The following is a 114164-nucleotide window of genomic DNA, read 5'->3' as shown; positions in this document are numbered from 1 at the left end:
TAAAAAGCATGATTTAAAATTGATTAAAACAAGCAAACAAACAAACTAACTAAATAACAAACAAACAAACATAACAGTATGTAAAAAAAAAAAAAAATCAAAACAGATAAAATCAGAACAATAGATAAAATCAGTAGTTAAAATGTAAGTTTTGAAGTTTAAGCTTAAAAGTGTGGATTTGGTGCTTTATTCAAATGCAGCTGAGAACAGGTGAGTCTTCAACCTGGATTTAAATAAACTGAGTGTTTCAGCTGATCTGAGGCTTTCTGGGAGTTTGTTCCAGATATAAGGAGCATAAAAGCTGAATGCAGCTTCTCCGTGTCTGGTTCTGACTCTGGGAACTGATAAAAGACCGGATCCAGATGACCTGAGGGATCTGGATGGTTCATACTGGGTCAGGAGGTCATTGATGTATTTTGGTCCTAAACCATTCAGAGCTTTATAGACCAGCATCAGAACTTTAAAGTCTATCCTCTGACGGACAGGCAGCCAGTGTAAAGACCTCAGAGCTGGACTGATGTGGGCCACTTTTTTGATCTTAGTGAGGACTCGAGCAGCAGAGTTCTGAATGAGCTGTAGTTGTCTGACTGATTTTTTTTTTAGGTAGACCTGTAAAGATGCTGTTACAGTAATCAAGCCTGAATGCATGGACTAGTTTTTCCAGGTCCTGTTGAGACATCAGATCTTTTATCCTCGAAATATTTTTGAGGTGATAGTAAGCTGATTTTGTTATTGTCTTAATGTGTTTTTCTAAGTTTAGGTCTGCATCCATCAGTACACCCAAATTTCTCGCCTGGTTTGTGGTTTTTAGATGTATAGATTGAAGTTCTCTGGTGACCTGTAATCGTTTTTCTTTGGCGCCAAAGACTATTACCTCAGTTTTGTTTTTGTTTAGCTGGAGAAAATTGTGGCACAACCAGTCATTGATTTCCTCAATGCATTTACCAAGAGCCTGTACAGGGCTTCGGTCTCCTGGTGACATTGTGATATATATTTGTGTGTCATCTGCATAGCTATGATAGTTTATTTTGTTGTTCTTTATAATCTGTGCCAGTGGGAGCATGTAGATGTTAAACAGAGGGGGTCCCAAGATGGAACCTTGGGGAACTCCACATGTGATACTTGTCTGCTCAGATGTGAAGTTACCTATTGATACAAAGTATTTCCTGTTTTCTACGTATGTTTTGAACCAGTTTAGTACAGTTCCTGAAAGACCTGCCCAGTTCTCCAGTCGTTTGAGTAATATGTTGTGGTCAACTGTATCAAATGCTGCACTGAGATCCAGTAAAACTAAGACTGACATTTTTCCACTGTCTGTATTCAGACATATGTCATTGAACACTTTGGTCAGAGCAGTTTCAGTGCTGTGGTTCTGTCTACAACCTGACTGGAAGGCATCATAGCAGTTATTCTGTTTTAAGAAGTAATTGAGCTGTTGAGAAACTGCTTTTTCAATGATCTTACTTAAAAATGGGAGATTTGAGATCGGCCTGTAGTTGTTCATTTGTGTCTTGTCAAGATTGTCCTTGTTCAGTATATGTTTTATTACAGCAGTTTTTAGTGATTCTGGAAACACACTTGACATTAAAGAAAAGTTGACGATCTGTAACAGGTCTGACTCCAAAGTCTTTGAGACCTTTTTGAAAAAACTTGTTGGCAGGACATCTAAACAGCAGGAGGAGGAGTTCAGTTGACCTAAGATGTCATCCAGGTCTTTGCTGTTAATAGGTTGAAACTGTTTCATGGTGTTTAAACAGTTTTTTGGTGGACACAGTACATATCCTGGATCTGCTGTTGATGTACCAATTGCTTGTCTAATCTTTTGGATTTTTTCTGTGAAGAATTTGGCAAAGTCATTGCAGGCCATGGTTGAATGAAGTTCAGCTGCCACTGACACAGGAGGGTTTGTTAGCCTGTCAACTGTAGAAAATAAGACCCGAGCATTATGGCTGTTTTTAGTGATGATGTCAGAGAAGTAGGACCTCCTTGCACTCCTCAGTTGTAAATTATAATTGTGAAGTTTCTCTTTATAGATTTCATAGTGAACCTGGAGGTTTGTTTTTCTCCATCTGCGCTCAGCTTTCCTACACTCTCTTTTTTCATTTTAAACTAGTGTGGAGTTTCTCCATGGAGACTTTTTCCTTCCAGAGATAACCTTCACCTTAATGGGAGCAATAGTGTCCATTACATTTAACATTTTTAAATTGAAACTATTGACGAGCTCATTGACTGAACCTCTGGACAGGTCAGGTGTTAATGGGAAGACCTGGTTAAAGATCTCACTACTGTCTTCAGTTATACACCGTTTTGTGATCACTGCTGTTGATATATTTGTGTGGGCTGAGATTTTACTTTCAAAGAAAACACAGTAATGATCAGACAGGCCCACATCAGACACAGTAAGGTTTGAAATGCTCAGGCTCTTGGAGATTAGTAGGTCAAGAGTGTGTCCTCTATTATGTGTGGCCTCTGTTACATGCTGAGTCAGCCCAAAGTTGCCCAGAGTGTTACTCAGGTCTTTAGTCCCTTTGTCCTGAGGGTTGTCCACATGGATGTTAAAATCCCCAACAATAATTACACAGTCGAAATCAACACAGATCACAGACAGCAGTTCACTGAGGTCATTAAAAAAGTCTGTGCAGTATTTGGGAGGCCTGTAAACATTAAGAAACAACTTTGGATGGGGCCTTCAGCTGTAAAGCCACATATTCAAAAGACTGAAAACTTCCATGGGATAGCTGCTTACATTGAAATGATTCATTAAATAGGACAGCAACCCCTCCTCCTCTCCTGCTCACCCTGGCCTCACTGATAAAACTGTAGTTAGGAGGGGTCGTCTCGATGAGAACAGCTCCACTGTTATTTTGGTCCAACCAAGTTTCAGTTAAAAACATAAAATCAAGGCTGTGCTCAGTGATTAAATCATTAATTAAAAATGTTTTCCCAGCTAAAGATCTAACGTTTAATAAAGCCAACTTAAGTGTTTTAGAGGCATTACTTGTCCCCTCGTGTTTGGGAGCAGTCTGTGGCACACAAGGTATGTTTACTATATTTAAAGATCTTTTAGAGTGCAGCTCTCTGTGTTTTGACCAGGCCACATGTCTCCTTCTGTCACCTAAAAGTACAGAAATTTTAAAACCTTCTAGTAAACAGGGTCCCAGCTTCTCCTGGGAAAAGTCACCACTGCCATAATCCTCGCAGCCCGGACCCTCCACACATCACACATCAGACTTCGGAGACAGAGCATGAAGGTGGTAAGGAGGAACTAAGGGGGGCGAGGCTGGGCAATGTGACTTCGATTGCTCTGTTGAGGGTGGGGCTTGTGTTGTCTTCGTATAGCTTTGAATAATTACACAGTATCCACTTGTGTTTTGCGAGCGTCTGCTCCAAACATTTTTATTATCTCATTCACAAATCAGTCTTCTTTTATAGAGGCATTCATGAGCCCTCTCAAATACAGCGCCCCCTACTGGCAAAACCCCATTAGCACATGAACACCCACACATCACCACATCCCCTTTTCTCTGACAACATAGGTCCCACGAATCAACATATACACATAATTGTTTTACATCAATATATTTTTTTTTTCAACACCATCAGAATATAAGATAAAAACAAATCCAGTCGTAGCTTTACAGATTAAGCCTAACTGGTCTTTTGACCTTACGCTCTGACCTCCTCAATACAGGTTCTGAAACAACTGCACTTTTCTCCACATGCTCATGTCCATCCAGTGGTTTTAAACCAGACACTATCTCTGCATGTGACACATCAACATTTTCATCTTCCTCACCATATTGTTCCTCCTGAAATGTCTCTTTAGTCTTCAGCAAGTTACGACGGTTCCTTCTGAACACATGACCTTCTTCAGTTCTTACGTCATATGATCTCGGACCTGCTTCCTGAAGAACAATGGCTTTCCTGCTCCATGCATTCTGATCTTGGATTCTGACTACATCATCCTTTGCAAGCAATCCAAGTGCTCTTGTTCCCTTGTCATATTGCAGTTTTTGCTTCCATTTCAGATGCTCCTGCTTTTTTATAATTTCTTCACTCTGCTTGCTTTCTGCATAGCAGGGCAAAGTTGTGTGTAGCTTACGATTCATCAGCAATTCTGCAGGGGATAAACCACAGTCAAGAGGAGCAGTCCTGTAGCTCAGCATAGCTAAATAAGGATCTGATCGACTGTCTGTAGCCTTCTTCAGAAGCTGCTTGATGATATGCACTCCTTTTTCAGCCTTGCCATTTGCCTGTGGATGTTGAGGACTTGATGTGACATGTTTAAAGCCGTATTCTCTTGCGAAATTCTGCCATTCTTTGCAATTATAGCAAGGACCATTGTCACTAATGACAGTTTCAGGTATTCCATCCCTGGAAAAGATAGACTTCACATGTGTGATCACATTATTAGCAGTTGTACTTGTAAGCAGAGCAATCTCAGGAAAGTTAGAGTAATAATCTATCACCAACAGATAGTCTTTCCCATTAAAATGAAATAAATCTGTTCCGACTTTCCTCCAAGGCGCTGTAGGAAGTTCAGGAATCATCATGGGTTCTCTTGCCTGTCCGCTCTGAAACTTGTTACATGTTTCACACTTTCCGACCATGGTCTCAATGTCTTTATTAATGCCAGGCCAGTACACAGTGTCTCTAGCTCTCCTTTTACACTTTTCTATTCCCAGATGTCCCTCATGTATTCTTTGAAGTATCAGCTGTCTCAGACTATGTGGTATCACAATCCTATTGCCTCTCAACAGCAGTCCATCTACCACATTGAGCTCCGATCTAACATGATAATACTTTGAACAAGACCCTTTGGGCCAGTCTCCTTGGATATTTTCCATCACCGTTTGCAGCTCCCTGTCTGCAGCTGTCTCCTCGCATATTTGTTTTATCTTTGCGTCAGACACTGGCAGAGACTCCACTATCATATTAACATGATCGTCTACTTCTTTCTCAGTGGAGCTTGCGTGACACACCTCTGATGCTCGCGACAGTGCATCCGCTAAAGCTAAATGCTTTCCTGGTGTGTATATCAAGTCAAAGCTGTACCTTTGCAGTTTCATCATGAGACGTTGAATCCTCGGCGACATCTCGTTCAGATGTTTCTTAATGATTGACACCAAAGGACGATGATCTGTCTCAACTGTAAAGGTAGGAAGACCATAAACATAACAGTGAAAAATATCAAGTCCATATGCCAGTCCGAGACATTCTTTCTCAATCTGAGCATATCTGGTTTCAGACTTAGTCATGGATCTAGAAGCATAAGCAACTGGTTTCCAACTCCCCTCTTCAGCTTGAAGTAAAACAGCTCCAAGCCCATCCTTTGAGGCATCTGTTGAGATTTTCAGACTCTTAGTTGGATCATAATATGCAAGCACTGGGCGCGTTGTCAGTGTGGTTTTTAAATCATTCCATTCTTGTTCATGCCTCGCTGACCATTTAAATTCTATGGAATCACGAAGTAACTCCCTTAGTGCTGATGTTCTCACTGACAAGTTGGGTATGAATTTTCCTACAAAGTTTATCATTCCCATCACTCTGAGCACACCTCTCTTATCTGTCGGGCGTGGCATTGTTGCGATGGCTTTCACTTTTCTTTCATCTGGCTCAATACCTCCAGCAGAGAATTTGTCTCCCAGAAATGTTATTTCCTTCACACCAAAATTACACTTGTCACGATTTAACTTTAATCCATTCTCCCTCATCCGCTGCAGCACCTTCATCAGTCTTTCATTATGTTCCTGTAGGGTGGAGCCCCATATAACCACATCATCAACATAACAGCGAACACCTTGTAAACCCTCTAACATGTTGTCCATGGCACGATGAAAAATCTCAGATGCTGAGATTATGCCAAATGGCATTCTGAGGAATCTATACCTGCCAAAAGGTGTATTGAAAGTACAGTATTTTGAACTTTTCTCATCCAGCTTTATTTGCCAAAAACCCTGTGCTGCATCTAGCTTTGAAAAGTATTTGGCGCCTGCCATTTCACTTGCAACCTCTTCACGCTTTGGTATCTGGTAGTGCTCACGTTTTATGGCTTGATTTAAATCGCCAGGGTCCATGCATATTCTCAAATCATTGTTTTTATTCCTTTTATCCACACACACCATTGAGTTTACCCATGCAGTCGGTTCTTCCACTTTTGTAATGACCTGCAACTGTAACATCCTGTTAAGTTCTTTCTTTAAACGGTCCTTCAGTGGAGCTGGGACTCTACGTGGTGCATGGATCACTGGCTTTGCATCCTCTTTCAGCTGGATACTGTAATTGCATGGTAGACATCCCAAACCTTTGAAGATATCCTCATAATGCTGTACAATGGAGTCAACTGCTCCTCGCTGTCCACTTTCTGTTTCTGGACAGCTGATGTGATACACTCTTTCTACTAGGTTCAATCTTTTGGATGTCACGCCACCCAGCAGTGATTCACGACCTTCTGGAACAACATTAAACAATACATCATAATCTTTATGTTTTATTGTCACTTTAAGCCTGCATTGACCACTGCTCTCAATATACTTTCCATTGTAGTCTTTTAGAGGTACTCTTTTCTTTATTATTTTGGGCTTTGGTTTCATGGCATGGATCTCTGTCATGCTGATTAGGTTCGCCTGCGCACCTGTATCAATCCTTAGTGCCACCAAAGCTCCTTGTATTGGGAGTGAAACAATCCATGTGTCTTCATAATCTGAGCATCGCTCACTGTCCTCTGCTTCGTTATGCTCACTTTTTACATCCTCAAGTGACACTATGCCCACAAAGAAAGTCTCGCTTAAGTCAGTCTCTTCAACTACATGCACTGATTTGGGTTTGGCTTTCGACAGACAATGTTTGGCAAAATGATTTTTTCCATCGCATTTCAAACATCTTTTGCCATAAGCTGGACACTGTCTAGGTTCATGTCTGCTACCACATCGCTTACAGGAGTACACTGTATCCTCTTTGCTGGGCTTCTGTGACATATTCGTCCTCATTTTCTTCTTAACCACAGCTATTCTTGCACTATCATGTACTGCAGCGACACTCGTCTCATTAAATGTCTTTGCATGCTGCAGGGCTAACTCACTTGCATGACACAGTCTTTCTGCTTCATCCAGAGTTAACTTGGAATCTCTGAGCAGCCGTTCTCTAGTCAGTTTATCATGGATCCCATACACAATTTGATCACGAACCATAGAATCTTTCAGCTCTCCAAAATCACATGACTGTGCCTTCAGCTTCAAATCAGTCACAAAGCAATCAAAAGTCTCTTCTGGTTGCTGCATCCGAGATCGGAAAACATACCTTTCATATACTGTGTTCTTCTGTGGTGAACAGTGTGCATCAAACTTTTCAATCACTCTGTCATACTTATTCCTGTCACCAACTTCCTCAAACTCAAACGTGTTGAAGACTTCAATGGCTTGAGGACCAGCTACCGTGAGCAGCAATGCAATTTTCCTGGCATCGGGTTAGAGTCCAGTCCCATGGCAGCCATGTACAGCTCAAACTGCTGCTTAAAACACCGCCAGTTGCTGTCCACATTCCCCACCAGTTTCAGTCCTTCCGGAGGCTTCAAACTTTCCATCTCAAACAGAACTTTGAGCTACTATCGCTTCCGCTCTCCCACTTTTACTCCTGGTACCATGTGTTGTCTTCGTATAGCTTTGAATAATTACACAGTATCCACTTGTGTTTTGCGAGCGTCTGCTCCAAACATTTTTATTATCTCATTCACAAATCAGTCTTCTTTTATAGAGGCATTCATGAGCCCTCTCAAATACAGCGCCCCCTACTGGCAAAACCCCATTAGCACATGAACACCCACACATCACCACAGGGCTCGATGGCGAACCTTTGGCCGCTCTGGTGGGGGGTTTATGGGGGACAAAAAGGGATTGGGCCGGGGGGTAGATCTGAGCCCAGCATTGAGTCTGGATAGCAGCTGTGAGACGAGCTGATACCCAGTTCTCTTCCATCTCCAGATATCTGTTGGTGCTCCAGACATTTTCATTCCGGTAAGTTCTAAATATGTTCATATCACTCTTTATAGCCTATTAGTTTTATTTTCTATGCGCTCTGAGGTCATAGCAAATTAGAACAAACATCCTACTGAGTAATTTTGCAGAACTACCTTCTATTTATAGAGTTGCTAATTATTTGGCATTATTGCAGTAAACCAGCCTATGAAATGGATGAAACATCGTGACTGAGTTCCAGCGCTACACAAGGGACCTGCTTCAAACATACCACCATGCCAATCAGATTACTTCTTCCATGTGAGGGTGAAGAGGTGACCCTCCTGGATAAGATGGTGAAGGTTTGCTGCGTTTGGTGAACAGTGTGATAATAAAACCAGGGAAAAATGAAACCTGCTCCTGTTAAATATTCTTAAGTCTTGTGCTGTTAAAATTGCTGTATTTTTTCAAAAGATACAGTAAATAAAGTAATGTTAGTAGTGGGTGATATCATGTAAACACTGTCATGATTTTATGTAAACATTTTGTCATTTGTAAACTATAAATGATATGGATTCTACACTGTAACTGATGTGATGTTCTATAAGGTGGTTTTAATAAAAAATAAATTTAAAAAAAGAGGCAAAAATTAGTTTGTTTCTTTATTCAACTTTTGAACAGTGGGACTCAGTCAGTACATATTCAGTAAATGCAAATTATTTACACAGCAGTGCACTACAGGCATAAATCTAGACCCCTAGATAAAACATTATGGGTCATTCCCACGACCCACAGCTTTACTGTGTTTCAGCAAAGTATCCAATAGCAGTGACAACTCCTCCACAGTAGCAGGTGGGAGTTTTCTGTTTTGAGGACGGCTCCTTTTCCCTGTCACTACAGATGGTCTGTTTATGTTTTGATTGAGAGCCTTTTTTTGGGCAGCTGAAGAGGAGAAGTCTATCTTATGGCCAACCTCTGGCTGTATCTTGGTCAACACCGTTTGTTTGCTTTTATCCAGTTTATTTTCTCATCCTTTGTCTTCTGAATGAACTCGGGACACTTACTAATGTGGTGTTCAGGTGAGTGGCAATATGCACATGTTGCCTTAGTTATGATCGGTTGTGCTGCCTGCACAGGATCATCAGATGTATTTGCCCCATGTAATATTGTTGTAAGTGGAGAGGTGTACTTACGGGCAGGTCGTGGCTGGTTGAAGGATGAAACAGGACTGGCCTTCCTTGGTTGACACTTGGATTCCATTTGCAACCAGGATGAGAACAAAGGTAAGGTATACGTCATTTCTCCCTGTTCCCTGTAAACATGCCGTTTGAAGCGACTGAAATGCTCTGCAGGCAACTTCGCTAACAAGCGATCGACATGGGAGCCACAATCTAGTTCTGCACGTCCTTGTTCTCCCATAGTGCTAAGCAACCCAACTAAAGCCTGTACACGAAGAGCAAAATTATCAAGACTCTGACCATCACCTGCTCTGATAGGAGGCAGTTCCAGTATATTCTTTAGCTTTTTCAATGCCAGCTGTCTTGGTTGCCCATAACGCTCATCAAGGGCTTTGATGGCTTGAGTGTATGGGTCAGGAGTGTAGGAAAAGGCAAGAGCTAATCGTTTAGCTTGGTCTACTTTGAGGTGATCAAGAAGGACATGATATTTGAAGTGCTCTGTCTCATGAGGATCAAGAAGGTTTGTAAGGGCCATCCGTAACATCCTGTATTGCATTTCGTCTTCTCTACTAAGGTCTGGAAACGAAGGACCTTCAAGCTTATATACATGTGTTCTCGTGCTAGAGGAGTGACCCGAGCTAGCAGTACCGGGTATCAAAGGTTTCTGTTCATATGAGGCATTGGATGTAGCTGGTTGCTGCTCTAGAGGAGGGCAATGCTTGTGGTCAGATATGCGGATGAGAGGTTGAACAGGGTCTTCAGCTAAAGGAACAGCAGGTTGAACACATGAGATCTGGTGGGGATCCTGCCGTGATAAGGCCAGGAAATCAAAGGGAGTCTCATCTTCTGTAGCAAGGACTGGTCTAGGCAAACCAGTAGAAGGGATAGCAGCATCTAGTATTGTTGAATTAGGTAAAGGAGGGCTGGCAGCTGTAACTATGCCAGACTGACGGCTAATCTGCGGGGGCTGGAAGGGTGATTGACAGGTTACTGTATCAATCACTGGGAGCTGCTCATGTTGTTGATGTGTTTGAGGACTGGCTCGTAAACTGCATACAGAAGATTTGATTCCATCAGATGAGACTGTGCGAATTGAAGATCTGGAGCTACGAGAATGGGGAGATGATTGAACCATAAATTGCCTAATCTCCCTCATTGTCGTCAGGAGTTCCTTCATGACCTCATCTTGGTTGGTGGGTAAAGGAACAGGGGATGTCTCTGGTTGTCTTTCTGACTCTCCGACAGGATCCTGCGGCCCATGTGTGTCTTTGTCACTATGCTGGCATTCGGTTTGGCTCTCTGTCTCACATGTAGCTCTTCTATCTCCAGGATACTGAACGTCATACTGCTGCAGGCAGGAGGTCGACTATCACGACTGGATCTTCTCAAACCTTCAGTCAATGGCTGCTTTGAATCCATGACGCTAACACTGCTCCAGCTCGGAGGACCATGTTTTGAAGGAAGGAAGATTCAGGGCTTAAGCAATCAGCATCATGGGCTCATCCGGTTAGAATAAGAATAAGCAGCCATCTAATTCGGAATTATTCTCAGGGTTCTCCTTTTATTCTCAAATAAATAAGGCAAAGAAGGAAGGAAGGAAGGAAACAAAGACACACATGGACTGCCACAGCTCAGCTGCCGCCCCGTGTGGAAGTGAAGAAAGAGTGAGCCAAAAGTGAATGCAGTCCTTATATAATGTGTGACATATAATGTGTGACAGGTGAGTGCAATCGAGGACAAGCACCACACCCAATCAAAGGTGAGAGAACTAAACAAGGTGCATCTGGTGAAGTGAGTGGGTGTGCTGGGATGTGCCAAAGGGTGGGTCTCTACAACAACTAAATAATTATTAACAATTGTTAGGCTGCTGGTGTAAATTGATTCATTAGTGTTTGTTTGACAAAGAATCTGAATTGACACGTCTCACTTTTTATATGGCACGAATCAATGTGTTATTTTATCATGTGGCAATATGTCCTAGTGCAGTCAGAGGGGAAGAGCCAGGGCCAAAGGTGAGGCACATCAAGCACATAGTAATAATTTTAATCTGAGGATAAAACGCATGTACTGATGCTGGAAGAAGCTTCAGTGCTCTCAGAAGACTAAAAACATGGGTAAGGTCAACAGTGACTCAAATGAGACTAAACAATGCTGCTGTATGTCCACCAGGAGACACTGGACAGTATAGATGTAAAACCAATATGCCAGCAGTTTATCTCAGTTAGTGAGAGGAGCAGGCATGTGTTTGGCTCCTTCACATAGCGGACATTGAGTTGACACCAATAGTCCGTGTCTGTTGCTGTAACAGTAGTTCATGTTTAGAATAAAAAATCCCAGCTCACTGAGTTGATAGGAGCAATAGTGCCTAAAATGTTGCATAATTTTGCTGAGAGATCTTTTACTTTGTGGTAATCTTAGATGAGTAGTTTTATGGACAAAAACCACCAGGTCATTCAGTGTTCCCTTAGTGCTAATGTATAAGAGATGTTGGTGTACTGTAACTGAACTAATGTTGTTAATTTCTTAAGTCATATTCTTTTATTGTCATGACTCTATTTTTATTTTTGTATGATACCTGATTTATATGGAATATGGCTGAAGTAAACTAAAGTCTAAAATACTTAAGCAATTTAACATTATACAATTCACATATAAAACTATGAATTGTAATTTTAAATGGTTTAAAAGCATGTAGAATAGCATATGTAGGCAAGTATATTTCTCCTTTTTTTTATTATCAAGAAGCAAAGACAAAAAAAGGGGGGGGGGGGGGGAGAAACAGGGCAGGGTTCGGTGGTTGAATCATCCGTCCCCACCAATGCCAAAACCAAATCTACGCCCTTGCCCGCAAGTAATTTTATAAATAGAATAGAATATGGCCGCGCTTCAACTTTTGCTGGAGTGTATTGCACTTCTTAGTTTTAACACCAGGGGGAGCTTCTGTTGATCAAGGCAGGTGCTCCACCAAAAAGGACAATCACAGAAGAAATTTACCCCCAAGTTACTAAACATAGCAGAACCAAAGAAGCGAAAGGTAGAAAGTGAATGCAGAAAATTTCAGACACGGTGGGAGAGTGAATATTTCTTCAAAGAATTCAAGGGGACGTGTGTCTGTTTGATCTGAAACTGTGGCAGTTATGAAAGAGTATAATGTACGAGCTCATTATGAAACCAAACATCAGGCCTATGCATCCGACACTGGAGAGAGCAGAAATTAAAGCAAAGGGTAGCTCTCCTGCAGGGTCAGCAACAGTATCTTTTTCGTGCTCAAATTGTCCAGGAAAAGGCTACAATAGCCAGCTATGAGGTCGCCCAACTCATGGCAAGACATGGCAAGCCTTTTTCAGATGGAGACCTCATAAAACACGGCCTCGTTAAAGTCACCGAAATAATGTGCGCGGAAAAAGTGCAGGACTTGAACAACGTCAGCGTGTCCAGAAATCCAGTTGTGCGACGCAACGAAGACTCGTCAGCCAACATTAAACTGCAACTGTCTGATAAAGCTGTGCTTTTGATTTTTACTCCATCGCATGCAATGAGAGCACCAATGCCACAGACACCGCACAGCTGCTAACTTTTTTTGCGGGGAGTGGACGAGAGCACGAGCGCTTTAGGTGAGTAAAAAAATATATTCAACAGTACCCATGTGTTAATAAGCATGCACGTGCAGGTACACATGCTTCAAATATCAATAATGCACACCACTTTCTTATATGCGTTTTTCTTGTTAACACACCGCTGTGCACAGCACACGCAGAGTCAGCTGATCTCATCTGATGCAGATCTGCTCCTTGATCAAGTGACATTTGTCCGGATTTTTGGCACAAGTGTCGTACGATCAGCACCGCAGCTGGATGGCCTGATTTACATACCCAGCGCAGCTGATACTCACCAGAATAATTTACTAAAATTATATGGACTCCTGTTATTAGGTCCAATTCAGTCTGTTAATGTTGATAATCGTTTCAAACGAACGTTAATAGGTGTGTTGCTAAGTCTAATAACTAAAATAACAAGCTTGAAATGTACCCGTCCCATTTTTGTCATGGTTCTCAAGATCTGGAGAGGTCGTGGTGTGTGTGTATTTTTTATCTTAACCTCTCCCACCAGGGCGGAACTGGACCTTGATTCCCCGCCTCTGAACCCACCCTGAACACACACCTGTGGCTCATTCACACTGATCCTGGCAGACTACTTAAGATGGCAAGAAAGGCTGCTTCCTCGCTGGATCGTCACGCTACCAAGCGTCAGTGTAGCTTAGCCTATGAAAGTGTTCCTCTGATCTCCTAGAGTTTCCTCCTGACATTGTTTTTTTTTTTTCTCTGTGTACAGGCCTTCTAGACTCCCTGCCCGTCTTCCCTGCCGTCTGGATTTCTGTGGATGTGTGTGAGTGAGCTTTTTGGTGTGGACATTTTGAGTGAGTTACGGATCAAGTGGAAGAAGAGCGTGTGTGTACCCCCGTCTTGGACCTTCCCTTCGGACCCCGCCCTACTCCCTGGAGCCCCGTGTTATCTGTTCCACTGAATATATGTATATATTCTCACTTGGTGTCACATTGCAAATAAACCCTCACCTTCTCTCTAAACTTCAGAGTCCTGCGAGTGAGTCCTCTGCCTACTAATCTGTGACAGAACGATCCAGCCACTATGGACTCAGCGGATTCTGACCCTGTTCAACGGGCTCTCCTCACTCAGGAAGCGGCACGAGAAGATGCTCCACCATATCAATAAAGAGCTCTCCGCCCTTACACAGGCTCTCGCCCAGCGCACACCCCTGGTAAGCTCGCCCTCTCCGAGCGTAAACCCATCTCCGCGTGTAAGTCCATCTCCGAGTCCCCAGGCCGCTGCTGCACCCCCCGACCCTCCCGCTGCCTGGCTAGAGGTCCCGGGGAGGACGATGCCAAGCCCCGAGCCGTTTACAGGTGAGCTGGAGAAATGTTCGGGTTTTCTTGCCCAAGTCTCCCTGTTTTTCCGCCAGCAGAACAGGACGTATGCCAGCGACGGTGCCTGGATTGCTTTCTTTGTTCAGCTGTTACGAGACCGCGCGCTCCAGTGGGCTCAGGCACTATTGAAAACCCTGCCGAATATCTCCTACCTCGACTTCCTGACTGAATTCAAAAGCGTGTTTGAAAGGGATGGCGGGCCCTCTGCTGCTGCACAGCGTCTACTAAATCTGAAACGAGGTAAACGCACTATGGCTGACTTCTCAGTTGACTTCCGCATTCTCGCTGTAGAAACCGGGTGGAGAGAAGAGGCAGTAAAGGAGGTTCTGCTCAACAATATTGCGGAGGATTTGAAGGATGAGCTCATGACGAGGGAATTACCATCATCTCTCAGCTCATTAATGTCCCTGTGCATTCATGTTGACGAGCGCCTGCGAATGCGCCGTGGGACGTGACACTCAGTTTCCCAGAGTGCTCCCAGTGTTGGGATTTTTGCCGGTAGTGCTGCTTCACCACAACAGCCGGCCTCGATGGATGTGAGCCCCGGCGAGGCGGAGCCGATGCACATTGGACGTGCCCGGCTTACACCAACGGAAACGCAGCGCCGTTTCATGGCTGGTGAGTGTTTATACTGCGGCCGTCACGGACATTTCATCGCCGTTTGCCCCGCACGAGCAAAAGGGCGTGCCCGCCAGTAGAAACGGGGGTACTGGTGGGCGAAATAAACATCTCTCATTCCCCTCCTCATCTTTTGTTACCAGCTAAGCTCACTGCTCACACCACTACTCACTCACTCAAGGCTTTGATAGACTCAGGGGCCGAACAGAGTTTTATTGATGCATCACTCGCTAAGAAACTGGGCCTAACTATTGAACCTCTGCCCCATGCTCTTTGAGCCTCATCTCTGAACGGACAGCGTTTGCCTGATGTCACCCATGTTTCTGAACCAGTCACCCTGTGTTTGTCTGGAAATCACACTGAATTAATCAGTCTGTTTGTTTTCAAAGCTCCGCTGACGCCTCTGGTTCTGGGCTATCCATGGCTGTTGCAGCATAACCCACTGATTGATTGGCAGGCGGGCTGTGTGTCTAACGGAGGTGTTTAGTAAGGATCGCGCCCGTTCTCTTCCCCCACACCGGCCTTATGATTGTGCCATTGACTTGTTACCAGGAGCTCCGTTGCCTACTAGCCGACTCTATAGCCTGTCACAGCCAGAAAGAGAAGCCATGGAGGAGTACATTACTGACGCACTGGCTGCAGGAATCATTCGGCCATCGACCTCTCCCTTGGCATCGGGATTTTTCTTCGTGGACAAGAAGGACAAGTCCCTCCGGCCATGCGTTGACTATCAGGGCTTGAATGCAATCACTGTCAAGAATAAATACCCGCTGCCCCTGCTGACCTCGGCGTTTGAGCTTCTCCACGGGATGAAAATGTTCAGTAAACTTGACCTCCGGAGTGCTTACCATTTGGTTCGCATTAGGGCACGGGATGAGTGGAAGACTGCCTTCAACACCCATCTGGGACATTTTGAATATCTTGTCATGCCTTTTAGATTAACAAATGCACCGGCAGTCTTCCAAGCCCTCGTGAATGACGTCCTCAGAGACTTCCTCAACCACTTTATTTTCGTCTACCTAGACGATATACTCATCCCAAGTGCAATCCCTCCTAAAAAGCCGCAACACTGCCTTCAAGTCAGGGGACAGGGCTGCGTATAGGGCGGCCAGGGCAGACCTGAGTAGAGGCATCAGGAAAGCTAAGGCTGCCTATAGGAGGAGGATTGAAGATCACTTTGCTGACAACGACCCCAGAAAAATGTGGCAGGGGATCAATCACATTACCAACTACAGAAGCAATAACCAGGCAACATCTAGGACTGATGCCTCACTGGCTGAGGATCTAAACAGTTTCTTCGCCCGCTTTGAGACGACCAGGCCCTCAGCTGCCACACCACTTCCACCCGCCCCCAGCACTGGCACACTAACACTCAGGGAGCATCAAGTGAGGTGTGTTCTAAGGTCAGTGAATCCCAGGAAGGCGGCAGGTCCTGATGGAATACATGGAAAGGTTCTCAGAGCATGTGCTGACGAACTGACCGGAGTCTTCACTAAAATCTTCAACCTTTCCTTGTCATCAAACACCGTCCCGCCCTGCCTCAAAACCTCCACCATCATCCCCATCGCCAAGAAGACAGCTGTGGCCAGCCCAAATGACTACAGGCCTGTTGCACTTACGCCTGTAGTGATGAAGTGTTTTGAGAGACTGGTCTGTCAGCACATCAGGGCCGGTCTGCCTCCCACGCTGGACCCCCACCAATTTGCCTACAGGACAAATCGATCCACCGAGGACGCTATCACCATAGCGCTCCACACTGCGTTGAGTCACCTGGAGCACCGAGGAAGCTATGTGAGAATGCTCTTTCTGGACTTCAGCTCAGCATTCAATCATATCATCCCGGAGATCCTGGTCTAGAAACTGTCTCACCTGGGACTCTCCACCCCCATCTGCCTCTGGATCAAGGTCTTCCTGACAAATAGACCACAGTCTGTCAGACTCGGCCCCCACCTGTCCAGCACCATCACACTCAGCACCGGGTCTCCACAAGGATGTGTTTTGAGTCCCCTCCTGTTTACGCTCTACACATCCGACTGCTCCCCTACCCATCTCTCAAACACCATCATAAAGTTCGCGGATGACACCACAGTGGTTGGACTCATCTCAAGGGGGGATGAGTCGGACTACAGAGATGAGGTCAACAGACTGACTGAGTGGTGTTCAGTTAACAACCTCCAACTGAACACCACAAAAACTAAAGAACTTATCTTGGACTTCAGGAAGGGCAGAGCAGACCCGGCCCCACTTTACATTCACGGGAGCTGTGTGGAGAGGGTACACTCCATGAGGTTTCTGGGCGTGCAGATATCTGATGACCTCTCCTGGACTGCAAATACTACGGCGGTGGTTAAAAAGGCCCAGCAGCGTCTCCACTTTCTGAGAGTGCTCAGGAGGAACAACCTGGAGGAGAGGCTGCTGGTGACATTTTACAGAGCCACCATAGAGAGCATCCTAACGTACGGCATAACAACATGGTATGCAGGGTGCTCAGCTGCGGACAGGAAAGTACTGCAGAGGGTCATCAACACAGCCCAGAAGATCCCTGGCTGCTCTCTGCCCAGCCTGGAGGTCACTGCAAACTCTCGGTACCTCAGCAGAGCTGGCAATATCATCAAGGACCACTCTCACCCCAGCAACCAACTGTTTGAACTATTACCGTCAGGCCGACGGTACAGGTCACATAAAACCAGGACAAACAGATTCAGGGATAGCTTCTTTCCCAGAGCTATCACCGTAGTAAATAAGCACAAAAACAATTGAACCTATTCCATACCGTCACTGTCATTATATTAATGCTGCTATCCTGTATATATTGTACATACTATTGTTTGAGTACTTACGATTGTTTTTTTTTGTACTTTGTATATTTTATATTTATTATTGAAACTTGCACCAAGGGAGTGGCACTCCAATTTAGTTGTACTCTGTACAATGACAATAAAGGCTATTCTATTCTATTCTATTCATCTTCTCCAGGTCAGTGTCAGAGCACGAAAGACATGTCAAACTGGTGTTACAAAGATTGTTGCAAAACCGCCTTTTTGTCAAAGCAGAGAAGTGTGAGTTTCATGTAACCACTGTTTCTTTCCTTGGATTCATAATTGAGCAGGGGAACTTGAGACCGGATCCTGGAAAGGTCAAAGCGGTTTTGGAGTGGCCCACACCCCTAAACTGCAAACAGCTTCAACGTTTTTTGGGGTTTGCAAATCTGTGACAATTTTCCCCTTGTTTTTTCTCTGTTCTGTAAATCTTCTGTCTAAGAAGAAATCTGAGGCTGCTGTTCTGAGAATGAGCTACCAAAGCTTTTTATGAATAAATCAATAAAGATCCATTTATGGAAAGCTGTGGTGAAGGCAGTTTTGTCTTTAATTATATTCAACAATATAACATTTGACCACTTTTAAGTGATTATTCTAACTTTCTAACACTAAAGTTAAGGTTATATACCTAATTTCTATTAAGTGGCCCAGCCCCTCCTATATTTTTATGTATGTGGCCCTCAGTGAAAAAAAGTTTGGACACCCCTGATATAGCCATAAGAAAGTCAGACATTGGTGTGTGAGTGAGAAGTTACTCTCTATTTACATTGTAAGTAATTATAAATATTATTTTTAATTTCTTGTTCTGATGCAAAGGCTGAATAACTAACAACAAATAATAAATTAAAAAAGCAGGACCAAAGTATCAGCATCTGCTTTGGCAGAAAATGGATGGTGGCCTATCTCAGACTTTCTCCAGCCACCCTCTGAGAGATGTAATCTCTACAGTATGTCTTTGGTCTTACCTGTGGTCTACTCCCAGTTGGACATGCTAAAATAAAAATCACATAAGAGGTATCTTGGTCTCTTTACCACAACAGACTGGTACAGTAACCAGTCTGTCAATATCTCACTGCGCTCTCCTCTCACTCATGAACAGACCTGAGATACTTCTCACTCACAACTTGAAGAGACACTGCACTCTTTTCCAGTTGAAAACAATGAATTCAGAGTTGGAGGTGCTGATTCGTAACTCAACAACTTTACAGTCAGCTGCTACCATCCCAGTACATCGACCCAGTGGAAGTCGTTGTTTGTTGAAGACAGCAGACCTACATCCTCCACAAAACGCAAAGATAAGAATCTGAAAATGTGACACCCTCCATACCTTGACTGTTCACTGTCTACCAGGAACAAATAGGCCTTATAGCAAGCGATGGAGATGAAGCTTTCATTGCAGTTGTACAGAGACCAAAGCTTACAACAGCAAGCCAATGGTCCTGCAGGAACCCCTGAATCTGAGGTTCAACTAACCGATGACTTGCCATCAATTTCAGCCAAATTGTTTATTCAAATCTAGGTATTGGTCCACAGCTGATGCATCTGTGAAAGTAGGGTCTATATGCAAAACATTTCTACATTACATCACTGTAATGATGTTTATATACCAAAAGATGAGGTTCTGATTTTGAATGAATATTTTAATCTGCAAAGTAGCTATTTAACAGATGTAAAGGAGAAAAAAAAGGTAAATAAAGAATCTAAGTAGATTGGATTAAATCGTGTCATTCATTATATAACAATCAAATGCTGAGTCAAAGCTTCTAATAGGTGTTAGACTATGATGTATTATTCTAGGTTGAGTAATTTCTAGGACACAGTGCCAGGACACACTCTGACCTGGAGAAATATCCCGATAAGAGCATTTGTAAAGTTGTAAACTGATTTAAATTACATCTGTTACTTTACATTACACGCAGGTGGAGGTGATAAACAGGATGTGTTGGACTTTTTATAGTGTACAAAGTCAAAATGTGTTTCAGCTGGATTATGATGATTAGTGCTGCAATGATTTAATTAGCACCCAATGCTGTAATCAACTGTAAACAATTATTGTTTCTAAACCAAAAAGATCCAAATGTTTGCTGTTAGTCAAAGTCATGCCTCTTAGTAAACTGTAAAAGTGAAATATATATTTCTAGCTATAAAGCTAGACATAACTATTGAACAACACAGCAATTTACAGTTCATATTTAGATAATGAGAATTCTTATCACTGGCTTACAGATTATCAATCAGACCTGAGCTTAAAGATTCATCCAGCTACAATGCAAAAGAAAAATTGGCAATAAGACAGTTTAGAGATGCAGTGATAGTATAAAACATTCAAATAAGTTTGGATTTTTAAATTAAAAAAAATATGTTGTTTCAATTGAATTTTGTGTAAAAACAAAAAAGTGACAGAGCCTATAGATCAAATTAAATAAAAATGTAAAATATAGTTAAAAATTATGTTTTAGTTCTTTTGATTTGTCTGATTTGATGAATGTAATGTAGCTGTGGACAACATAAGCCCAGTTATTAACATCTAAATGGTGCTTGAAGTAAGCCAACAGGCAGACTTTTATTATGAAAAGCCGAGTAAAGTCCATTCCAGCTTACTTACATAATCAGCTGCACTTATGTTTCCTGAAGCCTGCAAGTATCACGTAGTCAGCTGCTGTCTGTGTTTTCAATCAGAGGTGGGACTCAATCGGAGCAGTGCACTCTGGGAGGCTTGTAGCTCAGGAAGAAAAGCATGCAGTCAATTATTTCAAGAAATGGATGTGAAACTCCAGAGCCAGTGAAAACTGAAGTGAAAGGTGAGTTTGAACCATTAAAGAGTTTGTAAAATGTTGAGTCTGTTGGTTTAAAGAGTCATTAATAAATTCAGCTTGCTCTTTTGGAAGGTTTCCACCTGAACAAACAAAAAGAAAACACACAGCTCAAAAGGTTAGAATAGGCTTAAATAGACTGTCTGCTGACATTACCAACATATTCTATTGCAGCAAGTAGAATGTGACACCGATAAATGCATAGCAAACAGGGAGCAGTGCCAAACTCTGAAGACTTGAACCTCCACTTGTTGCAAGTGTAGGTTTAAGTCTCTGTAGAATAAAGTATTTTCTAGCATCTGCCTCCAGAGTTATAATGTTCATTTGTTGTTATGTTTTGTTTATGTTAAATTAGAAACTTTGCAGCTTTTATTGGTCATATAGAGGAAATCCTGAGTAGATGTTTGTTGTATGTGCTTTGCATGTGTCAGACTGAATGGATGACTCAAGTCATAAGCTCTGTATTTATTATTATTATTATTATTATTATTATTATTATTATTATTATTATTATTATTATTATTATTATTATTATTTACCTGTTGTGTGGCACTGGAGTTGCTGACCATTTAATGATTATAATCATGGAGTAGTTTATTAGTAGTTACATTTCATTATCCTCCAAAATTACCTCACAGTGAAAATTCTTCAATACAAATGTTCCTTTATATCAATACCTTAACCAGAACCATTTTCCCATTTTATATATAAGAATCATGACTGTGGTATCTTTAAAACATGGATTTATGGAGATATTTAAAGGACACATGGGGCTTTAATTTTGCATAAATTAATTTCTGGTGGATCTGACTTTGCTTCAGTTATCACTGAAATTAGGATTGTGGCCCTCTATCACTTATTTTTACTGAGCTCTTCAGGTTAACAGTTCTTTCTTAGCCTAACGTCCATTAAAATTTCAAGTTAGGAGTTTACAACCTTTTGATCACTTCACAGTAATCCAAACCCCAAATGTGTAGTAAGATAAAAAAGTTCCACAACTCCACAATGGACCTTTTGGTTAGATTGCTGTCACAAAGCTTCTGTGTTAAGAATGGATTTAAAGCCCATTAACAGTGGTGTTTGTAACCTTTGACCTGCAGGATCTGTCCCTTCCTGGCTGCAGGGCACCCTGCTGAGGAACGGGCCTGGGCTTTTCTCTGTAGGTAACTCTGAGTACAACCACTGGTTTGACGGCTTGTCGCTCATCCACAGCTTCACCTTCAGCAATGGTCAGACTTTGATAAACCTTCAGCATCATTTAACTGTTGACTGTCAGTTGTCCATGTAACTGCTGAATATGTTCAATGTTCTGATATTGCTATTTCAGGTGAGGTGACTTACAGAAGTAAGTTTCTGAAGAGCGACACCTATAAGAGGAACATCAAGGCAAACAAGATTGTTGTCTCTGAGTTTGGCACCATGATCTACCCTGATCCTTGCAAAAACATCTTCTCCAGGTAAAGCCCATCCAGATCATGATCTTACAGAATATATAATACTCAGATTTCAGATCTTTCTAGTTTCAGTCCAGAACAGACTTAAAAAGCTCAAGTTCAGCCCATTCAGCTTTTGTCCACTCTAGCTTTCTATGTTTAGTAGACATAAGAGATTTTAAATCTGGAACCGAATAGTGTAGTACATCTAAAGTCTCTGCTTCAATTTATCATGGATGGATATCACAGTTCTGTGTTAGTTTACCTAGCATACAACAAGAGCTAAATGGATGGATGGACTGATGGACAGATGGATGAAAATAGAAATCTGAATCAAACCTTACAAGTCTTGTGTTATTGGTCCATTTGGGGTTTGATGATTTCAGATATGTACAGACCACTTTAAGTAAACTGGGACAGACTAACCAAGACACTTGAGGTTTTTCTGATGTTTATTTTTTTTAATCAGAATATCTGCTTCAATTCATCAGTTCATGAAAGTGCAAAATGCAATTCTCTGGGTTAGTAAGAGGTTTACTTGCATAACCATTACCTAAAGACGTTTGGTTGATTGGATATTTGTTTTCTTAGGAATGTATACCAATACTGAATTATTTCAGCTGTGTGCCCCAAAAAACCCTTCCACGCTCTCTCACCAGGGCATTCACACACCTCCAGAATGTCATTTCTGACTTTACTGACAACAACTTGATCAACATAATTCGTTATGGTCAGGACTACTACGCTTCCTCCGAGGTCAACTACATAAATCAGATTGACCCTAACACCCTGGAAACTATCGGCAGGGTAAGTTAGTCTGCACATTCTGCCTGGGAACATTTTAAAAAGGTTCAGGTTTTCGTTAAATGGTCCACTGTTGAATACCCAAAGGTAAAGAGTAACTATATGAGTTTCGTTTAGCACCACAGTTGGATATAATGGCAACAAGCATCTCTGTGAAAGATTTGTCCTTCCTCAAATGTACTGCCCTGTATTAATTTCAGAAAAACTACAGGAACCACATTGCCTTGAACCTAGCAACGGCTCATCCACACTACGATGAGGAGGGCAATACGTACAATATGGGGACTGCTATTATTGGTTTTGGCCAGCCAAAATATATGATCTTCAAAGTCCCAGCTGATGCCTCAGGTGTCTGCAGTAATTCATTCTGTCCTGTTTATTTCTGTTCCTAAACTTTAAATCCTCAAGATAAATTATTTAGCAGTAATTAGATATCATTCTGAGAATATAGTAAACCTACGCACAGCAGTAAAGTTACTTATTTGCCATTGTGTGCTCCATGAGCCACGTATTCATTTGATTACAACTTAGGTTTAATTGATTTATGACACCACAATCAGACCTCTCAAAGAAGACAGTTGATATGAACTCTTACACTATCATTTACAAAGTGTGTGTCACAGTAGCTCACTTTATTTTCATTTGCTTCATTTACTTTCATTTACTTCATTAATGATTTTTAAATGATTGGTTCTCCCTTTTTAAAATCAAGAAATGAAGACAAGTGAACAGAGTAACAAGCAATTAAAGTGAAGCTTACAACACTGTGTTGACTGTTTCAGATAAAAATCACAAAAAGTCAGCGCTGAGGAAAGTGCAGCAGATCTGTTCAGTCCCTTTTCGCTCCTCACTTTTTCCAAGCTACTTCCACAGCTTTGGCATGACTGAGAACTACATTGTGTTTGTGGAGCAACCTTTCAAACTGGATATTGTCAAACTTGCCACTGCCTACTTCAGGGGGGTCAACTGGGGAGGCTGCCTCAAATTTGATCAAGATGATATGGTAAGTCTTCCACATTTTTATCAACTCCTAATAGTGAAATTATATATAAGTTGTCATTTAAGCTATTAAGAAAAAATCTACTCAGAGAAAAACAATGTTCCCTCTAATTTTTCATGTGTCTAAACGAACACACTAACTCCCTGAGCGGTCCCTTGGACCACTGTGAGCAACAGCAGACGTGTGCACTGTGGTCACACATGGTTTATTAAAATAATTACGGTACGATCTTGTCACTGAAGTGGACGCGCAACGGGACATCATAGCGTGGCTCAAGCATGTTCATCATAGTTTAAACCCCTTGTTTTGCACAAGGGAATATGACCTCCCGTCTGCAGCTAAACACCCCAGTAGCTTTTGTAATAGCTTTAGCCTGGTCGGATTGGGCAGCAAAGGGCTGCTTAAATGCCGCAAACTCCTCTGCTCCTCCACCTGGACCGCTAGCACTGATCATAACTATGGCTTGACAGACTGACCACCCACACCATACACATACTTTTTTTTCCTTCTTTTTCGAATCTTCATATCACGTGCGTGTCGAACCGTGGAGTGGGATCGGTTCGGATTATGGATCAACCGTGATCCGTTACACCACTAGTTAAAAATAACTTGAACTCCAATTTTGAAAATACAACTTTCTTTTCTTTATAAAGCTCTGACTTGTGTATTATAAGTATGAGTCTGTGGTCTGGGAGAGAGTCCTGTAACTCTGTCTGCAAAATACAGTGTATAATGACCAATGTTGGGCAATTAATTATATAGTTGTTTTCAAAAAAGTAACTGAGTTTTGCAAACAACAAAGGTTTTTGCAGCTGTTTACCTAAAAAAGCAGCCAAGGCGGTTTTTTAAATAAACATTTCAAACTATTTACAGAACAATCAGCTGTTCTGCATCAAATTTGATGCCACACAAATTATTTGTGCCACTCCAAAAATAATTTCTGTCCACTATGAGCTAAAGGAGAAAAACAGCCTGATACCTGCAGGCCTGACAACAGGAGATGTATCACTCCTGTAACACCTGTAACATTCAGCAGTCGCCTCATTGTTCTGACACACACAACAAAAACTACACTACACACTAACTACACAAGATTTGCGCTAAACGTCACAAATATCTCACATATCAAAACACCGCCGTCACTCCTAAAACTTCCCCCTTCCTAAACAATAAATGCCATGTTGCCATATTATTTTTTTGATTGGTGACATGGTACATTTTTCCACCAACAGGAAAGGGTGGGTTTTTTTGGTTTTGTTTTTGCTCACAGGCGGAGAGTGCTTTCGAGCGTTTTACTTATAAAACGCTGTTTTTACTGTTTCTTCCCACAGTAAATATAAACAACGACAGTATTCAGGAAGAAAACCAAACATTGCATATACTTTTATCATAACTCTGATTTTACGTGGCCTATCAACACGATTTAAAAACTGGTGTAAAGTCCACACTTTCTCCGTCAATTGTTCCGTCTGTCCTGCTCACATCTCCAATTGTTGTACATGTTGTCATTAACGTGGCTTCACTCCACATCAGTCACGCCACTTTGCTAGCTAAAACACCGGTGTCGCACATAAGGACGCTGTCATAGCCTGTCAACGACGTTGATTAGCTGCATATGAATGTAAATCGCATTATTGGCTGGACTATGGGATAAGGTGGCATTGTTGTAATCCCATACGGGAGCAGCCAGTCACTCACTGACTAACACTGCAAAACAGAATTGTTAAAGTCTTAATTTTAATTTCAATTCAGGTAGATATTTTTTTTTTTGGTGCGCAATGCAGATTTTCTGTGCGCAGAGACCGTGTCAGCAGTGCGCAATTGCGAATGCGCGCAGCTTAGAGGAACATTGGAGAAAAACTACACCGACAGTATATACTGATTATTTGTGGGATTCCACCTGGCTCTCTCCTTGGCCCTTCACATTTGTAGTTTAAGGTGCAATGTTGGTTCTCTGTGCCACTGTGGGCACCAGAACAAATTGAAAAACATGAAATGTTACATACCATCACTCTGTTAAAGCATGCTGCCTCCTTAAAACCAAGCAGAAACGTCTGGGCTGAAAAATGAAGCCAGTGGTGAAGTACCAAAAATTGCAGATCTTCTTTTTGCAGATCTATTCTAGCCTGAACAAATGCCAGGAAACCAACCAAATAATTGCATGCACTGCCATCAAAAATAGAACAGGCAACAGTGTACTACAAAAGTACGCTGCACAAAAGCACCACTAACATAGTATAAAATTATTTATACAAATTTAAATCATCTTAAGATATGAAATAACACAGAATAGAAGCGATACTGCAAATACCGAGTTTGTCATTTTCTATTTTGCTGGATTTACTTATTATGTAAAACTAGACTCTGATTTAAATTTTCCACAACAAGAAATTGCTCATTGCTGATTTGAAGTCTCCCAAGAAACCAAAAAACAATGGATTAGTACATTTCTGGTTATAACAGGTATTTGAGGTTTTCCGTAATACTGTTACCTGTTTTCTTTTCCAGACTTTTTTTCATATCATCAATAGAAAAACAGGAAAGGAAATCTCCACATGTTTTCATGCCGATGCCCTGGTGGTTTTTCACCACATCAACGCCTATGAGGATGACGGCCATGTGGTGTTTGACCTGATCAGCTACAAGGACAGCAACCTGTACAACATGTTCTACCTGGAGAACATCAAAAAAGAGACTAGCGACTTCATCCAGAACCATAAGAGCTTCTCCCCACCATCCTGCCAAAGATTTGTTATTCCGCTCAACATCAACAAGGTATAGTTAGTATTTAGTGAAGATTCACTCACACTTACATTCTATTTCATCAATAAATAACAATGTACCTGTTCTTCAGGAGTCTCCCAGGGGATCTAATCTGGTGACTCTGACTGACACAACGGCTCAGGCAATTTTGCAGGAGGACGGATCAATCTATTGTCAGCCAGACACCCTTTTTATAGGTTAGTCATCCACAAAGTGACTGTCATTAAACGCTGTCTGATCCACCTAACGAGTCTGATTCCTCTTGAAGGTTTGGAGCTGCCTGGGATCAACTACAAATTCAACGCTAAAAAGTACAGATATTTCTATGGGTCCAGGCTAGAGTGGTCTCCTCATCCCAACAAGGTGAAGCAACATTATTGATTATCGATTTATTAAATCAATTACATTGCTTTTGGGGTGAACAATTATACATACATGAACCACATTTCCATGTAGTTAACATTGGACACCAAATGTGATTTTTTTCCTAAACATTTATCCTTCTATCTTCTGCTTCTTATTGGGGCCTGGGTCATAAGGGTAGGAGTCTAAGCAGTTGAGCTCTCGCTCTACTGGCCACTACCTTCATCCTTCCTAGGGGGAATATCAAGCTTTTTCCACACCAGCTGAGAGAAATATTCTCTCCAGCACGACCTGGTTCTGCCTGCTGGTCTATTCCAAGTTGGGCATGCACCTAGAAGCTTTTTTGCCCAGGATGCATGACTAAACCACCTCAATTAGTTCCTTTTAATGTGGGCATCCAAGCTCCCCACTCTTTCTGGAGGTGAGCTCAGTTGTCACTTGGAGGAAGCTCATTTCAAATAATCAAGCTTTTAAATTGTCAAAATGCATCCATAAAGCATCTGAAAATGAAATTTCATGGTAATAATGAAGCAGCTAGTCTAAGACATGAACCCCAAAGTCCTGAGTTTGACCAGTTTTACGCCTGAAAAAATAATGGTCTGGATTTTGTTTTTAAGTAGGATTCCCTTAAGATCAACTTGCGTAAAATGCAAAGCCAGAGACAAAGCATTAACCAGCTCCTTCTTCCAGCCTTAAATGACCTATATGCAAGCAGGACAAGACAAGCAAAACATTTTAATAAGCATTCAAATGAATTAAAGCAAGGTCCCTCCAATTTAAATGTACCCAATTTCATGGATTAATTATGGTCCAGGCCTCCATTTCAACATCGGAAACAGGGGGATGGGGGTGGGGGCAGCTTTGGGTAAAGTTTTGTAAGTTTTGTAGGAAAATTGAATTGAATATCAGTCAGTAACGCAAATTCTGTTTCTTTACATGAAAACGACAATAGGTATCTTCAAGTGCTAGAAACAACTACGACGCTGGCTGTATTTTATGCACTATAACTTCCACAGATGCACATATGAGGATGAACAATCTTAATCTTAATCTTAGACTAATCAAACTAAATCATTCAGTCAGCATTTTCAAACAAATAAAGTGAAAACGTCAGTTACTGTTGGCCTAGTATGGTGCTGAATACTCAAATCTGTGAGGACAGTGAATGCCTGAACCAAAATTAGGATGATCTATTCTAAGGTTGTTGAGGTCTGCTACTTTAACACTATGACCCAACAGATCGCCAAGTTTGACATTGTTGAAAGGAAACACGTTGAATGGGTGCAGAAAGACTGCTATCCTTCAGAGCCAGTGTTCGTCGCATCTCCCGGAGCTGTGGAGGAAGATGATGGTGAGAGCTACGCTGTCAAGCACACAAACTTATATATTTAGAAACCACAATAATGGTTGATGTGCATAGAGCAAAATGTGTATTTCCATTGTATCTTTTCCTTATCCAGGAGTCATCCTGTCATCCATTGTTTCTGCGGATCCCAGCATTTCTCCGTTCATGCTCGTGCTCGATGCCAAAACGTTTAAGGAGATCGCCCGAGCCTCCATCCCCACCACTGTCCACATGGACCTCCACGGACTTTTCATTCCCGCTGCTGATTCATCATAGAATTGAATCTTTTAAGTAAAGTAGACAATGAAGTCAAACTTATTTTTAAAAAACCTTTTAAGCAATGTCCAGTGTTAACAGTGGACACAAAAAATCTACTGTTACTCGCTTTACCTTTGCTAATCTTAAAGCTCTTTAAAAGACAGGTTTAGGGGAATGTATAGCATTAAAAATGCAAATGAAGTGAGATCAGCAATGTTTGAAAATCTCATTATAGCTGCACAAAGTTTCCACCTCAGTCACGTGTAGAAACTTTTATGGTAAGTTAACATTTTTTTTTATTTCCAGAGATTTTATTTTGTAACATAAAAATGTTGAGAAATTAAGCATAAAACACAATTACTTTAATACATAAAAGCTCTAACTACTCAACTTTTAGACTGAGATATGTCTTCTCATGCAAACAACAAACTTACTGTTTGCTGCCCTAATTTAAAACCTAATGACCCGAGGGGTCTCAAGAGAAAATGGCTACTGTGTGTTATGTTGTTATGATGTCCCAAATGAACCAACACGAGATACTCGTCAGACCCCAAATATTGCCCTGTGGTTGGGTGCCCCCACCAATCAGTCAAGTTTTCCTCCATGCTTCCTTTTGAGGTGTTATTTCCTATTCTTTGTCGAAATCAAGAGTCTAAGGATGGAGGCTTTTGTTGGCTGTACAGATTTGTATTTTGTGATACAGAGCTATATAAATAAACTAATCTGACTTAAATGTAAGTTATTTTGTCTTTTTTTCCTTCTGCTGTGTTTCCATATTATTTATGCATGACCATATTTTGATATTTGCCAATACAGTTGATCATGATTGAACAGTAAGTTATAGTCACAACAGCACCTGATGCTTCATTTATTGATAATGTGGTGAACTGTTCATCCATGATGCAAATCTCCCGTTCCAACACATCCCAAAGATGCTCTGATGGTTGTAGAGGCCATTTAAGTAGAATGAAGTCCTTGTCGTGTTCAAGAAACCAGTTTGAGATGATTTGAGCTTTGTGCTATCATGCTGGAAGAAGCCATACAGGGATGGTCAGCAAAAAATATTCACGTAGGCTGTGGTGTTTAGAAAAAGTGCCAAGGAAATAACCCCATGCCATTATACCACCACCAGTCTGAACCTTTGATATAAGGAAGGACGGATCCATGCTTCCATATTGCTCAAATTCTAACCCTGCCATCTGAATCTCACAGCAGCGTGTCTCATCAGAGCAGGCAACAGTTTTTCCAGTTTTCCCGGTCTGGATGGGCCTGGGCCCCCTTTCCCTGGCGGGTCGTGGAGTATGGGGGTGCCTACTGGGGTCAGGGAAGGAAGGGAGGGGAGCTGGCCCCAGGGAGGGGTCACTTGCCCCTCCCTTCCTTCCCTCCCCATCTCCAGCTGCCTCCCTCTTCCCGCTCCACCACAACCACCCACACATGCAGGACCTTGGAGTAGGGGTATGTCACCAGGGTGCAGAGGAGGCTACCCCCCCCTCTGTCCCCTTCTGGCTGCCTCTGCCTCAATTTTATCCCACAACTTAGACATTCACATTACTCACACTCTCATTACACATACATATAGGATCTTGGGGGTGGGCACAATCACGGAGTCCAAATTACCATCAGGGTGTACACCCCACCCCTGGCATCGTTGCCCACCTCTCAGTTTTAAATACATGTAGACATTGAGGGCCAGCAGGAGGGACCATGCGCTTACCTGCTGCTCTCTGGCAGGTAGCTCCATGCCCTCCTGGGTTTTAAATGCACCTTAGAACACACATGCATCAACATTACAATGAGCGGGTGGAGGGAGGTTTGGAGTCTTCTCTCACCCCCATTCTCTGCGACCTGCTGGAGCGGGGGGGCTAGGAGGAGGAGTTGGCCGTCCGACTGCGGTCTGGAGTGTGGGGCCTCCCTGCTGCTGCGGAGCATGAGGGTGGGAATGGATGTTTGTGTCTGTGTGTGCCTATTATAAATAGATTGTAAACATTAATTTTGATTCTTTCATTAGCACACTTACTTGTTTAAGAGTACAACATTAGAAGTGTTTTAATTGAACAGGACGAGCCCTGATTTAGACATGGTGGCCTGCCCTGTTACAAGCATTCATGCTTCCATTGGTTCATTATCTGTTCATTCTTTTGGTCATCTCTGGGTGTTTTATATGCGGTGGCAGCTGAAACAAATAAAATGCAGGGACTTTTTTCCCCTCCTGGGTGCTTTGTCTTTGTTATGGTCAGTTTTTCCTTCAGAGGTAGATATTTTTATTTTCATTCCCTCACCTTCATTTCAAGTTTCAGCAATTGCTCTCCAGGAATTTGACAGTTTTGAATCCTTATTTTGATGCTATAATTGTTACTCTATATGCTGGAGAATGATTGATCCTCTCACTGATCAATTCAAAAACTGCAGTAAAAAAAAAAAAAGGAAATGCAAAGAAGACAGACGGCACTGAACAGGTGTATAGTTACATTTTCAGGAAGGTGCACATCAGGTTATACCATGAGGTTTCAGAGGGGTTCCCAGTTATGACATCGCTACAATGTACATTTCCTGCTGAAGCATAAACCCTCAGTAACTCACTGGAAATGTGACTGCTTGGCTAGCAGCACAAGATTGTAAATGTTTTCAACCATTCAATCCTCTGACCACTTGTGAGGCTAATAAGTCACCATCTACAGTGAAAACAATCACACATAAAACACAAAACAGTGCAACAATAATTTCAATACCTGATAAAGATCAGCTGCTTTTAGTTAGCTAGCACTGAGTTAGTTCCGACACCACTGGTACTAATTAAGCGTCCACTCCAAGATAAAGACCACTGAAGTAGGATGTACACCAGCCTTCATGCAACTTTTTAACCATTAGTTAGAATATACGATCAGAAAAGTCCCACGTATCAAACTTGTACACTTATATTAAGAATGTTCTGCAAACAATACAGCATCATTTTGAAAGGAAAACAACAGTATTTTTAATTCTAATAATTATTTTTAATTACTTTATTTTGGCATCAGCAGACTTCCATATAGACAGATTTGTATCTTTAGTGTTTGTGGCACACATGAACCGAAAACTCTGCATGTTTCGTCAGAATCATGGGAATTTATTACATCAGCAGTTGCAGCAAAAACAGTTTAAAATCTGTCATTCACCCCATCATCCCACGCCACCCTGGCCTCCCAACATGGCCGCCGAGCAGGACAGCAAAGAGAAAGTCAACTCTTCAATGTCTGTAAAGTCGGCGCCGTCCTCACTGATGCTGAAAGAAGAAACAGAAAAACTGTTTCCCTTTTGAGGCCTGGCGCTGCACAGCACAATCCCACAATGCACCTGTTCAGGTGGCACATCAGCCTCATTAAGCTCGTGAGCCTCAGTCTGGGTAAGAAGGGGCGGAGCCTGGGATACGAAGCAGCAGCCACATATCAGAGCAGACAACAAGAAGGAAAAAAAACCAAAAACGTTGATGCTGAAGAACAGGCACGTTGGAATACTGTGTGTGTGTGTGCGTGTGTGTGTGTATTATGTCTAAACTATCACTGTTTACAACAGTGGAAAAAACTGTTCGTTTCTCACAGAAAAACACTGTCACGTCTTTTATCTGCTTTTTTTTCTCTTTTCAATTTTTTCTCTTTGTTCCTCCGTTGGTCGCTGCCGCTGCCTTGTCGTCTAATGGAGGAAGAGCGAGTGTGTGTCTTTGTAGTTCAGGTCCCTCAGATGATCTCAAAGGTCTTCTTCAGCTCCATGATCAACTGCCAATCAGATTTCTGCATCTCGTCTCTGAACCAGTTCTTCAGAGCGTCGATGGACGCCCGTGTGATCTGAAACAAAAACAAAGAGGTTGTTAAAATAACCAGAAACAGCCTTTCATTCTTTGCTCTAAACGCTCTGAGCCCACATTTAAGTTTGCCTGCTGCTACAACCATTTTTTGACAGTAAAACCAAACAGAAATTAAAGTGAACACAACGTAAAACTAGTTTAAACACAGTTGAAAAACAGCACCAGGTTTTATTTCACTGTCTGGACGTCTCTGCTTTTGTTGTACAGAAAACAGAAAGACTACATGAAATTCTTGGCCTGACTAACTCGAAAGACACGAAGATATTCTTACCCTTCCTCTCCTTCTTTCCCCTTATTTAGCCTCTATTTAGGCTCGTTATTTCTTCCTTGCTTTTCTGTCTCCTCTTCCTAACACTGCTACCTGGACACTGACTGAAATCGACCTTTTAGCGGCGGAGTGAACAGCAGTGTTCACGGTAATTGTGATTTTTATGAAGCCTCTCGTCTAACGTTCTTCTGTTCCTCCTTTAAGGGCGTGTCCTCACCTTGCTGACGATGATGTCTGTGGCTTCAAAATGGCGCCCGTACATCTTTGGCGACTCTCCTGGGATTGGCTCAATCTTGATGCAGATCTCCTGGCCCTTCTTGGCACTGTCAACGGGCTTGTGATTTATCTCGATGCTGGTGACCACACCGATGTCCACAAACTGACATGTGAACACAAAGGGTTAGTTTACAGTTCATTTTATAATTCACACAAACATCCACAGAGACTGTAAGCGGGTCTTACCGCTTTGCTGGGGACGCAGAGGGGCGTTCCCTGTTTCAGGACTCCAGCCTCCACTGTGACCCCCATCACGATGGGATCTCGGGAGTTAAAGATGAACTGAGGAAGAACTCGCAGCTTCACTGGGAACACGGCAACATGCCTGATGACACAGATAAAAAACACATTAACCTTCGAACAACCCATAAGTTAAATTAATCGATCACAGTCACATTGTTACTGAAGCCTAATTATCACACTGATCTGCTCCATTTTCAGCGGCACGCTGGAAGAATGTGAAAATAAATCAAGAGCATCATCTGCATATAAACTGACTTTTACAACCAATAATAACAAATAGAATCATCTACAAATGTATTATAGATCATTAAAAAACGCATAACAAAACACAGGGTTAGTTAAACAGAAGTTATTCTGTGAAAGGACACCATCATATATTTGCATATATACAAAAAAGGCTTATTAGCTGCAATGGACAAATAAAAGCCTTTTGGACTCCATCAACTATTTAATTAGAGTTTTTCACTATGTTATAGTATGTTGCTTGTTATTCCAGTCAATAAAAAGTCAAAAACACCCAAAGAAATCTGAACAATTAACACAAACGTGAGCTTTTCTTACCTAAACTCGTCCTGTTTGGCCTTCTTGTAGTCTTCTCTGTACTTGGTGAAAGCATCAAATAGGTGGTAGATGATTTCAGCAGAGAAGATGCGAACTCCCAGACTGTCAGCCATCTCCTGACTCTCCCGCTCCACCTTCACATCGAAGGCCAGGATCACAGCGTACCTGCCAACACCAACCCCCCAAAACTCTGTCACATCTACAGGTTCTACACCAGTGCTCCACCAGTACTAATTTCAACAGAGATACAAGGACGTCTGTGAAATGTATTCAGATTTTTTTTTTTTGGATCATAAAATATTTTAATAGTTGTCCCAAATATTTTTAAATTAAAATTAGCCAGATATTTGTGGGTGCAGATTCTACAGTGTTTCTGCACTAACTAACTTGTGTTCATTTTGGCTGAGTGTGTGTTTATACTGTGACGTACTGCGGGTCGTGCTCCAACATGGTTGACGCCTTCATCACATCCTTCTTATGAACTGGGCCAATGTTAATGCCAGCGTACTGCAGGGACACACACACAGAGTTCAAAGGTCAAGGACTGTTAGTTTCTACTTCCTGTAGATTTTCAAAATAAGAGCTCTCAGCTGTACTGTCAGGTACTTACAGGGACTTTGGATGTCCGCAGGAACTCGAGCAGAGCCTCCAGCGATCCCAGCGTCGATGCCTGGACGTAAACACCTTTCTCCTCCAGTTTGATGGAGCTCAGAGTCTGCTTAAGCTCTCGCACCAGTTCATCCTGAAAACCAGCACGTGTAAGCAAACCGGGAGTCTTACAGGACCAGTTCAGTCCTAGTCTTGGAGTTTAACTTGGACTAAAGGGAAAAGCACTGTTACCCTTAGGACGGGGATCTCGTCATCCTTGTGAGCCACCAGCAGGGGGAGCCCGGCCAACGTCTTCTCCAAGTCTTTCCCCAGAATCTTCACTCCCTGAGCCGTCGACACTTCCTTGTGCTTCTCGTACTGGTTCTGCACACGACAACCAATCAACACGTCAACCACATTTATGAAGTCCAAAAAGCAGAGACTATGGCCATGAAAATGCATCTTTTCTTCTCAGTTTTGTCCTCCCGTCCACACGGCGTTTTCAAATATTTTGAAAATGCTCTCCAAAGCGGAACATTTGAAAACGCCGTTTTGGCGTCGCAGTGTGGACAGCGAACCCGGAGCCTTTTCGAAAATGATGACACATTTTAGTCATGTGACCAATTACGCTAAGATAGCGGAGGGCATTATACAGCAGTTGTTTTGTTTGCTCTGAATCTTGACAGCCCTATTAAAGATTAATATCAGTCTGTACATGCTCCAGATGGCTTTTCTTCAAATTCTTTAACTCTCACTCGCTTTTGCAACTTTGTACTTTTGTGTTACTCGCAGCAACAACTCCACCTCATTGTTAGTCCATTTAAAAAACTCAACATTCTGCTGCAACGTTTCAAAGAACCGGAAAGTAAAGAAACGGCAGACAGAAATGAGGCAGGTCGAATCTTCTTGCGCTTCACGCATGCGCAGTACAGGAACGTAAGCGTGTTCGGGCGTTTCAATGTGGACGCACAACTCTGTGAAAACAACTGAAAACGCTTTTTCAGATAAAAACGCCGTTTTCAAATCTATCCGGGCTGGTGTGGACGTAGCCTATGAGTAGAAGTGAATTCATGTCTAATGATAAAGTGCACTTCTCCATCATTCACCACCACTAAAGCTTGATCTTGTTTCTTCACACATAGTCCCTCATGCTGAGTTTGGTAAACCTGAGTGCTTAAAAACATTAATAAGAACAATGAAGTGTAAAAACAATTAAAACCAGGATGGTTTTTTGGATTGCAGAACATACTTGACTTGTCTTTTTTTTTTTTTTTTAGACAAATGTCAAAAACACATGTTTATGCTGAAAAACAATGCATATGTACAAGAAGTTAGAGCTCCATAATGAAATCCTCGAGCTTCGGCCGCTCTTGTTTTTCTTTCTTCTCTTTCATTTTTTGTTTAAATAAATAATTAAAAGTGATTAAAACTCTCAATGTGAGAGAATAAACAAAGCTCTGCTGGAAATTTACAGCACAGTCTTATTTCTGACAGGAAAAGGCCGCAGGCTGACTTAGATGAACAAGCCTTCAATGAGAGGGATTTGATGCACTTGGAAAAACAACAACAGTGTGTATAGTTGGTCTTCTGCAGTAAAGGCAAAGACTGTGTGACCTAATCTGACATATGACGTGTGTGTATGCAGTCATTAAAAACCATTTCATAACGAAAGTGTGCATTTTGCATGAGTTAATGTGACCCCATTAGTAAAACTCACCATATAACTCACTTTAAAAGCATCATTTTAGAAAATTCAAAGCAAAGTCTTCTCATTCCTCAATCTTTTAGATTTAGAGGAAAATATAACAACTATTATTGTGGGCAATTTTATTTAGGATTAGTCTGTACAGGATAACGTTTTTAAATCAGCGTTAAGTTTTTGTTTTTAGTTTTAAAGAAAAATCTTTTACAAACGCCAAACAATTTTTTGTGCGTTTAGTTTTATATCAAATATGAAAAATAATCACACAAAGACTGAACAAATGCGGAGAAACAAATGTATAATGTGCCAGCAGGGGGAGCCCCATCATCATATATCAAAGGAATCCACATCCTATTCATGGTTTGTACTGGTCAATGAAAACAAAGAAATAAAAATAAAAAGTCCTAAATCTGAGCAATAAATCAAATAAGGACAAAGCAGGCCCTTCATAAACATGACCCAGTCGAACCACACATCTTTTCTAAAGCCGACATTTTTCCCCAGTTTTTATTTATTTATTTATTTTTTAAACGTTGACTGTGTTACTTAAATTCCTTTTTTAATGCTTTTAATATAAAGCGCTTTGTCTGGGAAAGTGTCACACAAATCGTTATCTGCTAAATAATTAACTACAGTCACCTCCCTCATATACACGTGAGGGAAGCTGCATGAAACAGATACAAGCAGCTCTTTTTGTTGAACTGACTGCTTTAAACACCATGAGTAATTTAACTCAAAGCCATTATAGTAAAAAATCTTCCCGCTACATCTGAGCCAGATACATGTTTAAAAGCTGCTCTAACAAAATTTTAGACATGTTTACCTTCACTCGGAGTTCCTTCAGTGGAGGTGGCAGCAACAACCCCCTGATCTGCGTGACGATGGGCCCTTCCACCCCTGGTACGATGATGGTCTCTCCTTCCCGCAGACGACCGTTAATCAGGATGACATCTATCGTTGTTCCCATACCGGGCAGCGCTTTTACCTAAACACACAAAGATCACATGAAGTTAGTGTCTGGACGGTGGAGGAATGGAAAAAGTAGAGACAACAGATAAAATTGAACTCACCTCCATGACCTGAGCTCGCAGCTCGTCACAGTGCGCTAACCGCCGGGCCAACATTGTTTGGGTGAGCTCGACCAATAGGGCGATGAGGTTCCCCATACCATCACCACTGTGGGCTGACGTAGGAACCAACGATACAAATGTACGGGGGTCCTTATTCTCATAAAACAAGGCGGCGTTAAGACCCTGAGGACAAACAGCACACAGAAAACAAAGTTCAGGGAAACTGAGCTTGATGTCGTCTTTGGTGTTCCTCAAGCCTCAATGCTGGATGCTCTAAACTACAAAATGTTATTTCAGACTGTGAAAAAGATTACTATATAATGCAGCTTCTAAACTTTTTAGGGAGACTTTATAATATAATAAAACTTGCTGAGAAGCTTATTTTGTTGAATAAAAACAGTAAAAATCTTTTGTTTTACCCATTTGAATAACATTTTGATTATATTTAATTATAAGTAGGATAATATTCTAAGTAGTGAGTATATATTACATACAGTATATACATAAATACAAAATAGATACTAAGTACATTATGTATTTTCTTGTCTAACTCACGCTCTTTAATGAAACATTAGAAAAACTTGCTATTGGACTGTTATCATCTGAAATTGAATGGAAGTAAATGGCACAATGACCATAATGAATAAGTATTTCTCATTGTTGTGCTGTGATTGGCTGATAAATGATGATGTAATGCTCAACACCTGTTGTGCGAACTCCACAATGATGGCCTTGGCTCTTTCGTCAAACTCGTCTTTTGTGTTCTTCTTCTGCTTCTTTAGTGTAGCCACGACATCGGTTTCTGGACTCTTCTTCCAGTCGTAGAGGCGGTCGATCTGGTAACGGCAATAAAAAAAAAATTTAAAAAATCAATCTCAGAAAATTTGCAAGAGAAGAAGAAAAAGGTGAGGCTGATGTCGAGGAGCTGGCAGACCTTGTTGAGGGCAACGATGAAGGGGCACTTCTTCTCCTTCAGCAGGTTGATGGACTCCAGCGTCTGAGGCTCCAAGCCGTGCATGATGTCCACCACCAGGATGGCGATGTCGCACAGTGAACTGCCTCTGTTCCTCAGGTTACTGCAGAGAGAGAGGTCAGTTAGTGACAGACAGAATCAGGTGAGTGAGACAGGCAAGTCAGGAGAGACGGGCGTTACCTAAAGGACTCGTGTCCAGGTGTGTCGATGATCAGCATGCCAGGGATTTTGATGCTTTCTTTGTTGAACTGCACAAACATCACAGGGGTTAATACACAGTAACCATAAACACAGTTTATTCATCGTTCAGAGTGAGATGGCATACGTTTTTAGCCATCTTTGTCTGCTCCTCGATGGTCTCCTTCGGGACGTTTGTGGCGCCGATCTGCTGAGTGATTCCTCCGGCCTCGCCATCCTGAACGTGGGTGTGTCGGAGCTGCACGCAAACAACAAAACAAACAACAATAAGTAAACGTTGTAACGTCAGTAACAGTTGGTAAAAATTCTGTAAGCAGAGAGTAAACGTCACCTTGTCCAGGATCTTGGTCTTGCCGGTGTCGACGTGTCCGAGCACACACACCACTGGTGCCCTCAGCGTTTCCAAGTCGATGTTCTTCATGTTCTCCGCTCGGCGTTTCTAAGGAGACAAACAGAACCTGTCAGTCAGAGATGGGTATAGAGAGAGATCCTGTCACTCCCCCTGATTTTGCAGTGTCTCTCACCTCTATCCTCCTCTTGGCGCGGTCGTACAGTCGCTCCTCTTTCGTCCTGCCATCATCGTCCTCGCTCTCGCTGCTTTCATCCTCGCTCGGCGCCCTCCTCTTACCCTGGCTTGCGACCGTTGGCTTCTCCACTTCAGCTTCTTCCTCACTGTCCTCATCGTCTTCATCTTCCTCCTCGTCATCATCATCCTCATCCTCTTCTTCCTCCTCCTCTTCATCCTCACTAGCAGCAGGCTGAGGAGCAGCAATGTCCTCCTTCACCTCAATGTGGACTTTTTTCAGCTCTGAAAGGTGACAGATAGAAGTTTTAATTCTACTGCTATAACATTTAATGCTTCAGTTCGGTTTTGTCTTAAATTTAACATGTTTGTCTAAAATGAATGTTGTCATAGTGAAACAGACCGAGCTCTACCATCACGTGACTAGTCAATGCCAGCAAACGCCCCCCCCCCCCAAAAAAAAACAACAACACAGGCCTTGCCCATACAGTGGGGCAAAAAAGTATTTAGTCAGCCACTGATTGTGCAAGTTCCCCCACTTAAAATGATGACAGAGGTCAGTAATTTGCACCAGAGGTACACTTCAACTGTGAGAGACAGAATGTGAAAAAAAAATCCATGAATCCACATGGTAGGATTTGTAAAGAATTTATTCGTAAATCAGGGTGGAAAATAAGTATTTGGTCAATAACAAAAATACAACTCAATACTTTGTAACATAACCTTTGTTGGCAATAACAGAGGTCAAACGTTTACTATAGGTCTTTACCAGGTTTGCACACACAGTAGCTGGTATTTTGGCCCATTCCTCCATGCAGATCTTCTCGAGAGCAGTGATGTTTTGGGGATGTCGCCGAGCAACACGGACTTTCAACTCCCGCCACAGATTTTCTATGGGGTTGAGGTCTGGAGACTGGCTAGGCCACTCCAGGACTTTCAAATGCTTCTTACGGAGCCACTCCTTTGTTGCCCGGGCGGTGTGTTTTGGATCATTGTCATGTTGGAAGACCCAGCCTCGTTTCATCTTCAAAGTTCTCACTGATGGAAGGAGGTTTTGGCTCAAAATCTCACGATACATGGCCCCATTCATTCTGTCCTTAACACAGATCAGTCGTCCTGTCCCCTTGGCAGAAAAACAGCCCCATAGCATGATGTTTCCACCCCCATGCTTCACAGTAGGTATGGTGTTCTTGGGATGCAACTCAGTATTCTTCTTCCTCCAAACACGACGAGTTGAGTTTATACCAAGAAGTTCTACTTTGGTTTCATCTGACCACATGACATTCTCCCAATCCTCTGCTGTATCATCCATGTGCTCTCTGGCAAACTTCAGACGGGCCTGGACATGCACTGGCTTCAGCAGCGGAACACGTCTGGCACTGCGGGATTTGATTCCCTGCCGTTGTAGTGTGTTACTGATGGTGACCTTTGTTACTTTGGTCCCAGCTCTCTGCAGGTCATTCACCAGGTCCCCCCGTGTGGTTCTGGGATCTTTGCTCACCGTTCTCATGATCATTTTGACCCCACGGGATGAGATCTTGCGTGGAGCCCCAGATCGAGGGAGATTATCAGTGGTCTTGTATGTCTTCCATTTTCTGATGATTGCTCCCACAGTTGATTTTTTCACACCAAGCTGCTTGCCTATTGTAGATTCACTCTTCCCAGTCTGGTGCAGGTCTACAATACTTTTCCTGGTGTCCTTCGAAAGCTCTTTGGTCTTGGCCATGGCGGAGTTTGGAGTCTGACTGTTTGAGGCTGTGGACAGGTGTCTTTTATACAGATGATGAGTTCAAACAGGTGCCATTCATACAGGTAACGAGTGGGGGACAGAAAAGCTTCTTACAGAAGACGTTACAGGTCTGTGAGAGCCAGAGATTTTCCTTGTTTGAGGTGACCAAATACTTATTTTCCACCCTAATTTACGAATAAATTCTTTACAAATCCTACCATGTGAATTCATGGATTTTTTTTTCACATTCTGTCTCTCACAGTTGAAGTGTACCTCTGGTGCAAATTACTGACCTCTGTCATCATTTTAAGTGGGGGAACTTGCACAATCGGTGGCTGACTAAATACTTTTTTGCCCCACTGTATGTTTTTAATATTGAAAGTCTTAAGTCCAACAAGCCTAGTGCATAAAAATAAAAGAACTCTCAGTCTAGTCAGTACCTAAAAACAAACAAAAAAATAAAGAAGGCTAGTCTGTGCCAATGAAAGTACATCCTTAGTTTAATCAGTACCAAACAACAGTACTTGCCTCGGTTAGTTGGTAATGAGCAGAAAGAACTTGTCTAAGTCTGGTCAGTACCAAACAGAAACACCTCAATCAGTAAGTGCTGATAAAAGTATACACGATTCTCTCCAAGTCTATTCAATACCAAAACACCTCAGGCTTAGTCTAGCCATAAGTAGGAAAAAACACACAATTAGTCTAGCCTTTCCAAAAAAACAACACACACACACAAAAAGGGGGGATACTAAGTCTCTACCAAAAGAGCCTGTTTTAGTACGACCATTTTTGCTACTGAAAAACATCACACATGCCTAACCCATACTATAAAACAGCTTGCACATGCTTTGTGATACCAAAAGGGCACACCTAACACACACCAAGCTTAGACCTACTTTGATGTTTAAGAAACACATATGTGACATGCCTAGTTGGTACTAAAACAAGCACAAATCTAAGCCATGCCTTTCGGGTACTAAAACAAGCATTTGCCTGCACAGCACAGTTTCAGTACCTGCTTCTCGTCGTGTCCTGCTGAGCCCCATTTTCCTTTCTTTTTATTCATGAAATAAAAGCAACATATAAAGAATTTAGTTCCCTCAAAGCCAACAGTCACACATGCTACAGCTGCTTTTTGGACTTCAGTATATCCTGCCACGGACATTTTAACTCAAAAGGCTGGGAATCGAACCACCGACCCTCTGACTGGAGGTGAAACTGTCTTTTTTTCCCTGCAGTGTTTTTCTCCCCTTCTTTATTAGATGTGAAAACAGAGGAAAGAATCTAATCATTTCAGGTGACCAAGGCTCTCACCTTTCTCCTCGTCACTGGCAATGGCCTCCCAGTTATCCACAGCAGCTTCTGGCTTCACCTCTAAACACAGAGACAGAACAGAAACAAGTTAACTTCTGTTCAGCGCAATAAAACACCACCCTGATACCTCCACTTCACACCTGCAGCTCTTACCTGGTTCTGCAGGCGGTGCCTCAGCCTCTGTTTCCATTGCAACTGGCTCTGGAGTCTCTGAAGTCGGCGAGGTCACTTCTGATGTTTCTGGGAAGGGGAATGACAAAATTATTTTTATTATATGACCAGCAGGAGGACTGTAGCGTCTCTCGGCTGGTGCGAGCAGCAGCGCTGTACCTTCAGGAGTCTGGGTGGCGGGCTTCTTCCTCCTCTTGTCTCCATAAACAGGTTTCTTCTTTTGCACCTCTTTGTCTCTGGATGGCACATCAACACCTGCACACACAGAATCATATTAGCTGTACAGAGCTGACTGTACTGGAATGACTGCATTATACTTCTGCTCATAGCACCCACCCTGAGCCTGCAGCAACATGAGCGTGGCCTCAGCACGAGCTCGAGCTTCCTTCTGGGCCTTCGTCAGCAGCTTCCCCTCCTTCTTCAGGCGCTCCTTCCTCTCCTTCTCCTTCTGCTTCTTCTTCTCCTTGCGCTCCTGCTCCAGGCGCTCCTACAAGGGCAGCAAAACCGATGCCACAGCGATTCGCGATGAGACGACAGGAAAGACAAAAGTGAAGAAGAACAAGAAGGAGGTGGTGGAGCTTTGTGTTTTACCTTTTCCTGCCTCTCCTTCTCCAGCTCCTCCAGCCTCCTCTGCCGCTCCTCCTCCTCTTTCTTGGCTCGCTCCTCCTCCTGCAAAAACAGTTTAATCATTTTCAGATATCAAGCACCCATCCCATCATGATCTCCATGACTACGTCTCCCACAATGCCCCACCTCCTTCATCTTGGCCAGGGCCTCCTGCATGGCCTTCACTGTGGCCTTGCTAGGTCCCTTCTTCTTCTTGTCTTCATCCTTGTCTTTCTCTCCTTTCTTCTTCTTCTTGTCTTTCTTCTTTTTGTCGCCCTCCGGCTCCTCTGCAGAAGGAGAAGAAACCCGTCACACTGAATGGCATCACACGATTTCTTGTTTTTCCTGATAATAACTTACCCTCTGCTGCTGGCTCTGCCCCTTCCTGTTCTTCCAACACTGCTGCAGGAGGCGCATTTTGTGGAGGCACGGACTCAGTCTTCTTCTCTGGCTCTTTCTTTGGCTCCACGCTGCCCTCCTTCTCCTTCTGCTTCTTCTGCTTCATCCTCTCCTCCTCTTTCTTTTTCCTCTCCCTCTCCTTCTTCTCTGCTTTCTTCTGTGCAGCCGTCTTGATTTTGAAGGTGCCATCGTCCTCCTGCTGCTCCTCCTCGTCTTCGCTCTCGGCCTTCAAAGGCTTCCCTTTCTTCTTCTTCTTGTCTCTCCTGGAGGTGAACTCCTCATCGTCTTCGGAGTCATCCTTTCCAACGCTGCCTCCTTCTTCTCCTTTCCTCATATCTTTGTCCTGGTCCTCCTCCTCGTCGGACACTGAAGGTTTTTTGCCTCCTTTCTTTCCTCCTTTGGTCTTCAGGCGAGACTGTGAGCTGCTGTCATCGTCAGATTCTGAAGCAGGAGTAGGAGGTGGGGCCTGGAGGAGCAAAGAATAGAAATTTAGACACTTTCTAAAGAGTCTGTGCTCTTATTTCTATGATATGACGTTTATGTTCATTATTTCACCTTCTTCTTCTCCTTTTGTTCTCCATTCCTTTCTCCATCAACATGACCTTCAGCATCATCACCCTCCTCATCCTCGGGGCTGGCTCCGCCCTTCTTTCCTTTTCTGGTCTTCTTCTTCTCCGGTTTAGGGGGCTCGAAACTCTCTACTTCTTCTGTGATGTCTGTTTTCTGCACAGAGAGAGATTCTTTGTATCAGAACAAATCTTCAATCTCTCTGACTGAAAAAGCATTTTTTAGCTGAAGTGCCCCTCGGATGCGTTTACCTTCCCCTTTCCTCCTGTGCTCTCGAGCGATAACTCCTCGAGCTCCTTCATGATGTCATCCTCACTGGAAGAGGAGGAAAGAACTGTTTTAGGAAATTTCAAAGCAGTAAGCTTGATTAAAATAAAAACGATCAGGAAGAATGTCTCACTCAAAGTCATCTTTCTTCCCTGCTTTCTTCTTCTTCTTTCCCTTTGGCTCTTTGGAAGCTCCGGCTCCTTCGATCTCCGCCGCCAGAGCGTCGATGTCATCTTTGGCACTGAGCACAGATTTGAAAAACGGTCAGAGCACGAGAGTGACACCCGACTAAAACCTGGTCAGACACTGAGAACACGGGCTGCGAGAGGAGACCGAGTTAGACTGTGTTTCTCTTTGTGTCAGAAGAATGTGAATGTGAAGAGCTGCTGACTCCTCATTTCCTTTCATTTCCCATCAGCCCTCTGAGGCACAGCGAGCACAGAGCGACAGCAGTGCTATAACCACGGATTGCGTTCCCTCAAGTCACTGTAGATCAAATATCATCTGGCTTCAGACTCACAAAGGAAGACATCTAATCTGCTCTGTGAAACTGAAGATGAAGTATGGCAACAGCAAACTGCTGATTTATCAATTACATCTGAGATTTTCTGGCATTTTAGATCAAACTTTCAAAGTTTAAATTCATCTACAAAGTGAGCTGGAGGCACATTTGGATTACTGAGTAGGCCTCAAAAAGCTGCACACAGACTGTTAATATGTTGTGAGGGAAAACCTTAGAAGAGAGTTCATAAAGAGACAAAGTGTGCAGAAAAAGATGCACAGATGCACAAAAAGGTAAAACAAAAATTACAAAGGAACCAAACGTTAAATGCAAAGTTTAAAATAAAGAAAAAAAAAACCTCCTCAAGAATGAAGAAAAATGGAAAAAGTTATGACGAGAAACTTTAAGGAAAAACTAGAAAAAATGAAGTATAAAAAAATAATGGTAACGTGCACAAATAGCGAGTAAAGAGTCATAAACAAAGACGAAACACAAACAAATAAAACGAAACAAACAAACATAAGCATCCTACGGGACTGCACACACCCAGGACACCGGGTGTTTAAGCTGCTGCCGTCTGGCAGGAGGTTCAGGCTGCTGAGGTCCCGAACAAATAGACTCAAGGACAGCTTTTACAACAGGGCAATAGCCCTGATCAATGCAAATAGCTGACCTGACTGGATACCTCCCTGGACTTTTTAGGGGGAGGTAACAATGTTTAAAACAATAACAATAATATTTATATTTATAACAAGGTGCAATAATAATTAATGTGCAATAATAACAGTGTGCAATACACATACACTTATTCTTCTTTTTTATACTAAGTTAATATACTGTGTTGTGTTGTTTGTTACGTTGTGATGTGTCATATCGTGTCGTGTTGTGTTATATGTAGTGCCGACGTAGGACAGTTTTTCCAATTTCATTGTACTACTGTACTATGTATGACTGTGCAATGACAATAAAGAGTTATCTTATCTTATCTTATAAAACCTGCAAAGGTGTAAGGAGAAGTTCAAAAACACAGACAGACAGTAAAAATCAGCAGACAAGAAACTACAAATGAATTTAATATAAGTTTTTGCTAGAAGCGGCATTACTACCTCAATACGCTTTAACACAGAAAACAATAATATTAAAACCCAACATCTGGCAGGAGTTTCATGCTCCATCTGTGACGTCAGTGTTTGCATCATCACTCCCGTTATATCTATATTTGAGTTAAATGTTTATTTCAGCTAATTAGTGTGAGTTTCCCTCCCTGAGCCGTTTAATCTGATCAGAGCGTTTCTCGTGCAACGGTGTCCATGGAGGGTTAAAACTAGTTTGAAGCCTCTCGACTATTATTAGTGCATTATTAGTATTGATTATAAATGAAAGATTAGGTGATCGGGTTCATCAGCGTACCAAAACCCGATCAAACTTTCCTTTCACAAGCAGGTGATCGCTCCCAGACTGTGGCGTGTCTGTACCTGCCTGCTCTGTTTATATTTACTATAATCACGTTTTAGAGTTTACTCGTCAATAAAGGAGCAACAGCAGCACATCTGTGCTGTACCTGGGGATAGCCGTGACCGCAGCGGCTCAGGTGATTCAGCCAGGCTTGCGTCATCGAGCAGGTCTTTGCTCACAGGTGATGTGTCTCCGTTACAGCAACTGCAGGCCGCCTCTTAGAGCAGCCGGCTCTGAGGCGGCTAACGCGGACACATGTGGCTCCCGTGAGCCCCGCAGCTGGCGGCGGGAGGCCCACCCAGGCCTAGGGTAACCCGGATTCGCCCGTGTCAGCCCGCCTGCTGTTCTGTAATTCTCCTTAAGCCACATTCAGGCTGTTTAAAGCTTCGCTGCCTCACTCCCTCACAGACTCGTGGTTAGCATCCGCTAGCATGGCTAGCCATTAAGCTAACAGTGTAAGCAGCGGGAAAACGGGCCAGTCTGGGGGTGTTCACGGGCCGGGAGAGCCCCGATGGGGCTCGGTGTCAGTGCGGACCAGTGATGTTTATCGGTAGCCGGTGCGCTCCCTACCTGTCCTCTCCGGATTTCTTCTGTTTCTTCCCCATCTTGAAGCTTCAGGTCTCCGCTTACTTTGCTCTGTGTTGGCCGACGCACACGACGACTCACAGCGGGCAAAGATCTCCTATTGTCCGCGAGGAGGGGCCACTCCGCTCCTCCACCTCTAATGCCATACATCCTAGGGTGACCAACCGTCCTCTTTTTGCACTTGTTGACTTGTAAAAGCTTATATGACATTTTTTATTTCACCTTTTATTAACCGCACAGAGAAGGCATCGTTTAAATATGTTAAAGTTTTCTTTAAGCAAACAGTAAGTTCTCCATGTCTGGGCCAAGTGTCCTCTTTTTTGGAAATCAAAATATGGTCACCCTAGTGACACATTTCCACAAGAGTTTGGGTTTATTTTCCACAGTTGATGATTTAATTAACTTTTACTATCAAAGTTGGAAAATGTCAAAACGTCTAAATACTTAAAGTGGCGAATAAAAGTGATGTATAAATGCCATTCCTCTCCATACAACAAAGATTTAATTACGCTATTATCAGTTTCTATTGCTTATCTTATTATTTTATTTAATACCTGCTTCTCTCCTAAATAATGATATCACGTGACCGTCTGTTCACGGAGAAATTGTCAGAGTGACACCTCCTGTTATATTCCCCTCCAGTGATTGGTCAGCACGCGTGGCTGAATCGGTACTTTTGCGCATGCGTTGTACGCCTTCGGTCTGACGACTTACAATAAAACTGTATTATTGATGATGCATTCGTTTCCTTCAGCCACATGCTTTTCATCATTATTAACTTTGTCCCACAGACATTTATTTTGAAAGTCTGATCATATTTTTGTGCTTGAATTGATATTGGTTCAAATACATGTAATGATATGGTGTTTTAGGCTGATTTTTACCCGACAGTATACACATCAACTTGCATTTAAATATTTATTTAAGAAAATGAATATATACGATAACAGTGCTGGCACATTTATCGGGAGAGTTAGGTGTTATTTTACAGTACATGCTTAATAAAATAATAATAATAAAATAATTAAAGTTAACGGAGAAGGTTACAGTAAATTCATTTTTACCTGTATGTTTTGATTTGTGTGCTTAAAAACTGTTTGATTTATTGTTTTTGTGAATTTCCTAAAACAATTGTGTTTTCGTCTAAATATTTAGATGTTAAATACTAAAGTTATGTTAAAGTTAAATGTTTAGGCCTCTTTTAGATCTTGTTTTGCTGTATGAAAACCTTTTCAAATGTAGTTTTATGCATTTATAAAGAAAAAAGCATTAGCTGATGAGAAAAATGAAGGCGATAATAACATATGAGTTTTTGTATTTTTGTTGTAGTTGTTTTTGTATTTTACCAAATAAAATATAGAAAATAATAACCTGTGTGAATTTTCATGAACAGTTTTCACAGCTGTGACTAAATTACAGCAGCTCCTTTCAAGCATTTCAAATGAAGTGAAAAAGCAGCTCTGTTCACTCAAAATGAAAAGGGTAAAAAATGAAAACTCAGATGTCCGTAAATGTCTGTTCCAGGAAAACCTCTCAGCTGTGACGATCATTTCCTTTATTAATTGATTAGTTTTTTGGCTCAGATGATCTGCCCATCAGACATACAGACATCTCCTCCATTTCTAAGGTTTTAACCGGCTGTAATGTGGCCTGCAGCCTCTCACTTGTGTTTCATATTTGCCTCGTCTCAGCCCATCACAGTGAGCATGGCATCACACAGGCGGTGCAGTCGTGTGTGCGTTGCCCCGCTCTCTGAGCGTAGCAGTGCGCTGAAGGCAGCGGCGGCTCGATGTGGACAGAACCTCTCTCCAATCAGCACACTGCTTAGCTCGCTGCTTAGCCGCACGGGGACCCACTCCACAGGGACGTCCAAGTGGCAGCTCTCGATTTGCCCGTTCTTCACCTCCATTTGCAAGCGAGCAGAGCAGCGAGCGGGCGGCTGCTCATTCGTCAGCTCCAGCTGCGTCTCCATGGTGAACTTAGGCGTCTTCCCAAATGTCCAGTCCCAGCTCCGCAGCTCCATCTCCATCTCACCGACACCAGGAAACATGGACTCGTTAGTTGGGTCTATGACGGTCAACGCAGAGTGCAGGCCAAACTCTGAAACAAGACAAAAATAAATAAAGCAGAAACGTTTGAATACAGACAGAGCATATCCTTTGGGGTGCAGGAAGACCGTACCTGTGTTATACTGCTGCACCAGAGCACCCAGGAGCTCCTCCCATTGCAGGGAGGGGGCATGGTCTAGGAGGTTGGCAACAGGCGAGGGGACGCTGGGAGTGGCATTGCTTTGGATGCCGGGGCAGGAAGGGCGGAGCACAGAGGAGAGGGCGGAGCGATCGGCAGAGTGAAGCAGTGTGCAGTGATGGTACGACGACTTCCTGCTCAGTCTGGATGCGGTGCCTGAAAGTAAACAAAATAACAAATAAAAAAAAAATAAAAATCAGAAACATGAATGTAAACATCAAAGCTACACAAAAATAAACAGAGAATAGGCAACAAACATGAACAGTAACAAACACAGTAACAATTCTGGATTCTGAATTTGCTATGAAAGAGGAAGAGCTAGCAGCATGTGACCAATCAGAAACATGGAAACATCTACTTTTAGTTTTTATTAATCCAGCTGCAGAGTCGGTGTGTTTAATAGTCTGAGAGCAGATAAAGAAAAATATATTAAAACAACATTTAAAAACAGATATAAAAAAATATGAAGGAATACAGTTGCGTCAATAATCTTTATTTATTGCTCATCAGGCAAACATGAAGACTTTAGACCCTCCAGCTCTCTACACTGTAATAACCACCACCATTGGGTGCTGCCAATGAAGTGTTGATTACAGTAGACCAGGGGTTTCAAAATCATTTATCATTAATTAGTCTGTATGTCTTTTATTTCTACTGTAATTAATTAATCTTCTTCCCTTTTTTGCTTTCTTGTGCTTTGATTCACTCCCTCTAGCCTCGTACCTGAGATCTTGTATCGTCCGTTTAGTAAGATGTCAAACCTGTCGGTGGCCTGGACGTCCAGTCCGGGCCGGAGGCGCCTCAGTGTGTCTGTGACCACCTTCAGGTTCCTCTGCCGATCGTACGCCTTCTTGGAAGTGAAAAAGGTCAGGTTGAGGTTGCCCAGGTCATGGAAGACCGTCCCACCGCCGCTCCGCCTGCGAGCCAGAGGGATGCCCGCTCTCCTCATGACCGGCAGGTTGCACTCGGTCCAAGGGTTCTGGTGGCGCCCGATGACAACGGCGGGCCGATTCCTCCATAGCAGCAAGATGCCACGCCCCTGCAGTTCTACGTTGGCGTCAATCCAGTCCTCCAGAGCCAGATTCTGGTACACATCGGTGGAGTGAGACTGGAGGACCAATCCTGCACTGTCAGAGTCTGTGAAGAAGCTGGAGCTGGATCTGGAGCAGGCTCGCTGGTTTAAAAGAGAAAACGTCCTTTTGATCTGTGACATCATTGTGCTTTCTGACATCACTTCATGTCAGGAGGTCAGGAACATCTAAAATGTCAAAATAAAAGCAACAGGAAATGAATTTGTGTCTTTTTGTGTGTGCACTTTTTCCATCATAGATATTATTGTCAACGTTTCAGGTGGAAGGACAAAAAATAAAAAAACTGATGGAAAACTCACTTAGCTTAAAATAGCTATCATCTGTAACATTTCACTAATATCTCAATATTTTTTATATTTTACTCAGAAAAGGAATATGAAATATATTTCTGGTAATTGATTAACTGTTTGAACCTTGTCATTTGGCAGAAATGGAGCTCTTAAACCTTTTTCTTTAATAACTTTGAGACATTTCCTTTTAAATTTGGAAACAAAGTTATTTTAATGACAAAAACCATAAAGGACCAGAAGCAGCAACATAAACAGACACTTTGTATCATTGTTTTTTAAACTGCACCACGTTCACGACGTACAACGTAACGTCTGACGACACAGACCCCTGCTTCTCCGAACGTCCTGTAGCTGTTAGCTTACCACTAACTCCTCGCGCTGTTTTTAAAACGCGAGCTGCAGCTGTAAGTCATTTCACGTGCACAAACAGCCACTCACAGACCGTGCTTACCGGGATTGAAAGCGGATGCTGGTCTCCGCAGACCCGGACCGGAGATGAGCTCCTGGTACGGACACGAACTGCAACCAACTTCCGCTTCGAACTTTCAAAGTAAAACTACGCAAAGCCTTACACAGATTTTTATACACCTTATTTTATTGTCACAGTATATATTTGGTTTTATCCTTAAACAACAAGAACAACGAAATAAACAACAAACAATATGAATAATCATAACAAAAACTAATTAAAAATACATAATTGATATATAATAATAGTAAATAAATAACTGAATAAATAAATATATAACTTAAAACAATAATTACAAATTTAAATATCCGTGACAACAAGGAAAAAAACACAATCACAAAATAATTCATTTAACTGGTTATGAATTTGCATGTCCTCCATAATTTAATATTAGGGAAGTTCCTGGCAACTAATTTCTTAGTCGACTAAATGAGAACAAAACGCAGAGTAAAACTAAGGAACACTCAGATATTAAGCAAAATTAGGTCTAACAGGTTTAGACATGAATTGAACACAAATTCCACTTATGTCTGTTTAACATTTTATTAAGAGAAAATACTAACTTGAATGTAACTAATGCATTTATGAAATGAAAGTTTTGATCTGACTGACTTTTATCACGTAACAAAAAACTAAGACAAAGGACTTCGCATCCTACTGCGAAAAAAAAAAAGCCTTGCCACAAACTGTCAAAAGGGTAGCAAGGAAACTAATATAATTACGAAATCTAAATCTAATTTCTTTAAAAAAAAAAAAACTTTTATAAATGTGTTTATACGTGATGTTCTATCACTTAAAAATTGCTGACAGAAAGAAGCTGAATAACTGCTTTTATTTTGGAAATACAAAGCGTTCAGATTTATGTATTTCCGCCTTTCCTGAGACTTGACTTGAACTCAGTCCTTCACTGAGAAAGCGGCCGTGCTGCACTGCAACATAGCTGACAACAGTTCCACCGAAAGTTTAGTATTCTGTTTATTTATTATCTTCATTTTCCCGAATTAAAATGTACTTTATGTGCTTTAACTCTAATTAACACAGACGTAGATAGTAGAATACAGACAACTGAGGTCTTGTTTTATAACACAGAACTATATATACGTGTATATATATTTTTTTAAATGCCATTATTAACAAAAATTGCATATGCAAAAATATAAATATAAATGTTCTGAGTGCTTGATTATTCTCAAAGTAAACTTCAGATTAGAATAATCTGTGCAGTTTTACTGTCTTTCTTTAATCTGGACTCAGACGTTTCAGGAAGCACCAACATGGTCAACAAAGCCGCCAAAAAACAAAGTGTTTCGAACATCTGCAGCAACATCTGCTGAGATTATAAAATTATTTTACCCACTTTGTTGTAATAGAATAAAGTTGTTAACCACATCGATTCAGTCAGCATTAAGATTGAAAAATCTTCATTTATTCACATATTTTGCGCTCTTTAAGATTCTCATTTGATAGTTTTTGTGTCTTACATTTCCTTCTTTGAACGCGTTGGTCTCCTCGGGCCTCTAAACTCGTAATCATGAGGAAGAAGCGCAGAGTATGAAGAATCGACCAAAGAGAGGAAGAGAGTGTGACCACATCCTGACACACACATACACACACACACGGTCAGAGTCAGTCAGTCTGAGTGGATGATGTTTCAGGTGAGCGCTCATTTTTGCATTTCAAACAAAATGTTTGCTGTCATTCTTCTTGATTTTTACTTTCCGTTTGTTCGTTTGTAATATTTACTGTTGTGCATCTGTCACATTAACCTTTTCAGCATAGACGTTTTCGCTCTAAATGATGCATAGGTTTACAGTTAAGGTGGAAACTCTCTGTCTCTATATAAAAATGTACATGTTTTAAAAGGATTCATTATCTTTTCTGAAAAAAAAAAACATTAAAAAAAAAACTAAAATCCAGATGTGAAAACAGAAGAAAAAGAATGAAATACAATGTTGGTGTTGACCTTCATGTAAAACTTGGAGGTGTCACTTTAAGAAAGGATGAATTTTAATTATCTCTGGGTGTGAATTCTTAGAAGTGTTATCACACATTCACACTTAGTCATATAGGCACCGTGTGGTCTACTTAGTAATGACAGGTCTACTTTGAGTTTAGTTGAATCTTCCATTGCACAGTATAGGTCAGCAGAGCCTTTCTACGCACACTAACAGTGCTTAAACACAGTTATTTCTGACTGCTAACTTTCTTTTCGTACAGGGTTTCAGCCACTGAAGAGGCAGCATTTCTTAACAAGAGCTATATTTGTTAAAATTAGGAAGCTATAGTGTGACCTGATGACGGCAACAGCTAAAATGCTCAACACGTGCCCTATACCATAACAACAAAGAAGTTAGAAATAAGGATTTTCACTTGAAACATGCAATTCTAATTGGACCATAATTTCCAAAGTAAGCTTAAAGTTTGATTATACTGAAAAGAAGACTTGATGGAGTGGACTTGAAAGTAAGACTGACATATAAACTCATTGGAAAAGTGTTCACTAAGCTCAGAGACCAAGTGAGCTGTAGACTAATTTTTCATACACGTCTATAAAATCAGGCTTGTGCTGGAAAACAAAGTTGTCACATTTTTTTCTGAGGTCCTCAGAATATCACCCAGAAAAAATTATTAGATCCAGTCTGGGAGAGATGAATGAGTTCATGGAGTATCTAAATGGGTGTACATACCCACCAAGCACTGGACCTCTACTGATGATGTTTTCAGGGCCAAATTTAGGTAGCATTTGTGCAGCCCAAAAGTAATTGGAAATTGGGCTGTGTTTAGTACATCTGATTTGAACCAAATTTCAATCAAGGTGGTCATATTATGTGGGCATTTTCAGGTTGTTGTAAAGACTCTTAGAAAATGATGTCTTGCAGCTACAAGGGCTTTGAATCTGTTGATGAACTGGGGACTTTCTTGTTGGAATTTGTGGAGGTGTTGCAATGTTAAAAGATTTGTCTGCTTGCGTGGGTTAGTGGTGTAAAGTAACACAAATAAGCCACAGTCTACAAGTTGCAAAGGTGAAGGCACAACAAATCTCAACCCCTACATGGATACTTGTGGTGGGCACTTAGCCAATGATTCAACTAGCCATGTTTTCTGCTCTGCTAAAGTAAAAAACTATCCTGATGGGTCCTATAGAGTTCAACCACTTTAATCTTGCAAGGTCTTAGCATTGCTTATCCAAACTAATAGAGAAACAAACAAACAAACAAATAGAGAACTAATGTTGTGTTCTAACATCAAAGGTACAAAACAAGTTTAAGTCATCATCCAAAGACAACAACGTCTTGTGTGAAACTCCTCACAATCTTGGCGCTCAAGAAAAACAATTAAAATGAGTTTAGGCTTCAGCAAATGCAAGCTAAGTTGACCACTGGCAAGTTCAAAAGCTCTAACCTTACCAACTGGTTTGAATATCCCGGATGAGACCCCATATACCAGAAACTGGCTCTAGGTATATGGCAAAGAGTGCTTTACTTAAAATAGAATTTATCAGAAATAAACTTCCTTCCTTCCATGTCAGCCAGTTATCAGGAACTGTAAGCCAGGACCACCTGCAATACAGTAGGACTGCATTGGACTGTGTGGAAAGGCTTTATTACTAAGAAGAAGATGGATGGAAGGGCAGACCTTTCTCTTTTCTTGATATCTTTTTAGTGTAAAGAGGAAATGCCTTCTCACGTTTAAAAGTTGTTGAGTTGTTGCTCCTGATGTTTTTGCTTTGTGGGATGGAATCATACATTCAAGGCTATATTAGGGCTCCAAAAACACATCAATCTTTGTCTAAATTTGAACTAAACTAAACACTGCCCAGTTTTCAGTGACTGTTTTACAGTTAAATAAAGGCTAACCAGATGTTGCCCCACATCTGGTTTTTAGTATGTCTGTGTGCCTACACAAACTCTCATTAATCATTCATTATCACTTCAACTTAATGTTATTTGACTTCAAAATTTATTTCAATGACAGAAACATTTCATTCTGACCAAAAACTTTTGAACATTAGTATAGCTGCATTTCAAACTCAGCAGACAACCCCTATCAAGACAGATTCAGATCTACTGTAACAGTAAAGGTTTTCAATTGATATTGTGACTAATAAACAACAATCTAGATGTAAAAAAAGCAAAAGAAATGAATTAAATCTTTTTTTTAACCTCTATTATATATTCTCAAAATAAGACCACACACACTCACAGAAAAATAGACATCAAAAGAGTTTGCTAATAGAGTTTTTTGAGATTTTCCACAAAACAGTAAGCAAATTTTCCTCTTCCTTATCTTTTCTAAGAACACATCTGCATTCATTCTCTGCACAGAACCCAGAGTGTCACTAACCAGGCTTCAATTGCATCACTGCAGATTCTCATGAAGATGCCATCCAGATAAAGCACCATCTACTGACCACAATCATGCACAGAAACACACACACATTCAGGTCAAACAAGTGTGCATGCGCATGACATCATGTCTGACTGTTGGACATATTCTTCATCATCTACCCCTCCTATCACCTACCACCCCTCCCAGACCCCACCTTCCCTCTCCTCCCCCCACTCATTCAGGAACCATGGAAATCCTCCACACGCCAAGGTCATCATTTTTATTTTTTCTTTCTTTATTTAGATAATAATTATTACTGTTAAAAAAATCATCTTACTAACTTCTACTCATCAATTTACTCATTTATTGATTTCCTCATCTTCAGGTTACGTCCCCTCACCTCTTCCCCCAGCAGCAGGGATCCTCTTCCCCTTTCTTCCATCAGCCTCAGATAAACTCCCCTCAGACTCCATCCCCTCACCTCCCTCCTCCCCAGCTGACCTGCCCTCAGTTTGCTTATCCTCCTGTCACCTCTCCCCACCTTATACCCCATGCTCAGGTGACATCCCCTCATCCTGAACAACAGCCACTGATAACCTCCCCTCACCTCCTCTCCCCAACTCAGCACGCCCTTTATCCTGAACTGCAGCCACAGATATCCTCCCCTCACCTCTTCTCCTCATCTCAGCACAACTTCTTCTGCCAGAATCCCGATCCAGACTTGGATCATTCAAACTGGGCCAAATGCGAATCCAACTCTGAACTTTCCTGCCTTCTTAATGGCAACAGTTTCTCCTACCAGGTAAGAAAACAAAAACGGAACTATTTTCTCTCATCCTGAACACAGATTGATCAATAACCTCTCTCTATTTCTGATCTAAAACAGAACCAAACCTCAGCTCATCTGGATTTTCAGAACCAGAACCAGTTCAGTTCTGGTTTACCTCAACATGAAGATTCCTTGGAGAACACACATAGATCTTACGATGCTCAAACGCTTCTTTTCAGTGGTGTGTGCACACATAGTGACACGTCTAATCCAGGTGAGGACAGCTGGAGGCACCTGGAGCCAACCGTTTCCCAACTTCAGTGTGCCGCATTGGACTCCATATCTGCAGGAGCCCATCAAGCTGATCCATCTCCCCACAGGCTCTCTGTGGGAGGGTGGAGTGCCACAGAGCTCAACCCGGCTGAAGACTTCTCCAGCACCCAGTTTTTCCAGGATGGCTACCTGAATGCTCCGCAGCCTTTCTGTAGCCCCACAACTCCTGGTCCAAGTCCTCATTACCCCCAAACCCCAGCAGTCTCCAGCCCCAGTCCTCAAATGCACCCCAGGACGGAGAGAACAGGTTTTCACACCCAGATAAACAGTGATCAGACCTCTGATCCAAGTCAGTACCACCAGCGCCTCCTCTCAAGCCAAACAGAGCAGATGCAGAACCTGACAGGCCTACTTCACACTGCTGGCACGTCTGAGACCAGCTTGTCCACACCAAGACGGGGCCAGCATGTCAGGAATGCTGCCCAGTCTATGAGCCTCTCTACTGGGCTGAACTGGACAGAGGAGTGTGGAGGAGGGAAAGGAGGGAAAGGAGGAGATGATAGTCATGCAGACTGGAACTGGGTATGTTGTTATGCTAATTTAATTTATATTAAAGATTATAGTAAATATGGAAGTATGTACAGTAAATATCAATTTGCTGAAGACAGTAGGTAAATAAATCTCTGTAACTAATATGGGTAAAACAGTCAAGTAACAGACACCAACTATATAAAAAAATATAAAGTTAATTTTAAAAAAGTAGGTGTTTAAAAGTAGAAACAATCAAGAAATAAATAATAATGTCACCATACCTTTATTCTGTTGTTTTATTTTTCTTCTGTTAATTTTTAGATGCAAAAAGAGCATACCGCTGAGAGTCTTGACACCAGGTAACCCCAATCCCTATCAATAATAAGCATGTTTATAGTTTTAAATCTTTATTTATACATTTTAATGTCAATGATTCCAATATGTGTGTCACAGGCTGCTGTGTATGGTGTGTAAGCGTGACTTCAGGAGCCTGCCAGCATTAAATGGTCACATGCGTTCACACAGTGGATTCAGATCATCTACATGCTTGAAAAAGGTCCTCAGTAACATCTAAAAAAATAAATGAAACAAATCAAATCTATAAATCATATATAGAAAAGATACCAACAAGTTAACCAAGTCATAATTCTGAAATCTAATTATTTATTTTATCGGGACAAGAGAGTCAGGTCCCCACACTGCCATCTATACATTGTCATCTAGGCTGCCCCTAGTGGGCTCTTCATGCAAAACAATACAAAGTAAGTCTTTAATATTTATGGATGGATGGATTATTTATTAATTTCTTTGTTACATTTGTTTAGGACTCTGCCCCATCGGTTCAGCGCCCATTCACCATGGTGCTGCCTGTATCTGTCCCAGTGAAATCACGAAGTGTGTCAAAGGCAAGTAGGGGTGGTCAGACAAGAAGCAGCCGCCTCCCTCCAGCTACTGGAAGCACTGCACTCTTCCGCAGCCTGATGCGCCCGCAAGATGAGGAAGATGCTGCCAAAGGCATTAAAGATGGTGAAAAAAGAGTTGCTTCTGCACCTAACAAAGGCACCCGTCACTACACCCCTCCACCCATGCTGTGTCCTCAGAGGGCGGGGCCAGGGTTGTACTGCTCCCTTACCACCAGGAGGCAGCAGAGAGTGCAGACTGTTCAGCTCCACAGTAAGTCATAAAATCGCATTGACGAGCACCTGAAATCTATAACCATCTAATTTTAGCCCATTTCAGCCTCCAAACACTCAACAGTTACGATAAAAACAAAAGCATCGCGCTCATCCTGAGTCGATGAAAAAACAAACAATGAGCAGTATGATTGGATGATTGTCATGACACAATGCTAAAGTTAGCATCTGACTGGCAGATGGAGCCAGGGACCTTGGTGCCAAAGAGACTGCCTTTCTTCCTCCTGGAACACTAACATCAGGAATCGTTAAGCCGTACGTAATGTTTGCTTCTTACCAAAAGATCTTTGTTATTGTTCTATCTACTGATCGTCTGGTAACCTGGTACTGTCTATCACAGGCAGATCAATTTAGGGCGGGGCTTCCAAGCTGAGATCCCACCGCTTCAAGACCAAAAATATGCCCACTCTGACTCCCACAATGCACTGCTACAGTGGACTCCATGGGATGATCTAGAGCGTCCCGTCAATCAGCACAGAGGTACACAAACACATAGAATGCACAGAAATCTTGCTGTTGTTTTTAGATGATCTTGGAACTAATCTTAGAAATGGAACCACTTTTCAAACAGTGGAAACTCTGCTTATGATGGCTCGATCCAGCGTGGTCCCAGGGGGTGGAGCCAGCGCAGAGTACACTCTCCAAGTCTTATCAGAGTGCAAAGGAGACTTTCTGGTAAAATCTCTTTGACTATTTGGTTCTTCAGTGTGGGCTACATAAAAATGTGTTATTATTGTTTAGAATATTAACATGAAAAATACAACATTCTGAATAGATTACAGAATGGGCCTTTTTTTCTACAGCACCAGGTGAACCAAAATGCTCAGATACACAACAAAAGCCTAAAAGCTTCAAAAAACATCACAATGAAGGTGAAAATAAAACATGCTCAGGAAGAACAAGAAACAACGTAATTGGAAACCCTGCAAAGAAACAAGAAGACCACAAAGAAACAAAAAATACACAAAAATGTCAGCAAAGTCATAGAAATAATCACAAAATACAACAAGACACCAGAGTCTAGATTCTACCACAAAGACACAAACATGATCGCATATACATAATTAAAACCACACCACGAGACAGAAAACAACCACAAGATACATAAAGCTCCTACAAAATGACAAAAAAAATCCCCACAAAGAGACAAAAACATCAGAGAGCCACAAAAAGCAGTTACTAAGACAAAAAAGTGACAACAAAGACATATAATCCAACTGCAAAGAGGCAAGAAACAAGAGACAAAAAAACAGACAAAATCCACCACAAGGACACCAAAAAGAGGCAAAAACAACCTTAAAGACACAAACAGCTACTGTAAAACAAAACAAAACAAAACAAACACACAAAAAAAGACCCAAATAGACTCAAATAACACCAAAAAGACAAAATCCACAAACCAAAAAACTATTTAAAAAAAGTATATCTGAAAAAGCAAAAATATTAATGGGACTATAAAAATCTACTTAATCTTACCATGTCAGGCATGACTAAAATGACATCACTTTATTATGTCTTTCAGCTGACGGTAGAGAAGCTGCTATTGACTCCTGAACCCAACAACCACCGTCACCACACAGGTCAGCTGTTGTTCCATCTAACCACAGACTCAGAAATTCACAGATATAAAAAACACAGCACATTTTAATTAATATCCCTATTTATACTGTAGGTGTGAGCTGGAGTGCAGCAGAGAAAAGGTCACTGGTGAAATCTCTGCAGCTCCATCAGAAAGACTTCAGTAGCATCCAGAAAACTGTGAGTTCCTGCCAACTAGTGTTAATGTCTTTCTGCAGTGCCACCAGTGGGTGAACCAAAAGTGACAAATTTTGTAAATTACAATTGCTGTTTGTCTGTAACAAGTAATGATGTATCTCCATGATGTTTGTATCCTCAGGTTCAAACAAAGTCCCTCTCTGAGTGTGTTGAGTTTTATTATCTCTGGAAGAAGAAGCTGAGTCTGAGCACCAAGACATCAACTAGCCTGACAGTCTCTTTGCCCAACACAAATGTAAGGAACAAAAAGTCTTTTTTTTTTTTAATGATTTAAATCAGAAGGGTTATCATAGCTGTAGTGGCCCTTTTAGTATATCTGAGTTACTGAAATGGACTGCTGTGACCCAGAAGTCTTTTCATTCCCCTAAACTTTATGGACAAACCAATGACTGTCTGCCACTGGTTTGTAAAGTCCAATTTTTAAATTCCAACTTTAACATATTGTGAACCCTTTGATCCCATTAAGGAAAGTGAAGTCATACGTTATTAGCTTATGCTAGCAAGACACATACGCAGATATCCGCTAAGTGTTAAAATCTATTTGAATGTTACTTTACTCATCACAACTGGGACACTTCTGGATGGTCTCTTAGTAAAATAAACTGCAAAGCAAGACATATTATTGGTTAGATAAGTACATTAACAAGTCTGATCATCTTAAGCTATTGCTATATGCTGATAATGTGATTCTTTATATTCCAGAATTACACAAATCAGTTCAAACAGAAGAACCAGTTCAGTTGTTGGCATAATAAGATATGAGGGTGGATGAATGGGTTGATTAAAACATTGGGCTTTAACATTGATGACTGCAGTTTGTTTGACCCGTTTTTCAGAATTAACAATTCAGCTTTTAAACCTTACTTCTCTAAATCAAACAGTAATGTAGCAGGACGTCTACCCTCATTCAAGTACTTATTTTATACCAATTTATCTTTTGTGTCTTTGGGAATTGACTCAGGACTTACTGGTATTTAGCCTGATTAGGGATTTGTGATGTTTTCATGGGACTAGAATTAGGACTAATTTAGACTTTTAAGCTGGACTTTATTGGAGTTAGCTATGCTGTCTTTTAATTGCTCTAAAGTTCTCTCTGTTTGTGTGTGGGGGTTTTTTATAATCAAGTATGGAAAAGAGTCCTTTTGTAAAGATTTGGGCTTTCAAAGTTTACTTAAATCTTTAACCAGGCCCTTTCTGTAATCTTAGTGATCAGTCAGTAAAATGTCAGGTGCAGTTCCTGTAGAGTCAGTCGCCTCAGAGTTTCAGGTCAGTGAACAGATATGAAACTAAAGGCTGTGCGAATAAAAACCACAGAAACCAAATTCCTGTTATCACTCCACACACACACTGCAGCACAAAACACACACAAAAACACACACCGGACAGCCACTTCCTGTCAAGAGCCGTCACGTTTGTGAACACACTGTGACATGACATTTCAAATAGCCACCGTGTGAGTGTGGTCAGAGCTCAGCAAGTTTCCATTGGTGTCATTTAGAGTTTTATCATCGGCTTCGTGTTTTAGATTTCCATCAGTTTGATTCATTTCAGCTTCCTGTAGGTACACTGTGGTTTTAGTCTGTTTCATGAATCTGTAAATGTGTCTTTACTTTGTTCCATGTTACTCAGGAGGCTGATCTTTTGAACACACACAGTGACATCTTGTTCAGAATCCAAGTCTACAGGCAGCACCTGAGCTGTGTGAAGTTTCTACAGGATGTTTTTGGAGATGAAAGACTGCACACTTTACAGCTACAGATATTTGAAGTTGGCAGGCCACTAGTCAGAGTCATGATAGATAATTAATATGCCCCATACAGCCTTCTACTAGGTCTGCCTCATTGTAGCTTGATTATTTACCATGATGATTTATAAATATCAGCTGGTTATTGAATATAAAAATATATGTTTGTAAAGGGGATTTCCTACAACTACAAATATAATTCTAATTTAAAAAGTGGTGAGACTGGCGTGGGGCAATTGGTCATGTGATATGGAGTTACGATCTGACTGGGGGTCTTTTTCTTATCATAATGCCAATCTAATGAGTGCTCTAGTGGAATCTATGCAGTCCTATGAAAAACTATCTACACCTGAAGATTCAGTACCTCTAAGAGCCATCTTTAGCTGCAGCAATTCGCAGTAATCATTTTCTGTATAACTTTAACAATTTCTTACATCATTATCAAGAAACACAATCATGACTGCAGCTTTTTACAATGGTGCTTCATGCAGTTATCGAAGCTTGTGGGCATTTGTTTACGCACGGCTCTCTTAAGGTCCCACCACAACATTTAAATCAGATTCAGATCTAGACTTCGACTCAGACCATTGCGACATCTTGAATCTTTTCTTTTTCAGCCATTCTGTTGTAGATTTGAAGCTGTGCTTGGGATCACTGCCCTGCTGCATGACCCAATTTCAGCCAAGCATCAGCTGTGAATGACCTGGTTCTGTGGATGCAAAACAAGTCCAGTTCATCATGTCAAATCACTATTGTCAAATGTCTCCACTTTGCTCTTGCATGTCCAAAAGACATTTCTCCAGGAGTCTTGTGGTTTATTTAGTTGCAACTTTGATAACCTAAGCTCTGCTACCATGTTCTTTTTAGAGAAAAGACACCTTCTCCTGGCAACCCTTCCAAACAAGCCAAACTTGTTCAGCCTTTTTCTAATTAAACTATCATGAACTTAAACATTTAACATGCTAACCGAGGCCTGTAGAATCTGAAATGTAGCTCTTGGGTGTTTTGCACTTTGTCTGAGCATTACATGGTCTCACCTTGCAGTGAATTTGCTGGGACATCAACTCCTTGGAAGACTGTTGCATTGTGTTAACACACTCATTTTGGTGATAACAAGTATCACCTTCTTTTCTAACTTCCTCTTTTTATTTATGCAGGGTCAAAGGTCGTCAAGATCTCAGGCTGCTTCATGAACTGTTGGACCATCGCCCTCTGGAGCTACACACTACTTACCAACACAAGGCTTGAACCAAAACAGCTAAACTGTGTCTGGCTTACTTGTTCACAAAACAAGGCATGCTCCTAATTTGATAAAAACCATCTCTAAATCACTAAATGAGCTGAAAAGGAAAACTCCACCAGGACAACCTTTCACCTTGGGTGTTCTGGTGGACACAACAACAGTCGCCTTGAGGTGTATAAATTAAATTGAATTGAATTGAAATCGAATTGAAAGCTTTACAATCCGTTCTGCAAACTGTAGCTTTTCTTTTTTCTGTTATGTCCTTTGACTGTACAATATGGTATTTTAAATGTAAATGTGTTTGTGTGTGTGTTTTAAATTACTGTCAGTTAATAAACCCACAAACTAAGAAAAGCCAAGAGTCTTACTTGAGAGCACCTCCAGACTTAAGCTCAGGCATGTTGGGATATTGTTTTTCTTCCTTAATCCTGTCAGTCTTCTGCCTCTGGGCCTCTGATGCTCAGTAGAGCTCCACTTATTACCACACCAGGGAACAACAAAGAGACAAAGCAGAAAAGTAAACACATGGGGCCGCAGGCTTTCTGTGTGAGTACAGCTCTTCACATCAATGTCCTCTTTTTCAACATCAGAGGAACATGCTAAAAATAAGTGGATGATAATAAGCCTGAGTAACAAGGTGTCAGACACATTGGTGAGGTTTTACCCTCACTATTGTGTCAGAGGTTATCCCAAAAGCTGTTTTCACACATTCACTGCAGACCTGAGATTTTTCTACACAAGACTAGACAAAGGTGCATGTATGAATGCAAACGTAGCATCAAAACCAACAGTTAGGTTAGGTTAGGGTTAGTCAGAGTTATATGCAAGTCAGCCCAAAATCAAATACTGAGTCAAGGCTAAAAAGTTCCTTGTTGAAACCTACAAGTCCCAGGTGAAGATATAAATCAAGACATGTCAAGAGCAACAAGTCAGGTCAAAAGAATAAAACCAAAAAATCGTACTTGACCTGTGACCAGCAATAAATTCCATGTAGACTGGTCTTCCACACCATAGTGGGACAACCCATTCTTTATGTAGCAGGTTTAATATATAATAATATATAAGACCAAAATATTTACAAGCTGTTACCACAAAGTTGTGTGAAATGGCATGTCATGCCAAAGCATTGTGTGACAGGTCACATGACAACAACCAGTGACAGTAATATCCAATCAGAACCATGTCTTACACAGGTCAATAAATCTGAGTAATACACACTGTGTTGTCATAAATGTGAAAATTAGTGCCTAGAAAGACAAAAAGAAAACTTACAAGAACAAGTAAATAAAGGATGATATCTCTACAAACCTGGAAACATATAGAAGGAAAGATATGCATGATGTTTAATCCAAGATGTAACAAACAATAATTATATGCAGTTGATTAGAAAAATATCAAACTTCCATTCATTCATTCTCTTCCGCTTATCCTTATCAGGGTCACTGAGGACCTAAGTCTAGCTACCACAGAGCAAGAGGCCTGGACAGGTCGCTGATGCAGGGCTAACAGAGAGAGAGAGAGAAAGAACCATTCACACTCACGTTCTCACCTTTATCAGACTTACTCACCTAATTAACCACAATATGTCACATTCAGTATACACTATGCAAGAAATAGGTCAGTCATGAAACACAACATACAGTGTAAGCAGACCAAGCAGAAAAGAATATACAGGTGTAATCATAAAAAAAAGGATTTTATTATTTTGCAGAAAGGACAAAATCATTACAAAAATTCAGAATGACAAAAATGAGCTATTTTAGGAACCAAGTGGACCCATAGAAGAGGACAACTTAAGAACTTCTACTTAAAAACCACTTTACAAACCATAACTCTGCAAACTGACCTGCCTAACTGAGAGACAGCTCCAGTTATATAGCAATTGAATGAACTATTGTATACACCAAAGGTGAAAACTACAGAGATAATAGCTAACCATAATACAAGAATGACCCTATTCCCCCCCTGCGTGGTCACAACAGATGGTTAAGTCCATTCAATTGGCCTCTGCATTTAAACTAGCTCCACCCTCAGCCTCCTCTTTTACTCAAAAAAAGGAAGGACTGGAGCGGCAGCCAGGTAACTCAAAAAGAACAGAAAAGAATCCATATAGCGTGTACCAATGGTACCATAACAAACAATACAAAACAAATTCTGTGCCATCATTTGGACTATAGCTTATTGCTGGCATGGATTAGAAACTAACTCAAAATTTTGAATTGGTTAACTTATAATAACTGAAGCTTTACAGCCCGAAGTAAAATTAAGACAGTAAAAGTTAACATGAATATTACCCGAGTATTTCAGTTGTGCAGTTGTGCAGCCATCGCACAATGTTACTGACATTGTGCGATGGCTGCGATATTTGACAATATGCATCATGTTATATGCCATCAGGTCAGTCTATCATCGAGACTAAAGCAGGAAATATCCAAGCTAAAGTTTGTATAGGGACTCAGTCATCGTAGTCTAAGGTGCTTGGAAACAAAAGCGTCTGGACTTCTTTAAGTTTTCTTGAAGATGTTTCACCTCTCATCCGAGAAGCTTCTTCAGTTCTAAGCTCAACCGGTGGAGAGACCCAGATCTCAATACATAAATGATAGTGTTGGACTAGGTTTCACTATGGGTTCACCTGAAACCTTGGCTGATTGTGACCAGAACCTGCTTTCACACCTTGGCTCATGTGTTTAGGTAGAGGATCTATAGGGGGTCCATGACCCTCTTGTGGACACTCCCATAGGGCTTAAAATCTGGGACTCTCCACCAATTGCACTTAGAACTGAAGAAGCTTCTTGGATGAGAGGTGAAACGTCTTCAAGAAACGTAAAGAAGTCCAGACGCTTTCCTTTCCAAGCTCTTTAGATCCAAGCTAAAGGTTTTCAGAGTGCACAGTGATGTCCATGTATCTAGGAGGGCTTGTTCTTCATGAATGTTTGAGTACATCTGCCTTTTTTTCCCTTTAAGACTTCAATTCCATAAAAGTTGTTTTGTCTGAGATTACTATAAAGCACTTTCTTCTACTCAATTTGAGCACTTAGTTTATCTCCTTTTGAGATAAAGTGGAAATGTTTTGTGTTTTTCAAACTAACGACTGAAGTCCACTCAGCTGTTTGAGCTTTCTTCCTTTTCCTTCCTCTTATTTATTTACTTAATTGCTTAAAATAAAACTCACAAAAGTCAGTGTTTCCAGTGTGTCTGTGAAGGTTCTCAGTCATCCAGGTCATCGTAGTCAAAGGAGAGGAGTGTTTCCAGTATTTTCCCATTTAGAAATCTGCCTCTCAGCCATGTTACACTTTCATCTGTTTTTCTTGTTCTGTTTTTTTTTTTTGTTGACCTAAAACAAACAGCAGATAAGCAAACAGGGAGGAACCGCTGCTGTGCACAAAACTTCAGATAACTTCAGCCTCAAAACTGAGGAACCTCCACATTCTTCTTCTAATCCTGATTTTATGTCAAAGCTCAGAGTTTCCTGTCTGCGCTGAGCTTGGGGCCACTAATAAAGTTTGACTCCTCCTTGCTCCAAAGGTCTCCCTGCCCGAAAGCAGGAGAAGAAAGTCAGACGACAGAGAGGAAGGGATGGGAGCACAGGAGAGGGAGGAGGAAGACGCTTCTTCAGTGGGGAGAAAGTTGCAGAAAACCAGCAAGGAGGTTTATTTCAGCGTCCTGCCAGATAAATATGAACCTCTGATTGAGGATGATGAAGAGAGAGAGGAGACTGCAGAGGAGAAGAAGAGGAAGAAAGAGGCGAGGAAAAAGAAAAGGAAAAATACATGCAAGAAGTACAGAAAGGTAAGAAGTCATGACCTTTGACCTGTGTATGAAAGATCCCTCTACACAGCAGTGGCATGTTGATGAAATCATGGCTTAGAACAGACTGTTAAAGACTAATAAGTACAATCAAGTTCAATTACATTCAGAAAATACATATAGTTCATATAGTTTACATAGAAATAAAAACATGATGCATTATGATGTAAATAAACGATCTAACTTAATAAAATACAGAACTAAAAAACAGCTCACCAGATATAGGTAGTTAAATGAGTTATATGAAACCTTTACCAGTTTTGTAACCTATATTTAAAATTAAAAACATGTATTACTGTAATTGAAATTTCATTAAATCACTTCTATCAAACAAAACAAAAAAGAAAAGGAAAAAAAACAAATATGTATCTTTAAATAAATATATAAATAAGGAAATGAACAAAAATATTATTCAATACCAGATTAAAAGAGAATTAAAATTGTATTATATTAAATGCCAAGTTTAAAAATGACTGCTATATTATGCTGTCATGGGAATGAATTTCAGACAGTGGTGGCAGAGTGGTTTTGTCGAAATTGATGGAATTATGAACTCTTGAGCTAGTATTAGTATCAGACTTTGATCCACCATGCAGTACCATCTGGAAAGCATGTGATTGGCAATAGCTTTTGTTTTCAACATGACCATGATCCCAAACACACTGGCAATGCAGTAACACCATACCTGGATAGATAAATGGTAAATGGTAAATGGCCTGTATTTGTATAGCGCTTTTACTAGTCCTGCCTAGGGATCCCAAAGCGCTTTACACACCCAGTCATCCACCCATTCACACACACACATTCACACACTGGTGGAGGCAAGCTACAGTTGTAGCCACAGCTGCCCTGGGGCAGACTGACAGAAGCGAGGCTGCCATATTGCGCCATCGGCCCTTCTGGCCAACACCAGTAGGCGGTGGGTGAAGTGTCTTGCCCAAGGACACAACGACCGAGACCGAGATAAACACACTAACAGTGTTTGGCCTCCCCAGTATTGACTTTGAAGCTCATTAGAATTGTACAAACTCCATTTCTGCTTCTTATACTGTTTCCATGAGCACTTACATGTTTCAATGAATTACTGCACCTATTTTCAATTTTCCTAGTAAAATATAAAAAAAATGAAGGGTGGCTCAAAACATTTACTCACTACTGTGTACAATATAAATAAAGTACATAAGAATACGCAAAATAAATTGAATTTAAAATGAATAAATGAATTAAAGTAAGCCTGGTACAAATAAAAATAAAGAAAATTAAAGATTAACATTTAAGATTTATAAGATATATAAGAGTTTATATAAAACATGACATCATACAAAGTAGCTTAGGCAGTAACCACACATGGAGTTGTTTGTCTGCAGTGCAAAGGTGTTTAGTCTCAGCTCTCTGCAGTTAATTATTGACTTTTCAGCGTCACTACACAGTTCTGGCCTTTGGCCCCCAAAATAATGTGCTGTGATGATTGTATCCCTCTGAGAACAGACAAACATGGAAGTCGTAAAACAGAACTTTTACTATCACAAACACCTTCATTCAGCCTCAGAATGAAGAGTTGAAATGATAAATAACACTATTGAGTCCACACTGAAGCAGAGGACCACAAGCAGTCATTAGATTCATTATTTTCACATCCTCTTTATTTATTTAAAAAGAGTCTAAAACTCTCCAAAATTTACTAAAACCATCTAAAGAAGTTGAAGTTGGGCCAGGCTGTACTTTCATTATTACCACTTTGTACTCATGACATTACAGTCAGTGAGCATATCCTGGTAAATCCTCCTTTCAAATTCTTTGAATGACCAAAATTGACAAAATAGGACCTGAAAGGATTGACCTAGTTCATTATCTCAGCAGGAAAGTGTTTACGATATAGAGGTCAGAGCCGAGGAGCATATGAATTTCTTAAGGACCAAAAGACTCAAAGACAGACTCAAAAATAGTTTCTTCCCAAAAGCCATAATCACCCTGAACTCCCACACGCACTGACAACACAGTACCACCCCCATCCCAAGGACTTCCCTCTATAAACAGACTACACAACTACCATAACCACTGTGCAATACTTAATTTTACACGCAATAACCTACACTGTAAATACACAACACTATTTGTTTACTTATTTATCTTTTTTATTTTGTTTTCCCAGATTTGTATATTTATACATTTTATTTATGTTTTTTCTTTTCTAAATACTGTTCATATGTATATAGAGCTGCAGAAACTGTGCATCTCACCACCTTTATTCTCCCACATGTTTGCACTGTGTAGGAGATGCTCTGTATCTCATTGTACATCTGTAGAGTGACAATAAAGGCATTCTATTCTATATCTTTTTGCAACTACAGTGGTTACCCCCTAGTGGCTACCATGCAGAATGCAGGTTTAGGGCACTTCCGCTTTATTACCAAACTCAGAGGTTATCTGTGTTTTACACTGGCTTTGAGTAAGGCTAAAAAGACATTTTTCACCAATATTAAAGAATGTTACTGTTAATGTCTGGAAACATCTCACAAGTTAAACGTTGCCTCCTGGTGATAAAAGAACTAGTTCAAGCATTTATTACTTCTCGGCTAGACAGCTGTAATTCGTTATTATCAGGATGTCCCAAAACCTCAGAGAAGTTATCAACAGATCCAAAATGCTGCACTGAGACTACTGTTCAAGATCCTGCTCCTCACATACAAGGTCTTCAATAATCACCATCTTCTCTTAATGACCTCATAGCGTGGTATCACCAAAATAGAGCACTTTGCTCTCAGACTGCAGGCTTATTGTTCTTTGTAGAGCATTTAAAAGTAGAGCCTTCAGCTTTCCGGCCCCTCTTCTGTGGAACCATCTTTAAGTTTGGATTTGGGAGACAAACACTATCTCTACTTTTATAATTTAGATTAAAACGTTACTTTTTGCTAAAGCATATAGTTAGGGCTGTGTCAGGTGAGCCCTTAGTTAAGCTGCAATGAGCAGTGTAATTAAAGCTTCTTACTAGAGCTGGGCGATAGAACGATAACGATATGTATCGCGATATAACTTTTACTCGATAGAGAAATTAAGCTATCGCGATAGACCTCGCCGCTCTTGTCCTCTTAAAAAAAAAAAAAAAAAAAAAGGTCAGCCAATCCAAATTAAGTAGCGCAGAGCCGAACCAATCACAGCCGCAGCGTCTAGTCGCGTGACTTGTTACGTACAGCACAAGTGCCAAGCCGCACGTGTGTTTGTTTGGGAAGCAGCCAGCGGGTAATGGAGCCAGCGCGTAATGGAGGAAATGAGTGTGCCGACTAGAAAAATCAACCGAGCATGACCGAAGGTTACAGAAGAGAAAACAGATGATGGTTCCAATGCCGGAGAGATTGTCGAACGGAAGAGCCAAAGAAGTTCCATAGTGTGAAGGTATTTCGGCTATTTCAAGTCTGACAAAAAACAGAGTAGCGTGCACTGTAAATTGTGCCGAAAGCAAGTCTGGAAATACAATAAACTGGTGCATGCGTCACACTGTGCGCCACGTTATTGTTTCGGTGAAATGAATTTCTACAATACTGTTACTGTTAATTCTACTCTCTGCAGTGTTTAAATGCTTACATATACACACAGTTACTGTCCCTCCACACATACGACTCGGTTCTGCTTCTATGCCGCAGCTTTGTTTACTTTTTCCCACCGAGGCTTCTAGACTTCTGATTGGCCAACATTTCTTCACGGTTAGGAATCTAGCGCCACCTGCTGCTTTGGCATGTTCATAGCAGCGTTTTCCTTCATTTCTGCCTTTATGTGTGGACGGGATTATTTTTTAAAACGAAAACGGAAAATCTCCGTTTTCAAAAATACCCGTGTACGTGTGGACGTAGCCTCAGTCTCTGACTGGAAGCGCTAATTTGTCATTCGGCTTTTGTCAGACTAAAGTAACTGTTAAAACTGTTTGAAAAGCTAAGATATACAACAAGGAGAGATTGAGAATTTCCTTTTAGTTCTCAGTTTATTTGATATTGACAAAAGTTAGTCAGTTTTGTCTGTTCTTCTGTAAAACAAACTAAGATTTATTTTTAGAATTAATATTTTGTTTCTAAGTGGAATTGACAATTTAGTAGTTGTTTCGTTTGTTCTATTTTGAAACTTAAACGCTTTAGCGGCTGCCTTTTGTGTAGTTTGCAATATTTGCCTTTATCTATCTGAAAAAGTCTCATGTTCCTTAAGTACATCTACCCTGTTGAACTTATTATGGGAAATAAATATTTAAATAAAAACAAGCTGCTGATTATTTCACATTTTACTTGTGAGCAACGGCACATTTAAATCTTACAAATATAGTTATTTGGCTTATATCGTGATAGATATCGTTATCGCCTGAAATGAAAAAAACATATCGTGATATGAAAAAATCTCATATCGCCCAGCTCTACTTCTTACTATTAAAAAGTTTTTCCTTCCCACTGTTGCCACATGCTTGCTCATAGGGGGTCATCTGATTGTTGGGCTTTTCTCTGTATTATTTTAGGGTTTACCTTACAATATGAAGTGCCTTCAGGCAAGAATGGTTGTGATTTGGCGCTATGTGAATAAAATTGAATTGAACTGAACTGAAAGTTTGTTATATTTTGCAGACAGTAAAGCAGAAAGTTGACGTCCCAGCAAAACCACAAAATTTCAATTTCGATAAATTTATAAATGTATATATCTCAAATATTGTGGAAAATGTTTTACCCTCTGAACCTTAACATTTTCACAAACTAGGGACAAATTTTTCATTGTAATATAAAGTAATGGACATCTATGGGAAGAGAACTACCAGTGTTAAGCAGAGAAATAACTTGAAAATATCTCATCAGCTGAAATGAAGTTCTTCTTTTATAAATCTGTAGGTCTGTGGTTTGTCAGTCAAACAATAATAGACAACAACTCAGTATGATGATGGTTTACGGAGCTGAGGTTGTTTGGTAATAACTGAAGAGTTGATACTAAAACTGGAACAGAGTAGCTTTCTGTTCTTATGCTCCACACCCTTCCCTTTCTTAACCCCATTTGTTCATTGTCCTTTCTCACCAGACGCTAACCTTTTTTGCCTGTTCTGTTCTTCTCTATCAATAGCAGAGATAAAGGGGATTTTTGCCCCTGTCTTAAATCTATAAACCTTGCAACTTAACCTGGTATCCACCTCCTTGAAATGTAACGACATGTTGCATCAAATTGTCTCGCTCAGTATCTTTCTCTCCTTCTAAACATTTCCAGCCACTACTTCTGTTATGTCATCATGTAGCTGGTCAGTCCTGCAGTAAAATCCATATTCCAAATATATAAACTCTATTCTAATCTACAGGTCACAAAGCCACCGCCTTTAGTATTTACCCAACACAACAAATGAGCCTTTGTTGTGCTGGGTAAATATGAAATAAATAGCTGCTTTGTTTACATATTTGGTTCAGCACTACTAATTTTGCTTCAGTAGGCAACACATTTAAAAAAAAAAAAAAGGTGCAACTTTTACCCTCATAGTGGTCTTTGCACATGGTTGCTGATGAACAATATGCATCTGCATTAGCATAACGAGTACAACAAAACAGGAAATGACCATAAACTAGTATTACTCATTATACAACTTCAACAACGGCAAGCTGTGGCTAAAAAAAAAAAAAAAAAACTGCCCAAGCTGACAAAGACCAATGCTAGAGACAGTTCCTGTATATTACAAGATAGTTTTTAATCTAGTTGTAATTGACCTTAATACCCGTGGTGGGTACAGAAAAAACAAAATTAAAGCACTAATGTTCTTCTTCTCTGGTCTGTTGCAGAATGTGGGGAAAGCACTACGCTTCAGCTGGCGCTGCCTGGTAACTGGTCTGCAGAGCATGGCGTCCGTGTACTCCACACCTCTCTCAGCTGTGGCCACCGTGGTAACAAATGTTCACCAAGCCAGTGGCAGCAAGACATGATGGGACTCGGAGGGACCAGGAGTGTAGCCCCTTATTCCTTGTGTTCAAGCTGACTTTGAATTCATCACCTCTGTTGTGCCTGTTTTGTTTTTATTCTATTTCTGAGATATAAACTGTATATTTACTCGATTTATGAAAACCATTGATACCTGTCACATTTATGGCCTTAGTTTTCAAATTTGAATCGAACCCTGCTGTTGTGTTAAATTAAACAATAGTCTTTCATGTTTCAAAATTCACCTCAAGCAGACCCTTCAGAACACTTTGGGTTTATTTACAGTGTTAAGAAGCTTTCTGTTCCGTGTGGGCTTTGGTAACCACTGGCAACCAAACAACTAGCAATGTCTGTGTACAAATCTCAACGATAACAAAGGAAGCTCCACCTTGTGGTGCTTCTCCACAACTGCACTTTAGAAACTCATTGACAGAGATAAATTTTCGAGGTTCTGGAGCACTAAACGGATATATTCTTCCAGTCAACCAACCATATTTGGATGAAGTAAAGATGCTCTAACAGGACGCTGACACACTCCTCTCCTTTCTGCTCTTTTATGTTTTTATCAAGGTTAGGAGAGTTAGTAAATGCTGTTAAAATAATCAGAATGAACAAAAAAAAAAACTAACTAATTTGTCTTTCATGATGTTTGTTTACATAATCAAAGGTCAGGTACTTTTTGTGCATTTCACAAGTGCTTATTGAAAAATAAATGTAAATATGACAAAAGTGTGAGGACATTTGTTTTTAAGTGGGCGTATTTGTTGATAAGTTATCTGTAATACAACGCAGGAGGTGTAGCACACGCTTTTCCATAGCTGTGGACGATGCAGGGAATAAAAAAGCTTCTACAGCAGCTACACAAAAGAGAGTAGAGCTTTCACATCATCATATATGACAGAGTAAAAACGAAAAAATGTATTTTTCCCCCCCACGCATTGCTGCTTGCGTGTTTCTACATGGACACCCCTTAAAGCTTGTATAATTAAACTTTGGTGCTTTTAGGCACTAGAGTTGTAAAAGGCTATTTTAGGTAACTGCATCCCTCTCAAAACATGAGCTGATATCGATTAGATTTTCTCAGCCATGTTTCGGGTGTAGGATGCCACATTAGCTCTTTAAATGGGCCTCTAGATGCTTAAACACCATTGCTGGCAAGCTGCATTTGACCTGTGGTCAGCTAGTCAAATACTGATAATATTAACTATCAGCAGCCTGGTATGACATCTATGATGCCTATCCAACATGCCTCACCCTCTCAGGGTGTCGGACATTAACTGAAGAGTTAATACTAAAACTGGAACGGAGCAGTCTTATGCTCCACAGTAAGTGTTACATCATCTTTCCCTTTTTATTTAAACTCCATCTTTCATCATCCTTTTTTCTATTTAAACATCACCCCTTGTCTTGGTTCTTTTTTTCTCCAGCATCCATATCCTCCTTTACTTTTACAAAACCCCTCATTTCCTTCTTCAGTAATTTTCTCCACTGTCTGCAGAGCTTAATTTATTTTCTTTCATTGCCTCTGGCTGTACCTTCTCTTTTCCAGTACAGGTGGTCCTGGTGCCGGACCGCACATGACCTCCGGGTGTCGCTGTACCGCTGTACTGAAAATAGTCCCCGCTGTCGGGCCTTATGGAGAAAAGAAGGCGTAATAAAGTTGGCCCTGAATATAAGCCGCCTCCTGCTTGACAGGTCAACCACTTTCTTGTGACAGCAGCAGCTGTTCAGACCTGACCGGCACGCGCTGCTCAGAGGTCTGCTGGAACAACATGTGGAGCTCCTGAAGAGTTCAAAGTTGTGAGTTTTGAAGTTTCCAGCATGGTAAAGGTCAGGATGAATCAGCTTGTGGGAGACCAGACAGGCCCGCTCATGTCCCCGCTGCAGCTCTCCGTCTACTGGCGCCTCGCTCTAATCTTCTTCTTCACGGCTTTCCTCTTTTTTCTGGACATTTTCACCACCGCTGTGGTCGCTGAGACATGTCGCCATGGCAATGATACTGGCACGTTTGCTTCGTGGCTTGAAAAGTTGGCACCGAACAAGGAGGAAAACCAATCAGCGCTCAGCAAGGTTTTAAAGGACGACGCCGATTGGAGGACAGAGAGCGGGATCCGAGACGTGAGTGAAGATTATTTTCATTGAGAGGTCTGAAGTTGTAACACAGTCATGAATACTGTGATGGTGCAACACCTGGGGATATTTTTAAGTGCGTGTTTCTTATTCCCTTTACTGTTATAGTTATCTCATGGTTTAAAGTGTAGGCCTAAATATAGTTTCAGACACATTAGAAATGAACTGTAATGAAATGAAAAACGTGCAATTAATAAACTTTAGATTTTCTAGTTATATAACTTTCAGTTTTTGACACCACTGAAAGGCCAGCTTGGGGCCTCTTTCACCAAACATTGTTTCAACATTAAATGATCGGTTTAAAGTCTCAGCCAACATGCTAACTGGACAGTAATCTGCATTACATAACAGCAACTCTAGAGATTAACATGGTCCAGACAACTTGCTGGGCCAGCATCAAACTATGCATCACAATCGAAAAGAAAGGGTGATTTAAGTGAATTTGAATGTGGTTGTTGTGTTGTGCTCTTCTGGGATTTTCCCCCTCAACCATTTCTAGGCTTTACAGAGAATGGTCTGAAAAACACTGCAGTTTTCTAGGTGAAGAGGAAGATCTTGGAATGTACAGCATGTAGGTGCATTCCTGAATATGTTAGAAGTCACAAATTCTGAGTTTGCAATTGGAATTTTTTTTATGAAATGCCCCTTTAACTTGCATTTCCCACTCGGAAATCCAAAGCAGACCAACATACCACGGATTACTAACCCGGCTGAATAGGGCTGTGCGATATGACCAAAATCTCATATCCTGATAAGGCATTTATCGTCCTGATAACGATATAAATCACAAAAATTTAACATTCTCTGTAAATTCTGTGAATCTCGGGCAGCTCGACTTGCGTGAAGTGTTTCCAGCTGGGCGTCGTGTACCTAGAGTCCAGTGTTTTAACCGATGCATGAAACTATACATTTTAGACATAAGTTTTAACGGCTGCCATTTTCTTTGTGAGTATTATTACACAGCGTGCTGCGGGGAAAAGCCTGTTCTAACGTTTGAGTCTAAGGTTTATTTTTTAGCACCTGACGGCTCTTTTTTGCTTTTCATCAGTAAATATTCTGCATCTTCCACGTGATTCAGTTTATTTTGAAAAGTCTCAACAGGATAAAAGGATTTTTGATTCAGTTCTTATTCAACTAGTAAAACACATCCAAACACATCCAAACTGATTATGGCCAAGTTAATAAACCCCCACAGCTACACATACACGTCATGTCTCTCATTGTAAACAGAAAAGTTAATCTTTGTGAAACTTGTTTCATTGCATCTTATATTTTGGTTCTCTGAGTGTATTCTGGACTTGAACATCTATATTTGCCTGTGTGTGTGTGTGTGTGTGTGTGTGTGTGTGTGTGTGTGTGTGTGTGTGTGTGTGTGTGTGTGTCAGTCAGTGTGTGGTTGGACAGACTGGTTGTCTTATGGTCAGATGCTCTTCATGACTGGTCTGCTGCTGGGATCTCTGTTTGGAGGAGCCATATCTGACCGGTACAACACAACACTTGACAGTCTGTAATACACTACTGGTCAAAAGTTTGGACCTTATATTTTAGATTCCTCAAAGTAGCTACCCTTTGCTTTATTGACAGCGCTGCAAACCCTTGGCTTTCTGTCAATAAGCTTCATGATGTAGTCACACTTCACAGGTGTGCCTTGTCAGGGTTCATTTGTGGAATTTATTGCCTTCTTAATGAGGTTGGTACCATCAGTGTTGTGTAGAAGTCAGGTTGGTACACAACTGGCAGCCTAATTTGACAACTGTTAGCATTCATATTATGGTAAGAACCAATCAGCTAAGTAAAGCGAAACAACAGTCTATCATCACTTACTAAAGGTCAGTGGGTCCAAAAATTTGCTAAAACTTTAAATGTGCTTTGCAAAAGCCATCAAGCGCTACAATGAAACTGGCTTACATGAGGACCGCCCCAAGAAAGCTGCTGAGGTTAAATTCATCCAAGTCACCAGCCTCAGAAATCACAAGTTAACAGCACCTGTGTAAGGGCTATTTGACCAAGAAGAGAGTGATGGAGTGCTACACCAGTTGGCATGGCCTCCACAGTCACTTGATCTAAACCCAATAGAGATGGTATGGGATGAGGTGGACCGCAGAATGAAGGCAAAAGGGCCAACAAATGCTCAGCATCTCTGGGAACTCCTTCAAGACTGTTGGAAAACCATTTCAGGTGACTAACTCATGAAGTTCATCAAGAGAATGCCAAGAGTGTGCAAAGCGGTAATCAAAGCAAAGGTTGGCTATTTTGAAGAATCTAAACTATAAAACATGTTTTGAGTTATTTCACACGTCTTTGTTCACTACATAATTCCATACGTGTTTATTCATAGTTTGACGCCTTCAGTGAGAATCTACAATGTAAATAGTCATGAAAATAAAGAAAAAACATAAAAAATTAGAAGGTGTGTCCAAACTTTTGACTTGTAGTGTATATGTCAAGTTTAAGTTAAAACAAACATTAGTCATCACTCATCTTCAAACAAGAAAAATCTCGCTGATGGTTTCTGTGCAGGTACGGAAAGCGTCCAGTACTGCTGATTTCCATGTGCGTGCACGCCGTGTGTGGCCTCGTTCCTGCTGTCTTTCCTCAACCACTCCTCTTCCTTATTCTTCGCTGCCTGACTGGAATCTGCTGCTGCTGCATCAACATCTGCGCCTTCAGTTTAGGTAACACAAGAAACCTAAAAGCATGATTAAAATGTCGTATCACAGATCTACTTTCATCCCGTTATATTGAGCTGTGGTCTTCATTGGACATTTTCTGACCATTAATAAGTTAATTAAAGAAAGTCAGTTAAATGTATGAGTATCCAACTTCAAAATGTTTTTAGAAGTGTCTCACAAAGTATGTTGGGGAGCCTGCAGTGTTTTGTGCGAGCTGGAAGGTGGTTCGTTATCAGACAGCCCTCAGTGGGCTTTGGGTCACTGGCTGGATGGTGACTTTAATTGGACCGTGGTGGGACATACTTACATAAGGCTGATAAAAAGCACGTGTTCCAGATAAAGCCATCTTGACCAGGTTGAGGCCTAATGAAGCAGGATTGCTTCCAGCAGCTTCCTAACCTTTGACCCCTACAGTGTTATGTGCAGAATGGAGGAAGCAGTCTATTCCTTCAGCTTTGATTTAATTTAGCAGCTAGCCTTTACATAGTAAGTCATGGACCCAAAGTGTAGGAAGACTCAGGGTCTTATAATTTAGCTAATTCAATATTTATTGTATTTATTGTATTATATTTCTATCCATTGCTTCAGCATTTATTGTCAGTTCTGACCTCCCAGCCCATTGTTCCTTCAGTGGGCTGGTTTCAGTCATTATGCAAATGTACTGTTTATAAGTTTGGGGAAACCTGCAGTCAGCTGAGACTGAAGAAGTCACTTGGATGAGTGACGAAACGTTTCTCCCACAAAATGCTACGTCCAGATGAACAGAATCAACTTTTGGAGGGGTACCTTTAACACCTTTTCTTTTTGAAATGATCACATTTTGTAAGTGGTGTTGTGGGTCAAAGAAACAAATACACACAGACAGAGATTTGGTTTATTATTCATTGTTTATTATTATTATCAGTTAATTTTATCTAACTCTAATTACCTTAGCTAACTAAGGTAAGTCATTATGTTTAAAGATGACTCTATGGAGACTTTTTATTATAGATTTATTATCTTTTTCCTTATGCATGTTATCTGACAGTGCTGTGTGCTAAAGATGAGTTTTAAATTATGAGATAAATGTATGTATATTTAAGTTGGCCAATCAGAAGGAAGTGGGCATTTAGGGACTGGAGCTAAAACAGTTGGGCTTCAGCAAGGTTCAGTATAACATAAAGAAGGGTAGTTTTTAAATAATAAATCAGGTAAAGCTACTCTAATAAATCTTAGAAGCTTTGGAGAGCAAGTTCACATTGAAGATAGCACTGAAACCTGCAGAATTTAAATTGTAGACTGTTTTAAACTGTTTGCGTTGCAGCAGTGGAGTGGACTCCCCCTGATTCTCGGCTGTGGCCGCCGGCTTTCCTGCCATTCTGCTTCAGCCTGGGGACAATGGGTGGAGCTCCTTTGGCCTGGCTCAACCCTACCTGGACACGTCTGCACCTGTCACTGGCTCTGCCTCAGATCATTTGTCTGCCACTCTACCTGTAGGCCAACACACCTGTTCACCTGTGGTAGCCTCATTTAGACCGTTAATAAAGGAAGCAATAACAGTTTTTCTCCTTCAAGTTCAATCCCAGAGTCTCCCCGATGGCTGTTGTTAAAGAAGAGGACAGATATCCTGGACCGTTACCGGAGCAACAGCTCTGCAGATAACCAGCGCTTGGACCTGGTAAACAAACATTTGCCTCATTTCAAATCATAAATGTCTTGTGTTAACAAGTAGGATTATTCCTTATTATAACCCAGCTCCTCTTTGTGTTAGTTTGATAATGTTTAACTGCAAGATATAAAGAAACAGATGGTCTTCTAAAATAAGTTGGAAAATGGTCAACAATAGATGGAAAGGTTATGTAATGAGAAAGGTGCATTAAAACTTCTGCCGTCACTCTTTACGATGCTCTTAAAAGAACATCTCAAGGAAACTAACTCTATCAGAGGTAAACTGGAGAGGGGTCGACCACTGTTTATGAATTCTGTCATCTGTGGTCTGTAAAAAGGCTGTAGAGCTTTGGTGTCTATGACGTCTTGTAGCACTAATGTGCAGGAACACTGCTTAAAACCATTGTTTGATGGATTGAGGCTGACCTGACAACCACCCTCTGGTCTGACCAGAATCTGAGATTCTCTTTGGAAATTATGGTCTTCTGGGACCATACTGCTTATTATCAGCACACAGTTTAAATCACTGATGATAGGGGAGTGAGTGGGTGGGTGGGGGTGTTAGTATCACATGACAGCTGTCTGAATGACAGCCTGAACATGCTGTCATTCAGACATGCCTATTTGAGCAAAGGCCTTGCTTTCTTCAGGAAGACAAAACCACATCGTACTCGTACTCCAGCAGCGAAGAGTCCAGATGTTAAACTAGCTGAACCCTGAAAACATTTGAAGAATTTTTCTACTGAAAACTACAAAAAACAACAGGCTCCAAACTCATGCAGGGGGGAAAAAATTGCAGCTGCTTTTCGGCACAGCTATTACATAACAGGGGATTCAGTGTGGTGAAAAACATTCCCTGTATCAGCATTTTTGAATGTGTTGGCATCAGAAACACAGACTAACAAATCGATTGTTCTCATGGGAGTTTTTTCTTTCAAACATTAGGTCAAAAAACAAACAAACAGTTTTGAATCAACAGCTGGATCATTTGTAAGTGCTTCCAAGCTGATAGCCACCGAATCAGTGATTTTTGTACAGTAACTTAAAATTCAAAAATTTACAGCTGGTTCAGTCTGGATCAGGTGGGATATATATATATATTAGGGGTGCAACGATACACAAAATTCACGGTTCGGTTCGGTTCGATACTTTGGTGTCACGGTTCGATATTTTTTCGATACAAAAAAATGTTCAAGCATTTTTAATTTGTCATTTATTAAAATTATAAATATATATTTTAACTCAAAAGTACAGTTTTTAAATTTAACCCTAACCCTTGTGCATGTTTTTTATTTTGACAGCGAATGCACACCTGCGGACCACTTATGTGCAGCCCTGGTTATTTAGCTCGTCATATTGCAGCCACAGAAATTCTTTTGTCCATGAAACCATAAAGCTGCACTTTCTTTTTGCCTTATAGTCTGATTTGTCATAACTTCTCCGTTTTGTGGTAAGCTTTTCTTTGGCTGTCACTTCTTCACCCTGACCTGTCTTATTTGGCTCAGCAGAACTGAAATGCTTTTACACACGCACTCACATAAGCTCAGCGATTCTCTGCGCGATCAACCTCTCACATGTTTAAGCTGCGGGAGATTTCACTTGTCATGTTTCCATAGTAAGCTAACGATTAATAAGACGATGTCAGAGGAATTGGTGCACAAATTATCATCACTCACAGATCAGTGCTGTCACTCTCTATACACAGTTCGCACGATTGCAAAGTGAAAGCAAAAAAAACAAGCGCAAATTCAAACGCGACTTCAATATGTCACATATTGACAGTGGCTCACCGATGCCAATGACATAATTACCCAGCTACATTTCTGAAAGAATGCAAAAGCATTGACATATATTTTTCCTACAATAGCCCGACGGGCAGGGAAGAGATAGAATTTTGGTAGCCTGTCTGAAAAAAATCGCTAGCTCCGGGACGTCGGGCTAGCGATATTGCAAGCCCTGTATCTGATTGAGGAATCACTCATCTTTGGAAAAGAGAGTTTATTACAGAGAAATGGCTCTTTCCAAAATAAAAGCTATACTATCCGCTTCTTCTGGGCTATATTCTCAGCAGCATAAGGAGAATCATGTGCTAACAGCTGTCTAAATGACTCGGCTAAAGTTAGTGAAGGAAACTGTTTCCAGGGCCTACTCCGTGGATCGGCTTCCTCCGAGGCGTGGACGTCTATCAGCAGAGAATGTACCTTCACCTATCAGCAGAGAATGTCCCTTAGTCTGTAACACAGTCAAATATATTCTCAAGTAATATTCAAGCATGCCATTCAGCGTGTTAGTACGAGCAGCTCGGGAGCAGCTTGGGAGAACAAGAAAACAGAGACTGCTTTAGATTGTCTTCCCAAAGTGACTCAACTTTATTCACAAGTACAACAGTTTATATAGAGGGTAAAATTCATGAGACAGCAGATTTATCAGTTTAAACCAGTACAGACCAAGATAAGGGAGCGTCTTCCTGCCCTTGGGTGAAGAAGCATCCTTTGTGTAGTTTATTAGTTCAGCTACAATTGTGATTATCTCAGCGACATATTTTCAAGGCACAAAACGAAGAGTTCTTACATTAGTGAAATCTGAAACAAACCATTTGGCCTTCAACAGGCGTCTAAAAGATTAAGAAACTAATGTAGCTGAGGGAGTGATCTCTGTGGTATTTCAGCCTTGTTGAATGACAGAGTTTTCCTGTATAATGTCACTATAAAACAATATCCAGTAAATGCTCCCATGGTACTAAAATACCTAACAGTTAGTAGCATGCTTGTTGTTTTTGTCTTTGCACTAGGATGATGTCGGCGTAAATGTGCAGTCATATTCGTTGTGTTCCCACTAGTGCTTTCAGGTTAATCTCGTTGAAATGACCTTAACGCCACAACACGGCAAATCTCCGTTAACGAGCTACCGCCGATCGCCCCGTGCATGGGGCTAGACGGCCAACACGTTAACGAGCTAACTGCGCTAACACACTAGTTCACACCCATGTAATTGAGCATTGCATGGCACATCCAACATACTGTTTTACTTTAGTCCATGACTCGCTTACCTTCAGGGTCATACGTCACATGAAAACCAAAATAATTCCAAACGCCAGATCTGAATGAGAGTGGGGGAGGTCCATGTTAAAAGGAGAGCTTAACTTCTGTCTCGCTAGCTTGCCCTGCGCTCTTCCTTCTGACTATGCTGTCTGTGTTGAGCGCTCAGTGGATCTGCGCTGGACAGTGCAGCCTAGGCGGAGTAGTTGAACACAGATTCACTGAGCGCTCAACACAGACAGCATCGTCAGAAGGAAAATTGATAAAATAAATTACAAATTTTGTATTGTTCGATACATATGCGTACCGAACCGAAAGCACTGTATCGAACGGTTCAATATCGATACGAATATCGTTGCACCCCTAATATATATGTGTGTATATGAATAAACATATATAAAATAATCCAGCTGTGTTTGTGTGCAGCTGTTGGACTCCGCCTGGTCAGACTTGCAGAAAGCCACCGAAGCTCAGAGAGAAGACCCTGTGACTGGAGATCATGCCTCCAGTGACATAATCCACTTGAAGCACCCAACTGTCCTGATGCGATTGTTTGTCATGAGCTGTGTGAGGTACCTACTGCACACGCTCCATATGGGACACAGCCCTTTATAACAAAGATAAATAAACATATGAATATTTTCACATCAAATTATTCGATTTAAAGTCACAATATTTGGATAATTATATCTCATATTAAATATATGAGATAAAATTATTAACTATTTGTAATATAGTTGTATAATAGAAGGCAATTAACCAATTAACGTGGTACGACAAAATGCCCGTGTAACGAAATCCGTTTGCGAAATGTGTTTCGCTGTTCCACGTGAAAGACGTATTGTTGTTGCAGTGCGCTATTTCGTGTGCTTTTTGTTTGCAATTAGCATTTTGTTCATTCATAATGGGGCCGGCATGAGGCATAAATATGAGTGAGTTTAAAAAAATGTTAAAAAAAATATCATTGTACATACTGTACGTACATTAATTAACGTAAATGTAAGTTTTAGTTTTTAGTGTTTAGAATTAAATTCCACACCGTTATTTACATGTACACGTACGTATGTGTGCATGCAAACGTATGCTTTCTTCAGCCTCCACCAAGAACTTTGTCTTCAGCCAGCATCGCCTCACTCAAAAGGCGAAGGAAAAAGGTGCTTCGACTTACGAAAATTTTGACTTACAAAAGAAACGAATTAATTTCGTAAGTCGGGGTTCCACTGTATATATATGTATGTGTGTGGATGGATGGATGGATGGATGGATGGATGGATGGATGGATGGATGGATGGATAGATAGATAGATAGATAGATAGATAGATAGATGAATCTTTTAGTATTGCATGCAGAATAATTTGTAAAACTGGAATAAGGGAGTTTAAGGAACGAGAATAGACTGTTCTCAATAAGTCTGAGCCTCCTCTTGTTTGTGGCCAAAGGTAACAGGGTTATATAATACATAAACAACCGGTGTGAAGTAACAGCATTTCGTCATCAGGGAGCTTTGGTTTGTGTGAGTTATAACACCAGGCACACAGGAACCTTAAGCTGATATCATTAAAAGTCCTACACTTGAGTGAGTGTTTGATGGATAAAAGGCTGCTGAGGGTAAATTTGTATTTACTAATTTCTATTTATACGGAAAACTGTGAAACAAAATGGAGGAAGTGTAATACTCTGTGTGCAGTACAACCAAACTGTGGTTAAGTTTGAGCAACAAAAAAACCCCTTCAATATGCTGAGTTAAACTTTTACAGGTTTATGTCAAACAAACCTTAATCAGAAACGTTGTCACAGTTTTGTTTTAAAATTCATCATTGTTTAAAGTGTTCACTTACAAGTCCAGAGGAAACCTTGATAGATAAATAAATAAATAAATTAATTAATTAATTAATAAGTTGAAAGTGAAATAAAAAAAGAAGAAAATTCACAAAACAAAATACTGGTAAAATAAATACAATAAAATAAATAAATAAGGTGAAATAAATAAAATAAATGCAAATCCATCAAACAAAATAAAGGAAAATAAAATAAAAGGAAAATAAATAATAATAAAAATGCAAAAATTAAAATTCACAAAACAAAATATTGGTAAATTAAAAACATAATAAAATAAATGAATAAATACATAAATAAATGTCCTGTCATCCTCCAGTGCGGCATCAGCTTTGACATACTATGGAATTTGTTTGAACATTGGCTCATTCGGTGTTGGCGTTTACTCCGCCCAGTTCTTTTCCGGGCTATCAGAAGCTCCCTGCTTGCTTGTCCCATTGGTTCGTCTGGGACGCCGGCCAATGAGCATGCTCGCTCTGTTCCTCAGTGGAGCTGCCTGCTTCGTGTCGTTACTCCTGTCCAGGTACAATGGTGAGTCCTCCGCATTTTCAGTATTTTAGGTTAGTTCATAATCACTTTTAAGAGACATTAAATATTAAATTAAATTAAACTAAAATGAACACAACATTAAATAAAAACATTAGAAAAGCATCTGTTCTTAGGATTCTATTCTTGAACGCCACAATAGGAGACTGTGTTAAAAGCTCTTGATGACAGTTGCTCTTTGTCCCAGGCAGTCGATTTATTTAATCTATTTAATCAATATTTTTAGTGGGAGAAAATACTGGTATTTAATATTGGTAGAAAAAACATAACATTAGTGGGAGTAGGTGGAATCATTCTATATGCAGTTTGCAGCCTCCAATCAAATCTGACCACCATCTCTGAGACTGGTACTCTGATGCAGGTACGCCGATGCTGGTTATGAGTCTGGCTCTGTTGGGGAAACTCTGCGTCCTGGCTGCCATCTTTATCTCCACTCTGTACAGCATTGAACTGTTCCCCACTGTGGTCAGGTAGAAAACAACACAACACTCTTTAATGCAGGTTTTCCACAAGCAGACATTCCTCTAATGTTCACTTGAGCCTGGCTTCAAACTTAAAATGTCCAGATTTACTGCAAAATAAACATGTTTATAACCTGTTTAATTTACCTCTTTCTAACAGCCTTATGGGGGTGGAGGTACATGTCTTATAACGCTTGTATTAAAAATTTGCTGTTTTTTAAAAATAGGGGCGTGGCCTCTTTGACTGACAAGTAGGTAAAGACACAGACAGCTGTAACTGCTAGCTGTCTGCTAAACTTCACTTAAGCTAAGCAGTCTCTGGACTGGACCCCTGGACCAAGGATGGATCAAGGATGGTAACCGGTTCTGCTGTTACAAAGTGTTTGTGTTATGAGCCACGGCAGATGTTGTCCTTACCAAAGCGAAAATATCAGTCAGATTATAGTTTTCTGTTTTTTGGCAATTTGGTTACTAAATAGTTGTGAACTGAAATCTACCCATCATCTTTTTCACGTACACAGACGAGCAGTTTCTGGAAACGAAACATCAGTTTAACAACATGTATCTTCTGTATGAAACTTCTCTTTTGTTGCATGGTGAACCAAGGGCACCATAAACCCCGTCCAGTTGTACACATTAGTTAGCCTATAGAGGTATGATTTAACTTGAAAGCAAAAGTTGTAAGGTTGGTTTACTCTCATTAAGCATATATTTCCACACCATCTGCTTCTTACTTCCAATACTTAGTTGAGCGATTTGTTTATGTATGATCTTCTAGCTGATATTGAAGTCTTGCAAATTTAATTGGTCCTATTGGTTTTTGAGCTACTTTTCATCTGAGATTAGATGTTGAGATGTCGGGGCAATTAAACAGCATAGCAGAAATCTTCTCTAGCCATTGTTCAATAAGAGTATATATTTTTTTGTTTTTAAATCCAGGCAACGCTGTTTATCACTGGTCAACCTGTCTTTCCGGCTCGGTTGCCTGGTCAACACCCTCGTCCCCGCAAACCCTGACGGAGCAATCTCCTTGGCTGCTATGGTTATCTACAGCAGTGGACCAATCATATGCTGTGGACTGTGCCTGCTGCTGCCGGAAACCAGTGGTGTCCCACTTCCTGACTCTGTGGCGGACTGCAACAGGCAGCTACAGCCCCACCAACCTGCCATGGATGCACTCTGGAGGACAGAGTGAGTTTTGGTCGTTTTGGTGGCAATAACTTTCTTTAACGTTCTTATTTTTTTAAGTAGTTTACAAAAACCAGTAATAATGGCTGTAAAACCCAGAGATGTACATTTGTTTTTCAGAAAAACAGCTACATTTGTAAAATACAAAGAAATATAAAGAAATAAAATATATGACATCACATGTGAGTTGCCTGGCTCGTTCACAGCATCTCCTGCTGTGTGATTTTTCAGGACACTGGTGAGCAGCCAAACCAGCAAAGTGGAAACGTTCCCTGTGGAGAAAGACAGCACAATTTCAGCACTGCTGATATGAATGCAGCCGGCAGCTTTCAGTTACTGCTTTGATATTAATTAGACCAAAAACAAACATGAGTTCATGTTAGAGAAACTTCATACCTTGAAAACACCAGCCGGCAGGTTGAAATTATTCCCTCTTAGAGGATGTTGGAGGATTTCCAAGACTTGAAAGGCAGTGTGTTTTATTCTTATGCTGTTTTTTTTTCCTATTTGTTACCACTTTGCGTTTTTATTATTGTGAAAATAAATTGAACCAAATGCTGATTTCCTTTTATGTTTGTTAATCAGCAGTTTTGGGTTCATTCATTGTTTTATGAGTGTAAAAAGACATTTTAAGTTAGAGTTTTGAAATAAGTATGCTTGAGCCAGTGCTGTGCATAATCATAATCTCTATTTAATGAGAATCGTTTAGATTTGGTTTTTACAGGGATTTCTCTGACTCTTTTAACAATGTTACAAACTGTAAATGACAACATCCAGAAAAACTCATCCATCTCTTTATTTCATTCTTATCCTGTTTTTGTACTCAATTAAGGGGAAAAAAGGACATATTTGAAAAATGGTCATATTTAGTGGTTTCCTTGTTCTCTTTTTGTTAGCTTTATGTAGCGTTTCCAGTCTTTTTTTTTTTTGCCACTATCCCAGTTTTACATGTTGTCTGATTTTGAGTTTGATACTTACAATACATTTATGGCCAAAGACCACAAATATATGCTTGTATACACAAAAAGACAATACTTAGTTCCACACTACCAAGTGTACAAATGCAGGTTTGAGCTTCCACTAATGGATTCTGCTGCATCCCATTGGGCCATTGAGTACCATAGATGTGCTGAGTACACAAACTGTAGTAACTAGTTGTTGTTACAAGTATATTCTCTATGTTATCCACTATTCCAGGAGATGCCACTATTTTCCCATGTTTCATTTGTTGGTCCTGTCCCAGACATGTGAATGTCACATGCTTTGTAGGAACACATTTTGGTTTGCTTGGAGTTTTCTCAAAGAAACAAAGAGAGACAGAAGCAGGGTGTTATGAAGTGGAAACAATAAACAGCTGAAATGTGAAGCTGCCAATAAAGTTTAAAATAAAAAATAAAAAAGCTGTTTCATGTTAAAGGAGCCACAAGGGTAACAAGTAGGTTTAGAGTATCTTCATCATCTCTAGTATCAGTTTCTCTTAGATTTAAAACTAAAAACAGACAAAAACGTTGATTTCAGATGTAATTAAATGTTTTTAACAACTGCAGGTATGTTACAGTATTGTGCCTTTGTTGTGGGTGTTAATCTTTAAATGTGTTTTTTTTAAATAAATTTGTGCAAATATAATATAATTGACCATAACAGGAGCAGACACTATGACACTATGTATTATTATACACAGTAACAAAATCATAATAGTAAAAATTATTGTATTACTGTAAACAAGTTTGTGATAAAAAAAATAAATATTGTTTTTACTTTGATGTCATTGACAATGACTTTAAATAAATGTGACTATTTGTGATGATGTGAGGGATTTCAGTAATGTAATGTTTTTCTGTGAGATTAAGCAGGAAATATTCAAATGTCAGCCCAGTTAGCTTTTTAAAAAAAATTTCTGTTGTTCTCTCTGCATAAAAACAAGCGCATATTTTAGAACACATAAGGTTTATTAACATTTGCATAGGATCCAAACAGTACATTGTACTGCAGCTATGAAAAAGCCCCCCCCCAAAAAAGAATACCCACCCACACCACAATTATTAATCTGAAGACATTGTTAAGATTAAAACATTAGCAGATCCCTAAACTCATACTTTAAATGTCATTTTAAAAAAGTGCAAAGTGAAGAAAAACAAAATATTTAAACTGATATGCATATATTAAACTCCTTAAAAATTCCTTCATCCACCTTGTAACCCGCTCCATTTAACATTATTACAACATCATGCATAACCATATTTACATGCAGAAAAAAAAAAGAACAAGGGTGCAGCAAAGTCAGTATAACCATCTCCACGATAATTGTAACACATTGACTTAAAGAGCTAAAGAAAGTGCCTAACAGTTGGTGTTGAAATTTACAGCCCCTTAAAGTTCCCTGATCACAGCAGCTGACAGTTAAATTTCAACTTTTTGTTCAATTTTTAGACTTTACAGCAGTTTTGGTGGTGCCACTGATCTTAAAATATCAAGACTTTAAACTATAAAAGAAACTAAACTAAACTAAACTAAAAGAAAAACAAACAAACAAACAAATGCTTCTGTTGGCAGCCAGCCTTTAGGCAACCAGCCTAAAGTTCCCAATCAATTTCAAACTAAATGTAAATAATAATAATTATGATGATGAAACTAATAATCACAATAATAATGGAATAGTTGATTTCATTTAATCCAAGTGGTTGTCTTTTTGTGATTCAAATTTGTACCAAGAAACAACCAAACAGTGGTACTTCAATATTAAATGTGAAACATTTGAAATGGTTAAAAATGCCAGTTAAAATATTTTTGTGAAATATGTCAAAATGTATTTTGTCTGACAAATGTTTCAAAATTTCCAATATTACATTTACTATGTGAAAAACCGAAGGATTATTAATTCATTTACAAGTATATTCATGCAGTGGAGTGTTTACGCCTAACAGAACAACCACGTTCCAAACTCATTTTACCCAATATTGGTTCTTTCAAATGTTTTTCTGTCAGACACCCAGAGAGTAGTATCAATATGTAACAAAGTTTGCAGGAAAGATCCCAACCCGACCATCTTCCAGTTGCCCCTCCCACCAATCATACTGGGAGTCTGTCTTCGTGATGACAGTGATACGGTCGCCTGGAACAAAGCTGAGGTCACCTGGCTGCTCCCCTGCAAAGGGATGTGTCGCTGTGACAACCATCAGCCCAGTGGCTCCACCCTCTGATGATCCCCAATCTACAATTAACAAAAACAAAGAAAGTAAAACAGAAACAAAACAAACATTTGACAAAAGCAGATTTAATTTACTGCAAATTCACTGTTTAACATAGGTCTGATATATTTATGTTGTACAATTCAGAATATTAATATTTATTTACAATAACACAGAAAACAGATGTTGAAACTGAGACATTTTACTATTTCATGAAAAAAAGCTACTTTTGAATTAGTTACGAAAGAAATAGTAAGGGTTACTAAAAAAAAAAAAACAGCTGGAGGCACATTTTTCATCTAATTAGATCATGAGAAAATCTCATTCTCTAAATTACATAAAAACATCAAAAGCTTAAGAGAATCTGGGAAAAAATTAAGGGACAAGGCTGAAAATCAATATTGGATGCCTATGATCTTCAGGCCCTCAGGTGGCAGTGCTGTCATGGAAATCACTGCAAGGACTAAGGAACACTCACTGTGCCATCCACAAATCTGAACATAATCCATGTCTTGTCTAGACCAAAGTTAAATTAAAGGGGATCGAGGCAGAGTAGAAAACTGTTTTGTGGTCAGACGAATCCAAATTTGAAATTCTTGAAATTCTAGTATATGGGCACTACAACCTGGGAACTTAAGAGAACTTTGATAAACAGGCTCCTTATCACTATTTAGTCCAAGAGGTATGGGGGTACATGAGTGCCTTTGGAACCGGCAACTTGCACATGTGGAAAGGCACCATCAGTGCTGAAGGTATCTAAAAGTTTTAAAGCAACATATATTTTTACACATTTTATCTAGACAATGCTAAACCTTGGGGGAAAAAAAGACTCAGCACTACTGAGCAGCTAGAATCTTCTACCAGGCAATACATTGCCACAATTCCTAGTTTTATGGACTACTGTTAAATGAAGAGGTGCTGCCATCAAATATAAAATGTGCTTATGTTTTTTTTTTTTTCAGTTTAAACATTTGATGCGTTTTTTATGCTTTATTGTGAATAAAATATGGGTTTATGAAATTTGCAGATCATTTCATTTGACTTTTATTTAAATTTTGCACAGCACCTCAACTTTCTTGTTAACTAGACTAATTTTTTGTGTGAGATGTGTCAAATATTCATACCGTTCATCTGAGAGTTTCTGGAGGCAAACTTACCTGAAAGAGAGACAAAACATCAATTTGAGTCACGGCTAATGAATCTGGAGAAAATTAATCTACAGCTGTGAAAACATTAATAAAAATAAGTTCTCAAACAAGAAATATGAAAGACTAATGCTCTTTTTCCATCTTCCTCCATTAAAATTTATTCATTAGTGTTTAAATAAAGAGCTTATTTAAAATAAATAGCGCTGCAGTTTAAGTTGCAGATATGTGCTGTGAACACTAGAGAGAGCTGCAGCCCCAAAGTTGATAACAATATATTAATGTCACTGCACAAGCAATCATACTGACTTACATTAATTTGCTGAAGACTCACTGACCTTAAACCACGTCTTCACCATAAAATTAATCATTTACCTTGGAGGACTCTTTTATCAACACAAAGGGGTCAGGTCCCCGCAACGTACCTGTTTGAACAGGTGTGTGTCGCCGAAGTATGCACACGCACATACGTACATACACAAAACACTAGGATTATTAATGGGTTTTGGTACTGGCTGCATCAAGGTCGTGGGTTAATAACAGACTTGAATACACGGTGTGCCATGTGACCACATGAAGATACAAAACAAGGTAAATACAAATGGGAGACAAAATGACTGAAAACGATGCTAAACAACCACATGGAGAGTTGACAAACTGAAAGAAAAGGGATACAAAATGAGCACGAACAACTTTTGTTCTTTTTGTTTTGCATCAGTTTAACCATTTCTCGAGCAAAAAAACCCCAGGATGTTGTTAAGCCGTCCATTACAACCACAATGCCGTGCTAAACAATTATGAAGGGACACAAACTGACCACAGAAACACAATACGGCCACAAAAGGCATGGAAATCTGCCTGAAATGGGACGCAAAATGGTTTAAAACAAAATGACAACAAAAAGGATAAAAAAAAAGAAAAAGAAAAATGACAAATTCTGACTATAATAAGATGCAAGCAAAAACCCAAAGAAAAGAAAAATATGTTTGTACTAATTGGTTGATTTGAATTCTCCAGACCCAAAACCAGTTACTAACATGGGCAACAAAACCAAGTCAGAGGCCTCTGAGTTTGAAAGTGAGCTCAAGGAGTCACAGCGGTCCTCACAAAATGACAATGAAAGAAAAAAAAAAAAAAAAAAAAAGAATAGCTGGTAAGGAGTAAATAATGAAAGTTAATGTAAAACTCACTTGAGGTTTCAGATTTATAGACAGAGACACTTGGGTAGAGAGTGTTTTTAGTCCTTACTCCAGCTCCTGTACTCAGACACATAGATGCAAAAACACACAGACACACACCCCATTACAGACAATTTCGTCCATAAATTAATAGCACCTGAACAGTTGTATTTCTGAGCTTTACCGGCACTGGCTGCTGACACCTCGGAGTAGCTTGGTGGCTTTGACTGGATCGGAGCTGGTGGTCTGGCTGGGCGAACGGATGACTGGAGACAAACACAAATGTACACTTTATGTACTGCATATTAGATAAAGGCAAAAAATAAATAAATTAAAAAAAAAAAATATCACATGACATTCAGTATAACAGTCACTGAGCTACACTTAATTTGTGTCTCCATTGTTTGTTTGTTAGGCAAATGCATAAACCACTACACTATTGAACCACTATGTAAAAAATAAAGCACAGTAATTGTCAGGGTATTTTAGATGGATGCTAAACTGCATACTGCCTCTATTCCAACAGCATGGCTTTGTATTAGAAAAATCTGTGTGCTGAACTGAGCTGCCTGCACTCACCTACCCTTTAGTGAGCACACTGGAAACTATTTAGGGCATCATTTGAAACCATCCTCACTTCACACATAGCTGCCTTTCCTTTTTGAGTTAAGCTTTTGGTTTGCGTACCCTAGTTTGCAAGTTCTTGCTTGTCCAGTCGGTGGTGTAGGCCTCAGTGTAGACATCTAGGATGTGGTAGAGGTCATAGCACTCTGACGGCGGTTCCACATCACCATTCAAAATGGCAGATGCGCGGATGTCTTGGGAGTAGAATCTGCAACAACACTACTGGATTAAAGACAAGCACTTGTTTGGAAAAGAGAGAACTAGTTAAACTTCTGACATGCAGCAGATTGATTCGTGTTTTTTCCCCCATACTTGCGGTTGGTTTCTTTGCGTTCAATGAGGCAGGATCCCTCCAGAGAAATACCTGCAAACAAACCTCTGGACCTGCAGTAGGTGTACACAGCTGCAGTACTCCGCAGAGCCACATCAGCCTCCACGTTCCTAACAAGCAGAATTTATTCTATTGATCAAACTGGCAAAGGTGAAGTTTAAATGGTCAAGTAAAATTTCAGAATTTGAAAACATTAACACCTAATGACCGGTTAATTAGCACTAGTGATATGTTTCACAGAACATGATCCTGGGTCCTATGCTCTTTTTAATTTTAAAAACATTTTTTCTGCACAAAAATAAATAAATAAATAAATGTTTTTCCAAGCACAGATTTGTTTTACTGGATGAAAAAAAACAAAAACAAACAAGAAATAAATAAAAACAAAAACCAAACAAACCAAGCTGCAAGTTGGTTCATAACTACCCCCCCCCCCCCCCAAAAAAAAAAACAAAAAAACAAAAAACACAATCAAATAGCAAAATTAAAAAAAACTGCAAAACTTGCTTCAATGACCAATAAATCTGTGTTCCAGCTTTTGTGAGTGAAGTTATAGCTTTTTATTGGCTGTTATGACTATTTAGCAGTTTGTACCTCTGTAATGTAGCTTGCTAGTACAGTTAGCTGGCGCTAGTTGATACCTTAGCTTTTCAATCTCTCATCCAAAGATGGCCACTTCTGGCTACAAAACCCCAGCATAGTATAGGGGAATGAATTTTTATATATATATATATATATATATATATATATATATATATATATATATATATATATATAAAAATCACAGTCCTTGGTTTCTCCAAGGACCTGCAGTCTTCTTTAGGTTTATTTCCTGCTGTGTCTGTAAAACTATAGCTGGTTGCGGGTTATTCAATCACTGTGTATGTGACTAATTTCATAGTACCATATACACTCACACATAAACTAACTGTAACAACTGACCATCTTCTTCAAACTAATTCAGCTCTGGCTACCATTTGTTGTCTGTCTGTAACATTTATTGAGAATGAACCGACTGACATGTAACTCGCCACGCCCACAAACACCTGCCAATACATGAGCACCAAAACCGGTTAACCCACCCTGAAACCACCTTATTCTAAAATTAACCTCAACATCTTAATTGGCCTCTCAAGTAAATCACGGGTGATTTTTTTCCCCCACCTCAGACAGTTTGGCTATCTGCTTCAGGCCTCAAAACACAAACTGTCATTAAATGTCTCATAAATCTCTAAGCAGAATAGGACAATCAAACCTAAGCTGTAATTTACATAAACAGAAAGCATTCAAGGCAATTAAAAGACAGACAAACAGATTGTGTTAGGAGAGGTGGGGAGTAGACTCACCTTCCAACAGGTCCCACGGCGACAGTGGCGTTCCCGCCAAGCGTCAAGTTCCCACCCTTTGTGAAGGCTTCGACGGCCCTCCGGTAATTCAGGATGATCACCAAGTCTGACACCTGAGGGGGGACCAGAAAATTAGCTTTTACTTCTGCTTTCCAAAAAGGGATGTGGTGCATTAAAGGACAAATTGACATCTCAGTGATGCAAACCGCTGCATTCACAACCTTTAAAAACACTATTGATACATTTATGGCAATTATTGTGAACCCCTAAATTCAACACAAATACAAATGTTTCGTCTTGGAACGCAAATCAGAAATCAAATAAATAAAATTATAAGATTTGGGATTATACCTCCACCCCGATTTCGAAGCCTCCACCCAGACCAGCGATGCCAATAGCTGAAGGTGCTGACCAGCCTGCAGACACAAAAACACACAGAATAAAGCTCAAGCATGGATAATATTTATGGCTGAAGCCAGGATGGATTATTCACACTGCTGGTGCCAGTGTTTTCAGATGTGGTGAACTGCTCCTTTAATGTGAAAATCCAGAAAACCAACAAAAGAGCCTGAAGAAGAAGAGCAGGGGTGGTGGCACCACTCAGTAAGGCCCGTGTGACCCTCGGTGGGTTCTGGCACCACGGCAAACTCAAACATCCGCCACCGCCGGCCCAGTTCACTGACATCAAACGCTTGATGTGTCAGATGACTACAGCACACTCCCAACACTGCAGGGAGGCCTGGTTTTTAACCGCAGGAGCCCAAAATGTCACAAGACAAAACAAAACAACAAAAGGATTATTGAGAGACTCAGGAAGATCAAAAACAGCAAAAACTGAACCAAATAAGAAGAAAAAACAGGACAACAGGCAAACAGCAGCAAATCACAAGAATTGCTTCGTAGACTGCGGCTAAATCCATGATTAAAAAACAGCTAATTGTCCTCCAACATGACACCTCTGCTGTTGAACTCTCTTTACCTTACTAATAAAGAGTACAGACTTTCTAGAACACATAAAAATAAAATGTGTACTCATCTTATACTTTGTGACAATCAAATAACAGAGGAATAATAATTCAGTCACTCAGATCAATCATGCAGATAAATTCCAGAAGCAACATGTTTCTACAAACATACAAAGACTTTACTTGGAAGGGTAATAAAAGTATACTACTGTCAAAATGCCATCTACAATTGATTACAATCTTTTTTTTTTGAAGTTCAGTTGCTTTGTACAACTGTTACATCACACAGACACATGCTAAGAGATAAGAGCATATAAATTCCAAGAATTCCACTACAGTTTTAGCACAGAGTTCTTGGACTGTCCTCGTAGTACTGCACAGCAAGTAATTTTCCTCAGATATTTGGATTCGAAATGCCCCCAAAAGGTGCCAACAGTACAAACATAGACCAGGGTTTAATTGGACTCCAATTAGCTAACATGAAGCCTAGCAGACAGCTAGTAGCTACAGCCACTGTGCCACTATCAATCTTTCAAAGAACATAATGGCATAAAATGTGAACTTTAAGCCTTTATACAATTTAAACTGGTGATTTTATAATTCACAGCACTAAAATTGTATAAAGGGGGGAATTAGCTATAAAAACCAAATCTACTTTTTGAAGCAAGCTGTAAAAATGTTAAATTCTGTTGTAAAATGTCTTCAATTTCTCCAGACTTTTGGTGCTTATATCCTTCAGACAAATACAAGCTTGCAAAACCATATTTATTTTGTGTAGAAAAACAAACTGTTATATCCACAAGTAAAAACAAACAATAGAGGACTCAGAATCGTGCTTTGCGGAACACCATGCTAGTACTGCTGATGCCTCAATCGCATTTAATTTTTTTTTCTGGAATAGCTTAATTTCTCAGGACTGGAGTTTGATGCTTGTGAGTGAATCATTTTATTTGTCAATGAGGCTGAAGTGCTGGTTGGAAGGAGCAAAACAATTGTGGCTTGATCGAGCACGGCTTTGTTCTATCTGACAGATGAAAAAAAGAAAGACAACATAAGTCTCCACATATTTTGGCATCTGGTGACTTACCTGAGCAGCCTTCTTAATTAAAGTTTATATTTTTTGAAACACACCGACAGTTGCCTGTGCAAAATTCCAAACCTTTACAGAGCATGGAAGGAGTGGTGATCTTACGTTTGTCAGGAAGCCTGGCGATTACTACTCCGCTGCCTCCTCTGGCTGTGATCATGAAGCCTGCCTTGATGACAGAGATGATGGCCAGACCCTCAGCCTTAGCTATTACGTGAGCTACAACAAAAATATGGTAGAGTACACACTTTTAGCTACACTACAGTAAAATACTTCACATTTTAAAATATATTAGAAAACCCAAGTATTTAAAGAGCACTGGACTAGCCCTCAGTATATAAAGCTGACAATATGACAGGTTGTTACCGGGGATGAGTTTGTCTGGCCCATTTCTGCTGGAGATCTCGGTGAAGTCTCTCAGGATCTTGGCAGCTTTCTTGGCCTCAGACTTCAGGTTGGATGGGATTGGGTTACTCACTGCAAACACCCAAATTACATGGCTCATTAAAGGCATCAGCAGCTCATTCAAAGCTGCCCCCTTCCACCCTACCTTCCTCAACAGCTTGAAAAGTTATCATCCTGGCAACAAACCGAAGAGTAACATTCATCAATGAGCTCACTGTTCACTTTAATTGATCGTATCTTATCTCCATCTGCAGCAAACAAACTTCCCATTACGCTTTCACTGTGAGGCTCAAAAGCTCATTTATGCTGATAACTGGCACGTTATTTTAAGGGACATGTTTACTTATTAGAAAAAAAAAAATCATTTTGCTCACGGCTGAAACGAGCTGAAGAGGAACATTCAGTCCAGAACAAGAAGAAATAAGGACAGATATGAGCTTTTCTGTGACATAAAAGGAATTCCCTTTTTACGCAGCTTCCTGGCCAATAACTAATCCATTAGTATAATGTCAGCAACACTTATGTGCATATCCAAATAAATTTCCATTAAGGAGGACTACCCAATTAATGCACTGAATATTTTTTTGCCCCTACTTTCTATATTTGGATTTATTTACCTTAAAATAGAAAACAGACAAAACTTCTGTAACTGCAGTGGTAAAAGCAAATTTTGTTTTTTAGAAACTTTTGCCAATACAAACAAATTTTTTAGAACATAAATATTTGTGTAGTTAAACCCTCTAATTTTTACATTTGTGTGTAACATTTATAAAATGTGATTTTCACAATATCAAAATTAAGTCTATTATTTAAATATATAAATTTTAAACTACTAAATTTGTTCACAGACAAAAAAAAGAGAACATATCTGAAATATAAAGAGATTTAAATAAAAACAATATTAATAATTTTTTCTAGTATTTAAAGAGATTTAAAACAAGTCTTAAAACTTATTACTCTTAAAACATTAAAGTCTAAAATATATTAAGTATGAAATAAAATATAATTAAAATATTAAATACATTAATAAAAAGTCAAAAATGTTTTAATTATCTCAGAGAAAATAAATATAACAAAATATCTGAAAATAGAATCTTTCTCATATATAGTATAACTAACACACACACACACACACACACACACACACACACACCTCTAATGATTTATCATAATATTAATTGATGGATGTCTAAACCTGTAGATGATAACACATATGACACATAAGTCTGCAGGTGCAGGACCTTTTCATTCTTTTCCAGAAAGAATTAAATGAATCATTCACACACATATATCATTATGATCGTGTTTTATTCTCTACCAAGTCATGGGGATTCTTTGAACTCTTATTTGAAAACAGCAGCTCAGTGTTCACATTTAAAAAATATATTTTTAAAAGTTAATACCAGAAAATGAATTTGTATTTCTGCTTTTGAAAACAGTAAGAGATTAATTTTCTTCCCATTTTCTCTGTATTTGATTTTTAAGATTAGATGACTCTTCTTCAGGTCACATGTCATAAGACTTTCCAGGAAATCTCTGCAGTGAGAGTCAGAGAGCTGTGACCAGTCTGCCGACATGCTAAAATGCACTCCTGCTGCAGCAGCAAATTCCTGACACATGACACAGCCTGAACAGCACATCCAAACGTGCCGCTGACCAACAACACGCCAACATGGCCAAGTGCTCCTGCAGCATCGCCTAGACTCCATCACAGCCTGCAGCACTGATGGAGAAAACACTGACTCTGAGAAACCGCCCAATCCTCCATTCTGAACGTGAATCCAGTGGCTTCAGTTAGACTCCACAGGGCTAGCACTGAGGTGGTGTTAGTTATAGCCATCTTTCAGACAGAATCTACCTGTGTATGGAAGTTCTATTGCTCTTTTTAGACAATTCTAGTCAATCATGCAAGTTTAATTAGTGTCTAAGGAGGTTGAAACATTCCTTTATGTTCTAGTTGTTGGTCAGAAGTTCTGGTAATTAGACTGTGATCATCTACATAGAAGTTTGACTCATCTTTGGAGCGGTTATACAGGATTTTAATTGTTTTTTTGGTTGGCTATGGGTGTTCCTTATGCCTGCAACAATGTTCCTTTGGACTTTAAGATGGTACAGTTTGTTAAAGAGATGTCTAAATAGGTCACTAGGGAGGGTTCCAAAGTCACTGCATGTCAACTGATGATCTGTGATTTCCCTGTGATTTGCTCATAAAAACGTTGAAGGGGTAATTTCAAGTCTTTTCAAGCCTTTCAACTGAGCTATTTTTAAATAGCTATATCTAGAGAACTATTTAACCTATGTCATTCAAATTTTTAATCAAAATATTTATTACTATGACCTCAGGAATATGGCATTTTGAAAATGTAGCTGAAGTCCAACATAAAATTCTGAGACCTTGGATTAGTATATGGCTTACAGGAAGCTTAAATTCCACCATGTGTGTCATGAACTAGATCGTGTTATATATAAATTTATCATATTTTAATAGGTTCTGCATTACTTTTGATATACTTGACAAAAAAAATAGCAAAACAACAGCTTTGTAATTAAGTTTAGTTTTGGTGTTATTTATAATGGTCATTGCAACATTTATCCACAAACCTATCTAGTGAGATAGGTATGTGGATTAGCTTGATTAATACAATGAGAGAGGCTACAGTTACCACAAGTGGGCGTAGGTATACAAGGAGCATGACATCACAACTGCTCACAACAACAAGGTAAATAGCTTAATGTGAACACGATGGTTTGATGTAGGATAGTAAAACACAGTTATGATGGTCAAGCTGGGAATGTTTCTTGGTTTGGTCAGTTCTCTGGCTGTTCTTGATGATGGAGTTCCTCTTAGTAGTTTCTAGTGGTTTATGGTTTTGATCCATGCTATAGTCATCAGACAGGATTAACTTGTCTTGGTTAGTTAGTCATTAATAAGAACAGTCAGATTTTTGGCAGAAGTCCTTTAGGTTTTAGTTATTTAGGAGCTGGGTTGTCTTTAAAGAGGTTTTAGATGTAAATGAGGAGCTTTTGCTAGAAATTAGCACAGATTTCTTGCTTCTGTTACCTCCACAACGAAGTGCTGATTATTTTTCATAAGATTCTGGTCACATATGACTAGGTCCAATGGCAATAAACTAGTATAATTAATCTTATTAATTTCAGACGTAACATAAACCCAGCAGCACAGAGAAGCAGTCACTCACAGCTGATTAACAGCTAACGATAGCCCATTAACACTAATTAGATGTCACAGATTCTCCACAACATGAGCAACCCTACCCAACCCAATCTAACCCTATGGCCAAGGCCAAAATAGGCAGCATGTAAGTTTAATTATATATATATATATATATATATATATATATATATATATATATATGGAAAAATATCTTTAAAAAAAAACAAAAACCCGAACAAACTGTCAGATGTCTTGTAAAGTATTTTTTTTTTGTGTACACATATTTTAATAAACAAATATTTATTCCCCTAACCCACATATCCCTCTGCCCGTGACCCTCTGGGGGGTCCTACTCTTCAGTTTGGGAGCCAGAAAAAGTAAAACTGCCGTTTATAAGGGAGTAAACATTAAACTGTAAGAACGTTTCCTGGTAAAACTGGTCTTCTTTTACTAAACCTAACCCTGTAGGTGTCCAGGTAGAGCAGACAGGTAGAACAGACCGGAAACAGCAGGCACACACATAAAACAACTCCTTGTGTACTTAAATTACTTTTTTATCTTTAACTTACTTTTTTTCCCTTGTTTCTTCTCTGTCAGTTTGACTGACGACAGGTAAGCAGTACAAGCCTCTTCACTTCACTTCCGCTTCACCTGACGCTTCTCACAGCCGGAAACTGCGCGCGCAAAAACTACGTAAAGGAGAAGCTCTAAGCGGAGGCACGTGGTTAGGTGAGGGCAGTTGGAACTGTGTCGGTTTGCTGTGTGAAGGCTGGTGCTCTCTATCAACTAGGCGCGCTCTCGCGTGTCTGCAAGGTAGCTCGAGCGGGCGGCTTTTCCCCTGATTTCAGACTCTCAGGTGCGCGGTTAATGTGGAGGCTTTTAATTTGGTACTCAGATGTTTTTTGTTTCTCAGGTATATTGATATCTGACAGTAAAAATACTGCATCCAGATAATGAGTTTTACCTCTGGTAGTTGCACATTGAATTGATTGATTGTATATATTATTACAATATCTAAAAAAAAGTCTATATATATAAATATACTGAAGATATTAAAAAATATGTTATTTTTATCAATAATAAACAATAAAAATGTAATAAAAGTGTCCATTGATATATAAAGCATCCATCCATCCATTCGCTTCCGCTTATCCTCTGGAGCCTATCCCAGCTGTCATAGGGCGAGAGGCAGGGTACGCCCTGGGCAGGTCGCCAGTCTGTCGCAGGGCTAACACACAGGGACAGACAACCATTCACACTCACATTCACTCCCGCATTCACACCTATGGACAATTTAGATTTTAAAACTTTTTTTAAAAGTATTTAAATAAAAAAAAGTATTTACTATTTAGTAAGTAAACTATCTCGACAACAATAACAGAGCTACTATTAGACCAATATAAAACAGAAAAATTATAAATAGAATTATTAAAATATCAGATATTCATATATACTGAATGAAGAATTTTTTGTATTTTGTTAGCAAAATGGAAAATAGGTGCAGGGTTTTATTGAGACATGTGCAGGAAAAAAATAATGCCATTTTTAGCCACTCTATTAATCATATTCACAAGAGCTCACAGCAGATAGCTCCACATGCTTTTTTGTGGAATGTTTACAGGAAATGCTCTACCTCACACAACCCCAAAGGAATTTGTGTATTTTTTTGCTTGTTAGGCAAATGTGTAAACCACTACACTATGGAGCGGCTACTTAAACGTGTTCAAACATACATGGAAGTAGTCATGCATGCCTCTCCTCTTTGCCTTTTCTTTCTGTAGTTTCTCTCTTTCTTTCTCTCTCACTCTCACGTGGAATTGTGGCCGGTGTTTCCTTGCTGATGGGTGGATGATATGGCATGTTTCTGGCTAAGAGTTTTTTGTGGAAAAACACAAAATTATGTCTGTTAAGCTGTGTTATCATTGCTGTTTTTTTTAATTGAAGAAATTATGTGCGTTTGTGGTAATCTGCAGTAACAAAGTGCCTAAAGATATATTTAAAATTGTAGGCGTCTTTAGGCATCTGTAAATCAACACTGGTTGATTCTTTAGTTGTGCCTGTTTTGCCTGAATGTCTTGTTGGTCACTGTTAACTGGTTCAACAAACAAACAAACAAACAAACAAACAAACAAACACACAGAAACAAATATTCCTCTGAAAGTGGTCAGGTACAAGGACTGGACTGAAAACAAGTGGAAAATCTGCCAATGTCCAAAGAAATATTTTAAAAGATCTTCAGAAAGTGTGGAGAACGACTGCTGAAGATCACTTTGAAAAACTATAAGAGTGCCTGGTTCATTGGAAGCAAAAGATAAAGAAAGAAGCAGTGGCTCAAGACTTTTGCCAAGTAGTCGCCTTGAGGTGACTGCTGTTGTGATTTGGCACTATATAAATAAAACTGAATTGAACTGAATTGAATAATATCCACCACTGATACTACTTGTAGTCTCGAACTGATTATAGTGGATGATTTGCTTCTGACTCTTAAGGCATTTTTACACTTAGCTGAATTTTTAAATTATATTATTATGTTTTTTAAATTTTTAAATAATGACATTTGAATGGGAAAAGTTTAAATTCTACAAATGTAGAAAACAAGATAAAGGTTTCCAGAGGCAGTGACTTCCTGACTGGAGATAAATATGCTTTTCTGGCATCTTTAGCTGGACTTAATGTTAGCTGCCAGCATCGCTGTGGCTGATATAACAAATCACACAGTTATATCACTCAGTAGTAGTAATGTTGTGTAACCTGTAAGTTCACGACTCCATCTACTGCTGAGAAAATGCAGCGCGTAAATATTTAGAGAAGGGAGCTTATTGAATTTAGACATAGCTGATCTTGAACCACCCAGTTTACCAAAAACTTGTTTTTGGACAGTTTCATACCTTATTTACCTGTATACCTTACCATACCTGTATTTTCATACATTTTAATGCATATTTTGTAGGAATCATTTAGACTTTTTAAACTATTTTATTGTAATATTTGCATTTTGTTTTTTTAGTATTTCCTAATACTTTATTCTGACATTTGATATGTTGCAATGATTCCATTAATATATTTCTTCTTCTTCTTTTTATTTTTTTATATTTATTTTTATTTTACATTTGCTGATGTTTAATTCTGACATTTTAGTTTAAAAAAATGTAATATCAGTTTTGGACACTAATATTTTGCTAATATTTTCTGGTATTTGTGAACAAACTCAAAACAGGTTTTGATAAAGTATTAATGAGGGTTTTTTTTCATTTGTGCATAATTTTATGATGGTTTAAGATGCTTGATGATTGAAAATGTTACCAATAATTCACTAAATTAAATATTCATTAACTTTTATCAATAATTTCCAATCAGGCTGACCTGTAAAACTGGCATGTTTACATTAATTAATGAACATTGTCCCTTTCAAATAAATGTAAACATGAACAAAATCATATATTCTAAAGTTTGCTTTAATCTAGCATTTTACTTAAAAAAAATGTAAATTAAACATTCATCAATCTTCCTCTCTTTATCCAATTAAGTGTTGCAAAGAGACTGGATCCTATCCCAGCTACCACAGGCAGGAGACAGAGTATACCCTGGACAGGATGCCAGTCTGTGAGTGTGAATGGAAAGACAACCATTCACACCTATGGGCCACGACCAAATTAACCTAACCCACTAACTACACTTGGACTGTGGACAGAAGCCGGAGTACCTGGACATTAGATTTGGATGGAGGACGTTCTTGATGTGAAACAACAGTGACAAGCACTGGGCCACTGTACTGCCCCATAAAATTAAACAGAATGATCAATGAAATGCATAAAAAGATTTAAATAGCGAAACAAATCATTAATGCCCTTCCTTATCCATGTTTTCCTTTTTCTCAGCCTTGATCTCTCATTTCCTCTCATCCCACCATCTTTATCTTTTTCCACAATCGCTTCTCTTTAAATAGCCTGCTGGATAAACATCTGTCTGACTGCAGCCATTTGTCTTCCTAATGTGTTTCCACTCAGTGTGTATGCGTGAGGCCACCCAGTCTCTACAAGACAATTCAGGGCTCCCACTCCTCCAATCCTCTACAGGCCTCCTCAAAATCCTCAAAAATCATTTTTCAAGTCCTGCAGTCATGATCTGTCTTCTTTAAGACTTTCAGTTACTCTTCACGTCCACATAATTCAGTCTTTAAGTTCTCTTAGACATCTGCAGATCACCCTCACCCCCAACCTCCAGGTTCAGATCTCTTTCCAAATCATCCACAAATCATTCTCCCAGGCCTTCAATTCAAGGAATCCAAAATCCTTGTAAGTTCTTGAATCTATCTGATGTTATCCTATGGTAAAATGAGTCTTTAATCCTTAGTGGTCTTAAAAGTCAATAAAGCCTTCTCCAAGTTTCCCAGTTCTCAGTGATTGCTAGTTCTGGACTATTTTCCCACTCTTTCAGTTGTTTGTTCTCTATTCAGCCTCTTTTCTATTAGTCCCCCCAAAAGTCTCTTTCAAAGTTGTCTTTTACCCTTTGTGTCATTTCCAGTTTCCAAGCACTCCAATACCCAAGTAACGTAATGCCTTTTTTATATCTCCATTCCAGTCATCTTAATCTTGTTAATTTACTATGAGTACACCTCTAAAGTCACAGATGAATTTTTGAGTTCTTCCCTGGGTCTTTTAGCCTTTTCAAGTCATCTTCTAGTCTTTGAGTTCTTCAGATGTTCCTTTCAGGCCTCTTCTCCCCATAAAAGGTTGAATTTACTTTAAAGTTGTTTTTCTCTAGTCCAACGTAATGCATAAACTTCAGAGTCCTCAGTTTCCACAGATATCCTCTAAGTTGCCAAATCCTCTAGTCTTCTAGTCCCTTCTAAGTCCTATTGTCCATTAATGGTCATCCTCCCAGTTCTGCACTCCCCTAATAGGAATCTTGTATTAAGCCTTGACATTTGTCTTGTCCTTACCAAGTCCTCTCACAAGTACTACAGTTTCATACCATCTCTTCTAGATTTAACATAGTCTATGCGGAAGTCGATTCAATTTTCTAAGCTTCTAAAATCCATCTTAAGTTCTAGAAATAGACAGAAATGTGTTGAACATTTCACCCAAAAACACCCTCAGTGGGCAAATCAGGACACAACTGCTTTTACATCTGTGACAATTAGTGACAGACTGTTAACGAACCTTCCTCACACGCACAGAAACCACAATGTTACCTAGTCATGCTGACCACGCCCCCGGGCTGTCAGTCAAACATCCCCTCCCAGGAATGTAAGATGCACAGTGTGTGTGTGTGTGCGCACACTCAAGTCTACAAACGCAACAACTACAAGAATGTGTTTATTTAAAGTATGTGAGTGTGTGTGTGCGTGTTTGTGTGTTGGGATGCAGACAGTAGCAGTGCAGTTCTGGCAGACGTTAAGGAGTAATCCATCACAGATTAGTCATTACCTGCTTCAGTTGTTAGTCACCTCATTTCACCGTTCCTGCTGTATAGCCTCTGTTGTTTTTACAACTATTTCAAATAACTACCCCAAAACAGCAACCATTTTATGTTTAACTGTTTATTCTAATACGTTTTTAAAGTGCTGTTTAGATTTTCACCACATACAATGGAGTTTTTTCAGTTTTTTACAGGTTAGATTAATCTTTAAAAGTTAAATTATACAATTTCTTCACTGATCCACACACATTGTAAAAATAGAAACAGGCTTTGGTACGTTCTGTGCATGTAATAACAGTAAAATACTGAAATTTAAATGAAACATAAACTTCTCAATTAAAACTTTAGAAATCTTTTTTTTTTGACAGGAACTGCCTCAGGTATTCTTGAGACTGATCCTTCAAGATTCCCCATCTTCTCGGAACTTGATTGTTGTTTAAATCTCACCAGTGTTGCTGTGTTCAGTTCAGGCCTGGGCTTTACGAGTTTTCTATTAGAGAGTTAAATTTCTTTGCTGCATGGATGATTTGGATCATTGTGTTGGTTAAATATAAACAAAGCATGACAAAGCGTGTAATAAACACACTGGTCCACTGTGTCCATTCCATGCTTTGCCTCTTCAAAATGTGAAATGTACACACATGCAGAAGTTGCAGTAACAGCAGAGATATTTTATTTTAAGCAAATATTAACAGATTTACATGTAAATACACATTAGCCGCCTAGCCTAATAATTTCTGACGATTAAGGACCCTGGAATATTTTTGCTCACTGCTTTAAATATATTATCTCCTCCTGCTGGTAAGACAATTTCTCCATGCAGTAAAGCAATTTCTGCATGCATGTCCATTTCGCTTTTTGGAGAGGCAAAACACAAAGTGGACACGGTGGACCAACATGTCTATTACACTTTTTACTGTGATACTGGGTTGGAGCATCCAACCCGGCCGATTTATTTTAAAACTCATATTTCATATTTTGTCTGGATATTTCAGTCTTTAACTCATGATGAAGTTTTCTATTGCTGGTTTAGAAGATTGTTAACTAACTTTCCAACTCTTCCAGCAACAAATCTAATAAAATCCTTTTACATTATTTGTTCTTTCAAATTTCATCTACAGTCAACCTTCAGTCAAAAATAGACAACTGGGACAAGTGTAAGATCGATGACATAATATAAATAGGAAATCCACTGGATGGCAATTTGGTGCAAGGAGAGGCCTGTGTGCAATCATGTGGACTGTGGCAAGTCAGAATTTATTATGCTGATATCATGTGAAAGCAAACCAGTTTTCTTCCCAAACCTCTTGTGAACTCTGCAACACAGAGACACAGTCATCCGCAGATCAGCTGCCTCCATCTGAACAGATGGGAGCTGGTAAAAAGTATCAAAGAGAGAAATGAAGAGAGTTTACTCAAACTCAGAGCAACAAAGCAGCCCTCTCCAAGTCCACAAAAGCCATGGTTGGACAAACTCAAATATCCTCAAGAGGATAAAGAGTTGGTCCAAAGATCTGTGAAAGGACAAAAAAAAAAAAAAAAAAAAAAAAAAAAAAATCAGATTGTTCTTCCTGAATCCAAGGTTTGACTAATGGACAGATTCTCCACTCTCAAACCTTGGAATAGACCTTCCTAGGGAGGCTGAGGAGTGATTCCTAGGAAGGAGTAATCCCTCTGTAACTACAGCTCACCATCCAGCTCTCCTTCTTCAAAACAGGAATCACCATTCAAATCTGCCAAGACTAATCTTTGTGTTGGTGCTGCCTTAAACTTCCTCACGATGTTGCAAAGGAATATTAATCAAAACAGAGCTGCAACATCTGACTAACCGGAACTGTGGGTGACTATCTGCCTTAATGATGTCACTCCTAGTGATAGGCAAGTCATCTTCCTCATCCCCAGACTCTGCTTCATTTATGGAAGCCATGTCATTGAGGAGGTCCCCAAAGAATTCCTTCCACAGCCCAAATATATCCTCAGTTGAAGTGAGTAGCACCCCTGGCCCAGGCACTTATCCTTGGGCTTATCTTCATTGCTGTTTGTCTGGCCCCTCACCCAAGACCAATTTGCCTTGCGACACCCTACAAGAGGAAAAAGCCCACGACAACACAGTTCCTGGGATTTTTGGGAAACATAAACCTTGCCAATGCAAAAACGCAGCATTTCAGAGAGGGATCCTTTAAACTTTGATGTTAATGTTTTTCGCCTTGTGAGACTCTACCAGAGGAAAGAGCCCATGACAACATAGCTCCTGGGGTATAAACAAAAAACCTGTAAACAAAAAATGTTCACATCAAATATTAATGAATAATAATGACCACGCGCTTTAATGTCTTTTTAATTTCATATTCTCTCTCCAAAATTTCACAAGTACCTTGGAGCTAAACCAAACAGTTAATCAACTTTTTACGCTTTTCTGTTTCATCATTTAAGTTTTTTTTTTTTTTTTAGAAGAACAAGCTTCTAAACAGTTAATATCACCCTGTTTTCTTTGACGCTAAATAGGGGATTTACGGGGATTTTTTTGACTCGTTGGTCTGGCAAAACAAGATAATTAAATATGTTGATTTGGGTTTCACTGAATAATGGTGGCTATTTTCAACATGAGAAGAAATTCATTACACATTGGAAAAGTTTGGCTTTAAGGCATTGTGCCAGACAGGTTTTATAAAAGAGGCTAAACATTGTAAAAAGGTTTAAAATTTAAACCCAAAGTAGTTTCTTGTTTATTAAAAAGTAAAAACTGAAACAAAATACCTATTTTGGTAGATAACCTTCACATTCCATGTCTTGATAGGATGTTTCTAATTTTTCAGATATTGTGCTAATGCAAGAAAGCAGTCCCACATAGTTTTTTAATATCCACATTGAAAGACATATCCTGGTCAAAATTGACTTGAAGATTCCTCACAGCGTTGCTGGAGTCAAAGGTAATGCTATCTAGAAGAAGTATCTGGTTTGAAGCCATGTTTCTAAGATTTTTAGGGCTGAATAAAATAACTTCAGTTTTATTTGAATTTAGAAGAAGGAAATTAGAGGTCATCCAGGTCTTTATGTCTTTAGGACAGTCCTCAAGTAATTGATGTGTCTAGTAAGGCTTCATTGACTGATAAATTGAGGTATCATCTGCATGCCTTTGCTTGACACTGCCTAAGGGAACCATGTATAATAAGCCTATTCAAATGGCGGCCCGCGGGCCACATGCAGCCCAGAAGCAACTGCGAGTGGCCCTGCCTGTGGTCCTGGCAGAAACACAGAGAAAACGCAAAAAAGTAATTGATTAATTTTTTTTTTAATTCAAAATTCCTACAGCGTAGTGTAGACTGTGAATGCAACACTCCTAGTAGCCTAGCAATATTTAACCCACAATGCACCGTGATGTAAACATATTAAACTATTGTAAAGTGTAGAAGTAAATTTAAATCTAATTTGATATACAAAGAGGTGTTTACAAGGGTTATAGATCTAGTTATGTAGCTATTTGGTGGTTACGTGTTTTGATATTTACATGTTTACACATTTGAATGTTTACACATGCATGTTCAAAGCAGTAATATGTATGTGTTATATCTACCTAGTTGTTTTCCCTGCACTGAGCTGAGTATAAGAGTAAGGAGGCTGCTAAAAAACGTTATCCATCTCCATCTTGCTGTTCCTAACCATTCAGAAAGATTCCAAACCATCTAGTGAACCCTCACGTTACACCAGACCTTCCCAAAGTTTGGGGCCCGCCGAGCCATTGCAGGGGGGGCACGGTATGAAAAGGGGGAAAAAAAACCAAAACGCTTGGACACTGCTAGCACAGGGCGCCCACACAAACGCAAAGCAGGAGATGAAGCATCGCTGAATATGTTTCCAAACCAACTTCATTCCAAGCCAAAGACTAGAAAATATGGTGAAACATATCTTCTATTTGGTTTCACCTGCACAAGTGCCAGGTAGGTCTTCCCTGCAGAATTTGTTTTTCCTTCGTGGGGAGCACGCGTTGAGCTCTCCAAATCACGGACAAACAGTATCCCACATTCTTGATTTTTAGTTCACAAACACTTCTTGTATTGACTAACTCCTCCTGACATTTTGGAGATGTTAGCTCTTTATACAGTAAAGTTACAGTGGGATACAAATAACATCAGGCTGATCCTGCCACAATTTGTTCCCTGGGTTCAAATCCCGGACAAACAGTATCCCACAGTTGTTTATGTTCTTGAACCCATTTTGCACAGAGAGGCATTTTTTGAAAAATGTATTGATAGCAATGTTGAATATTATTACACAGGAAAAAAACAACTACACACCGTGACGCCTCTGCCGTTCTAAATGGAGGGACAGTAACTGCGTGTCTGTATGTAAGCGTGTAAAACCTGCAGATGGTAAGATTAACAGTAAACAATAACGTGGCGCACAGCGTGACGTCAAAAAAGGCACATACCTTTGACGTTGCGTGACAAACTCTGTATTCCTCGTCCACACGTAAACGCAAAAAATGGGTTTTAAAAAAAATCTCTGTTTTCGGTGATTTGAAATGCCGTTTACGTGAAAGGCCCAAATGCATAGAAACAGCTGCGTTTTCAAAAACCCGTGTAGGTGTGGACGTAGCGTAAAAGAGTTAGTAGTGTATTTTATTACTACCTGTAATTTATTGCAGTTTACTTGTATTTGCTTAATTGTTTACTAAATGTTTGAGATGTGAAATAAACCGCAATGGAGCAAAATATGGGTGTGTGTGGTTGGAGGATGTGTGCACAAACACATTTTTCTTGTAAAACAAAGGGGAGCCTAGCAAAAAAAGTTGGGGAACCACTGCGTTACACTATCTTCGTAATGTATGATGCGACAACAGCATGTCTTTCTCAGTCCAAAAGCGTAAAATTGATAATAAAAACCGTCGGTTTAACCCTGCCTGTACTGACAAATACTTTTTTCCGCCAAATCCAAATGCCAAACCTATGTGTTTAATTTGCAGTGAGTGTGTTGCGGTACTTATGAAGGCACCACAATGACAAACACCAGACTTCCTGCTCAAACTTTCCAGAGAAATCTCAGGAGAGGGCTGCAAAAGTACAGTTTAATTGCGAGTTTAGTAATCTCACAACCGGAGTTGTACTACCATGATGAGGGTCCTGAACAGCCCAAGAGAGAGCTGCAGCTTCCTTTCTTGTTTGCTGGATCTTGGCGAAGAAGAAAAGGCCTTTCACAGTGTGGCGGAGGTGTGGTCCCGGGCGCGGCTGCAGGGGAGGAGTGGTGCGGTGAGCTCAACGGGGCGGTGCTGGAGACGCAGGTGAGAACAGCTGATGGCGTTTTGGACTGATGATGGTTTCCTTCCCTTTTATAGTGAGACGTATAGTGAGACGGGAGAGGAGCGGGAGATCAGCTGAGACCGACAGCTGTTAGACTGTGGCCGGTCATAACACAGGACACTATAAATAAATGTGGCATCTGGAGACAAAGACCTGTGCGTGTGTGTCCCTGTGTGTAGTGCATTTCACACCAGTGATGCCCAAACCCAGCCGGCGTGGGGATGTCTGACCCACAGGCTGCGCCGCCCGCCCAGCCTTTGCAGTTCCTGACGCAGATGCTGGCGGAGGTGGCGAAGATGAGCCAAGACCAGGCAGCGGCCCAGCGAGCTCACCTGGCTAAGCTGCAGGAGCAGGCGGACCGGCAGACCCAGGTTCTGTAGCGGCTGGTTGGGGCCGCTGCTCTGCCGAAGCCCCCCCCCGCTGTCGGTGGCGATGCCCCGGATGGGTGACGGGGACGACCCCCAGGTTTTCATGGAGACTTTTCGTGCCACGGCGGAGGCCTGCCAGTGGCCGCAGGTGGAGTGGACTCCGCGTTTGCTTCCTCTGCTGTCGGGGGAGGCTCAGACGGCGGCCCTGAGTCTGCCGCCGACCTCGAGGGGCAGCTTCCAGGACGTGAGCCGGGCGGTGGTGGACAGGATGGGACTCACCCCTGAGGCTGGCCACGGAGGATCAGCCGTTTGCTTGGGCCTGGAAGCTGCACGACGCAGCGGTGCGGTGGCTGCAGCCGGGATCATCAGAGGGAGAGAAGCTGCTGGTGGACAAGGTGGTGCTGGAGCAGTTCGTGGAAGGGTTGCCTGCGGAGACGGCGAGATGAGTCCGGTGCCACCTTCCCGCGAGTCTGGAGGTCGCGGTAACGTTGGTGGAGGACCACCTTGCCGCTAGAGCGGGGAGCCCGGGGACGGCGGCCAGAGACCGAGCAAACAAGCCCCAGTGCCGGCACCGAGGCGCCGGGTACCTGCGCCAGGGCAGGCAGAGCGGGCGCCGGCGCTGAGCCCCACTAATCCGTTTGCTTCGTTTGTGCCTTCCCAGGGATCAGAAATGAGTGGTGCCGCCCCTGAGCCACGGAGAGCAGCACAGACGCCGGGGCAGGAGTGCTGGAAGTGCAGGCAACCGGGACACCTGAGGAGAGACTGTCCTCTGATGGAAGTGGGGCAGGTGTTCTGCGTCGCCGGTGCCCCAGCACCCTCTCCCGGTCCAGGAGGGACGTACAGCATTCCGGTAAGGACTCGAGGGGGTATACGCCATGCTTTGGTGGACACGGGCTGTACGCAGACCCTCGTGCACCAAAGCTTGGTTCGCCCCGGGGCATTGCTGGAGGCAGAATGGGTGGAGGTGAAGTGTGTTCATGGTGATGTTCACAGGTATCCCATAGTGCCGCTGTTATTAAAGTATAAGGGCAAAACGCATAGAGTAACGGCTGCGGTTAGCCCGCGCCTGTCGCATCCCCTAATTCTGGGCACGAATTGGCAGGGGTTTCATCACCTGTTAGGGCAGTATGCGGGGATGCAATCACGACCGTTAGTAGCGTGTAGTGTCTGGGATACGAAAAAACTCTGGATATCAAAAGCGCCTTTGCGCCCGCTCCCACTCAGAGAGGTCCCGTTTGAGCGCATTGGTATGGACCTCATCGGGCCGTTTCATCGGAGTGCACGCGGCTACCGCTTTGTATTAGTCCTGGTGGATTATGCAACGCGGGACCCAGAAGCAGTCCCGCTGCGCAACATCTCTGCAAAGAGTGTGGCGCAGGCACTGTTTCAGGTCATCTCCTGAGTCGGAATCCCGAAAGAGATACTGACTGACCAGGGCACGTCGTTCATGTGTCGCACACTGCGGGAACTGTACGAATTACTGGGCATTAAATCTATTCGGACCAGCGTCTACCACCCTCAGACGGATGGGCTGGTGGAGCGGCTGAATAAGACTTTAAAGTCCATGATTCGTAAGTTCATTACAGAAGATGAACGCAATTGGGATCGCTAGCTAGACCCTCTGTTATTTGCAGTGTGGGAGGTGCCCCAGGCCTCCACGGGATTTTCTCCCTTTGAACTGCTGTTCGGCAGGAAGCCGCGTGGGGTGCTCAACCTGATTAAAGAAAGCTGGGAGGAAGGTCTGAGCCCCGCCAAGAATGAGATTCAGTACGTGTTGGACCTGAGAGCAAAACTCCACACTTTGGGGAGGTTGTCACGGGAGAATTTGCTCCAGGCTCAGCAGCGTCAGCAACGCCTGTATGACAGAGGGGCTAGACTGAGGCAATTTTCACCGGGAGAAAAAGTGCTTGTATTACTCCCTTCTTCTAGCTCAAAGTTGCTCGCCAAGTGGCAAGGACCCTTTGTGGTCACACGGCGAGTTGGGGGCATTGACTATGAGGTCGCTCGGTCGGACAGGGGAGGGGCCACGCAGATTTATCACCTCAATCTCCTTAAAGGGTAGAGCGAGGCTGAAACCGCTTCTCTGGTGAGCCTGGTTAAGGAGAGAGATGAGTTGGGGCCGGAGGTACCAAATTCCATCATCCCCGCCTCCCTCCCTTGTGATGACCATCTCACACAGGCCCAGAGAGCGGACGTTGTCGCGTTACAACAGTGTTTTGCTGATGTGTTCTCCCCCCTGCCCGGCCGAACGTCTCTCATTGAGCATCATTTTGAAACGCAGCCTGGCGTGACGGTGCGTTCACGGCCCTACAGGCTTCCTGAGCATAAACGGCAAACCGTACAGAGGGAATTGGCTGAAATGCTGAAAATGGGAGTGATAGAAGAGTTGCACAGTGCCTGGTGTAGCCCCATCGTTCTTGTGGTGAAGAAGGATGGGTATATACGGTTCTGTGTCAACTATCACAAGGTGAATGAAGTGTCACGCTTTGATGCTTATCCCATGCCCCGGGTTGACGAGCTCCTGGATCGGTTGGGCACGGCCCATTTTATCACGACACTGGATTTAACCAAGGGCTACTGGCAGATTCCCTTGTCTGCCGAGTCCAAGGAGAAAACGGCCTTCTCCACTCCGTACGGTTTGTACCAATTCGTTACGCTTCCGTTCGGCTTGTTCGGAGCCCCTGCCACCTTTCAGCGCCTCATGGACCGGGTGCTGCATCCGCACGCTGCGTATGCTGCTGCCTATCTGGATGACGTGATCATCCACAGCGACACCTGGGCGGAGCATGTGCAGCGGGTGGCCGTGGTTCTGGAGTCCCTGAGGAGGGCGTGGCTCACGGCCAACCCGAAGAAGTGTGCGGTTGGACGGAGGGAGGTGCAGTATCTGGGGTACCACTTGGGGGGCGGGCAGGTGCGTCCACAGGTGGAGAAGACGGCAGCTATCGCATCTTGCTCGCGCCCCAAGACTAAAAAGGAGGTGAGACGGTTTCTGGGGCTGGCAGGTTACTACTGCCGTTTCGTGCCGGGGTTTGCGCAGCTGACCAGCCCCTTGACCGATCTCACCCGAAAGGGTGCTCCAGATCTGGTTCAGTGGACGGGGCCGTGCCAGGCGGCGTTTGTGCAGGTGAAAAAGTCTCTCTGTGGGAAGCCGCTGCTTCACACTCCTAACTTTTCCCTCCCTTTTGTTCTGCAGACTGACGCCTCGAACAGAGGGCTGGGGGCCGTTTTGTCCCGTTCTTTACATCAGCCGGAAGCTGGCAGAGCGTGAAAGACGATACAGCATTGTGGAGAAGGAGTGCTTGGCTATCTGGTGGGCGGTCGACTCCCTCTGCTATTACCTCCCGGGGCGCTCATTCACCCTCTGCTCGGACCACGCCCCGCTGCAGTGGCTCCACCGCATGAAGGATGCCAACGCCCGGTTCGGCCGGACGGCTTCCCGGCCTCAGTCGGGTGGTGGGGGTGTGTGGCGGAGGTGTGGTCCCGGGCGCGGCTGCAGGGGAGGAGTGGTGCGGTGCTGGAGACGCAGGTGAGAACAGCTGATGGCGTTTTGGACTGATGATGGTTTCCTTCCCTTTTATAGTGAGACGGGAGAGGAGCGGGAGATCAGCTGAGACCGACAGCTGTCAGACTGTGGCCGGTCATAACAAAGGACGCTATGAATAAATGTGGCATCTGGAGACAAAGACCTGTGCGTGTGTGTCCCTGTGTGTAGTGCATTTCACACACAGATTGTGAAACAGTGAAATACTGCATGCTGGTCATGGTGGATGCAGTGATAAGTGACGAAAAAATTTAAGTAAGAGTGACATCTCCTATTAATAACGTACCCCTGTCAGACAGTTTCAAATATTCGTAGAGTTGAAGTTCTGGCTTTAGACGAGTTTGAAATGCTGTTAGATGATCTGAAGAAAACTGATGTAATGTCTATAGCAGAAGATGGGTTCACAGACAGAACTGATAATGCACATTTGTGCATATATGTCCGTTTTTTGGATGGCAAATTGCTCGGCTTATTACCGTTAGGGGGACACACAGCTGGCGAAATAATGTTTTAGAAGATTTCAGCTTTTTTGAGGAAATGGTCTGGAAATGAAGTGTGTCTGTATACTTGTATACTCCATCAATGGCAGAAAAAGTGAGTGGCCAGCAAAATATTTATTTTAATTTGAAAGGGAATTATCAAAATGTTTTTTGTTATTATTTGAAATGTGCAAAAACAAAAAAAAGGTTTGGTTATAGCTCCCTTTTTTTAAATGGACCTTTTGATGTGCATTTGTGAGAGGTCACCAGATTTACAGGGGGGAAA

The 114164-nt window shown here is 40.8% G+C and overlaps 7 protein-coding genes across 15 annotated transcripts; 4 read left to right on the top strand and 3 right to left on the bottom strand.

Annotated features, from left to right (window-relative positions):
• The first annotated feature begins 20165 nt into the window (after nt 1–20165).
• Nucleotides 20166–29019, top strand: bco1l (beta-carotene oxygenase 1, like). The gene is made up of 11 exons (XM_085449936.1): nt 20166–20310; nt 21423–21551; nt 21650–21779; nt 22415–22562; nt 22760–22907; nt 23342–23562; nt 26068–26334; nt 26414–26519; nt 26591–26685; nt 27925–28036; nt 28146–29019. Exons 1-11 carry the CDS (start codon nt 20247–20249, stop codon nt 28304–28306), a joined length of 1581 nt encoding a protein of 526 aa, XP_085306062.1. The 5' UTR covers nt 20166–20246; the 3' UTR covers nt 28307–29019.
• A 2354-nt stretch (nt 29020–31373) lies between these two features.
• Nucleotides 31374–46245, bottom strand: eif5b (eukaryotic translation initiation factor 5B). Of its 2 annotated transcripts, XM_085449899.1 has the most exons (27): nt 46112–46245; nt 43718–43825; nt 43569–43632; nt 43306–43473; nt 42712–43216; nt 42499–42638; nt 42337–42414; nt 42082–42232; nt 41905–42000; nt 41728–41814; nt 41575–41634; nt 41276–41314; nt 38533–38816; nt 38340–38447; nt 38136–38246; nt 37991–38058; nt 37772–37913; nt 37542–37673; nt 36838–37020; nt 36591–36752; nt 34318–34449; nt 34088–34219; nt 33908–33984; nt 33478–33642; nt 32860–32998; nt 32615–32776; nt 31374–32109 (listed from the first exon to the last, which is right to left on the bottom strand). In XM_085449899.1, the coding sequence occupies exons 1-27, from the start codon at nt 46144–46146 to the stop codon at nt 32002–32004; spliced, it is 3636 nt and encodes a 1211-aa protein (XP_085306025.1). In that variant the 5' UTR covers nt 46147–46245; the 3' UTR covers nt 31374–32001. The 2 variants fall into 2 exon arrangements, with proteins under 2 accessions (XP_085306025.1, XP_085306026.1); XM_085449900.1 differs by lacking the exon at nt 41276–41314 and having other exon boundaries at nt 46112–46244.
• Nucleotides 46246–47638: 1393 nt separating this feature from the next.
• Nucleotides 47639–73409, bottom strand: lipt1 (lipoyltransferase 1). 6 transcript variants are annotated; one of them, XM_085449941.1, is made up of 5 exons: nt 73346–73407; nt 62450–62555; nt 49097–49631; nt 48308–48529; nt 47639–48226 (listed from the first exon to the last, which is right to left on the bottom strand). In XM_085449941.1, the coding sequence occupies exons 3-5, from the start codon at nt 49602–49604 to the stop codon at nt 47814–47816; spliced, it is 1143 nt and encodes a 380-aa protein (XP_085306067.1). In that variant the 5' UTR covers nt 49605–49631; nt 62450–62555; nt 73346–73407; the 3' UTR covers nt 47639–47813. The 6 variants fall into 6 exon arrangements, with proteins under 6 accessions (XP_085306067.1, XP_085306069.1, XP_085306071.1 ...); XM_085449943.1 differs by lacking the exon at nt 62450–62555 and having other exon boundaries at nt 73346–73409; XM_085449945.1 differs by lacking the exons at nt 62450–62555; nt 73346–73407 and adding an exon at nt 51705–51724.
• Nucleotides 51783–62429, top strand: LOC146680767 (uncharacterized). 2 transcript variants are annotated; one of them, XM_085449931.1, is made up of 14 exons: nt 51783–51878; nt 54592–54822; nt 54938–55354; nt 55439–56176; nt 56447–56484; nt 56579–56681; nt 56950–57298; nt 57498–57573; nt 57659–57798; nt 57890–57993; nt 58841–58898; nt 58991–59076; nt 59216–59329; nt 61996–62429. In XM_085449931.1, exons 2-14 carry the CDS (start codon nt 54697–54699, stop codon nt 62029–62031), a joined length of 2385 nt encoding a protein of 794 aa, XP_085306057.1. In that variant the 5' UTR covers nt 51783–51878; nt 54592–54696; the 3' UTR covers nt 62032–62429. The 2 variants fall into 2 exon arrangements, with proteins under 2 accessions (XP_085306057.1, XP_085306058.1); XM_085449932.1 differs by lacking the exon at nt 51783–51878 and having other exon boundaries at nt 54552–54822.
• Nucleotides 65472–72523, top strand: LOC146680766 (required for drug-induced death protein 1). Its single transcript, XM_085449951.1, has 2 exons — nt 65472–65870; nt 71675–72523. The coding sequence occupies exons 1-2, from the start codon at nt 65658–65660 to the stop codon at nt 71813–71815; spliced, it is 354 nt and encodes a 117-aa protein (XP_085306077.1). The 5' UTR covers nt 65472–65657; the 3' UTR covers nt 71816–72523.
• Nucleotides 73410–73631: 222 nt separating the features above from the next.
• On the top strand, nt 73632–86835 carry LOC146680764 (solute carrier family 22 member 6). Of its 2 annotated transcripts, XM_085449934.1 has the most exons (10): nt 73632–73928; nt 75326–75423; nt 76461–76615; nt 77916–78084; nt 78167–78269; nt 81724–81869; nt 83453–83664; nt 84041–84149; nt 85080–85331; nt 85560–86835. In XM_085449934.1, the coding sequence occupies exons 1-10, from the start codon at nt 73632–73634 to the stop codon at nt 85639–85641; spliced, it is 1623 nt and encodes a 540-aa protein (XP_085306060.1). In that variant the 3' UTR covers nt 85642–86835. The 2 variants fall into 2 exon arrangements, with proteins under 2 accessions (XP_085306060.1, XP_085306061.1); XM_085449935.1 differs by lacking the exon at nt 81724–81869 and having other exon boundaries at nt 83529–83664.
• Nucleotides 86836–87709: 874 nt separating this feature from the next.
• sh3yl1 (SH3 and SYLF domain containing 1) lies at nt 87710–99458 on the bottom strand. The gene is made up of 11 exons (XM_085449946.1): nt 99342–99458; nt 95559–95669; nt 95298–95411; nt 93492–93556; nt 93141–93253; nt 91776–91904; nt 91527–91671; nt 91024–91105; nt 90852–90917; nt 89641–89673; nt 87710–88539 (listed from the first exon to the last, which is right to left on the bottom strand). Coding segments are annotated over exons 1-11 (1068 nt in total). The 5' UTR covers nt 99343–99458; the 3' UTR covers nt 87710–88330.
• Between the last annotated feature and the right edge of the window lie 14706 nt (nt 99459–114164).

This window comes from Copadichromis virginalis, linkage group LG23, assembly GCF_057382275.1.
Source record: "Copadichromis virginalis isolate Kocher_CV1m ecotype Utaka linkage group LG23, C_Virginalis_male_GT1.1, whole genome shotgun sequence".
NCBI lineage: Eukaryota > Metazoa > Chordata > Actinopteri > Cichliformes > Cichlidae > Copadichromis > Copadichromis virginalis.
This window is presented reverse-complemented; position numbering and strand designations above follow the sequence as displayed.

Bases quoted from the DNA above. Each gene is read 5' to 3' on its own strand.
- LOC146680764 (XM_085449934.1), top strand. From the start codon at position 73,632: ATGGTAAAGGTCAGGATGAATCAGCTTGTGGGAGACCAGACAGGCCCG. The intron at 75,424-76,460 runs GTACAACACAAC...GTTTCTGTGCAG, and splicing joins GGAGGAGCCATATCTGACCG to GTACGGAAAGCGTCCAGTAC. The intron at 81,870-83,452 runs GTACCTACTGCA...GTCATCCTCCAG, and splicing joins TTTGTCATGAGCTGTGTGAG to TGCGGCATCAGCTTTGACAT.
- eif5b (XM_085449899.1), bottom strand. From the start codon at position 46,146: ATGGGGAAGAAACAGAAGAAATCCGGAGAGGACAG. The intron at 36,753-36,837 runs GTGAGTTCAATT...TTGTGTGTTTAG, and splicing joins TGCGAGCTCAGGTCATGGAG to GTAAAAGCGCTGCCCGGTAT. The intron at 32,777-32,859 runs GTAAGACCCGCT...TTCACATGTCAG, and splicing joins TCTGCGTCCCCAGCAAAGCG to TTTGTGGACATCGGTGTGGT.
- LOC146680766 (XM_085449951.1), top strand. From the start codon at position 65,658: ATGGGAGCACAGGAGAGGGAGGAGGAAGACGCTTCTTCAGTGGGGAGA. The intron at 65,871-71,674 runs GTAAGAAGTCAT...GGTCTGTTGCAG, and splicing joins CATGCAAGAAGTACAGAAAG to AATGTGGGGAAAGCACTACG.
- sh3yl1 (XM_085449946.1), bottom strand. The intron at 95,412-95,558 runs GTAACAACCTGT...TTTTTGTTGTAG, and splicing joins GCCAGACAAACTCATCCCCG to CTCACGTAATAGCTAAGGCT. The intron at 88,540-89,640 runs GTATGAATATTT...TGTTAATTGTAG, and splicing joins CAGAAACTCTCAGATGAACG to ATTGGGGATCATCAGAGGGT.
- LOC146680767 (XM_085449931.1), top strand. From the start codon at position 54,697: ATGTCTGACTGTTGGACATATTCTTCATCATCTACCCCTCCTATCACC. The intron at 57,299-57,497 runs GTAAGTCATAAA...TCTGACTGGCAG, and splicing joins GCAGACTGTTCAGCTCCACA to ATGGAGCCAGGGACCTTGGT. The intron at 59,330-61,995 runs GTAAGGAACAAA...TTATTTATGCAG, and splicing joins TCTCTTTGCCCAACACAAAT to GGTCAAAGGTCGTCAAGATC.
- lipt1 (XM_085449943.1), bottom strand. From the start codon at position 49,604: ATGTCAGAAAGCACAATGATGTCACAGATCAAAAGGACGTTTTCTCTT. The intron at 48,530-49,096 runs GTACGAGGCTAG...GTTTACTTTCAG, and splicing joins CGGACGATACAAGATCTCAG to GCACCGCATCCAGACTGAGC. The intron at 48,227-48,307 runs GTACGGTCTTCC...GTCTTGTTTCAG, and splicing joins GGTGCAGCAGTATAACACAG to AGTTTGGCCTGCACTCTGCG.
- bco1l (XM_085449936.1), top strand. From the start codon at position 20,247: ATGCAGTCAATTATTTCAAGAAATGGATGTGAAACTCCAGAGCCAGTG. The intron at 22,563-22,759 runs GTAAGTTAGTCT...TATTAATTTCAG, and splicing joins CCCTGGAAACTATCGGCAGG to AAAAACTACAGGAACCACAT. The intron at 23,563-26,067 runs GTAAGTCTTCCA...TTTCTTTTCCAG, and splicing joins AATTTGATCAAGATGATATG to ACTTTTTTTCATATCATCAA.